The sequence below is a fragment of the Peromyscus maniculatus genome, chromosome 5 (assembly GCF_049852395.1).
Source record: "Peromyscus maniculatus bairdii isolate BWxNUB_F1_BW_parent chromosome 5, HU_Pman_BW_mat_3.1, whole genome shotgun sequence".
Lineage (NCBI taxonomy): Eukaryota > Metazoa > Chordata > Mammalia > Rodentia > Cricetidae > Peromyscus > Peromyscus maniculatus.
Window position 1 is genome coordinate 23,889,076 of NC_134856.1, and position 144,179 is coordinate 24,033,254.

General features: G+C 39.9%; 1 protein-coding gene and 1 pseudogene across 7 annotated transcripts; one reads left to right on the top strand and one right to left on the bottom strand.

The window, feature by feature from the left end:
* Nucleotides 1-9,989: 9,989 nt before the first annotated feature.
* LOC102927770 (sentrin-specific protease 2 pseudogene) lies at nucleotides 9,990-12,075 on the bottom strand (annotated as a pseudogene).
* A 30,439-nt stretch (nucleotides 12,076-42,514) lies between these two features.
* Il15 (interleukin 15) lies at nucleotides 42,515-111,672 on the top strand. Of its 7 annotated transcripts, XM_076571923.1 has the most exons (8): nucleotides 42,515-42,933; nucleotides 43,141-43,411; nucleotides 95,385-95,480; nucleotides 96,815-96,912; nucleotides 97,874-97,958; nucleotides 106,524-106,568; nucleotides 108,690-108,827; nucleotides 111,298-111,672. In XM_076571923.1, exons 3-8 carry the CDS (start codon nucleotides 95,469-95,471, stop codon nucleotides 111,406-111,408), a joined length of 489 nt encoding a protein of 162 aa, XP_076428038.1. In that variant the 5' UTR covers nucleotides 42,515-42,933; nucleotides 43,141-43,411; nucleotides 95,385-95,468; the 3' UTR covers nucleotides 111,409-111,672. The 7 variants fall into 7 exon arrangements, with proteins under 7 accessions (XP_076428038.1, XP_076428039.1, XP_042133412.1 ...); XM_076571924.1 differs by lacking the exon at nucleotides 43,141-43,411; XM_042277478.2 differs by lacking the exon at nucleotides 42,515-42,933 and having other exon boundaries at nucleotides 42,957-43,411; nucleotides 108,738-108,827.
* The last annotated feature ends 32,507 nt before the right edge of the window (nucleotides 111,673-144,179 follow it).

The window sequence follows — 144,179 nt, forward strand, 5'->3', positions numbered from 1 at the left end:
TGATGACACAAAAAGCAATTGCAGAGTGGATTCCCAGCACCAGTGAACATAACTTTGATATGGGATCTAATAAATTGTTAACATTGATAATTCATTAAGAATTGCTTCTAGATTACCCCTCTATCAGCTTTTGTCCAAGTCTTTCTCATTCTTCAGTGCCATTTACTTATGAGTTGAAATGCACTGGAGTATGTGACAAATCATATAGTGAGATCACCTGTACACACACACACACACACACACACACACACACACACACACACCTGAAAAATGCTGAGTGACTAAGAGAGAAAAATGAATTGAAATCAAGCAAGGGCTTCCCAGTAGATCTTATTGTTTGGGGGACTTAGTGTAGAATGTTGTTTCTGGTTGCACAGGGTCTGGATAGTTACTCCTATATCTCTGCTTCTGTTCCTAAATGTTTTCAGGAATAAGACACGATAACACTAAGTTTAAAATGTGAAATTTAAGATTAAAATTTTTATGATTCTGGGGACTAGAGAAATAGTTCAGTGCTGAACAGTGCATACTGCTGTTAACCTCTTGCAGAGGACTCGACTTTGGAAGCTCATATTTGCCTGTAACTCCAGTTCCAGGGCATCTGATGCCTCTGGCCTCTTCAATCACCTGCAATACACATGTATATTACACCCACCCAGACATACACACCCAAACAGACATACCCAGACAGACACACCCACACACACCTCAGAATTAAAGGTAAATTATTAAGTTAAAGAATCATTATGTTTTATGATTCCACACATCATTTAATATACATCAATCAGAAGTTCAAACTGTCTCTCTGTTCATCTAACTCGCAGGTCATGTTAGGAATCTCAGATGAGCATCTAGTCTGTTGACTAAGCAGGTTGTCTGGTTTAGTCTGGTTTACTCTTGCTCATTCCCACCTCTGGATAACTATGCTATGGCTTCCCCTCCACCCCCCCCCCCTTCTGCAATTCCACATGACTTGTCTTCTACCATCATCCTCAGCCAACAGCAAGGGAGTTTTTCTAAGAAACTGAGAACAAGCAGGTGAGCTCTAGAGAATCCCTCTATTCACTCGCTCACCTCTAAACATGCATTCCCTTCCTCTTCCTTCTCTCTGTTCCCAGCTAAAGCTATTTCCTTCCTTTTGGGTTCGAGTCCCTCCTGCTTCACTGTAATTCTCATAGACTTCTAAGGAATGGCTTTACTGCTTGTTTACTAACTCAGTGCCATCTGTTAAAATGTCGCAATAGCTGTCATTGTTTGAACTCTCCGTCAGTTATTGGACCATTTCTTTGCCCCATTTGAGCAGAACGGTTCTTGAGATAGTGATCTCGACTCTAACCATTCGTTCTGCTCCTCCTCTAAAACTCACTCCAGCCTGCCTTACCTTATGATCACTTTGATCTCCCTTCTTGGCCAGGCGACTGTGCATCCCACGAGCCCTGCAGGCCTGACCCACTCCATTGTACTGCAGCTCACCCTGAGAGCAACCAGCGTGCACATCTCTGCCTGAGAGCTCTTTCCAGAATTGTGGACTGTGAGCTCAGGTGGAGAGGAAACTTAGCTTCAGGGAGTCAACACCATTTTCACCTCCTTTCAGTAGCTTCGACCAAACTCCCAGCTCATAAATACTACCTCTCCTTTGCTCCCCGGATAAAATGTGACACCCAGCTCAGTTCAGAAAGGCAGTGAATTCAGTAAGCAGGAATGGTCCTGGTAATACTACAGGAGCTGATGGAGGATCAATTGTGAAAGACTGTACATGGCCAGTCCACAAGAACCAAAAGTCTCAGTTCGATTTCTTACAAAACATGAGGATTTTCAAAGATGCTGGCAGTCCGTGACATATGTTGGAACTTGGATTTCATTGATTATATCTCCCTACATTTATGGATCAGTAAAAAGAAATGCAAAGAGATTTACTGACTTACAAAATGGACCTACAGTGGTAGGCAATCTACTAGCACAAATTCAAAGTTTAGGAGATTTTCCATTATTGCTGTATAGAATTAAAATATATTTAGGAAAAATAGAAAATATAATGATTAAACTCTGTGTCGCCCAATTAGAATGGTTTATATATTTATTGTATTATACCTTCTTGGTAGAAAGCAAATTAAAAGGACAATATCTCCTCATTAGAGGGTATCAGCAATGCATGGCTGCCCATAATACTCAGAAACTAATCAATGTAATTCACCACCATGTTAATTTAGTGGAGGCTAGAAGACAGATGATGAACTCAGTAAGTGCATAAAAATCGCACGAAATTCAACTTAATAACAATTCTAAAAAAAAATACCCTAGGGATAGAAAAGCACTTAACTTCATAAAGAATATCTTTAAAAAAATGTTTAAGTGGGAAGAAGAGGCTTAGCTCAGGAATGCAGGAGGCTGTGGGAGTATACAGCAGGTGACAACTAGTGTTTAACAGGTTGACCCTACCCACCAGAGGAGTAACTCTCTGTTGGGGAACCCCACTAGGCTATGGAAACTGGTTGTTTTCTGTCTGTAGCTTTCTCATGTAGCACCACTTACCTCCTTAAAAAGAACAGCTGTGGGGTTCCTTCCACAGTCCATTTTGGTAGTGTGTTTTATATCTTTGGGTATACATACATATAACTGTGGGCCATCAGGATGATGATTTCTGCTTAATCTGTATAATTCTGATGACTAGAAATAATACTAGAATATTTTCCATAACTGATACAGCAAAGTAACAGGACTCTTGGCCACAAAGATAGCTAATTTTAGACTTCAGAACAAATTAAAAATAGACTAAGCTGCCCCAGCAGAAAATACACAAGGACCAGTTCCCAGGTGTTTTTTGCTAAATCAAGGTCAGGATGTTTACATTGAGACATAACCCCCCACAGTAACTGACTGCACATACTCCTAGGCTCAAGGTTCAGCCAACTAATTGTTTATCTCTAGTCCTGAATTTCAATGTCATTTTCTGTCTGGGAACTCTAACCACTCAGGCTATATGCTTGGCCAAGCATTACTTACCTTACCAGTGTGACCTTCCTAGCCTGAGAAAATCTGTGTAACTTATCATGCATTATGAGAATGGGTTGGACCCTGAAAATGTAGGATATAATTGTTCAGAGTTTGGCTGAAAGGTGGGTAAGAAGGATGAGAGAGTGAGTGAGTGAGAGAATGAATGAGTAAAGAGTGAATGGATGATGCAGTAGTAAGAAATACGTCACTGTATGTAAAGAGGTACAGGGGGGCTGTGTGAAAGAGCTATGTGAAGAAACTGTGAAAAGAGGTGTTCAGTTAGTGTGAGTGAGTGTGTGTGTGTGTGTGTGTGTGTGTGTGTGTGTGTGTGTGCGCGGGCGCACGCGCAGAGGGAGCTGAGGAAAGAGAATGAATAACTAAGCAGGAGAGAGATTTTCAGAAAGAGATTCTGAGATGTATGTATGGTGTAAAGAGATATATAGCTGTGTGTTAAGAGATATAGTTGTGTGGAGATGGAGAAATTTTCAGAGAAAGAGATTTTTTTTTAAGATGAAGTAAAAGAGAAAGTTACCATCAGAAAGCATGTGTGTTTCATCATTTTTCCCTTCAGATAGAAGAAGTCTAGCCCTCATATAGATAAGATTTTTTTCATAAGCCCTTGCTGCTCTGAGGTCTTCTATTCACAACCCTGGAGCATTGTTGGGGAGCTGGCCTTCCCTGGACTACATACATTACAGGAAGTTGATGTGAGTGGATTTCCATGACTCTGAGGCCCACTTAGGCTATGTCAGCTCTGGGCTAGCCTAGGTTACAGAGTGTCTTGTTATGGTAAAACAAAACAAAATAAAGCAATAAAATAAAATACCCACATATCTAGTCATGCTTAATGGTGATATATTGAACAGTTTTGCCCCATTTTAGAAATGAAGAAAAAAAACACCCAAGTCTGTTAGATAATTCCCAGGTAATATTCGCCAATTCATCAAGATAGCAAAGCCAGCCAGGACTGACCATGACAAGTGGTGATAAACATGCGGTCTCACAGGCAGTACCACTTCTCACTGGTGGAAGACTAAATAACCCAATCACCTTTGGAAGCAAAATGTCAGTTTCTTTTTAAGTGAGATATAACCACATCATATCCCATCATGCGTCATTTTCACTTTTAAGTGGGGAACAGAAAAGAAAAACATGCATTCCCAAAAACCTACACATAAAATTTTATAGTGCTTATATTTACAGGCTCCCAGATTTGTCCCAGATTTGGAAACACTCCACATCAACACAGGAATGGTTAACTCACAGTAATTTAGACTCCCAACATATATTGAGCCCTAAAAATGCAAAAGAAATCTAGGATAATATAAACCCAAGCGGTGTTTGCCTTCATGGAGAGGCTATTTACTAGCAAATAGTAAATAGGTTACTGGAAATGTTCCGTTCATTTGAGTGATGGTTTTATGGATAAATACTTTTGGCCGCTACAGATTGAACTGTATATTTTAGAACAGTATGGAATTTCTATGTGAAATATATACACTAATAAAATAAATGTATAAAAAGAAAAGAAATGCAAAAATAAATTGACAAAGTTTGCATATTCTATAGTTTTGAATACTTTGTGTGTAGATAAGGGTGTAAACGGGAGCGCAATGTAATGGGAAGGCAAGGGCAATGTTCTGTCACTTAGTGTATACTCAGAGTATTCACTTAGTGTACACCTAGAGAATTCACTTAGTGTACACCTAGAGTATTCACTTAGTATACACCTAGAGTATTCACTTAGTGCACACCTAGAGTATTCACTTAGTGCACACCTAGAGTATTCACTTAGTGCACGCCTAGAGTATTCATTTAGCCTCCATGCTGCCGATACTGGTGGAAGAGCAGAAGTTTATGTTTTATTTTTTGGAGTAATAAAGGAATATTCAGGAGAAACTGTAAATCTGATGGCATAAGAGAAAGACAAGGTGGTGGGAGGCACTCGCCTGGAACTTAGCAATAAAATGAGTGATTATGAGAGGAGATTCAGTTGGACGGTCCGTTGCAGGGTGGATTATGCTATGGAGAAAAGGCAGAGACATTTAGAGTTGACTGAGACAGACCAGAGCCTTGGGGCATGACTCTCCTGTTTTTTCCCCACTCCCTATCTTTCTGCCAATCACCAGACTTTAAGGGCTTGTTTGCTCCCTTCCCTGCTGATCTGGGCAGCCCTCCCTTCATAAAAAATAATGTATGATTAAGACTATCAAATAAGCCTCTTAGGACATGAAAGAGTAAAATAAAACAACTTGGGAGGTCTTCTCTTTTTGGACAACATTTGGCTTATCAGACTATTCTCTTGCTACAGACCAAGCAGTTAAGGTTTTAACCATGAATTAGTTGGTACTGACCTCTTGACTCTAGTCAGGACTCTCCCTCTTCCTTTGAGAAAGGAGCCTTGAGCTTATTTCGAAAGTGAGAGGCTGCCAATGAACATGATCTAATGGATAAATAAAATCAGTTTAATAGTTAAAAAATACATTCCTATCATCATCTACTTTCAACTTGAGTGCATATTTCATTTTGAGGGACAGATTTTATGGTTACACTGTATACTTGGTTCCAAGAATACCAACACGTTTGCACAGGGCCTTGGTCATTTCACATTGCTGGTTTTCCATTTACCTACAAAGGTAAAGGTGTTAGAGCGGATCCACATAAGCTTGAGGAAGCCATTTCAGCTCCCCCAATTCCTTGTTTCTTGGAGGTACAATAAAAGCTGATGAAAATACTTTACCAATCCTATAGGCTGCTATTCTGAAATATTCAAATACCCTGAAGCCGCAGATTTTCACATAGAAGAATTTAATATCATGATATCCAGAAGGCAAACTTCTGGAGACAAGGGGTTTTATGGAATGCAATTCAAATCAGGCAATGGAGCCATAATGTCATAATCCGTCAAAGGCAGATATTACTAGGGATTGAAATAAGGCCTCTATAAAAAAAAATGAAGGACTTTGAAAAATGCTGTCTTTCTAAGAAAGCAAGTCCAGGATACCTAATTAGCTCCATTTATGCAGCTGACAATTCCAAAAAAGAAAGAAAAAGAAAAACCAAAATCCAAAAACAAACAAACAAAAAAATCAACTAAAAGCTTGGCATAGACAGACAGACTGTATGACAGATGCAGGGTAATACTGAAGGGATTAAATGAATGTTTTGTTCAATGTCGATTGCTGTTCATTATTGTGCTTCTATGCTTTAGATACCAGACCATAATTCTACAGATCTCACAAATACTCTTCAAGTTAGGCATTGTTAACCCAAATTCTGGGAGCATGAGTAAGAGAAATCAGCCCCAAAGGAAGATTTATGCAACCTGGAGGCCTCCTGGAGGACCCAGCACAATTCTGTGGTGTACACCAGTAACCGTGTATAAACTTTCTTACATTTCCAATGGAGTTCAGAAAGGGATGGGTGTCTCTAGTTAGAGATTAACAGTTTGTGGGGAGCCCAGCTGCAGTGGATTACATCTACATCATAGCTCCTTCATCTATGGCTCAGAGAACATCACAGAACAGGGGCTGAAAACTCTAAGAGCCCCAATACAAGGAGGTCTGCTGTAAAAGTCTTTTCAAGAAATGCTGCATAAATAAGGCCGGAGCAATGGCAGCATCCATGGACATGTTAATGCAGAAGAAGGAAACTCTCAAGCACTTCCACTCCTAGACATAGCACCACAGGCAGCTAATGACTTCTGAGAAAGGGAGAATTAGCCTCTCACAGGGATGAGCCTCATTTGTTTGTCCATGCAGAGTGGTCAGCCTTGAAACCACATACACACAACCAACAAAAATGGACTCAGCCAGTATCTATATCTATATCATCTATATCTATATCTATCTATATCTATGTGTGTGTATACATACATACATACATACATACATGTTGTGTGTGCATGTATGTGTGGGTATACATACATACATACGTTGTGTGTGTGTGTGTGTGTGTGTGTGTGTGTGTGTGTGTGTGTGTGTGTGTCTGTAAAAAGGCTAATCAAGAAGAGGCTATCACCCGAGAGTGGTGTGTCATGGGAGGGATTAAAGGGATGAGGGGGGTAGCTGAGAGGTGCGGAGGAAGAACAAGAGGGAAGGGGAAAAGTCGTGTAATTTTATTTCAACTAAAACATGTTTTTAAAAAGAGCCTGTCATTGAAGACTTAATCCACATTGAGAAGCCTGTTCTATCGTGAGTACCGAGCTCTGTCTTTAAAGTGCTGCGAGTAACAGTCGGAAAATACCCAGAAGAAGCCAAGTATTGATGGGCGTTTATAAGGGAAGGAGACATCAGCTCAAAACTCTGTAACCTGAACCATGTATGACACTCAGTTCTGCACTAGAGAAAGGAAGAATCAGGGAACGCAAAAGGGAAGTCCACCAAATCCACTCTTCATCAAGAGTAACAGTAACTCTTGGCTAAAACCTGAGAGTGGCCTAAGTGAGTAACAGCAGACATTGTCACCATGGAGCGTGACATTTTTAAAACCAGCCAGGCTTTGTGGAAATCCATCTATACATTCAGTGAGCTTTTGCTTACTTTCTTTTTCAAAATGTATTTGTCTAAATTCCTTTGGGTTTTATTTAAAACATCCAAAGCTAGATTCCCTGGGCTGACCTGGAAGCTTCTCTCAGTGTGGTGGAGATACTCTCTTTGAGTTTATAATTCAGAAGGAAACCATAGAAGCCATGAATTTTGAACTTTTTCTTGGCTATAAGTAAATGTTTCTTTTTAACATCCAGTGTATGCGCATACAAGCTATATGGCAAAAATATCACAACCTAATACTTCCAAAGCTTTCTAAGTTAAGGGCATGTCCTTACAACTATACATCAGTGATCAGAACTTTGAAAGGTGCGACCAGGGAGTCCAAAAAGAGACAGGATAGCATCTTGTGTTCTCCGGGTGAGAGGAAGTAGGATAAAGTGGGAATATTCATTTTCTCACCCATTTTCTTCAACATTTAGAAATTGCGTTGGATATATGTAGAAAGCATTTTGGAAGTACCTAGGCAGCAAAGGCACTCTTTCCGTCAGTCTGCAGCAGAGGGTCCAAAAGCACCTGCTTCAAGACGTCCTCACCAACACACATTTAGCTGGGCTTAGCTGGCAGAAGGTCTCAACGCCAGCTGCCCACAAGATTCCCCTTGATGTCATGTGTTGTGGGTCATTACACAGCACGTGGGAAGACTTAGCACGAGTGTCAGGAGGTTCATACTTCATCAGAAATAGTTTTTGAAGTAGTGAGGGGGGAAGCCCTGGGTCTATGGCAAGGCAGGGGATACTTATGTGGTAATAAATGGAAATAAAAAGCTGCCCATTGTAGACATAGCATCCCGAGAGCTTGGTGTGATCCAGGCTGTGGGTTAGAGATCATCAGATCTTAAGGCAGTGGTTCTCAGCCTTCCTAACGCTGTGACCCTTTAATACAGTTCCTCATGTTGTGGTAACTCCCAACCATAAATAAATTATTTTCATTGCTAATTCATATCTGTAATTTTGCTGCTGCTATGAATTGTAATATGGTTATCTGATATGCAATCCCCACAAAAGGGTCATTTGACTCCCCAAAGGGTCACAACCCACAGGTTGAGAACAGCTGTCTTAAGGCAAAGAGCCACAGTCTGAATGAAGCCATGAGATAGTCAGGCTTAGGTGTCAGCATCATAGATTAGTGGGTGGGAATTCAGGGATCCTGAGAACATCAGGAACAGTTCAAGGATGCTGTGCCTACGAATCAAGAAGTGCCTGTCCAGCTCAGCTACCAGTCAGATCACAAAGGGAGGAAGAAACTGCCAGAAATAATCCATGGTCAAGGGCTTGCATAAAAAGAATGAATTTTATCTCAAAACTACATATCTTAAGGAGTTCTGTGAGTGGAAGAAATAGTCTTCTCCAGGAAGAGCCCTCAATTGGTTATCCAACACCAAGCGGTCAGTCCTGAAATCATATGCACACAAGACATGAGTAACATTATACAGACTGATCAAGTCGAATTTATATATTTAGGAATAGATATATATGTATACATATATTACATATATCTTCAAGTGTGTGTGGTGTGTGTGTGTGTGCGTGTGTGTAAAACAACAATGAAAGAAAAAGAAGCCTTGGATGTAAGAGAGAGCCAGGAAAGCGCCTGAGAACATCAGAGTAGTTAGAAGGAGGAAAAGGAGGGAAGAATTGGTGTGATTACATTATAATTTCACAAATAAGGAAGTCTTTTCTTAACTGGAGTAAAATACAAAATTATTATAAATACATAAAAAGCCTATATATCAAATTCTTGGACTGACAAATGTTTCTTTTTTTCTTTTCTTTTCAAATATGTTCTGAACAACTTTAAACTTTATTAATTAAAAATTGCATAAACACAACTGCAAGACAATGAACAGAAAGGTTAAATACAATTTATCATATGTAAAATGGATTATTGTATAATTAGCAATATCAACCCTAAATCCCCACTTCCACAGTGGGAATGGGGTACAGCAATAAATTAATCTAATTAATTAAGTAAAAAACATCACTTTAAATTTAATAAAACTTTTCAAATAATTCAATATAGCCCTAGCAAAGCTGAGGTTTGGATTCAATGAGACCTGGGATAAAAATGGATATTTACCATTATAGTTACTTTTAATCAACTTCCAAAAACTAAGGCAACTCTCTTTAATTCTGGGAAAGAATGTGTCTTCAAATAACCACAGTGCTTTTCTCAACAGTCCTGGACAGGCAGTTAGTAGCTTGGCCACAGTTCTGTATCCTATGCAAGTCTAGTAGCGTGTGATGGGTCAGAACAGCATCAGTCTGTGCAGTTTATTGTCCTTTCTTGTACTGTTTTCAAGCTTTAAAAAATACATTAAAAAAAAAAACTCCTCCAGCTTCAATTTAACAGTTACAACTCCAGCATTAGAGACACTAGTCAATACTTCCTGCCTCTTCTTGCTGATGTCTCTCCTCATCTTAAGCAGGAAATGACATTGTGATGGGTATTCCTTTCAGGAATAGACAGTTCAAACAAGAAATGGAGTTGGTAATTACAGGATATTGAAAAATGACAATTGCCAAGGTTTGCAAATGAGTGAGTGAAAACATAAACAATTATTGGCAGGGGAAGCAGACAAAAATATTCATAAACTAAATCCAACATTAAAACAATTTGTAAACTAAACCCAACATTAAAACAATGTTTTCTGAACATGTGTTCTTGTGTGGGTTGAACAGCGGTTTCTAAGTTTGCAGTAGTTATGTGCAGCCTATAGATGGCATTGGGCAGGACTCCCCAGGTCAGGACTACATTGAAGAGAGTGGGCTTCCTCCATGCCAGGCAGCTCAGTATCTGTTTTAAATCTTTTAAACCCATCTTGCTTGAGGTATATAGAAACATCAATGGAAAAGTGCAGGGTGCCATAGCAACCAGGTGGATGTTGTTACAGTAATTGACTATGCAGGATTTCCCACACCATCCTCTTCCTAAAGATGGGCATGTGTTCCTGAGAAAAGGTAAGTGATTGGTCTCTAGAAATGTAATCTGCATATTTACAAGTAAAAATTCCACAGTCACCCCCATTCAGTTGGTGAGGAAACTCCTTTGTTGTCATACTGTATCGCTTCCACTCCAGTGGGTCCAGCTCAATGTTCCTTTTGCTCTCATTTTGTAAATACTCAAAAGATGGCTGCACGAGTCAAGGTATATGATACTCCATTTTCTTAGGTCGATTTCTATCAGGCTCCAATGTACCTTCTGGTGAATAGGCATGAGAATAGTTTCTTTTTCAAACAGTTTCATTCCTTGAGTCCATCATTTAACAGAACCGTAGCCACCATGCTTTAGTTTGGGATAAAAGAAAAAAGTGCTGAACATGTGAAGAGCTGGGTAGCTTTTATTTTTGTTTCTCTCAACCAGGAGATTCATGTAAAAATTGATGACCCCATCATTGAGCCATTGACCATTCTCTAGTGTCTGGATATCTTTTCTAGTAATTTGCAACTTAAATGCACTAGTTAAGATTTCTTCCTGGGGTCCTGGACCTAGTGCCTTTTTTATTTCCTTTTCCATGTCCTCTGTAACATCAAGGACTTCATCCATTCCTCTGCCCTTTTCCTGGTCTACAACAGGCTTTTTCTCTGCCATAACTACTGGCATCTTGTTGGGGAGTGACCTACTGCTGCCACTAGGCAGGAAGACTTGAGCCTCTGCTCTTAGCAAGTCAGGCTCCAAGTGGTGTCCCCTTCTTCCTTCAAGGTTTACGGCACCGTTCTTCTGTGTATCAGAAGAGTTCTCTGTACACATCCTCACTCTTTGTCTGGCGAGAGACACTCTTTTGTGGCAACAACAGCAGATTGTTTAGGATCGCACTGAGTTGTTCTGAATCCGTGACTGTGCCCTTCCACACAACCTTTGATCTTCATGGTATCCACAGGGTTGTGTGAGCCCTGTGTGGGTCAGAGTTCATATGATCACTGGGTGGAAGGTGCTGTAGTAACCTTTGGCGCTTTTGCCTTTGGTGGTTTTCAGCATATTCCTCCATGACGCAACAGGGCCACTTGCGATCCTTGCCATGATCCCCAGACCTTTTCCCAGGTACAGCCTGATCTGGTGGATCTTTGGCCCACTCTAGGGGCATTAGTTGTCTTAGACTTTCTTGCTGGGGTTCCCACGTAGCTGATCCTTGCATGACTTTGAAGCTCTAGGTCTTGCTGTTCCTGAGGTATCCTCTTCCAAGTTTTGCAGGGCTCTTCAAACTCCAAATGCCTTCCACCATCATCCAGGCATTTTGATTTTTTTTCTTGTCCCAAAGCTTTAGACTCAATCTACATCCCACCTTCATTTTGGTATTTCCATTTTTGACCTTGTCCAGAAGCTTCAGGCTTCATCTCCATCCCACACTGTTTAGGTTGCCACATGGACTCACTCACATGCCTCATGGACTTGCATTTGTGGGGTGCCAGCTCCCCAGTATGGTACAGCTTTCCTATTTCCAAATGAATGCAACCATCTGCCTGACTATGGCTGGGTATTCTTGGGCTATTGTCACCCTGATATCTGAAGAATTACTTATTCCAGTAACGGTATAATCCACAAATTGGTTCAAGGTCAGAAACATATCAGTCCACAGGATGAAGAGCTCAGAATAGATTTTCTTTATAAACAAGAGTTGACTTTGGACGTCAGGGTAAGTCAGAGTATGAAGCCAATTGAGCTGGCAAAGGGAACTGATTGGAAAATAATCAAATGTTGGCAGTTCACTGGGGTCCACTGTGGAAAACCCCATGGAGGTCTAGGATTACTTCCTCAGAAAGATCCTGCAAGGAACTGACTAAAGACCCAGAACTTCGAAATTAGATGGATTGTCCTAGCCACCTTAAGACACCAGGCCTTAACCATGCAGCTAACACATTGGAGGCAAGCCTCACAAGTGATGGCTGACTCTGAGGTTGCCCCATCCACAGCCTTCAAGCTGGTTCCATAGCTGATTGTGATGTGACCTGAAAGAACATATATCAATGTTCTTTGGAGGGTGGCAGCCCTGATCACCCCCAAGTGGGTCCAGGAGTTGGAAGACAGGGTTAGAGTATTGCAAACTAATCATACATATCTCAGTTCCCTTCTTTAGAGCACAGGGTTACCTAGATCATCTCAGCATAATCTAGCTTGTCCTGATTAGTACATTTGTCTTTTAGGAAATAGTCCATCATAGTCAATAATAAAAAACAAAATATAATTGCCCTTCAAAATGGCTCCTCACGATGTGCTTACTAATTACAAAGAAAAAATAGAATTTTACAGTTATAAAATATAGTAGGTACTGTTGTGTGACAAAAGTTTTCATGGGGAAATGAAACACACATGTCTACTCTCCCCAGACAGAGAACCCAGGACAGATCAAAGTACAGATACCACCAAAGTCCAACTTGGTGAACTAATAAGTTTTATTGGGGCTACTTACAGTTACATGGGTGAGGGATTATTTACAGGAGCAGAAATGACACAAAGACAGGTGCATCATCATAGCCCACCCTCAGCATGAGTGACAGCTCACAAAAGCTGAGAACCTGGAAACACTGCACACCCTGCAGGCGACTCAACAGGCTGGAGAGTGTCCTTTCTGAGTGACTCAGTCGATCTAAACCTCTTTCAAGCAGCTGGCTAGTTTCTGCTTCTTCCAGGTAGCTGGCCTGAGGTGGGCTCTTCTGAGTCTTCGTTGCTTCTCAGCTTCCTTCCATCTGAGAGGGACTCTCAACTTTTATTGGTTATTCTGGCAAGGAGGGGTCTAGTGAATCTTGTCAGTTTCAGGGACTTTCTGAGCTCTTGAGTTGTTTGTCTTCCCACTTAAGGAGCTTTCCATCAGGGTAGAATGTTTCAATCTTGGAGGAAACTGTTGCGCCACAGGTACTAACACACCAAGGATAAGTATGCTGCTATAAGAGAGTAAATAAAATCTCAGCGTTGTCAATAGGATTGCTTAAGAAAAAGACACATCATTACCGTGGTGACAGTCCTGGCAATAACAAGCCTTGAACTCGTTCCTCTTAGTCTAATTGGCTCTGGCGGGCTCCGCCAAATGTTTCTTGAGAAGAGACTAAACATTTTATATATAATCTCAATATATAATAAGTCCTCCATATACTTTTATGGTTTCCTTATGTTTGTGCTGAAAAAAAATCTCAACTGAATAATATATAGATAAGACCCACTCATTCTTCACAGTTCTAGAGGATGAAAAGTCCAACACCAAGTTACCGGTAGATTCTGCTTCCCAGATGTCTTTACATGGCAGAGGATAGAAGGGGAAAGGCCGTATCTAGTGCTACCCAAGCCTTTTTGTGTGACATTAGTTTCATCTATGAAGGAGAACCACAGAACTCACCCTATAAAGGCCACACTACTTAATTCTGCTACATCAGGAATCAGGTCCGAGCGTTAGTCTGGAGGGTGACACAAACATTTAGAACACAGAAAACAACAGGGTTTTGTAGAGAACAACTGAGATCAGCCATGAAGAGACACTAGGTGCTCTCTGCACATCTAGGAATTGTGTGAGGGAGTTTCCAGCCACACTTGCTGTGTCGATACGAATTTCTTCATTGCACCATAAGCACACCAATGAGTAAGTGTCAAAAATAACTTCGTGGGCATATGTCAGAAATTGTTAGTTGAACAATGCTGTATTTTCCACTAAAGGTTCTTTCAAATTTGACTTCTGTGTTTCAAATCTGGCTACCAAAGAAAGGCTTTGGAGCATAGAATTTACCTGTAAACCTTTCATGATGATATGAATGCTTGGTATTCTGGAGCACTGGCCTTATATATGTGGTAAATTGATAGTCAAAGGCAATGTTTAGATGACTATAATAAGGAGTTCCTTGTAAGAATCAAGCCAACAGAAGCATAATTTTTTATATTGAGTTTAGTTTTCATGTATAACTATGATATGAATATTTTTCTAAGATTAAACAAAATGATGTTTTCACATCATACAAATATCATTTTTAAATGAAGACATTTAATAGAACCCTCTGTGACAATCAGAGTAACATGTCTAAATTATATACCTATTACAAACACTAATAGTTACATTTTAGTATGAAATACCTGCAAATATTTGTTCAAGTAATAGTCTTTTCTGAAATAATAGGCAATGTACTTAAAATAAACAGAAGTTTTGACATGAACTTTAAAAAGATTAAGTATTACAGTAAAATTTTTATTACACTGTTTTGCTAGAAAAATTGTTGAGGTTTAGCAGTTGTTTTTAAGTCCATCTGCTGTACGTGTGTAGTAGATTAAATAACAAAAAAGAAGAGAGAGAAGTGATCATTCTAGAACACATTTGTAGTAGAACTATTAGCAGAAAACATGAGTGATAGAAAAATATATGTATTAGTTTTCAAAATTGGGGTCTATGCTGAGGTACCCAGTTAGTAGCAAGAAGAGAGTAATAATACAAATAATATCAATACTCAAGAGTATCTCAGAGAACTCAAGGATATTTACCTACTCATTGATAGTGCCATTTATTCTGGTCTTATTTATGTAGCCATTTCTAGGAGAGATGGTTTCACACCAGACTTCCTGGTGTTCTGGCTCTTTCAACCCCTTCTGGGATGTTTCCTGAGCCATTGATGCAAGATCTGTGATGTATCCCTTAGCATGAAATGTGATGGTTAGTGTTAGTTGCCAGTTTGACAAAACCTAAAATCATCTGGGAATGGACCTCAGATCATGTGTATGACAGATTATTCTGATTGTAGTAATGGAGGTGGGAATACTCTCCTACTGTGAGAAGTGCCATTTCTTAGGCAGGAAATCCTGTACTGAGAGTCCAGGGCACATGCTGGGCACTAGCATGCATGCACTAATTCAGTACTCTCTGTTCTTGATTGTGGGTCTAATGTACTGACTGCTTCAAGTTCTTGCACATTGATTCTACTACAGAAAGGACTGTCACTTGGGAAGGTGAGCCAAATAAATCCTTTTTGCAAGGGATTTTGTCACAGCCACAGGAAAAGAACATAAGACAGGAAATGTCAATTGTTTCCTGACAGTTTGTATAAATGCCACTAAAAATTATTCATTGTTGTAAAAAATTGGAAGTGAGTACCAGAAGCTCAACTGAGTAAAAACGAAGTAAAATGAAAACTAGAAAGATGAGGAGTAAGTGTTAATTCCCACCTAAGTATTATCTGGAAAGGGTGAGATTTAGTTAACAGGTTTTAAGTCGTAAGACTCCAAAACTGAATCATCCTTAGTGGTTTGGTTTGCCATCTAATCTGTTGACTAGGATGTGTTTTACTCAATGTTTGCAAAATATCTTATTTTTTAATTATCGTGGTATTTCAGTATAATAATTGCTGAGTCTTGGTTCCCATCTCTAAAATGAGGATAAGAAACCATTTAAACCTATTGGAATTCGCCAGTCACCTCTAACTTACTTTTAGTGTAGACTCTCAGCATCTTGGCTGGAAGATATTGCTTCCCAAGGAAACAATACACATTCTGCACAATTAGAGAGTGGTTGTCTTAGCTGATTTCAATAGGTCCATGGGACTATTACTCAGTTTTGGCCAACAAATGATGGATGCAAGTTTTAGGATGTTTTCCTTCTCAGCAATAAAAAGAAGACTCAAGGTTCTTACAGACTGTCTTTTTCTGGCTGTAGATTCTGTAGAGATATGAGGCCTTGCGCAGCAGATGTACTCTGTAACCATGATGAAGCCAAGGGGGGCCACGTGGACTGTGGGGGAATGAACAGTTCTGTCCCTTGAAATCCATGTGTTGAAACTGTAATCTCAAAACAATGGCGTTTGGTGGTGAGGACTTTGGGAAATAACTAGGAGGTCTGTAATTAAATTTGTATTTATTACTAGCCAGAGGACCTAGACAAGATTATATTGAGTGAGGTAACCCAGGCTCAGGGAGACAATGGACTATGCTAGAAGACTCAAACATGAGCACTCATAACTATAGCCATGTGATATTTGATAAAGTGGTAAAAAACATTCACTGGAGAAAAGATACCTTCAACAAATGATGCTGAGGAAATTGGATGTTAGATGAAGAAGAATGAGATTAGATTCATACCCATCACTCTGTACAAACAATGGAAACAAATGGACCAAATATCTCAATTTAAACTTGAAACACTACAGCCCTTTATTATAGCCACCCAAAGTAGGCAGTAAAACAGCATTGTTACACAACTACCTCAAACATACTTCAGACCTGAAGGCATAGGTCAGCCACGAAGGTCCTTTAGTTTCTAGATGATTTTTCTGTCACTTGCAGGTAGGTGGGCCATATGGATACCGAGAGAGAAAGGATCACTAATATTTTAATGCAGTTACCTATGATATAAATAAAGTTTAATATACGAAATTTAGAAATATTGAAAAGTTCCATGACTCCTATGGCTGGTAATAAATACAATTTCAATTACTATTCTCACACCCATCAGGGTGTCTTTTGTGGGGGTGGATATAAAAATATAGTAAGTTTTTTTTTAATGTAAGTTTAGTTTGCGTGGATGTGATGGCTTGTCATTGTCACCTTGTCTGAACATAGGACCTCCTAGTAGACACACATTTTGGTGTGCCTATGAGGGCATTTCCAGCCATCTTTAACTGAGCTCAGCTAAATGCACCTATGAAAATAGTTATGCCTTCTCTGACAGTAATACATTATTTTAGACATATACATTGAATAGGACTGTGTCAATGAAAAAATATAACACATGACCCTGATAAAATGGAGGTGGAATTAAACAAGCAAACAAACAAACAAAGATTCTAGATTTGTGAAAGGCTCTTTGTGTGAGAAACTGAGGCCCTTCAGATAGGATAGTAGGATGTGGAAAATGCCATTAAAATGCCATGAAATGTGAGGACTGTGTGATTTGAGGTTTGATCTTCACATTTGCTGTTTTCTTGCTGCCTGTAATCTCCACAGGTAATGTAACTTCAGGTTGGAGATTCAGTATTTGACAATCTTAACCTTAGAACTAGAAATGATTCTGGATGAGGCTGCTGTAAGAGTAATTTAGTCAATCTGCCTGTAGCCACACAAATAGCCCATAGGATTCTGACACTTTCACAATGTTTAATAAGATCATTGCTTACAAAACTCATGACCACCTGCTCAGTGGGCTTGTGGGTATGTCTGAATGTCACTGATTTACTTTACATATTTCAAAATAATTTCTCATAGAATATACCTTCTTAAAAATTTCACACAAATATCTATATGCTATGCATGTGTCAAATATATGCATACACATATTATTTTATAGTGTATCCTGTATACTATATAGAATACAATCATTGTAGTATTCAGGACCTGCCATGTTCTATTTAGCTTCTGGGAATTCATAGCTCCCACTTCTGAGGATAAATTCCTTCCTCCTCTCCTCCTCCTCCTCCTCCTCCTCCTCCTCCTCCTCCTTTTTCTTCTCTGTCTCTCTGTCTCTCTCTCTTTTTTAATGAGTATAGTTTATCTCTGCTCCACTAAAAAGGCTTCTGCTAGGTTGCTGGCCAGTCTGTATTTTTTTTTGCCATAGCTTCTATTTCAAAACACTCTATCCTGAATTTATCTCTCGTAATACTTCTAAGATTACATTATAAAAGACCCATTACTTTCAAACAAGTTGAGGGAGTTAATGTTCTAATCATCTTGAAACCACAGCTGCATAGAAAGACCTCAATAAGCATGTATTGAAAGACTTGTTTTATTGAACAATGTTAGGGATTGTAGTCATTTTGGATGCATCAATAATAATCTGAACCTCCAATAATGCATCAGTGTAGCATTAGAGACAGAAATCAATAAAGCACTCTCCCTTGGTGTCACTTGACCAAGAGTGAGCCAAGATTTGAATTCTCTAGTTTCCTCTCCATGTGTCTTCTCTCCTTTGTCTATTGTATGAATCTAAATTTGTTTCCCTGAACGCTGTCTTGTGACCCCGTCTGTGTCTGAGTGCCTGTTCCTAACAAAAGGGCTTTGCTCTGTATTTACAGAACAGCACATAAAGCATCACATGAGGGAAGAAATGGCATACTTCACAGATATATTTCATAGAGTTTTACAAGGGATTAAGTCACTGCCTCCAATTGATCTCAGCTGACCCAGATAACAAACAATATTACAAATGTCATTGTTTCTCAAGAAGTATCCATATATCAATTCAACATTTATGGTGTATTTTCATTTTATTGGGTTGCTTCCAACTTTTAGTTGCTGTTTTCACCAAAGAATTATTATAACAAACACAAACATATATCCATTACCCTTTTGTCAGGGGCTTGAAAGAGTACATGACTTAAGTACGTAACATACATCTATGCATTAACTTAGGTTGTAAAAGTTGATTACATGGGAAATCCAAGACAAGTAGGGTTGGTTATTACATTGCTATTTAAAGGCAAGTTAAAGAGACAGGCTAAATACACTGTAGGATAACAGTGTTGTCTGAAATGACCTAAAATCTATTATTCACTTTGACTGTGAGGTCCAGCAAAAGTTCCAGTCTCTGAGAACATAAGGGATATGTTTATCATAATGCTTTGGCCCAAGAGTTGATAAATATCTACTGTTAGAGCAGTTCTTAGGGACTTTCTGAAGGTGATGAGTAGAGCAAAGTAAACTCGGACAAAGCGTCCAAGCACTCAGACCTCCGATGCTGCTGAGTAGGTTCTTGATGCTGTCTTCAAACAAGTCCAAGCCTGCAGAGTCATTTGGATCACTGACAGAAATAACTGCAACTCAGTCCACTTTTGTGTGTGTGTTTCTCTAGCACTGAGTGTTGTTAACTGGGTCTCTTTTATTGGTCCATTCAATGCCCAGCGTCAAAGTATAAAATCAGAGACAAGCAAAGAAATAAGAGGAAAGTCACAGGAAACAGTCAGAAGTGGCAAGGGTAGGTATGCCATTCACAGGATCTGGGAAGCACGGTGAGATAGATGTCTTGGGAGATCATTGTTGTTCTTACTGTAGATAGAGAATTTTCATTAGAGAGATTTTATGAAAGACAAATGTCCATTGTCTTTGAAAATAAAAACATTGAAAGTAAAAATGTGCAATAAAAAGAAGGAATTCCTTGATGAACTTATTTGCAGAGAAGTAGAACAGATCACATGTGCCAGAAGTCATGCTTGGTGAACTTAGAAGTATTAAAAAAGATACACAGCATCTTCACTGATGTAATGGCATTAAATTCTAAATTAAGGACACTAAAATATATGGAATATTATAAGATATTTTAAAATAATGAAAGCAGTCCACAGATCAAAGCAGCCACAAAGATAATCAGAACTCAGTTTGGGTTAGAAGTCAATGAAAGCAGTACATACGAATAATGCAACAAAAGTCCTTTGAGAAAAATGCTGTTTTATATCTATAGTACAGAAAAGAAAAAAAAATAAAGTTTATGCTTTGTGTTACCCAAAGAGGGTTCTGTGGAGTCCCAGGCTGGGAATTTAAAATAACTATGATAGATGTGGTAAGAACTGTCTGGCTCTCTTCTCTTCTCTAGTTATGACAGACTAGGTAAGTCTGTGTAAATAACACCAAGTAGTAATTATACCTCTCAGTTTAACTGATTAAAAATTAAAGATAGAAATGGTCACATGAATTGGCCTCTGGTGAGAGTGTTGTGACGAAAACACCACCATGGTAAGATCACAGTAGAAAAGACATCATGGCCAGACACGGAGCCAGAGAATTGGGTTCTCTTCCATAGCAACTCACTCTCATGAGAGATTAATTCTTCAAGATCAACATTGACCCCTCCGTGGGCACTCCTCAAAGCCAACTATCAAAGCCGGGTGGTGGTGGTGCATGCCTCTAATCCCAGCACTGGGGAGGCAGAGGCAGGCGGGTCTCTGTGAGTTCAAGGCCAGCCTGGGCTACCAAGTGAGTTCCAGGAAAGGCGCAAAGCTACACAGGGAAACCCTGTCTCAAAAAACAAAAAAACAACAACAACAAAAAAGCCAACTATCATGCTGTAGACACTTTTCTCTTTCCCAAATTGAATTCCAAAAGTAGTCCAGAGAAACCAACATCACTTTCTGAAAGGTCTCTCCTCCTTGACATGACCACACTAGGAATATTTTTCAATATATACACCTTTGGAAGACAAAAACAGTATCTTAAGTATTGTAAATCATAGTAGATTTTAATGAAAAAAGTAGAAAAAATCATAATAATGATGGATGCTACAAGTAGAGATAAACAAATTCTAAGAAGATATCAAAAGGAAATGCTAGAAATCAAAACCCTACAAGTGAAGAGTTTCACAGATGGGCTTATCAGTAGTCTCACCACAAGGAAAAAACACCAGTGAGTTGGAAGATGTGTTAGCAAAAGTTTCTCAAGTGCAAAAGACTGAAGAAAACAGTTTAAGGAAAAGAGCCAAGTATCCCAATGTGGTGGGAAAATGATGAGAACATGATCTGTGAAAGAAAATATTCAGGACTTGGCAAGCTGCTCAACAGGCCAAGTCAACAGTGTCGGCGCGGCAGCTCCCCGGTCAGCAGTTACTGCTCCTGCGACCTTAGGTCCCTCACTGATCTTTGTTTCAGGTTTCCCAGACATGACATTTATTTTCTTCCTGAGCATCGTCATGTGCTTTCCCCCTCCTCCATGGCAGGAGTCTTTCAGTTCTGAGGAGATTGCTTTACAATACACGTATGTGTGGGGAAAAGCAAGTGACCCACAGTCCTGTGAGTGGCCTCATGTTTTCAGTGGACATGGGCCTCTAGCTGACAACTATGGCGTGGCTCCTACTTTTCCCACACCGTTCATTTGGATAGGAAGTAATGAAGGCTCAGGCTGCATATTTTACCCTCCTTAGCTTGGTTATATTCCGACAAGGCCTTTATTTGTGAGTTGTAGTAATATGTAATATTTCTTTTCTTAGAATAATAAAAAAGTAATAATTCTTTTCTTAAAGAAGATGTTCATGAATGAATACAACATACTCTAGTCGTATTTGAAAATATCTTTTTACTTCCCTTACCTGACAGGAGAGGAGGTTTTCCTGTGTTCTCTACCCTGAGAACATGGTTAAGCTTCTATGGCTAAAACTCTTGAAAATGTGAGGTCAACCCCACTATGAGGTTGAACCTCAGCTCTTTTAAATCTGTTGACCTTGTTCAAAATTAATACCCAGTAATTCATCAGTTACTCTTGAGATGTCTACCATTCTCTATTTCTGTTCCTGGTAAAGTGTGACTCCATGTCCTCTTGTCTATCCAGTTTAGAGGGAACTTGTCCTTTGACATCTGTTCCCTTGGTTGTTACGAAGACTTGCTGACCTTTACTTTGACTAGCCATTTTCTTGTTGTGAGGATGACAGTGACAGCTAATTAGTGATTTGCATGTTAGGACGAATTCAGAAAGTCTCTCCTAAGGTGTGTTTATAGCAAAAATTCTTATATTGTACAAACAACATCTCCATCTAGTTCAAAGACAAGTTCACACAAAATAACACAGTAAAGTCATTAATGAAGGGCTCTAATAGACCTGAGCATGGCACACATGGCTCTGGCAGGCCTTGCCCTTCTCCCTGTTCCCTCTGCCTTGATAAGAACCGTTAGATTACATCCCTAAAGGTAGCCCCCAAGGTCTGTTCCCTTATTTGGACACTTCTTCCCTGTGAGGTTGACTACTAAGGTCCAGCTATCAAAATATTGAAGTCCAGCAATCAAAAGCCCCCTTGTGGCTGCCCTAACTAACCTGTCCAATCAAAATTAAACATGTCATCCTAAGACTGGTTTCCCTTTTTACCTTTATAAACCACATTTGCCTATGGGCCACGACTGTCTCCTCCAGGACACATACCCCTTCCCCTTTTCCCTGGAAGAAGGGTTCCCTTCCCCTTCTTCCTGGTCTTTTCTCTCCGGTCTTTATCTCTTATTCACTGCCCTCTGTCCCTCTGGGGCAAATATATCTCCTCTGTGCTGAGAACTTGGTCTTGGGGTATTTTGTGCCGACACTGGTCCTTTCCATGAGTTTCCTTCCATCCTTACCTAGAGAATGCAGGCTGCCTGTGTCTGACTAGGTTACCACCATTTCATGCATGGTATTCACTGAGAACCCACTACTGTTGCTCACAAGAACAGAGGCCAGAGATCTAATTCAAATATCTTTGTATTAAAGGTGTTTATGGTACTGTGAAGAATAGTGGGTTTGTCCTGGAGAGCTGGCTTAGCAGTTAAGAACACTGGGTAGTTTTACAGATGACCCACAGGGCTGTTCCCAGTTGGTGGTGTGGTGGTTCATAGCAATCTGTAACTCCAGGTCCAGGGGATCCAACACTTTCTCTTAACCTCTGCGGGCACTAGGCACACATGTGGTACACATACATATATGCAGGTAAAATCACTTACACACATAAAATAAAATATAAATATAAAAGAAAAAAGAATAACATGTTTTGCTTCTGACTCAGAAGTCTGAAATCTGCCAGAAACCGAGAAACTATTCCAGGCAAGCTTCTTTGACTGTTAAATAGGACAATCTCCTAGATTTTCTCCATCCTTAAACACACACACACACACACACACACACACACACATATACACACACACATACACACACACATATACACACACACACATACACACACATACACACACATATACACACACACACATACACACATACACACACATATACACACACATATACACACACACATACACACACACATACACACACATGCACACACACACATATACACACATGCACACACACACACATACACACACATACACACACAAATACACACATATATATACACACACACACATATACACACACACATACACATACACACACACACATACACACACACATACACACACACACATACACACATATATATACACACACACATATACACACACATATACACACACACATACACACACATATACACACACACATACACACACATATACACACACATACACACACACACACACACACACACACACACACACACACACACACACGTTATCATTAAATTCAGCATCTGCCCCTTAAGCGACTGCTGTCCTATTCAGCAGTTACAGCTCCGCAGCTCCCAGTAGCTGTTCAGCCTCACTGGCCAGAGCCAGGCAGGAATTCTGTTCGCTCAGGCACAGGCTCTATCAAGGCCACTAACAGGAACATTATCTAGATCTCTATCCCTCTACAGAACTCAGGATTCAAGGGTGGAGGTGAAATTCTGCTTGCTCAGAGAGGCTGAAGAGCAAGCGGCTCACCTTCTCTCCTAGCTTGCTTCTCCCAAAAGACAGGGGTGTCCTTCTGCTCGACTCCCATTGAAGATTCCTAGCTACATTTGGTTCCTCCCTACCACTTCCTGTCAGCTACTTGCTGACTCAGCCTCCTGACTGCAGGTTAATTTTATTTAATCAAACAAATGTAACTTGTCTTTGCATCATTAAACAGATATTTCACAGTGTAAACAAATGTAACACATCTTAAATTAATATTCCACAACACACACACACACACACACACACACACACACACACACACACCAAGAAAGGCTTAGATCAGAATGATTGTTTTTATCATAGCTACATTCATAATAACAGCTATTTGGAAACATAATACCCAACCAATTCTGAGATTTCCTGGAATGGTATAGTTCTCAGAAATGTAAGGGAGTAAGTTATGGATACACACAATGATACATGGGAAAAGTTCTCCGAGTTATTCAAACTGAAATAGTAGAGTCAGAGAAGTGCAAATCCCATGTGTTTTTAGAAATTCGAAACTCTGGAGTCATCATAATAAGTTTAGGGTTAAAGAAATCACAATAGTGTGACCAGAAATTTTGATAGAAATGTAGCTTTAGTGAGTACATTTTTATAACAGATTAGAGATTAAACTGTATAAGCAAGGAGTCTATAACTAGTTACTATAGAAATTAGACTTTCACACTTACATACAAACTAAATTATAACCACTAGGGGAATAAAAATTTAATCTAGACTTTCCAAATTGAAAGAAAATCTAACTCAAGTCACCAATATAAAATAAAGGAATATGTAAAAGAAAAAAATAAGAATATATGTGAACAAGCGCAAAACAGAGGCTTGAAGAGTCCCAACATACCAATGCAATGCTAATTATACAATTGGAACAGACGTTTTCAAACTGTGTAAGTAGCAGCATAAATGCAAATATTAAAATCCCAGTCATTAACGCTATGCAAGAGACATCTATGAAATACTATGAAGCCAAAAGAATCAAGGCTAAAGATTTAAAACAATGTACCAGGCAAATATCTTACCAGAAATAAATGATCACAAATGCTTCCTGGTAATTGCATAAAACACGTATTTCCAGTCAGATAAAATAAATACAATGTGACAGTTTTATACATTATGTAAGGCACAATATCCCAACGTGCTATTGTTCATGAATTTTATATGCACCTGACACCATGACTTTAACATAAAAGAAAAGCCATTAGGAATTCAAGAAACACCTGACGAAGAAGGTACAATTGTATTTGGATGATTTAGCACAAAGAATAAAGAAACAATGTTTCTGGATTATTCTATTAACATTGCACAATTTAAAAAAGGTCTTCTGATGTTAATTGAAAAAGCTGAAAATTTCACCCATAATAGATCACAAGTAAAATCGCAATTATGTCCATGAAAATGTGTAGAGAAACTCGAGAGTCTACAGTGTTGACTAAATAAATGATAATGAGCACTTTGTAAGACAGTTTGGCTGAATCCAGCAGGATTCAGTTTGTATATTTTCCCAATGTACTTTGCTTCTTTTATAATTAAATTATACACACACACACACACACACACACACACACACACACACACACACATGCACACGCACACACGTACACACACGCACACAAACACACAAATGGATATATGAGGGTGTTACATGGAGTAATGTAATAAATGTAATAAAATGTAATAAAACTTTTGAAAAAACTTATTAAGCCTCATCATTAATCGATTGGGTCATACCTGTCATGCCAGTACTTGGGAGACTGAAGTCTGAAGCCAAATTTGTCTTCATAGTGAGTCTCAAGGCCAATTTAAGCTAGAGAGTGAGATTCTGTCCTCCCAAAATGAACAAAAGACATGGGGTAAACACATAATTATGTATAAAGCTATGGATCAATGAGAAGGATTATGTGTGAAGCACAGGTTTCCTAGCCAGTGACTGAGGGACAGGCACAGTGGTGTACATCTGTACCTTCAGTGCTTGAGAGAATGAGGGAAGAGGCTTACAAGTTGAAGGCCAGCTTTGGTTCCATGGTAAGAACCTGTCTGCAGAAGAAAAATGAAAAACAAAACAAACAGAAAAACAGCCACACACATAAATACACATGGCCGAGGAGTGAGCCAAAACCACTGGCTTGTTACAGCAGAATCACAGGGATGGAATGACCCAGCCTGGAGACTGCCAACACTGAGAATAAGAGGAAGAGATGCCCCACAGAGTAGGCAGGTGTCGCTGCTGAGGAGGAAAGGCTCCGGATGGCAGATGATGATGTTTACTCAGTAGGCACTTGTACACTTTGTATTTATGGGTAGTTTGTGGCTTTTCCCAAGACATACAGACATGTATCAAATGCTTAAAAATATAGTTCAATCTAAAATCACCAACTATAATTTTTAAGACATTGTGACCCGCAGGTTAATAAAGAAAAAAAAAACTGTAAGTTTTGAATTTCACTTAGAATGTAGTTTTAACAGTGGATTTAAGTTTATAATATAATGCAAGAGAAGCCAGGGTTCTTAACTGCTCAGCCATCTCTCTCCATCCCCGACAGTCATTTCTAAAGGAGTTGTGTTCCAATGCGTTCATAATTGGCTGTGTCTTCAAACTCAGTATCCATTTGAAGAAAAGAACGCAGACAATTTGAAATAGAAATCTTAGATATTTTCATTGCTGAAGTATCACAAAGAGTTATCAGGGATGTGGGTGTACTAGCTGGGCACTGTACAACTTCACAAACCTCTGCATCAGATAGGGCCGTGTCTCCCGTCCCCTCCTGCTCCATTGATTATCTGTAGTACCCTCCTGTCATCTCAACCTTGGAAGCTCAACTGGCTTTACAAAGCTAATGATGTCCTCTAGTGGGTTTTAACATTATCTGGAACAGAAAACGCCCTGAGCTAGCATTTGAAACAGTCTGACAGATACCAGATATGAGCATGCTTGTTGGAAGTTTTTAAGTAGTCCTCCCACCCCACCTCCGTGAGTTTGTAGCAATAGACCACATTGGCTCACAGTGTGGGAGTAACAGGGCTGTACGGGTTTGCTCATTCTGATAGGCAACTCTTCTGTCTTGAGGGAGGATCCTTGCATAAGAAATTATCCCCTGTAGCAAGTAGATTTAAAGAATCATTACACTCTTAAGGTCTGTGTTCTTCATAATGGAAGACCCAGCCATGCAAACTTCCAGCGTGAGTAGGGGCAGGACTCATGACGTCCCACCATAGCTGAGGAGCTAAAGCCAATTGATGGTTACTAGGGAAGGGCATGCATTCTCTTAGGGGAGGCACCCTGGCAGGTTGCCTGTGTGCTAGTGGATGGCTCTACACCCACACATGTGCTGGTGGCACAAAGTCAGCTCAGTGGGTTGAAAAACTGTTTACCTTTGGTTGGGAGGGAGAAGTGGTGTGGGGGATGGAGAGAGTAGGAAGGGAGGGAGGGGGACGGCTTTGATCAAATCACAGTGTGTGATTGTATGACATCCCCAAACATTCAACATATCCACAAAATATTGAAAAGCAACATAGAGAAGAGCAAGTGATTTGAAGTCTGGCACACATGCATATCTCCTGCTAAGTCTTAAGGATTGGGAAGACATGTAAATTCCCCGAACCTAATTCTATCAAGTCTAAAATTCAGCAAGGGTTACCCATGCCTCACTGCCGAGATACTGGATGAGAGCTTGTATGGATATTCTGTACCTAGCACATTCCAAATGCTCACTAAACATTTTCTATTAAAATGATGTAATTTTGCCATGAGTTGAGTCTAAAGAAAAGTTTTTAAACTTTATATATGTAAGTATGTATTACAAACCAAGAAGCTTGTAATATCAAGCATGTTAAATTAGGACATTGAGATTTAAATGTTCCAGAACTAATTCAAATTGCTCACAGTCATTTCTGAGGGTTTCCATCTTGTTTAACACAATATAACATGTTTAAAAAAAAATAAGCAAGGAGGTGGTGGCATAGACCTTTAATCCTAGCACTTGAGAGGCAGAGCCAGGTGGATCTCTGTGAGTTCAAGGCCAGCCTGATCTACAGAGCGAGATCTAGGACAGGCACCAAAACGACACAAAGAAACTCTGTCTCATAAAACAAAAACAAAACAAAAAATAGACATTAACCTATGTTTATTGTACACAAAAGAGATTTTTTTTTATGTAAACATTTCCAGAAAAGTATGGTCCTAGGAAATTATGAACCACACTGATAATATGTTAACTTCTTAACCATTTTTTTTTAAAAATTCATCTTTATTGTTTTAAGACAGTCTCCCTGTGTAGCCTGGACTGGCATGGTTGTTGTTTCTGCCACCCAAGTTCTGGTATTTATAGGTGTGAGTCATCATACCTGTCTTTAACACTGTACAAAATCCATCTTCTCAAGATAGCTAAATTGTTTGCATATCAGATTGTATTTGGTAAAATTATATTTACTATAGCATTGTACTCACTAATACAAATAGAGGACAGAACCTTTTCTTCAATCTCCTGTATTTTCTGCCTTTATTGCAGTTTCTGGAGCTTTCTTCCCTATGTCTGCCAAATTTTCTTTCATCTCTGAGTGGAATAGCTCTCTAAAACGGTGGCATCCCTCTCGACCTTGCCAAGGCACACCACTCCCTGGGAGAGAGGGAAGAGATGAGCCAGGGAGCCAAAGACAGATTCAGAAGCCAAAGAGCCAACTCGTGCTGAGTTTGCCTCGGTGTGAGCTTGCCTCGGTGTGAGCTTGCCTCGGTGTGAGCTTGCCTCGGTGTGAGCTTGCCTCGGTGTGAGCTTGCCTCGGTGTGAGCTTGCCTCGGTGTGAGCTTGCCTCGGTGTGAGCTTGCCTCGGTGTGAGCTTGCCTCGGTGTGAGCTTGCCTCGGTGTGAGCTTGCCTCGGTGTGAGCTTGCCTCGTTCTTAGCAGTGAGCAGAGCACCTGTAATGGTGCCCAGAGTACCTGTAATGGTTCCCTGCTCACTAAGTGACTTAAATATTAACCTCGGAGCCTCTTAGTCACCAGTCACAGCTGTGTAAACAGCAGGTCTGACTGGAGGGGAAGGATTAGTGTCAAGTTTGCCTACCCATGGCTGAACAATGGGAACTTACCACACAGTGCTGCTCGATCAATGTTGTTCCTGGCGTCTTTGACTTCAGCCAGCTGAGTGACAGGACAGCATTCCAGCAGTCTGGAGTGACAGGGCTTGCAGAATCGATGCCACTGAGCAGGTGGAAAAGGCGCTCTGCAACCGAGTGAAATGAATGGACACACTTTAGCACGGGGAACTGAAAGGTAACAGTAACAGCCCCCCATGCTGGAAAGATAACAGCCAAGTGACTGGACTCCTGTGGGTGAGCGGACACCCTCCTCAAAGAGTCATAGCACCATGCTCTATGTCCTGCCCATCTCCCCACCTCCGCCGAGGGCCCACACCAAGCTCTGTGTCCTGCCCATCTCCTCAGCTCTACTGTGGGCCCACAACATGCTGTGTGATCTGCCCATCTCCCCACTTCCGCTGTGGGCCCATACAGAAACAAGAACCACTTCTCAGAGAGTGGTCAGAAAAGAAAGATGATCACGTTTTCTCACAGAGAATCCTTTTTTTTTTTTTTTAATTGAAATTAAATCTGGTTGGGGCTGAGAGGAGAAGGCAGACACGGGGAGGAAATTAGCCTAGGGCAGGGGTGTGAGATACAATCACAGATCGAAGTCTATCAAGAGAGACTTGTGATCCATTGTGGTAGCCGAACATCCTTGCAATAGTCCTGGACTTCATATGCCCATCCACGTGAAGAAGTATCCTAATGGGATGAAAACACCATGGGAATCTGTCATAGCCAAGATGGTAGTAAATATAAAGGCTGTTCATCTGAGCACCAGAAACTGTGAACAAAATGATAATGCTAAATTGTCACACCAAACCACTGTTTTTAAGCAATGTTAAGAGTGCTACAAGATTCTTAGAAATTCCTTAAGGAATGCCAGAAAGTATTTTGGATGTGAGACGAAGTTAACAATGTTATAAATTAATGAAATCTGAAGAAGTTAATTCAAATTGTCTTAAGTCAAGAAAGGGAGCCCAAGTCTATATATGAATAGTACAGTTGCCCACTGACTCGGATATGTATTTTTGGTAACTTAGAGCTCTCTCTCTCTCTCTGTCTCTCTCTCAACCTCAAGATTATTCTTTATGCCCTATACAGCATGCTTCTTTTTATTACAGTGTTTATTTACTATATGAGAATCTCATACACCGGGTACATTTGAAGATGTTCATTCTCCTCAACCACTCCCTTACACTGCCATCACCCTCCATCCCTTCTCACCCAACTTTGAGATTACTTTTTTAATGTCTTCATTCCCCACCATGTCCAGCTTAAATTGCCCAGTTAGACTTGGGATTGGTGTCTGCTCTGGGGTGTGACCTCAGTCTACCAGGGGTCACATCATTTAAACATAAAAACAAACAAACCTACTTTTCATCTCCCAGCAGCCATCACATCCTCATAGCTCCTCAGCTGGTGGTGGGATTTCTTCCTTCCTTCCTTCCTTCCTTCCTTCCTTCCTTCCTTCCTTCCTTCCTTCCTTCCTTCCTTCCTTTCTTGTTGATATATTTTCTGAAAATATCTATTGACCCCCCAAGAGACTGGACTTTTGCGGAGCCTTGCAGCAAAGTTAATAATATGACTCATTTGAGACGATGTACCCAGCCCTCTACCCTGCTGTATACTTGGCCTGTTTAAGTTTAACTTGCTTGTAAGAGAACACTGCGACCAACCTCACTGTGCCTTGGATTGTCCATGTCATCAGCTTTACAGCCTAAGCTAAATGCACAGCTTTGATCATATGTTCATGCCTCTGACTCAGAATAGTGTGTGTGTGTGTGTGTGTGTGTGTGTGTGTGTGTGTGTGTGTGTTATGGAAATCAACTACTGAAAGCAGCCAATAGATTGAAAGGAGCCTTAAATTAAATATTCCATAAATATAATAACATGTGGATATAGTTTGATAACATCTGGGTCTGTTGGAGTCAATCAAGTCACTTCTTCCCTCATAATACTTCATTAAAAATCTCTATAACAACTGTCTTTCATCCCTTTCCTATATCATGTTTCCTGCGCTATCCACTAAATACAGAGCAAAGCCCTTTGTTAGGAACAGACAGATGAGACACAGCTGACAAACAGGTTAGTAACTGTGCATTACAGAGAGATGGAAGGCGTGGGAGGAAGACACCTGTGATGTTTGTTAGGAAGAATGTGCCCTGGAGAATACACTTTATGAAGGAGGGTCTGAGACACAGAAAGAAATGATCACTAAACTTGGAAGGGTACAATGGAGCTTCCATGGTCTGGGCAAAGTTAGATCTACTACATAGTTATTTAATAACGTTATATATGCTACATACATTCATGTGTGTCAAATTTGTGCCTCACAAATTTGAAAGAGGGTCAGACTCATCTAATGAACTTAACAAAAAATATAATTTGGCATAAAATATTGTATTATAGCTATACAAGCCAAAAAAGATTTACTTATAAATAATCCTGGCCAGGCGGCAGTGGCACACGCCTTTAATCCCAGCACTCGGTAGGCAGAGCCAGGCGGATCGCTGTGAGTTCGAGGACAGCCTGGTCTACAGAGTAAGGTCTAAGACAAGTACCAAAACTACTCAGAGGAACCCTGTCTCACAAAACCAAAAAAAGAGATAATCTTTGTTGAATGATAAAGACAGGTAACAACTAAATCCCTCTGCAGTTACCTATTTTATTGAAAAGTGCTTATTTCTTTCATATAAAGAGTATTATTTTTCTAATTCACAGTAAAAGCACCGAAGGTTAAAACATCAGAATCATTCTCAATATAAACAATACTCAATAGCGATTATGAAAGTGTTAACAAATATAATCTATGCAGATGGTATGATACCCATTGATTAAGAACATTTTAATTTAGATGCATAGACTGCTTCACATTTCTGATCATCGGCATGGTACAGGGTTGTGGTGCTCTCATAATAGTATGTAGGTAATAATTTTTAATTTTTTTGAGATTTTATTTATTTCATGTGTTTGCCTGAATACATGTCTATACACCACATGTGTGGAGTGCCCATAGAGGCCAGAAGAAGGTGTCAGATCCCCCAGGACTGGAGTTGTGACCTACCATGTGGGTGCTGGGAATTGAACGTGGGTCCTCCGGAAGAAGAGCAGTGGTTTTAACCACTTACTCACCTCTCCAACTCCTATAGGTAAAAATTTTAATAATACTTTGTTAACAACTATGATTATCTTAAAATTAACCAGGTATATGCCAAAATATATAGTCTACAAAGATGGCTGCTATGATGTCAAGTACAAAATATTGCAAAAATGTAGTATGTAGCAGGAATCTTAAAAGTTCTTATTAACAAAATCAAACCCGAGGCCAGTTATTGGGGTGAATACTGGAAGGTCAGAGAGACAGAACAAGCCACAGCTATCTCACCTCGTCAACTTCTCAGCTGGTCTTGTTTCCTCAGACTGGAAACCTCTGAGTCCTCATCCAGTATGAATCTCAGCTGAACTGTGTTGCTCCAAAGCCTGAAAGCTTAACCAGTCAAATGCTTAACCAGGCCAAAATGCTTAACCAGCCAAATGCTGCTAGTTTCTGGTCCTCACGCCTTATATACCTTTCTGCTTTCTACCATCACTCCCTAGGATTTAAGGCTTGCTTCCTGGGATTAAAAGCGTGAGTCACCATGCCTGGCTGTTTCCAATGTGGTCTTGAACTCACAGGAATCCCAGATGGATTTCTGCCTCTGGAATGCTAGGATTAAAGGTGTGTGCTATCACTGCCTAACTAGTGGATTTTCTGTTCTCTGACCCCAGATAAGTTTATTGAGGTACACAATATTTTGGGGAACACAATACCACTACAGTAGTATTTTCAAAATATCTCACAAAATAATACTGTTTATTAAAACATTATGCTACATATTTATCAAGCATAGATTTTGAAAAATATTGGCTGATATGGGAGTAGAATGTTAATGCTTAGTGAAAAGGATATATATTTTTTTTACTCTGAAAATATAATTTTATAATGAAATCTAAAATAATGCTTTTAGTATGATCATCACAAGGAAAAATTTTAATTCTCCTCTTAAGATTGATTATCTTCCAGTGCTGAGGTTACAGCCTACCTACTTCTATGTCTTTGTGTATTAATTCAATGAGGAGGAAGATGGGAAGAAGTGGGAGAGAAATGGAGAAGAGGGGAGGGAGACAGTCTCTGAGGTTGCCTCACCATGAAATGAAGATATACACATATCTGAAATATCCTGAAAAAATAATGTACACCAATTCCAAACCAAGTGTGTTCAAGCAAGAAGGACTCATGGGGAGAAAGATGAGCCATGCCTGAAGCTAGCATGGGAATTCTCCTTGAAGGAGAGACGTCCTGACGAGAGACAGGAAGACTTGGCTTAATGCATCAGCATGGAAAGAAAGGAGGAGCTTTATGTCAAGGAAGACTCTGTTCTTTGCCTGAAGTCTCAGGAAGCAGACAGCAAGACAGTGAGCTCATTAGAATAATCACAATTATATAAGATAAAAAAAATAAAATCTAGTAGATTAGCTAATGAGAATGCCTGAAACAGCTGCCTAAGAGGTCATCAGTGAAATACCATCTTGTCTTCAGGACACGGCATATGACTACATTCATGAACTCACACCAGCTGTACTGTCCTCACAAGGGCAACACTCCAGATCCACCCAGCCCAAATCCCCATAGATGGGAATTCACTTCCCTTACTGTGGGTGGAGCTATTGGCAGCTGATAGGTACTGGGAGAGGAAAAATTCTCCTTCCCTAGTGTAGTCATGGGTAGCTCTCCAGGCACAGCTGATGGCCCCTGACCATCCACGTATGGGCAGGAGAAATTGGACTTAGTGCTTTACAAAAAGAAAAAAGACATGAAGTTGAGAAGGGCAGGTGTTGGGGGTGGGCAGGGAGGGTCGGGAGAGCGGGAGAATGGGGAAAAGGCATGTATATGCATGTGTGAGATTCTCCAAGACTAAGAAGTGGTTAATATAATAGTACATATAGAAAATGTTTTAGTGAAAAGATAATCACTATCCTCACTGTACTTGACAATAAAGTTCAGGGAAATTGCAGATGCAAAAAAAATTTTTTTTCAAAGATAATGGGGGTAGGTGTCAGATTTTATGGGCAATTCTTTAAAAGTTCATCTGGACATGACTTTTGGCTTTCCATTAGAAACTGTGGTTTGAGTTCATAAATGATCCAGTAATATAGTTATGAGCTGAATGAACTCTGGGCATCCAGAAGAGAAATGATTCACAATTACTTTTGGGTGCTTTGTCTATGATTGTTAACTAGCACAACCTCCAAGAGAGTCTATAAGAATCTGTGTATTGTAGTGAAACACTAAGTAGAATTTAGGAATTAGTTCTTCATGCTATTTTTCATACACATCTTCATTAAATTCATCTGAGAGTTCAATGAAGATAATAGACTGTAATTATATGTATAAATAATACTGTGGTGGGGAAATTAAAATAAAAAAGCTATGGGACAATGTCATTGCAAAGAGAGGATTATGCTTCTGCACCTCTGCAGTCTTGGCTAAAGCCTGCCTAGACAGAGGTAGCAAGCAGGAGTGGGTGAAAACATGCTGTGATAACTTCAGTCTGTCCAAGGCCCTTCTCTATGCTGCAGATCTTCTCAAATACGCTTAGTTGTAAATATAAATGAGTGGAGATTTTAAAAGGGAGACCTGGAGACAAATGTGTGAGACAATGTGCAAACCCAACAGCAAGGCTGTTGTTATGACTTCTTTACCCAAGTTTGAACAGTTATGTGTGGACTGAGGTGTCTTCAAATAAAAAACATGGATTATTATGGCATTTTAAAATGTTTTTACTAGGTTTAAACACAAAAACCAACTTTGCGAACATAAGATTTCATTTTTATGCTCAGTAATCTCATTCCTAATTCATGCTGCAAACACAATAAAAATGTCAGACTTCTACTTTGAAAGCCACTTTTCAGGGGAATGACCACTCAGTGTTTGTGTGAGTTTCTCTTTCTATATACCAACAGTAAAGGTTTTAATGTCTTCCTTTGTTTTTTCGGAAAGTAACACATTTTCTATTTTGTTTGGGTAAGAACTCAAATGCTATATCACCCACCTTCAATTTAACCTGCTGTTTCAACTGTTTCAGAAAGATTTTTTTTTTTTAATTCTTAATGGACAACCAGATTTTAGAATGAAGCAATGCTAGTTTCCACCAGCCCTTAGTTCCACATTATTTAATACCCATTTTTTTTAAGTTGCATTAAAAGCTTGTTTTTTATTATCATTGGTGGTGGCTTCTAGTGACAGGGTCTCCCTATGCAGCACACTGGCCTGAAACTCAAAATCTCTCAGACGTAAACTTGCAGGTGCTGAAATCACAACCAAGTGCGATCATGCTTACTTTTTATTTTTAATTGATACATGCAAATTATACATATCAATAATGTATTGTATTAATTATTCTTCTATGTTTGTGACAAAATATCATGAGCAGAAACAACTACGGGGAGAAGGGGTTCACCTTAGCTCATGGTTCCTGAAGGATAGGCTCCATCATGGGTGGGGAAGGCATGGTCCCCAAACAAGACGGCTGAGTGCATTTCATCTGTCCACAGGAAGCAGGGGTGAGAGTCCATAAATCCTTCAAAGCTCACCCAGGGACATACTCAATCCTGTAAGGCTCCACCTCCTAAAAGTTCCATAACCTTTCAAATCTTTGCCACCAACTAGGAAGTAAGGGTTCAAATATGCAAACTAATGGGGCATTTAAGCCATTATAGGTGTACCATGTGATGTTTGATATATATATTCATATATATTCATTACATAATGTTTAAATTAAGTTAAATTTATTAATATCCTTCCTCAAACCACTATCACTTCTTCATGGTAACAGCATTAAAGTCATCTCTTACCATTTTTAAGTATACATAAATGATGTTCCCATCACCTATAGTCATCACCCCTTATAATGACTCAGAAAGTCTGTCTTCCCTCAAACTGTAACTTAGCATCCATGATTTACCTTTTATTTATCCCAGTTTCATCCCCCAACTTCTAGTAACCATCATTTTAATTTCTATTTCTAGATGAGCTTTTTGGACTCCTCATATGAATAACATCAGACATTATTTGTTCTTCTGTGCCTGGCTTATTTTATAGAACGAAATGGATTCTGTTTCTATCCATTTTGTGGCAAATGACAAGGTCTCACACTAGTATAAAGGGTGAATGTTTTCCCATGGTGTCTGCACCACATTTTCTTTACAAATGCATCATTACTTTACTTCTGTCTCTTGGTAATGCCAGCAGTGAGATGAGAAGCTGAAGAGTGTAGACATCTCTCAGGCTGATTCAGTTTCTCTGTATGCATCCCTGAGCGGGGTTGTTTGGTCATGTGATAGTTCTTTCACATTTTTGAGGAACTTTGGTATTTATTCCACAAATGCTACAATTCACTTTTACACTTTTAGAGATATAGAGCTTTTTTTGTTTCTAAGTACTTCTTGGCCATTTATTTATCTTCTTTGAAAAAAATGTCTATTCTGACATCCATTCAAAGCTAGGAACTTTGATTTCTGATCTATTGATTTTGAGTTGGACATTTGGGTTTCGACCTCTTATAAGATGGCTATTTTGCAAGAATTTTCTCCAAATCTGTGGGTTATCTCTTTACTGTTTTGATTCTCTTTTTCTATGCAGAAGTTGTGAGTTTAATGGAATCTGTTTATATAATTTTGTTTTTGTTTTCTGTGCTCTGGAGAATTGTTCTAAAAAGCTCTGCCTTGAAGAGTTTCCCTTATGATTTAAAAAAGAATTTCATTGTGATGGTTCATTTTGGTTGTCAGCTTGAGTGCATCTGGAGCTGACTCAGAGGCAGGCCTCTGGGCTCCTGTGAGGACTTTCTTGATCAGTGTGGTGGCTGCTCTCGATTATCAACTGGACCACATCTGCAATTAACTAAAACCTAGGCACTGGACACACCTGTTATTTGATTGGATCATCTGAGGTGGGGAGACCCATCTTAAATCTGGGCCACACCTTCTGATAGCTGCCTATACAAAGGGCATGGAAGAAGGAAGCTCTTACTCTCTGCCTGCTTGCCCTCATTCTCACTGGAAGTCCATACCTTCACTGGTATTGTACCAGAATCTTTGAGATTCTGACATATACTGAAAACCAACTGAGATACCCAGACTCCTAGACTGAATGACTATTGGATTCTTGACCTTTCCATTGGGAGAGAGTCATTGTTGGAATAGTTAGACCACAGCCTGTAAGCCATTCTATTAAATCCCATATATTTAGAGAAACAGAATCTGAAGTCTAGTTAACCCTGACAAATATAGTCAGATTATTGAAATGGGAGGAGCCACTGTTGTACCCATTTTGCAAAACCCCCAGAGACCACCAAGGAGCTGGTTTCCGGTGCAAGCACATAAGGGTCCTTTTATTCAGGTTCAACCTGGGTCACCACATGGCAGATGGAAGAAAATGTAGTGGCGGCCACCAGCCCAGATGTAGAGAGTTTTTATAGGGAAAAACCACAAGCTGGGAATTGGCAACTTGGGATTGGGTAGAAGGAATATGGGGCAAGGTGATTATTTTGAAACTATTGGTCTACACTTTGGGCACGAAACCACATTTGAAACCATTGGGCTAGACTTTTGGTGGGGAACCACAACCCGCTAAACAGGATTGTCTGGACTGTTCAACAGCATTATCTAGAGATCTTCAAGGGCCATAAACCACAGACAGGATGTCTGCTGGAGGATACTGCTCTGTATCCGTTGTCATGAGTTGTCATGGCACATTCCTGAGGTCCTTCCTGGAACTGAGTACAGCAGGTGGTCTGAGATGGTGGCCCTTTCCCTAAGATGGAGCCTGTAAAGTCAAGTCTAGGCCTTCACACCACCTGAACATGGCATCTGGTACGAGGGAAAAGCCGCTTTTCATCTGACTGCCTATATGTTGCTTTCCCATGGTTCTGACAAGTTCATTTACCCAGCTTCTGAGGCTGCTGCTGCAGCTCCTTACTGACTTAAACGCTTAGCTTCTTTGGTCTTTCAACTCTGACTGAAGACCAGTGGCACTCCAGGATCTTCCGGGTCTTAAGAGTCAGACACGGCCAGCTGAGGCAGACATTCAGCCTAGTAGACTGAGCAGCTACTACCATCTCAGCCTCTGTGATGTGGAGACAGCCTTTGTTGGAGTCATCTCTTGTGTAAGCCAATCTAATCAAGCCTCTTTAAATATACATTCTATCCTTTCTGTTCCTCTAGAGCAGCAGTTCTCAACACATGGGTCGTGACCCCTTCGCCAAACCTGTAGCTCCGAAAATATTTACAGTATGATTCGTAACAGTAGCAAAATTATGGTTATGAAGTAGCAACAACGAAAATAATTTTTTGGTTGGGGTCACCACAACATGAAGGGTTGCAGCATTAGGAAGACTGAGAACCCATTTAGAGAATCTTGACTAATGTGCTTTTAGCTTCAAAGTTGTAAAATGTATATTTCTGCCTTTGATGTATTTCAAGTGGATTTTTATATAAGAAGGGAGGGAAGGGAAGGAGGGCCTGGCTCAGTTTACCTGAATGTAAGGCATTCCTGTAAGCTCTCTGCTGAGAACGCTGTTGACAGGTGAACTGGGACACTGTGACAAGCTGTTCTTTTACTGAGTTCTACATGTGTGCCTGGCATGTGCCCACCCCTCCACCCTCAACTAATAAATAAATGCAACAAAATAAGTCAGACAATAATTTCATGTGTGTTTATCACTGTCAACAAGTGTATGTGGTGCAGAGTATTGAAATGTCAACAGTATCAGTTTGCCTCTTTTTACGCTCCAGTGAGAAACCTAAGAGAGGCAATGTATGAGGTTTGTATTAGATTCTGATTGAGAAGGTCACTTTTAGAAGCCTATTCAGAATAGGTCTGTTGCCAAATGAATTTGCTTCCTGCTTCTATTTAAACCACTTTTCCCTCCTACCGTGTAGCAATTCATGTAGGTTTACATGAAATATGAAATCCTTTCTTGTGTCTCTCCATCTCCACCTTGAACCAGGTGTCATCTCTTACTTTGCCATGTCTACACCCAGATACCACACTTCAACACAGTTGCCCATCTGATTAAGAACTAGCAGTAACCTGTCTGCCATTGACTTTGTGGTTTTAACTTTTCAACAGTTCTCTGCCAGCCTGCTGTCAATCACTTTATTCAAATGACTCACATTTGTAGCAGGGCTGTAATGGTCAGCATGCTTTCATTGGGGAAACAAGAGCTCAGCAGGTGGAAATTCAAGGTAAATGAGGAGCATCCTCCCTCCTTGTGGCTAAACTCCTTGAAAGAGCCTCCTCAGGGGCCCTCCATTGTTTTCTGTCCGGTCTGTGTTTCAGAACAGCCTGTGTTTCATAAGCAATGGTGTGTAGTTATCAGTCTAGAAGGAGCAGAGCATAAAGGTCGGTTCTCAAGCTAGACTTAAGGTCAAGACCTTACGCATCAGTCAACTGCCTTGTAACATGAGGTGGATGAAAAAAATCCATGTACCCCAACATTCCAAAACAAAAACAAAAAACCGAGCAAAACGGTGAGAGAGAAACAAAAACAGAATAATCTCCCTCCGCTCTGACTTAACATTTATAAAACTAAGATGGTGTCTTACATACCTTGTAATGTTACTGAGAGCACACATGTGCTAACATCTATGCTGATTCGTATGCATGCATAGAATTTTATAGTGTATGTGCCCCAGCAGTGAGTGAAATCAAACTAAAAATAATTTAAAAAATAACAACATAGGACCAAACCACTGTGTAAGACAGACAGGAGCAATAGTTAGCACAGCTCACTTCTCACAGCCCCCCAAGTTTTGAAAAATGAACCCATCTTACTGCAAGGAAGCAAAGGAGAGGGAGGGAGGAAAAGACCTGCATGGGGGAGGGAGGGAGGGGGGAGAGAAGGGGGAGAGCGGGAGAGGTAGGGTCAGCGCATCTTTCAAATTTGCACCTTTTCAACATACTGTCAAGGAAACTTGAGGTGGGCTAAGCCTCTTTCCAAAGATACAAAGACCAACATCTTCCTGCCCTGTCACCAACCTACCCTCAGGGGGACTATAAATGAGGCCACTGCTATGCACTGATTCATTAAATCATACGAGCTAACATTTAACTTCTCCCACTTTTACTCAAAAATCTGTTGAAATAATATTAAATCATTTATTTTCTTTCTTTCTTTTCTTTCTTTTTTTCTTTTTCTTTTTTTTTTTTTTGAGGCAGCCCAGGTAAACACTGAACTTGTGGCTTCAGAATCCTAAGCCCTGGCAGATGAGTATGAACCACCACACCCATCTAGTAATTTATTTTAAAAACGACAATCTTTGGGCAATGATCAGGTATTTTCTTTAACTTATTCAACTCTGACTTCCTTGTTCATCCTCTGAAAATTGCTGTTATGGAGATTGCCATGCACTCCAGTTAGCTGCTTTCAGTTCTTCTCATGTTATAATTGTCAAAGTTCTCTTACGGCAATTCTAAGATTATTTCATCAATCTTGGTCTTTCCTTTTAATTTATGCAGTGGAATTTACTTGCTCATTGGTGTGAGTAATTTTCAATATCTTGCCAAACAGCCTGTGGCAAGTGAAAATACAAGTTGTATATATTAAAATTTTCTGTTTGAAATGCAACAAAAACAAATTATGCTGCAAAGTCAATGTCATTGGATTGCAGGCACTCATGAGTAATTAAAAACTTCATTTTTTAAATCTGTAATTAAGAAAACAAATTTGCCCTACGTATTTGAGAGGCACTAGAAGAACACAATGAGTCCTGTGGCTACAATGCTCCATTTGACTTTATTGTTATTGCTGTTACTTTTACCACAAATCTGCATAAACGCTTCATACATCATTCAGCATCTTAGTCCAGAGCCTACTCTTATATATCTATGGAGTAGCCATATATATGTGTGTGTGTATGTGTGTGTGTGTATGTGTGTGTGTGTATGTGTATGTGTGTGTGTAGACAGTAATTATACTCCAGTCTTATTGTTTTTATAGACTGAGAATATTCTTTAAAGTTCAGCTCATGAAGAAGTGCTCACTGGTTTCATAAAGTATTATGGAAATTCTCTATTAGCTCAGAACATTTAACACATGGTGGTGGCTGCCGAGGTTTAAAAGTGTATTGTCAGGCAGGGCTGCCTGATCAGTCCTGGGGACAGCCAGAGTGACCTGAATCCCAGGGCTGGTGAAGTCCTTCTGAAAGCATCTGCCTCAGAGGAGCACATGAACAGAAGAGGACACTTTGGGACCTATTGTATCTTCTGGCGGCAGCAACATCGGGCCCTGCTAAGAGGTACTGGGTGTGGTCCATGAAGTATCTTGTTGTTGGCCATGTGACTCCTCTACCAGGTGACCAGTTGAGGCTTGAGGTATAACCTACTTGTTCACCTCCGTGTAACTCACATGCTGGGATGTTCACTGCTGTTACATCCCCGGATGGAATCCAGTCCTGCTCCAGGCCCCTTCTCAGTGCATGTTCACTTGGCAAAGCAGAGCTTCAACTTACCATGATGGAAATGTGACCGGGCTTGAAACTCATTGGCGTGATTCAAGAAAATTCATTATATTGTTATGACAAAAATGATTCCTCCATTTAGATTTTTTAATAAATGTATTAACCCCCCCCTCCAGTGTGTGTGTGTGTGTGTGTGTGTGTGTGTGTGTGTGTAAGTACAGGTCCCTCCTAGGTCCCTCAGGAGGCCAGAGCTGTTGTATCCTCTGGAGCAGGAGTTACAGATGTTTGTGTACCATCTCAGGGGGATCCTGGGAATGGAACTTCAGTCTTCTGCAAGAGCAGCAAGCACTCTGAACCATCAAGGCATTTCTCCAGTCAGATTCTTACATTTCTTTAAATATAATTTATAATGATAACAAAATTTTAAATGGTTGTGAAAATACGTGTTTTCACTTTTGATGATTTTGTAAAGTTTGGAGTGACTGTTAACAAAACGTCTATTAGATTTTGTTTCAAATATAAAACTTGATGTGACACAAGATAAGTTTGTTTTCACAAACTTCAAACTTCTCATAAAATTTTTATGTGGAATGCCATGCACAGTTAATATTTAATTATTTGAATATTTTAGTTTTACCATTTTCTAAAACCATACAAAGAGAACATAGCTGCATTTTCAAATAAGTACCAGGGTCCTTATTAATTTCTCCTGGATTTCTGAAAAGCTCTGGGAAACCCAAGCCAGTGGGGCTTTTCAGTGATTCACATGCTCGCTGTTCTCAGAGGTGCTTTGCAAAGCTGGGAACCCGGGCTCCCGCTGCCCGAGCTGCCTGAGATGGACATGTAGTTGACTCCTCGTTAATGCAATCATTCCCAATTTAAAGATGCTGCTGTAACCATGTCTTGATAAAGACAAGTGCAATGTTTTATACTGAACTACAAATCAGGCTGGAAAAATAATCCAAGAAGGATCCATTTAGTGGAAGTTTACTCTCCTAGCCCAAAGGTCCCACACAGCTTTTCGTAAGAAGAGTTCAGAAACTTCCCTTTTCCAGACTCTGTAGCCGGTCAAGGGTTGTTCTGGAGGACCGCCCATTCCAGACCCAGTCCTCCTGGTGCAGGCTGAGTCCAGGTCTCCGGGATTTTCTGGGGAAGCCTTCCAGCCTTCCCGCAAGACAACTTTCTGTAGATGTATGCAACCTGTGAACTCATGTCAGCTCCTTGAGACTTCACAGAAGGCCAAGGCGTTCCAGGACACACAGAGGCTGTGGCCAACTGCCCAGGGGGCGGGGACTGCTCTCTGCTCTCAGTTGCCCTTCAGGTTCTGTGCCCTGGGGGCCTGGCAGTGGCAGAATCATGTGGGCACCTGGTGCGGTGGCCCAGGAGCTGGAGCGCTTGCCGCAGCCTCCTCCAGGATGTTGATCTCCGACTCAGCTTGGCTCTTTTTCTTTCACTTTTCTTTTAGATGGGGTTGAGATTCCCCGGCTGGAAAGCGCAAGGGGAAACCCCAGCTGATTCCCCCCTGGTACCTCGATTGCTCACACTGGCTACTGCCTGCACCCTGCAGCCAGAACTCCATGGAGGTACAGAATTGGAGGTGGTGGTGCTGGTGGTGGTGGTGGATCAACAATGGAATTTTTCCCGAAAGCCTACGCCCGGGGCCCCTCCCAGCTCTGGCTCTGCTCAGGCACCCTTCTCCCCACCAGCTGCGGGCCAAGCTGCCCCGCCCTCTTGACCGAGACTTCAGTACTCAGTGGCACTATATTCAGAGCGTTTTCCCTTCTGCCCAGACATTCTTCGCTGGGGTTCTCCAGTACATCCCGCCCCCCTGCAGAGTAGGGCAGCTTGCTGGTCCTCCTGCGAGTCTCTCCAGCCGGCTGCGTCCCGCAGCTTGCGGTGCACCTCGCCCGGCACTGCAGGGACCTTGCCAGGGCAGGCCCAGCGGGAGCAACGCGGCGCATCTGTCTGCCCCCGCCCAGTGGCAGAGTTGGACGAAGACAGGATCCTGCTGCTTGGAAGGCTGAGTTCCACATCTAACCAAGCTCAGAGAGGTCAGGAAAGGTACCAGCGCTTCTCTCCTTGCCACATCCCCCTTGCAAACTTCTGCTGGCCCTGGTGAATGGATGCGTGTTCTGGACTCTCTCGCTCTCTCCCTTTGCAAAAACCACCTTTTCCTTGATGAAGATGCGTCTTCTAGGGAAAGAAACGTGCAGGGATGGTCACAGGCCTGGGTCTGTGTTAGCTACAGCTTAGCTCGAATCACCTAAAGCTTATCATCGCAGTTGTCGGTCTGTAATGCCAGATCACAGGGCAGCGAATTGTCCTAAAATCAAATCTGTACTCAGGGGGGCGTTAGATGAAAAACCGGCTAACTTTTTCAAGTGGTTTTGAGACTGCAACGCTTCAGGGATGCGAAGCTCAAAAGAATTTCTATAACCCCTGCATTTAAGGCTATGCTAACTCCCAAGGACATGTAAACATGTAAACACTGTAAACAATGCAGGTTCCAGACTCTACCAGAGTCGTCGGAGTGGAAATGGAAACGAAGTGACTGCCTGCATCTATTTTCCACTGGCGATTTTAAATTGATTTCTGATACTCTCATTGGTGGCAGGTCTCTGCCAGTGGCTATCATTCACCCTCACCTTTTTCTGTTGTAGAGGAGGTTATCAAACTGGCTAGGTCCTCCAGTATGATTTGGTAAATAATCAGATGAGTAGGATTGGCTATCTTTCTGTGCAGAGGCTGCAAGTTAGATCCTTATCAACGCTGAATAATTTAGAGGATTTCCTACAGAAAGCTTAGAGGGCGTCAGAAGAGAGGCGGCTACTCCGGGAGGACCGTCAGTAGAAATAAAGGAAGAGGGACAAAGCGTCTTTTGAGACTTTTAGAGGGAAAAAATAAAACCAAGAGTTTTGCTTAACGTTGAAACATCAGGAAGTGCTTCAGGCATATTATAAGTGTGTCTGCATGTCCTGATCTTATGCTTCTCTCTTTTAACTTCTGGGAGTTTGGAGTCGGACTTCCATGGGTCCTTTTGCCTTGTGCTCTGTTTTGCAACCTGATAGTGGGTAGGTTTTCCCTAGCTCAGGTCCATGACAGGCTTTTCAGAGTTTGGATGGTATTGCTGATGGCAGCTAGTTCTGCTTGGAATTTTCCTGTAGATTGCTGGTGGATTAAAGGAAAAATACTATGGTGCTTTCTGGTTTCAATTATAGGAAATGTCCCTAGTTATATTGCATGATAGAAAATTTGTCATTGACACATAGTTTTTTTTTTTTTTTTTTTTTTTTTTTTGGTTTTTCGAGACAGGGTTTCTCTGTGTAGCTTTGCGCCTTTCCTGGAACTCACTTGGTAGCCCAGGCTGGCCTCGAACTCACAGAGATCCGCCTGGCTCTGCCTCCCGAGTGCTGGGATTAAAGGCGTGCGCCACCACCGCCCGGCCTGACACATAGTTTTATAAACTAATTTTGTAGATGAGAAAACAATAGCTTAAGGTTGTTGAAACAGAATTTGGAGACTGGAGAATTTTGACCTTGGGAAGCACTCCAGCTAAGGTGTGCTGCCCCTCAGCAATTTCAGGAAAGCTGAAAAAAGAATGCTGCAGATTTGTGGATTTTCCTGTTTGTGGCACTAATCCCCTCTAGAAATGGGTGTCTGATCCAAGCCATTTAAAACGTTTTAGACTTTAGACATCTGGCTGGTTTCTCCTAAATTTCTCTGCTTTTGTTTTTTGTGTAACTGTTCTTCTGAACGCTGACTAATGACAACACAGGAAATACTGTCTTCAGCCTACATACAGCCTGAGTTTTGGGTAGTAACACAGGTAACAGCCAACAACTTAAATTCTAAGCTCCAAATATTGTTCTAAGCATACACATATTTAGAAAGTGTCATATGGACATATGTAGCACCCAGTAAATATGAGTAATAGTGCATATGGTAGTTAGTGTGTCAACTAACTCAATAACTTATGCAAGGAAACAGGGCTTGGGAGGTGACCTCTTCCAACCCAGACAGACCTGTGATTGCAAAGCTGATAAAAAAAATTAATTATTCCTATTAAACTATTTCCCACAGTTTGACAGTGACCATTACTACTTAGTTTGGGCCAATGTTGTGATGCTAGAGTTTTGGTTTCAAATTAACTTTTGTAGCTAATATTATTAAATTATATATTGAAAGATTAATTATCACATAATATCTTTATGTATTTGATCTCTTAGGGAAATTTATGGTCCCTGAATGAAAATACCTGCTTAATGTGTATCAGGTTTTTAATATTTAATGACTCATAACGGGCAAATCTGGATTGGTTTCTTTATTTGAATCCCTCTACTTGTCAATCCATCCGTCCAAGTAGGGAGCTAGCACTCAAAGAGAGATGGGAAAAGAAGATTCTCCTATGACATCCTGAGTGAAGATGTGATAGCTGCTCGGTGAGATGGCTTCTTTAGAGGACTAAGGTGGTAGGTTGGCAAGGAGCCATGTCCCTTCTTCTCTCCGCCCCAACAGCAGCTCGTACATCCCTCTGTTCAGTGGTTCCAGCAAGAGCAGGAGATGGCTGCAGCTCAGTATTGCTGTGGTTCGTGCTGCTTTTGCATTGGTAGGAGGAAAAGTTCTATAGTGGTGTTGAGAGAAAATTAGTGGGTTTTGGGAGAAGTTGACTGCAATTAATAATTATTTTATATTGTGTTTCAGCTAACTAATATCAAAATTACACATGCATGCATATGTGTACATATTTATATATCGTGTAGGTTTGAATATACGTGTGTGTATGTAGCAGCTGTCAGCAGATAGAAGGGCTATTTTAAATTATATCTGGATTATAGTGAATGGTAAAGCAAGGTTAGCCTAGAAATCCTGACTGAGATACTGAAGTAAAAATTGTTAACAATGTATTCAGAAGGAACCAAATGTGAACCAGAAAGTTACTAACAGGGAGGCTCTGGTGCCTTGGGCACCATGTTGGCATGTCATAGGCACAGCCCAATTGAATTCTAATGCATTACATGTTTATTCCTACTGTACAGAATGGAAAAGAGTAAAAGGTGGCACTACCATGCCCTTCCACGTGGAGTAGGGTCCAGCTAGAGAGACATTGTCAGTGTGGAGTAGGATCCAACTAGGGAGACATTGTCAATGTGGAGTAGGGTCCAGCTAGGGAGACATTGTCAATGTGGAGTAGGGTCCAGCTAGGGAGGCATTGTCAGTGTGGAGTAGGGTCCAGCTAGGGAGACATTGGCCTTCTTAGGGTCCAGCTAGCCAGACACAGAGGTTAAGACTGACTCCATCAATGTTGTTCTTGTGGGTGTCATGATCTTTGTGTTCAGTGCAGTGAGAAATAATGCCAGGAGGCAGGCATTGGCCATCATTTGAGTGATTACTTTGCTTTATATTAAACAATGTTATCTCTTTCCTAAGTGTTATTTGGGGCCAGCAATGTGGCTTGCTGAATAAAGGATCTGGCTACATAGTAAGCCTGGAGACCTGAGTTCAAACCGTGGAATCCATGTAGAGATGGAAAGAGAACCCACTCCATGAAGTTGTCCTCTGACCTTATACAGGTGCCAGGGCACACTCCCACCCCATTTTGCACACACACACACACACACACACACACACACACACACACACACACACGCAATGACAATGCAAGTTAATTGAAAGTAAGGGATCCAGTGCTGGGGCCAGAACAGGAAGTGAGGTTCCTTGAGCTGTTTCTGTTGTCAACGTCTGCACATGTTCTCCTGGAGTGTTTGTGTGCACTGGTTGGAAGTGTTTTATCCCACGGCAGGGGAGGGGCCCCTAGAGAGGCAGTATGATGGGCATCTACGTATCTGTTTGTAAATATGTGTGTTTGCTCCAAACGCTCATTTCTCCTATGTCTGCAGAGGTCTCAGAAAACATTAGGAGGATGACAGAGATTATTTTGCCAAATGAAGAAATAGAAACTGAAAGCGATCAAGGGTGGGGCTGGGAGAAGTGATGAACACAGGGTTGGTGGGGGAGGGGAGCTGTAGTCATTGTTGTGACACAGAAAGAGGCCCGGAGAAGTCCCTGGTGTCCAATAACACTGAGTCATAGTTCTTGATAGACAGTTTACTCTTGTCCTTCCCACCTGAAATGCACAAAGCGAAGCAGTGCTTGAGAACTCATGACCCAGCTCTGAGCGGTCAAGGAACTTTCCCTTCGCTGAAAACCTTCATAGTTAAACGTATGTTTTTCCAGTTTTGTTTTGTGTTTATGTTGGAGTGTGTGTGTGTGTGTGTGTGTGTGTGTGTGTGTGTGTGTGTGTGTGTGTGTTGGAGGAGGATAATTCCTCAAGCATCCATCATTTATTTTCTCTTGAGACAGCATTTCTCATGGGCCTGGAACTTATTAGTAGGGATGGGCTTGTTGGCTGTTAAGCTGTAGAGATGTGCCTGCTTCTGCTTCCCTGACATCAGTTGGATTGCCGATCTCAGGTCAACATGCCTCACTCTTTCGAAATGTGTATTCTGGTGATCAAACTCTGGTCCTCAGGCCTGTAAAGCAAACACTTAAGAACTGAACTATCCTTTCTCCAACCCTACTGTATTCAACTTTTGTTCTTAGCTCTCTACAACAAAGTAAGTACATAAAATTAAAATAAAATATTATAATTAATACATTTTATTTTTCAAGAGTACTCTTGGGTTATTTTTCATATTTAATGCATAACTCAAACAACCTGTGAACTTTTAATAAGTAAGAACTAGGCATAAAACTAAGATATTGGAAATGTGTATAAAAGCATCAGAGAAGACAGGAATGTTATTTCTTTGATTAAAGGCATCTCCTATGTGAACATTTCGCCTGTCTGTGGCACCAGGAAAGATCAAGGTATATGGTGAGACTGGCTGGGGGAGGGGAAGGGCAATCATGAGATGGGACAGGGAAAGCAGAACTCAGGCTCATCCATCAGAAGCTCCTCGGCACACACTAGGCGTGGCTCGTCAGTTCCTTTGGAACCTTGTGCTTCCTCCCCTTTGTCAGGTCTTGGGTGCTCAGGAGAGCTCTGACCTAGTTCAGCCTCATCGTCACCCCCCCCCCCCAGCTTCTGGAGAAGCCACCAGAGTGGGAGCATGAAAGACCCTGGTGTGGCTCCTGTGGAGGGTCCCCAGGGATTGAAAGAACTGAGTGTCTGTATGGCTGGCATACACAATGCTTCCTCACCATATCCTCCAGACCCAGCTCCTGGATGCTGCCTCTTCTTGTCTACGGATTTGTCATTCCATCATGAGTCATGCCTAGGTGAATCTGTGAGATGCTGTTTCACAAAATGAGGTGGAAAGTAATTGAGGAAAACGTCTGATGTTCATCTCTGATTTCCACATACATGTGCATACTCAGGCTTGTATACACACACACACACACACACACACACACACACACACACACACTGATGGGACAGTGTATTCTTTATGCCTAGACAGGAGCTGGTCATAGGGTTGATTTGTATTAACTTCAGTAAAAGCCAACCACATCACCCAGGAGTTTGACAAATGAACAGGGCTGTAAAGGAAGTAGGAGACAGAAGTCACGGGGGGAAATGTTCAACTAAGGTAATAAGATCAATATTTCAGGAAAATACTTTGGGATAGAATTATTGATGGAAAAGACAAATTAGAACTAAGGAAATCATCTGGAAATTCAAGTGTATAGTCTTCTGCCCATTTTCACTCAAGGACATAACTCTAGTAACCCTTTCTCGCCATCTTTCCCTGCCCTCTTTCTTCCTACTGGACCTTTCCTGTCACCTACATCCTAATTTCGCCTATAAAGAAAAATTAGCCTAATTTTTTTAAACTTTTTTTTGTTGTATTTCTTTCTGCTATATCTGGTTTTTAATCCCACCATATGAAAAATTTTATACTGTTGTCGGAGAAGACTTTTCCTGTGGGGATGAAACACACACACACACACACACACACACACACACACACACACACACACACCCCTACTCATCCCAGATATGAGGTACATAACTGACCAAACTATGTATCCCACCAAAGTCCTACTTTTTACTTACAGAAATATGGGTGAGGGGTCGGTCACTTATAGGTGCAAAAATGACTCAAAGACAGCTGAGACACCAAAGCTCACTTAACATGGATGACAGCTCACAAAGTTGGACAAAGGGTGACAGCCTGCTGGCAGCTCAAAAGGTTGGAGAGTGCCCTTTGCAGGTGACTCAGTTGGTCTGAGGCGTTTCCAGGCACCACATGGGGCTGCTGCTTTTATCAGGCAGCTGGTCTAGTCTGTTTTGCAACACATCTGTCTTGACTTTTCTGAGAGTAACTCTCAACCATCTTGATTGGTTATTCTGGGAGGGAAGGGCCTAGTGAATCTGGTGGGTTTCCTGGACTTCCTGAAGCAACTTTGAGTTATTTACTTTTTGTCTTAAGGAGCTTCCCTGGAAGATGGAAAGTTTGGATCTGGGAGGAAACTGCTACACTCTACATGCCCACTTCTCTGAAAGTGTACTTCTCTTGCTAAAGATTCACTGAATCTAGGTGTAGTTAACTCCACAGGCCAGTTCTTGGTTCTCTTTGCATGTGTGTCTCCCTATCCTGTCCCTATCTATTATCTCACTAGCAACTATTTCACTCTTGAACTAGTTGTTTATTTCTTAACAAGTAGATATAGGAAAGTCTCAGAGCCAGGTTCTTAAACCTGGTCTCTACTTGGACTTCGTCTCCTGGTGATCTCATCCTGACCCCTGACTCATGGATTTTAGTGCTTTCATGGGCTGATGATTCATAAATTTATGCCTCTAGTCATGATCTCCCACATGAACTCCAGACTCACATTCAAAGTCTGTCCATCATCCTTGATTAGATGTTTAATATATTGAATTCTCAACTTTACTTCGTAATCTACCTTCCTATGCTCTTTGGTGATAATTTCATTCTTTAAGTTCTGTAAATAACCAATGAGTAAGTCAGTATGAGTTATTTTTAATTTCTGTTTTTCTCATGCCCACACTGACTTTGCCACCAGATTTCTTAGCCATGCCTTTGAACAGCATTCAGTATCTAAACGATAGTAATGATGGACTTTGACACTCTTAGCCTCCTCCTGCCTGTGACTTATTATATCACTGTCTATAGCTCAGGCTTGAAGTTTTAAAATTAGATCTTTAAATGATGGATTTTTTTTCTAATGCTGTTTGTTTCCTGAGTGCTGAGATCTCTGATGTAAAAAGATAGCCACTTTCTCCTGCCCCCAGTGCATATAACATAATCAGGACAATGACAATAAATAGTGCCATTTTAAAATGAGACAAAGAATGGCTGTGGTAGCCATCAGTCCATAGCAATTCTAACCCAGCCAGGCCTATTCCCTTATTTCTCTTTACCTTCAAAGCAGAAAATGTGCCTAGTAAAAGCTCAAATTTGTTCCCAGAGTGTCACAGTCCAAGAATGGAGTCCTGTGAAGGGCATTCTGGGTACTTTTGAGAAAACTCCAAAATAGTAAGACTCATAATCTCATTTTCTTCAGAACACAGAATTTTTCTTGGAATGTACTTCCATATACCTCCAAGGTTTAGCTGATAGGAGTGAGTTTGCCTCAGCTCTTCTTATTCATATACCTGTATGGAAAAGCATGCTTTATTCAGGTGACTCTTCTTAACCCTCAGTGTATAAACTGTCCGATGCTCTGAATAAAATTGGCCATTGCACAAAACTTTAGTTCACCTCATATTTAGGCCTTGTTTGCCCAGGTTCAAGCCACCAAATAGAGTGCTAAATACCAGAGAACAGTTCTCTTGGTCTTTTATCTTCATTCTTTGGATATTTGGCTCCTTGGACCTTACTCTTTTTTCCTAAGAAATAGCTGACATTTTCAATTAAATTGTGTACTTCTTGCTTTCAGAGTTAGACTGCCTGTGCACTCTTTTATGTATTTGCTGGTATTCTGGTTTTGCTTTTTCTTGCTTCACTGATTGACTAATAGATATCCTTATATCCATATAAGTATATGGTTGATATACTTATCAACCATAATGCTATGTTCTTGCCTAAGAACCTTTGAACTTGTTATTACTTTTTGCCCGGAATTCTCTTATCTGAGATACGTCCACTCTCTTTTACCTCCTTTGGATTTTGACTCAAGTACCCACCAAGTACCCCATTTCCATAGCAGCGTTCTATGATTGACAGTCTTCTAATTACATGCTCAACAGCAGTCCCTGCCTCACTCCTCTGCACCTCTGTTGCTATCTAACACGGCTTCATTTGCAATACTTCAGAAACTCCATTGGAATTGTTAACACAGAGTTAGTTTCTAGGTTTTTAAAAGTTAGATGATATTTTATGGTACAAGTGGCAACAATAAAACTTATACCAAGTCAGATACCAATTCAAAAGCAATTTAAAAAGAGATGCATATCTGTTCATGTTTGACTAACTGATCAAGTACAGAGAAATATTCAGTTTTCAGAACTTTATTTATGTTCATAAAAAGGAACTCTGGACTTGTATATAAGGTTTATTTAATGACTTGTGAGCATTTTCTTCATTGACATAGCTTTGTCGTTTGTTGGTTTTAGCATATGGTAGTTTCTAGTAGAAACTTGAATGAACATATGAATGAATGAATGAATGAATGATGTATTGCTACCAAGGAATACAAACCTGTTTAAAATAGGGGAGACTAGGCATGATTGTCCATACCTGGCAATTCCATTATGTAGCTAGAGTTTTCCTGCCTTGCCCACAGTCAGAACAAATCTCTGTCACCCGCCAGTCCCACAGCTGCTCAGACCCAACCAAGTAAACACAGAGACTTATATTGTTTACAAACTGTATGGCCATGGCAGGCTTCTTGCTAACTGTTCTTATAGCTTAAATTAATCCATTTCCATGAATCTATACCTTGCCATGTGGCTTGTGGCTTACCGGCATCTTCACATGCTGCTTGTTATGGCAGCGGCTTGCAGTGACTCCTTCTGTCTTCCTGTTCTTTCTTTTCTCCTCTCTGTTAGTCCCGCCTATACTTCCTGCCTAGCCACTGGCCAATCAGTGTTTTATTTATGACCAATCAGAGCAATTTGACATACAGACCATCCCACAGCACCAGTCCTCAATAGGCAGAGACGGGAAGATGTTGAGTTCAAGGCCAGCCTGAGATGCATTGTGAGACTTTGTTTCCAAACATAAGCAACCAATCAAACAGATAAGCAAACAACCATAATACTACTGGGGAAAAGAAGGAAGAGTTATGTTCAAAGAGAATCTAATCATTGACTTTATCCATCAAATTATTTTCTTCAGTCACCAGGAATGTTGAGTGGCTAGAATGTACAGGCTGTATTCTAAGCACTTGGCAAGTTTTGAGTCAGTGACAGCCATGAGAGAAGATTTGGGAGGGTTAAGATATCAGTCCTAAGAGATAGAAAAATTAAAGGTACTAGGGATAGATATTATGTCTAAAACAAGAAAAGGAGAAACTGATTTTGGAGTCTCAAGACTGTGATAAAAGTAGGTCATATAGTTGAAAACATTAGTCATTGGGAGTACTGACATGGAGAGCGGATGACCTACAGCATAGCTTGGAAATTAGGAAGTAAAAAATTATCAGTTGTGGCCGGTTGTGAGACCCTTCTCCAGGAGGCAGAGAGATGTATTGAAGATGCAGGTCACATACACAACGAACTGTCACAGAAGCAGAGCTCAGTGACAGTCTTCAGGAAAGCCATGGTCAGTTCCCAGGTCTTCAAGAAAGAAGGTTAAACTTCACACATCCTTGCTTGCCTGTCAAACTTGCTCTGTCTGCCATCTTCTGAAACCCTTTCTATCTACCTGTGCCCATTCTTACATGTCTGTCTTTAAATAGTCACTTTCTCTATGAAGTTTTCCATGCACATTCAAACTTGAACCCAATTTCCTGTCTTGCTCCTGGAAATTTGTTTACACTCTACCTTTGTGAACTTACCAAACAATTTCATCACTTGGTAGGTAGAGGAAGAAGGATGCTGAGTTCAAAACCAGCCTGGGCTACATTGGTAATACTTTGTCTTCAAAAGCCAGACGACCAACCAACCAACCAACCAGTCAGCGAACCAACCAACTAACAAAACAAACACACAGACACAAACACAAACATCATAAATATAAAACAATTGGGAAGAAAAAGAAGAGCTAGTTCAAGGAGAATTGATTTATTAATACATATTATTTATTTGTTGAACTATATGCTTCAGAACTGCATGCATGGTAAAAAGCTTCAGATAATACTTAATTAAATAGAAACATATTCGTGTAGCTCCTCCTCTCAGGTGCACAGGATGAGCAGAGCTGTGATGATGGGGTTGGAAGGGCTGACCTTACAGAAACATTGAATCCTTGTGTACCTGCCACCTTGCCTACAAGACAGTGGGGCTTTACCCATGTCGTTTTGTTGCCTCTAAGCCATTCCTTCTTGCTGAGTGATAAAAGAGCTAAGTGTCTGAGAAAGCGTGTTCTGTTAGTTTTGACCCAGTATGAATTACCCTAATCAGATCACATGACTGTTGAGAATTCTTCCCGGTGTACTCCTTATTTTCAGGGTTAAGAAATGAACTGAGATTTCCTGGGAGCCTCATTTGATCCAGGATGCATATAGAATACTTGGATTTATTATTAGAAATGTGAATGTTTTAGAATCAAAGAAACATAATAGAACCAACCCAGGGCTGTTTAATATTTCATGCCTTTTTTATTTTAGAGTGGGTACTTTTTCTATTTCAAAGAAAACACTTTCATAAATGAAAGAAAATTGAAATATGGCACATTCTAATCTCTAATTTCACTCAAACAGGAGTCCTTTTGTTTTCTTAATTCTAGTTGCCGAGTATTTTAGAAACAATTTAGCATAAGAGGATGAGAGAAGTTTAAAAATATAGATATAGTGTTAGCTTATAATTTATCTAGTGCCTCTTCTTCCAAGAGTACAAAAGATCAAACATGCAGTCTTAGTATTATTATATCACTTCTAAATGTCAGTCCAATGATTAGATTTACAAATCTGTATTTCATAGTTTTAGATGCTACTCTTGTAAAGCAATGTCCTAGTGGTTGCCTGTGAAGAAACTTGTGACATAGTTTTGCTGATGTCTTGTTTGACTTGGCATGAATATACTTATCTTATTAACCTTGGCCTTTCTTGACCCCAGCTACTGTTATTTACCAAATAGCTCTTCTAAGCCAAGGATTTTAATTCTGGAAGACTAACAGCAGGACAGAAAGTCTGCTGACAATAGTGCCTGTGTATTGAACACTTTCTTTGTGCACGGTTCTCTGCCAGGCTATGTGAGAGACAGAAGTGATGATGAAACCCTCCAGAGATATATTATCTAATGGAAAAGTTAATAGTTGTATATTTGGAGTAGAGTATCCCATGTGTACAATGCATGGATTTGTACACATTGTTTTCTTTGACAGCCAGCAATCAGGACATGCTGCCTTCATTGGGCATGCACTATTTCATCCAACATCTCCTTCTCCTGGCGTATGTCTGGTTCTTCCTCCTGACACAAACCTGATCCAGTGGTCTTTAGGCTCCCTGGGGGACTATTTCCATAAACATCCAAGACAGGGTTGTGAATCTTTCATTGTTAACTCCATTCAGTAAATATTTATACATATTTCTTTCTTCTCCATAGTGCCAAAGACTAAACTTAATCAATTCTTCCAACTTATGAAGGCTAATTTCATATTCAGACACTGAAATGCCATGACCTAAATGACCTGCTGATTGCTCTCAGTGAGAAAGTGGTAGAAATGGGGCTTGAACCTGGGTCTCACTTTAGATTCTATTCTTAATATGAAGACTATTATTTGCTAGCAGTCTCCACTGGTAACAATTAGTAACAAATATAAAAATGTAATGAAGAGAATATCAAATTTCATAATTTAGAGATGAAACTCATGTAAAATAACAGGCTACTAAATTTTATTAGGGAGTTCAGCAAGTTTACCAGAGAAGTGTAAAAATAGGACATTTTTCAATAGTAGATTATCATTAGACAGCATAATATATTAGTAAAAGAAATCATACAACTTCCCACAGCTGGAACACATCCTCCACAATAAATTGTGGCTTCTTTGAGGGCTGAATAGATGACTTAGAATAAGAAAACATTGCAGTGTATTCTCAGTAGTGCAAAGAAAGCTAATGTCAAACTCTAAGAGGAGTCGGCATGAATGTGGTCCTTCAGAACTGTATGTACCGAAAAACATAGTAAATGTTGAATTTAATACAGAAATATGAAAGACTATTCCTGGGACATGATGAGGAGTAGAACATCAGTTCAGCCTTGAAAGGAGTGCTGAAGACCCCGGTAATGGCACTTTGAGACATAGTACGATGGTGTGCTAAATGCTGCAAAAAGGAGAGTGTAATAACTTTAGAAAAAGTGTCAGGGAGCAAGGGTGATAACTGAGCTATAGTCAGGGAGGCGAAGGATCACTTTGGACCAGTGCCTGGTTCTGATCATCAAGGGAGCTATTTGCATGTAGTAGATTATAGTAACAGCATTGGAGTAGCATTTGGTTCATGGCAGTGATGATATAGGACAGTTAATTCTAAAATGTAAAACAAAAAACTCAAAATCTGCGAATAACTGCCCTTTTATATGTAGCCAATCCACGTGGAATTGCAAACCCAATCATTGTAATTCTGGATAATTAGGACAAGGTGCATCCATCTTGGATCTGAAGTTAGTGTGGGCAAACTGGCATATGCTCATATATTCTTGGTAGCCCAGTAAACCAGTGAAGGATGATGTGTGTGTGTGTGTGTGTGTGTGTGTGTGTGTGTGTGTGCGTGTGTGCGTGTGTGTGTATGTGTGTGTGTCCCAAAACACATTGTTAAATCCAAACTTTACCTCACTGTATAAATCTAGACTGTGCGTTTAAAATCTGTGTATTTTCTCCTCAGGAAAATTAAGGTGATAAGACCAAATTCCTGGGCTGTTAAATCTGACATTCTGAAGAAAGGAAAAACATACCTGGATTCAGTATATGCTGTGACAGTCAACTGTGACCCCATAGGTGGTCCTTAGACATTGAATCACCTCCAATATAATTTCCTTATTTCGAAGATAAGTTGTCCTATGTCATGAAGCCATTTGAAGACAGAACCAAAATTTGTATTCATGTTTCTTGGCTTCCCATCTACTTCATAAGGTAGGGAAGTTTGTTAAAGTTAGGGAAGATCCAGATTTCATCAAGAATTCTTCAGCTTCAGTGTGATACCAACTTTTATTGTCTTTGCAATTTAATGGAAATGCGGTAGCATGCATGAGAATATACTAGAAGTTTGTAAACCCTCCACCATTGTTCACACAACACATCCAAAGACAGATTCTGCGTCCTAGAAATGAATTCTTGTCACACCATCAAATGCTAGGGATATGCTGAATATTACTCACCTAGGAAGCTCTGGTCTGTGCTGTATGTTCTGTCTTTGCGTGACCCTGCTATAGTTTTTATTGCTGTTGTTACTATGACAAATAGTGGAGGAGAAGAAAAAGGAAGAATTTACTTTGGCTCACAGTTTAGGTTAAAGTCCACAGTTGGATGGCTGCAATGTTTCTCAGCCTGTGGTGAAGCAGTGTATGACAGAAGTGCGTGGGAGAGCAGAGCTGTTCACACCCTGGCAGCTAGGAGGCAGAGAGCATGACAGAGTAGAAGAGACCCAATGGTCTTTCCAAGGCATTCCCTCAGTCACTCACTGCCCCCACATAGGACCAGCTTCCAAGCGCTTCCACCTCCACACAACCTATTCAAATACTGATATCAATAGAATAATCCAATTGTTATTATTGAACAACAATAATAATTATTAGCCAGCGCCTCCAAGATCTAAATACTTTCCCTAAACTCCACCTCCAAACATCATTTGCACAAGGAACCACACCTGGATCATGTGAGCCTTTTAGGATTTTTTTAATGTAAAAGTTTTTTTTTTTTTCCATTTTACATACCAACCACAGTTCCCCTTCCCTCCTCTCCTTCCACTCACTCCCCTCAACTTTCAGAATACTTTAAGTCCTAAGTTTTAAAAAAGCCTTTTCAGTTGCCTTTGTCCCCAACCTGTGTGTGTTAAAGAATCTGCTTTTCAGTAGTTCAGTTGCTCAGGATTGTAGCCTTCCTTATGTGGAGATGGTCCTGATGCCAGAAGCAAGTTATCCATGTGTATGTGCTAGATCCTTCAGTTCCTCCCTCAACGAGTCAAAGCAAAACCCAAAGCATAACCTTCGAAAGAGACCTGACATCTTAAAAAACAAAATTGTAGCCACCTATAGCATCCTGTGACCAATCCTGGAAGGGGCCGAATCTTAGGGTGTAAGAAACGCGATTCCATGAGGAATGAGGCAGTATTTGCTGATGGCTAGAAACAGCATGTTCTTTACACTGGATCCGAAGAGGATGAGAGAAGTGATAGAGAGCAGAGAAAACATCAAAAACGATGAAGGTAAAAATGCCCATTCTTAGTGATGGCCTAATGCATGCTACTTTACTGGAGTGATAGTTGGTCCACGGATTACTACTTGAACAAGAGTAGTTAATGAGGCCAATGGAGAGAAGATATAATTATAAATTAAGTCCTTGTCATGAGGGCCAGTGCTCTACAGGCTCTCCCCCAGATAATTGCACACCACCCTTGTAGAGGACAAAGCAGTAACAGTTGACAGTATGGACTCTGCTGTCCAGGTCAGGGAGAGAAGAACCAGCAGCCACATTTGTCACACAGGAGCTCAGCAGTTTACTATGCCAACTAGCAAATAAACTTTGTTAATAGAAACAGCCTGGCTCTCAGCAGTTCAGCAAGCTGATGGCTTGCTTTAGACGTTCCTTGTCGAGAAGGGGCCCAGCAAGCAGTGCCTTCGATGTAAGATGCCTGGGACCACTCCAGGAATCTGTGGCTGCTCTATTGATTCAGACATACAATGTAAACCACTCTCTACAATGCACAAAAGGCCAATATTCAGAATGAGTGGAGTCTGAGGTCTCAGAAACAGGAATAATTAAAGCACAGAAGAAGGGCAGTCAGTCCTGGTGAGACTATCTATAGACTGGATAGGCATCAAGGGGTTTTGTGGTCAAAAGTACATCAGTGTTTAATGAAAGAATGACTTTGTCCCAGATTGCTTGATTTGATGGCGTTCTTTCTGAGAACCGTGGCGATCCTGCTGCCATGCCTATGCAGGAGGAGGCGGTAGAAATGGTGGAGTCTGGTTGTTTGCCAGAAGGAGCTGTGCTGTGTCATTAAGCTGTCATTTCTTTTGACGGGATATTATCAGCAGGTAATAGCAAGTCCTCGTCATTACAGTTGTCATGCGATATTTCCTGAGACAAACAGATGCGGTGTCTTCTGCAGCAGTGCTGAGTGATCGCACTGGGATTGGTATCAGCGTGGCTGCTATAAATCACAGCGTACACTTCAATGGTTAAACAATTATCTCTAGTGGTAGCACTGGAAAATTGTTTAGTGATGATTTGCTGATTTATATAATGAAGGATAAATCTTATATGATCTTTTTATGTAAATACCAGAAGGAATCAAAAGCAGAGCCTGTATTTTAAATGCATACCTGGGAACTTTTTGTGTTTATTACATTTCTGTGAACTGGAGGGGAGTAGTTTATCTTTAACAGCAAATCCCCCAAATTCAGGAAACAGCCTTCCGTATCTATTTCTACAATTTAAAGTGGCATATATGTATAACAATTTTATCATATAAAGATAATATGTAAAGGAATGGAGAAGCTTAGAACTGACCACTAGTAAAGTCAAGGCTAACCAGACTATTTTGGTGCTGTAATATACAAACAAACCCGATATGGCTTTGTCTGTGGGGTGGAAAGAAAATGGATATTCTTGAGGAGCTAGGACTACAGGGCTTCTTTCTGCCAACATGGCACAACTCCCCTGTCATTCTTCTCTAGTCTTGTTTTTCCATCACTAAGGTCCTTGTGTTATCTGAAACTTAACTTTAAACTCTCTCTCCACCTTTGAAAGCCTCCCCATCTCTGCCCCTTGTGTTCTGCTGTGAGGTTTTGGCCATCTCCTGATGACATCTGAGAGTCTTTTTGAGAACTTTTAAAATCCTATCTAGAGATATGTCAACTCAGTAGAACATTGTCTTCTAAGGGACGTATCTACTTGTTCCTATTCTTAGATCTGATTCAGTTTCCTTCAGAGTCAACCAATCACCATTAATATTACAAGAAACAATTATAGAAATAAAAGTATAATATAAACATAATAGTGGTTTTGAGTGTTCTCTGTGTGCCAAGGCTTGCTTTATGGAGCTTGCACACATGACCAGAATTGCATAGCCATCCTGTGAGGTAGGTATTGGCACTTTCCCAATTCCATGGATGAAAATATTTTGAATTAACTCACCCAGTGGTATTGCTAGCTGGTGGCTAAGTGAGGTTTCAAACCTACATCTGTCTGCAGGCAAGTTCTGCCCTGAGCCTGGACCATCTGCGATGATGTAAGCCACTGACCCTGCAGTGTCCAACGTGGAGCTACTTAGCACATGCAGCTTTTTAGCACTTGAGTTAAGATGCAGTGGGCTCCAGTGAGGAAGTGGGTTTCTGGTTTCATGCTATTTCACTTCATTTACTCCCAGATGGTCACATGGGTGTGTGGCTACTGTTTACCACAGCACAGCTCTGTATACTTTCAAGATGTGACTCACTAGATTAGGAACTGGAAAGCCAGACACAGAAAAGATATTAAGAGAAGGTAATAGTCATTCATCATGTCTAGAGTTTTTCTAACAACAACAACAACAACAACAAACCCCAAAGCATCTTAACTTGATTACTGTATTAAGAATGATAGTGTTCAGTTAAATATATTTCTAATCTCCTTTGAATGAAAGTGTTAGATTTTCAGAGTGCTAAGCGACAGGCACATGGTTTCCCTTACCAAGCATCCCCTAGCCTAAGTACGTATATTATACAAAATAAGAATATGTTTTACAGTTTTTTGATAAATTGTTAACCAGAATATCTAAACCTCTCCTGTCTAATTCTTTTAAATGTCTTGTTATTATTTTCTCACACTTAACACTTGAATGCATAGATGCATTCAAACTGAGATTTTAAACTTCAAAATGTACACAGTGTTTTCTAGTTCCTTTCTGTGGATATACACAGGGCTTTGTTTTCTATATATATTTCTATCATTTATTTTATTATTTTCTCTTACTCTCACTCTACTTAATTATCTATTCTGATCCTGATGTCTTACGCCCATGTTGCCCCAATTCAAGCCAGACCTGTAGATCAGTAAGGGAAAGAGTATAGTAAGTATCAGTAAGGTACAGTCCATATACCAGGCTTTCTGGTTTCTAGACTCCTCTGGTTCTAACTGCTTCAAGCTGGAGTGTGAGGGGCTGGCAGAGGGCTAAGGGGCTGAAGTTCTCCTGGACCATCCTCTGGAGGTAACTGCTTCTCTTTGCTACTAAACGGGGTTGATGACTTTTGGGTAGGGGGACCTTCCTTAGGGGTGGGTTCTCCTTAATAAGTAGTTTGTCATAGGGTGGCCAGTAGGCCACTTGCTCCCTCTTAGCTCTCAGCTCCTTCCCTTAGTCCTTCAGCTCATCAGATCAGAATATTTGGGTTTCCTGGGGTGCTGGCTAGTTTCTGTCACCTCAACACAAGCCAGGATCATCTGGAAGAACGAATCTCTGTTGAGAAAACACCCCACTGGCCTCCCTACAGGGGCGTCATCTTGATTAATGATTGATATGGGAGGGCTCAGCCCACTGTGGGTGGTGCCCCCCTAGCGCAGGAGATAAGGGTGTTATAAAAAGCCGGTTGAGCAAGCCATGGAGAAGAGGCCAGTGAGCAGTTTCTCTCCATGGCCTCTGTTCTGTTCCTGCCTTAATTTCCTGTCCTGACTTCTCTTCGCAGTATACTGTAAACTGAGGGCTGAAATAAACCCTTTCCAATCCAAATTGCTTTTGGTCATGGTGTTTATCACAGCAATAGGAATCACAGTAGGCCATCAAGGGAAATACCCAAAGTTTTGCTGAGAAGCCCTGTCGGCAAATCAACTATCCTGGCTGGTGAGGATGTGATATATTAGTCAGCTGTGGGTATTACAGCAGAATTCTAGAGGATAGGGGTTTAAACAGATAGAATTTGTTTTTTCCAGTTCTGGAGGCTGGAATTTTAGGGACGAGAAACCAGCTGATTTGTTTTCTAGTGAGAGATGTTTTTTCCTGCCACTGGCTATCCCCTTACATGATGGGGAGGAAGGAGAGAGAAAGGCACAGAAGCGGGCAAAAGAGGAGGAGAGGGAGTAGCTAGCTTCTGTGGGAGCACTAACCCTCTAATAGGGATGTCCTTGATGGTGAGCCCAGTCTGCCTTTCCCTCTTCTCCCTGGTATAGTCTTCTAGAACAGAGATGAGGTCTTGGAGTGGGCTGCTAGTATTAAATGATAAAGAGCCAGAGCTTGCCTGTCTATGAGTTAGTTATAGAGCCGGTATCGAAACCCTCTTACAAGACTCGCTTGAGAGTTTTGGGCAACACAGTGCCTCTTTTTTTTTTTTTTAATTTAAAATTTTTACTACCTCAATAATGATCAAAAAGTTTATCTAAGATAATATGGAAGCTATAAATATGAATATCCTTCATAGCAATAGTCCTTCTGTAATGTGCCAAAGATGTCTTTTTATTATTTTAAAAGGTAGAATTTATTATTTTACTCTTTTAAAAAGCATAAAACCCTGTGCTTCCCAATATCAAAATAGGATGTAGACTATTTTAAGCTTCTCTAATAGTGTAACCAATCCCCCAAAAGCAGATATACTTTATAAATGACATTGTATATATTATATTTCTAATTACCTGAGCGGAGAATCTTAGAACAGGTGCATACCACTAACTATTATCATCTTGCTTAGATTTAGTAATTGAATATAAAGCCCACAAGTATTTTTGACATCCTATTTGCTTTGAGTTATTATTAGAGTTACAGTCAACATGGGTGTCAATTTTATTACAGGAAATTTTGAAGACTTTAGGGAAGATTTATAAAGAGACAATTCAGACCTACGTTTGACGTTTTCTCCATACAAGTCTTGTCTTTAACAGAATGATCAGCTCTATAGTTAACAATAATCTTGATGAAAGGAGGGTCAGTCAGTATGTATATTATCTCTTCAAGCCCTGCCATTTGCTCCTGCAGAATCCATCCTGACATACAGCCCTCTGCCTCCTTGAAGCAGTGTCTCTTCATGGTCTATGTTGGTAAGGTCCCTTAGAGCACAAAGCCCCTGTCAGCAGAGGTCAAGTAAGCAAAACTGTAAGAGTTGTGTGATGCACTATAGCAATGTAACAAAGACAAATAGGGCATGGCAAACAAGGTGCAGTTGTCTACATTCGAGGCTTGAGAAAATGAGCATGTTGGTGGAAAAACAGAAGCCAGAGTTTAGAAAAGTTTGAAGAGGGCAGAGAATATGCTACATGATGGATGTGGCTGTTTTCCTTTGCCTGGAGTCAGATTGTAAATATTTTAGGTTGTTTGATTTAAAAGATCTCTGTCCAGACAAGTCATCTTCATCAATGGGTGGGTAGGAGCCTTGGTCATTGATGGACATGACTGTCACCAACAGAGCTTCACCCACAAAAACAGGTGTCAGATAAGATTTGGCCTGTGAAGAGTGCTGTTCCAATTCTGGCCTCCAAGTTGAATAAATGCTGCACCTCACTTTCTGCTCTGTTATTAGGCAATTCTAAAGGAACGGCATGCTTCAGGCTACACACAAAAGCAATTCTACTATCCATCTCTTCAGGGGGTACCCTAATGCAAGCAGACTAGAAAATGGCATAGGTCTGATTATTTGATGAATAACTGCAACCTTTGGAAACTCTTTGAGAATCATGTCTGGCTAAGTTCAGTTTGTAGGGCTAAATAAAAACATTGAAGCCAAAGAAATAGAAATCCAAGGTCTGGCTTCTTAGTGGCAAATACAGAGATTTCATTTTTATTCTTAGTTGTAATTTCAAGATTTGGTAGCATGTGGTCAGGTCAAGATTGACAGTGTAGGAGGCAAGGAGCAGGGTTTATAGACTTAAAAGTCTTTATAGGAATTGGTATAAAGGCAAGGTAATTCTTGTCTTGCTCAGTCATTTTTGCTGCTGGAGAATGATAAAGGTAATAAAAATGGAAAGAAAAAGTGTGAAGAACATGCCCCGGGCACTAATTAACTGTAAACAGAAACTGACTCAGGGGCTTCCCAGATTTCCTTGAAAGTGCCCTGTTTCCTAGAAATCTTGTTACAATTTCCCTGAGCTCAGGAACCAATTTCTGCTTAGTGTTTTAGACAACACCTTTCAGGACTGCTGCAGGGGGGCTCAAGGAAGAGGCACGTTGACGTCCTGGATGTTGAACTTATAGAACTTGGTGCATTTTTAGCAAAAACACTATAGCTCTGAATTACTTTGTCACTGTGAGATATCGATAAAAATAAGTAATTACCGTGGTTTTTTAAAAATGCCATTGTGATAAACCACAGGACTAATAAACTATGGTGGATGGGTTTTCTTTGAGTCAAACTGCACCTGAAGGATGTAAGAACGTTAAACAGGATATGCCCTGCCCCATAGTAACCCAATAACAAAGAAGTTTCCTGAAAACAGAAGAAAAGTGTCACCTGCCTCCCAAATTTTTTCTTCAACTCCTCTGGGATCCCTAAATAACTCCATTCTGACTTCCTTGATTTGAACACTTGAAAACAAGGCATTTGACCTGCCTGTATAATGGTGGCCTATCACAGCATTCTAGTGGATGTGAGTGAAAGCTGACAATTTAGGCTGGGTATAATTAGGGACCTCAGGAATCCCTTTCAATTTGCATCTAAAATGCAGGCAACCAAGTCAAATTTGTTCTTTAGTGGCCCTTGCTCTTAACTGTAATAAGGACCCAAGGATGCATAACGTGACCAGGATTTTGCCACTAAAGAAACATTCCTTTTGGACACTTGGTGGAGAAGCATCCTAGGCCTTACAGTAAGGAACCCTGGACTGTGGTGATGGTCCTGTAGTCCCAGTCTCACCTGTAGTATTTCTCATGCTCTTTAACTTTTTAACACTCTGAAAAGAAATGCTTGTACAAAGAAGAATTTGTGTCTGCGATATGGTAATCCAGGTCTCTCCTGAATGTGCTTCCACGCTAAGCCTTTTCCTTTGGTATTTCATTTAGGACTACAGTCTATAGGTTCAAAAACCTATGTTAAACCTGATTGGTTAAAGCTTTAAATTATATTTCTCATTATCGTCCTGGTCATTAATATAATGTGTGTTCACTATAGTAAAAGTGATGCCTACAGAGAAGCATGAAGTGGAAGACATATTACCAGTTACATAATGACTAAGGTAATTTATTACTTGATTCATTCTAGAGTTAGTTGTCTACATGATCCATATAAAAAAAGAATGATAAATTTGCTTTGTGATGTTGTGTGCTTAACAGCAATAATGACATTTCCTTGTGGATTACAGAAGTAAATATTATCTTAATGCACATAGTAATACAATTTAAAATGTATTAAAATCCATAGTTAACTTCCTTAATTTGGGTAGATATTGAAAATACTCAGTGGAATGCATTTCTTTTGTGTGTGACTCTGTGCAAATTTCTAACAGTTTTATTAGAAATACTTCTTTGGGGGTTGGGTGTATTTCTCAGGCTTCTCTAGAGAAACAGAACCAAAAGAATATATTATTGCAAAAGAGGACTTATTGCCTAACTCAGAGGATTGCAGAGGCTGAAAATTCTGTAACGAATGCTTGCAGGCTGGAGAGCAAAATCTGCCCAGACTGAAAAAGGTGGGAGCCTCATTATGGGAGAAGGTTCAAGGGCAGTCCCAGTCTGAGACCAGAGGCCTGGCTGTCCCTAGAGATCCACTTGTGCAAGTTCATGGTCAATAAGTAAGGAACCTGGAGTCTTATGTCCTTAGGCAAAGCAACAAATAAGTGCACTTTCCCAGGAAGGGAAGCATGAGCAGAGGCTAGCGCTCTACTTCTGCTTTTGTGTTCCATTTTCCCCATGGCCATTCCCATCCCGGGGATTCCTATCTGCCCAGCTTCTTCACCCAGGAAGCAGTCTTCCCAAAATCCCCTTCACAGATGCTCCAGGAAAGTGTGGATTACCAGTGTTAGGCATCTTCTCAATTCAGCCAAGCCTACAACCCAGTTACCCATCACAGATATCCAAATATGCTGTAGGTGCTCACTAAATAGCCTAGAAAATATATCAAAGTTGGTTTTCATCATCTCCGTGGGCCTTCCTAATGTCACGGCTTCACCAATACTGATATTCCATGAACTCTTCTGGTTCCACCAGGAAGATGGCAAGAGTTAATGCCAAATGTTAAATATCTTTCGGGAAACCATACAGAGTTTGGACCTGGTGGCTGGGGTTGGGGGAAAACCACAAATAATTCTATAGCAAAACTTAAGGAATATGAAAGATACTGTGGAATCCAAACTGTGGCATGTGTAGGCCAAGCAACTGAGGCTAGCAAGCTTTGTGTGTGAATCTCTCCTGATATAGTAGAGGATGGGCATGAAGGAAACACACTGATAACAGTGAACCACCATCAGAGGAGGATTCCAAGAGGCAACATGCCCTGGTGAGTGAGAGGTAAATCAGCGGACATGCTTGCTGGAAGAAATAGAGAAGGATGCTTGCGTTCTGGGCAGCAGATCTCTGAGAGCTCATCTTTGAACAAAGAGTTGAAGGCAGGGGAAGGAAATGACCTGTTTCTCGGTGGCATTTTCTCATGATGAAGCTGGAGTTGACAGAACTGGTACCCAAGTGCCCATGAACTTCTCCATATCCGAGCAGGGAGATTCAGCCACTGTCTCCACTGTTTCCCTTTTCCTGTGGAAACTTAAAATGCTGTCCCTCAGTTCTGACTCACAAGGCAGAAGTTACCAGCACTTTATTCCTTTTTCTTTGCCTGTGAGTGACTCCTTACAGTGCAGCTTACTTGGCTGTCTGTACTGGGAAATGGTCGGTCAGCTCTGTAGCTCTTTCCAGAACTGACCCTGCTGTTTCCTCTTATTCTCCCAGTTTATAATCTCTGGCTTTCCTAGAAATTCATTTCTTATGTAAATACTCGTGTTTAAAAATGACATCATTTTGTCCTTTGTTGCTCTTGTGGTGTCTCTTGGGACTTCTATACTCAGCCACAGATTATTTAAATCCATGTTGCTTCATTTTCAAACAATTGAAAATTTCTTGTATCATTTTTCTTTGCATTTTTCAAAGCCTGAATTTCTGCCAATTTAATTTTATAATGACTTTCTTAATGGTCCAGCATATGCTTAATTTTCATCATGTTCCAGGAGGACTTGGGAATGATGGAAATGGTGACTTTGTAGATGAGCCATGCCATTGTTGAGTGCAATGCACCAAACAAATCAGTTGAACTAACTTTAGGAATTGTTCTTCGACCCACACCACAGGTGCTGAAATTTCCTTTTATTGTTTGTTACATTTTTTTTTAAATGAAATGCTTAGGAAGTGTCCATAGAGATGGTACATTTGTCTGTTTCTCCTTTCTGCTTTTTAGGACATATACTGTGCATTGTATTGTCTTCCCTGATATACTGGCCTTTTCAAGTCACTGAAATCCTATACCATTTTCCTCATAAAGCTATTGGAGTTAATGTTGGCTTGTGTTAATATTATGATAGATATCCTGGCTTATTCATTTATGAGCATAAGTTCAAAACACTTTAGTAAATTTAAAAACGTAGATATTCATTGAAAGAATAATATATTATGACCAAATAAGATGGAAAAATTCATTTGGAAAGTATTCAATAATCTTTGCAGATGTTTAAAAAAAAATAAGGATACTTCAGGGCTGGTGAGATTGCTTGGTAGGTGAGGTCCTGATGCACAAACATTAGGATCCGTATTTGGATACCTAGCACCAATTTAAAGCTGGATTCTGTGGCTCATACTGATGACGCCAGCACTGGAGTGTGGGCAAAGCCAGGGTAACCTGCAGAGCTCTTCAGCTGCTTAGCCTTGCTGAATCATGAGCTCCAGTGTCAGAGAGATCCTGTCTCAAAGAAATAGGGTGGAGGATCACCAGAGAACACTGGATGTTGATTTCTGGCCTCCCCGTGCACACTCACACACTTGCATGTTCAGCTGCATGCCCACATATACACACCCAAAATACACATGTACAGAAACCACACAGGTACATCCACATCCACACAATAATGATGACTCAACAAAGTAGGAGATAAACATTTTATAAACATGGATTATCTCTGTGCATACCCCCCCACACACACACAGCTTTAGCCCAAAGAGAATGTCATAACTAATGACAAAATGCTAGAGGCAGTTCTGTTAAAGGTACAAATGAGGTGGCTCTGCCAAAGTCTGAAGTGACCCGGTGATGATAGACCAGTTTAACTAGCAAAGCAGACAGAGGAAGAGGTTGGACTCAGAAACAAACAGGCTGAAGTAAAGCTGTTACGTTTTGACCACTTGTTACTTAGAAACTCCAAAAGTATCTCCCTAGGAATTTCCAATTATTACTCAGTTCAACTTCTAAACCAGGCATCAATCAGAATGTAAGTCTGACTCATTGAAAAAATTCCCTTGGTTGGGAAAAAGACCAATCTGGAAAAATTGAAAACGAAAATGAGGAGCTGGGGGTGGAGTGGATAGGTAGGAATCTTTTCTCTAATATAAACCGTGGAAATATGAATAGGGAAGGATGGGTACAAGCCCTCTAAGTGTGGAAAAAGAACATGAATAGACATTTTGCATAAAAGGAAATACAAAAAGCATTTCAGCCCATTAAAAGGTATTCAAACTCACATAAAATGCTACTTATTATCTAGTATTTATTGAAGAAAGGAGGGATTGAAAGTTGGTTCTAAACTTGCTTGTATTCTATGGGGAGATTTATCAGAATGGACAGGAACTGCTGGTAAAGGCTGTCTAAAGACCTGGGGTAGAGCAGAATGCAGTTGACAGGCAGGATTTGGAGGGCAATTTTTATGAGTATCATTTCATTGCATCTTTCTTTCTTTTTCTCTCATTTTCTCACCTTTTACCTGTGCAATGTAGACTGACCTTAGATATGCTCCCTATTTAGAGTGACTGGCTATGGACCCCTGATCTTCTTGCCTGTACCTCTCATGTGCAAGGGTTGAAGGTCCGAGGTCAGAGTCATCACATCTCCTTAGTTCTTCTGTCACATTCATTTATTGCCTTCAGAGAAAACTGAAGTAGAATGCAAATTTGTCATTTAAAATTTTGTGTCCATTTGTTATTTGTTGGAGTCAAGGAGCACACACCTGTATGAAGAACAGAGAATGGCCCTCGAATCATCTCTTCTTTTTCACCGTGTAAGTTTCAGACATGGACCTCAAGCCATTATTGGTCTTGGCTGGGGGCAAGTACCTTTATCCACTGAAACATTCCATTACCTCACAAAGCTTTAGTTTCTGACAACTTTTTAAAGTTTAAATATTATATCACTTTTGAATACTATAGAGACTGAGTTCCATAGTGTATTCATTCATTGTTTGTTTTTTCATACTTTGAAACTGTCTGCTTAATTTCTTTATAGTTAGAAATATTTGTATTTTTAATTTTTATAATCACTTCATATATTAGGAAACCATTTTGTAATATATTTATTTTACTTTATAGAGTTATTAATCCTATAATTTTTACTATGTATTAATTTATAGAACTTAATTGCTTTTATGTCATCAGATCTGATTTTCTTCCTTTTCTAAAAGTTAATATCATTAGTCAGATATCAGACACGTTTTCTCTGGATAGCTTTGTTTGAAAAAATCCTCAGTTTCTCACAATGCAAGTTGAGACTACATGCTTTCTCTGAAAGAGCTGATGAATTGTTTCATGGACTTGGCTAAGTTATTCCTCTTACCTGCTGCATCAATATGCAGATTTGAAGGTTTCAGAGCTAGAACCATTTCAGCGCTGAGGAACCACATTCTTTTCACCAATCAGTCCATTGTGAGTTCCACTAAGTCTGCTTCCTCTTTATTTTTTTTTTCACTATTTAAAAAGTGTTCGTAGCAATGGATTCTTCTAGATGAACTTAGGAACACACTGCAATACAGTTTCACTTCCTCTTGTATGCCAATTTTGCTTTCAATTTCATTTCTTAGGAAATAATTTGGGAAAATGTGATATTTTTGTAATGTGTAGTATTTCCATTCAAGGGGTAAGTCTGTACTTGAAATTATTTTTAACTATCTATCTGTTTCCCAGTCTGCTCTTGTTTTCTTCTGAGGGAACAGCAACCTTGTCATTATCATAACCATTCCTAAGCACTGTATAATCTAGTGGCTACTGAGAGTTAGGTATTTCTCCTACATAGAGTTGGAATATGGAATAATATGTAAGAAAGTCATTGGTTACTAAGTTTTTATCTATCATTGGTTTTTCTCCAGACACATCATAGATGCCAACACTTTAATTTCTGTGGTATCTCAGGTGTTTGCTAAGCTTTGTTAATTGCATGATCACAGAAGTCATGGCCATTAGATTTTCTCCTTTGAAATACTGATAACTGTATTTCCATAACCCTCTAAGTATTTAGTCCTCACAGTATTTAGCTGAGTGGAATTTAGATCTGAGATCTGCCACTTAGTTTTGTATTACAACCTCCTACAAGCCCGTCCCCAGTCCGTTTATTTTCACTCATAAAATGGGAACTGCCATCTTGTCTGCCTCATAGATGCCCCAGGCACGTGTAGATCCATGGTCCTTAACACAGCTTGCATGGCACTTGACTTGTATCCGGATGCTTTAAAAGCCATAGTACATTTGTTACCATCAGTTGAGACGATAGCGTGCTTATCCAGGGAAAACATGAAATGACTGAAGAGTGTGAGCAAGCCTACCTTGAACCATGCAGGGACTTTCTGTAAGGAGAACATGTCTGTCCACCTGTGGCTTAACTCAGACCTGCTTTTTTTCCACTCTCACACTCTACTTACCTTTTAAAAAAGATACATTCTGTTCAGCCAGCAAGATGAAGAAACAGAACGGCTTCTGCTTCTGAGGGCTTCTATTAGAGGAAGGAAGGGTGGAGTTGAATCACATACAGTTTTTGAAAAAAGTTGGCCTTTTTGTTAAATTCTCTTGAGTGTTTTGATAATGTGAGTGTGTTTAGTTTTCTCTCAATGCACAGAACACGTTGTTAGAACACTGGGGGTTACTCAGCTCTAATGGATATGTGAGAATTATCTTCATCACTATCGTCAACCCTTAATGAGCTTATTTATTTAATCTCATCATTTTAATTTTCTGGTACAATAGGTTATTTTACTATTCTGTAATCTGGCATTGTTAACATTTTTAGTATGGGACATTAAGCTTTGTCTGCAGTCACATTTAGTAAAGCTCACTTTACCAGGAATATAATTTGAGCACTAAAAGGTTGTGGAGTGAACATATTATATAGTTGTATTTATACCATTTTGTAATTTTACTAATGTGTTAGATGGCTGTTTCTGCACTAATGCCACATGTACCTAGAATATATGACCACCCTTGTTTTCCTCAAGATGGGGGGCCCTTTGAAAGAAAACCCTGGTGCTCCTGAACCTGTCTGTCCCCCAGGTTGTGTGGCTACATTCTCTCTGACTTGCCAGGTTCAACCTCCCATAGGTCATCTTACCACTGCTACTCCAGTACAAACGCTCCTCAGCTACTATTCAAGTTCCCTGTGAGTTTTGCCAGAACTTCCCGGTTCTTTCCAGAGAGGAGGTTTCAGTGTGTTGACTCTGGCCTTCTTTCTGCCTGAGTAACTCTCCCCCTTGTTACACTGTCACATTTGGTTGCTTCTGGACTGGGATGGCTTTCGTGCTGGTATTTCTGGATGCAGAGTACTAAGTCTGCCACCAGTGATCTTCAGTCCATGAGTGTCAGCTCTGGCATGAGGAGTTAGTCTGTGCATGGTGGCTTCTGCTTTGTTTTGCTTTGCTGTTGCACCCTCTTGGAAGAATAGTAGAATGTATCACATCCTTCTCTGTGGGACATCCTCATGCTGAGCCTTCATTGACAGGATTTCTTTTCTTTATATGGAGAAACCAGATCTAGAACAAATTTCATGTTCAAGGTTGAATCCTGAGAAGCCTACCTAGTGGGGACTCTGTATTAGAGATGACACTGGCTTAATTCTAAAATGAGGCTGCCTGAGTTCCTGTTCTGGTCCTGCTCTGATCTGGGTAATCTTGCATAAAGATGCATGCTGGCTGGTTTTATGTCAACTTGACACAAACTAGAGTCATCTGAGAGAAGGGAGCTTTGGTTGAGAAAATGCCTCCAGAAGATCAGGTTGTATGTGAGCATGTAGAGCATTTTCTTAATTAGCAGTTAGTAGAGGAGGGCACAGCCCATTATAGGTGGTGACACTCCTGGGCTAGCAGTTCTGCACTCTATAAGAAAATAGGTTGAGCAAGCCATGAGGACCAAGCCAGTAAGCAGCACCTCTCCATGACCTCAGCATCAGCTCTTGCCTCCAGGTTCCTGCCCTGCTTGAATTCCTGTTCTGACTTTCTTCAATGATAAACAGTGATGTGGAAGTGTAAGCCAAATAAACCCTTTCCTCCCTAAGGTGCTTTACACTATTGCAGCAAAGAAAATTTGTAACTTCTTTATACCTCAGCTATATTATATTTAAAATTATGATATGCCCTCCTTTCCAAGTTGTTGTAACATGAAATAGATGAGAATAGTGATCTGTCACTAGTAAGCCCTTGATCATCCTCAGCTACTGTTCAAGTCATCATTGATAGTAAAATATCCTGTTTTGATGTTTGAAGATGCAGAATATAAGTAGAATATGGCAATGTCATCGTCATAATCAAAGTAAAAAGGTAATAGGTCTTCCTGTTGGAAACTAAATGGGAAACCAAGTCAGAAATTCAGAGCAGGACTTTGCAAGTGCATTTGAATACAAGAGTTAGGAAGAGGACTTGATGCATTACAGTACTTAACTAAGTGATGCTAACTGAAGCCCACCATCGGGAGCACACAGCATAATCAAAATATGAGCAAAAGACAGATGCAGGGAGCTTACCCCAAGATGCACTCAGCTCAGGCTCTGTGTTTTCCAATGTCATGGTGATAAGGGAGAGTAGAGAAGGCTGAGATCAAAGAGGTCTCCTGCCAAGGAGACTTCTGGGTGATGACTGACTGTATTCTGTTGTCTTTAGGAGAAATGGAGAGTTGCAAGAGCAGGGTGTTGTAGCTGATGATATATTTTTATTTCAGATGTTTTACATTTGAGAGTATAGTAGTGGGTTATACAAGTAGAAATATCCCAAAAGCCAGGGACTGAAAAGCCCTTTTGGAAATGAAAGGCCACAGTTTAACATTTTAGTATTTATAGATATGAGACTTGTGTTCTGATTCTCATTCTTTATATACACATAGAATGTATACATATTAACATATACAATGTAGACATATTAACATATTTGTACTTCACTCCTACCTTTTAAATCATGAGTATAATTTAAATTGTATTATATATAATTTTAAGTGAAATTATAATTTTAAAAGTAAAAATATAGTGTATTTAATACATATATTGATATATTCAATATTACAAATATAACATGTATTTAAAATACAAGTATATATAATGTTAAAAGTATATAACATATAATTTCAAATGTAATATAAATTATACATAAGTTAAGATGCAATTTTATAAATGTGTGTAATTAAGAAATAAAAATATGGAACACAACAAGGTAAATAGTCTCTGACCCAGTTTGGCCCAGGGAACCGTAGTTTCTTATCTTCTTCTGTGTCTGTTGCAGGAGGGCAGGTGCTTGGTGGGATGGTAGACATCAGGGTCTGGGTTAATGTCTGCACAGAGGTGACTTAAACGCCTGTTTCTCTACTGGATAGGCAGGCCCGGCATTTGCTGCCACATGAGGACAAGGTGAGGGCAGGTTTGGCCGCTCTGCTGAGAGAGCTTTCTTGACTGGGAGAGCAGGACTCAACCAGTGGCTCCCCCATTCCACCTCTTGCCCTTTCTTCACCTGTTCCCCGCTCTCCCAATGCGGAAGCTTTCTTCTTAAATGGAGGACATAGAAATTAAAGATATCCTCACCCTTTTCCTCCTCGTTACTATCATAGTTACTAAAACAGTTGCCAGCTTCCCCATTCTACTCTCTTCTTGCAGTTGGCCTTAGAGAAATTCTCTTTCCCGCTTTGTGGAATGGAGCCACCAACCTATCAGACCTGACACTGTCTCAGGTAGGCAGCCTCCGAAGTGTACTTGGTTAGCAGGACTCAACTGTTGTCTCCTGTGGAATTGCTTGGTTGCAATGATGGGGAGAAATATGCATATGTTTGTGACCGAGAAATGATCTGTGTTGTAAGCACACAGTAACAGAAACTGAACTTAAGTATTAAAATATTAAAATTATATAAAATATAATTCATATATTTTATAGTAGTATATAAAATAAATATATGTGAATTATATAAATATTTAAGTTGAAAAATTTGTGTCAATTATTTTTGACAATTACATACATGTATATGATACATTGTAATCGTATTTATCTCCTACTATTTTCTCTTATCCTGTCCTGCTCCCACCGATCTTCTCAGCCAGTTGCCTCCTGCTTTCATGTCTTTCTGTACAGGTCTGTGCAGACAGCCGCAGACACTGTTTGCTCATGATTGCAACAGCCATGTCGTGTCCTCCCCTTCCCCCAACTCCTACAGTCTTTCCATCCCCTCTTGGGCAGTGTCAGCTGGGCCTGGGAAGGGGGGGAGTAAAGGTGTCCCATTTAGGGAAGAGCACACAACAGTCACTGGTGTCTTCTTTCCCTAAGGCTGTCCAAAAATAGACTCTAAATCATCTCTTCCTTCTTGTTAGCACCTTGAAGCACCTTCTCAGCATGTCTATCAAGTAGATATAAAGGTAGGTCAACAAAATTAATCCAGAGTTCTTAAATGATGATTTTATTTTAACAGAATAATATCAGAAAATTCCTAATATTTTCGGCCTGTGGGATTAATGCAGAATAATGTTTGACTTCCTGGGTGTTGAGGAAATGAAAAGCCACGCCTTTGGCTCACACAAGCCTTGCAATATGAGCTAGAACTAAACAGGCTGCAAGAAGCAGAATCTGGCACCAACACGTTGGGTTGCTTCTTCTTTGGCTATCGAAGGGATAGCATTGCATTTTTTTGAATATTAACCAAACAAATGCATTTTTCATAGTATTTAAATAAAAACAATTTGAGTTCTGGAATTCTATCCACTCTAACCAAGAAGTTTCTTAAAGTAGCCATGAATAATGAGTCTATTTATTTATTCCCTTAATTTACAGAGATATTAGAGATTAATTATATTTTATTAACATGATTTTATTGATTGCAAGGTTAGCTAAGGTATATTTCTTTTGCAAGAGTTTTCTATAGAGATCAAATTTTCCCAAATACAGCCTAGAAATTTTCTTATTTCTTTTAAGATAATTTTTTATTTCAGATAAGTCTATAAAATCTACAGTACATTATTTTTATACATATAGACACCCACTTTAAATCTTAGAGAGTAATTATATATATTATTATTATTTCTCATAATTTTGTTGGTTGATAGCATGATTTCTTGTTCTTTCATTCTTCTTACTTGTGCTTATTCCAGAATTTTTCATTTTCATCTGGGCTCTTGGAAGTGGCAATAATCGGAAGTTCTGTGTTGCTCAATCTTCAGTGTCCCATCTGAATTTTCTTGCATGCAGACAGGGAGAGAGAGGCCAGACCCTTTAGGTCCTTGCCTCAGAAGTCACATACAATTTTGGTCATAGCTAGTCATGTAGGGAGAGGACATATGACGATTTGAGTAGAGAAATAGAAAGCCCACCTCAGTAAAGAGACTTTGGAAAAGGCATACAAAATAAGTGGGATTGTTGTGACCATCTCAGCCCACATACATTGTGGGGGCAGGTTTTAATTTCCCACATAATGAAGGGTAAATTTATTTTCTCTTTATGATGGCCAACAATTGGATTTTTCATATTTCGTGACCACAAGTAGCAAATAGTAATAAGAAAATAGGCCACCATTTCAGTTCAGTCTGGATGAGGTTCCTGTTGACTGGTGTTTGTGATTGACGGCTGTCTGATGTGTCAGGAGGAAGGACTCACCTCTGTGAGAAAGTCCAGCCGTCTGAGAGTCTCAGAGTCCAGACCATTGTGCTGCTTCCAGTGTTAGTGGGAGTTAGTAAATTTTGTCTCTCGGTAGCTGCCACTTTCTTACCTCTAGGACAAGAGCAGCACAACAGTTCAGCTCTGCTCTTGTTTCCGTGTGTAATCCAAGCGGAGGGTGGGGGTTGCCCCTCTGCTCCATCCTCTTGTTTGATTTTTAGCAGTGCTGGCCATGAAATCTAGGGCCTTGAACATGCTAAGCAAGTGCTCTGACCACTAAAAGATACGTATAGTTCTTTTTTTCCTTTAAACAAGTAGGTTTTTTTTGTTTTGTTTTGTTTTGTTTTGTTTTACATCATTTATAACTAGATATCACTTTTTAAGCTTTCATGACAGAAGGCTGCTTGGTTATGCTGACACATCTTTCCTGTTTATAGTTTTAGTGACTTTATAACTTATGGTTCTTGAGATATGTGTGACAAAATTGAAAACACAATGTTGTCCATTTGATAAAAACATAATTTCTAACATTTACATAAGAACAGGGACAGTTATCAAAACATTCTTGTGTATCACCTATTATGTTTGTCAATCATAGCCTGTGGCTATATCAAATATAGTTTCATATCTTTTGACCTTTGGATGTGCTTCCAGCTCAGCTTGAACCCCGCTCAATGAGTGTCTTGTTGCCCCAAAGGTCTCAGCTCCACTCACATGCTTCTTGCAGAAAGCCTTCCCAACCCGAGCTCTTTCCACACAGTTGCACACATTACCTTCCTCATATATACCACTATGTAACAGCAGTTGTTGGGTGCTTGTCTGTCTTCCCTAGAGTGTGAGCTCAGTGAAGATAAATATGACATCATCTTTGCTCATGGTTGTATCATTTGCTCCCATGGTTATTCGAGCATTGCAGTGGGCAATAGTAGTAAAATTACCCTCTTCCTTTGACAGTAGAATCCCTCTTTGTGGGTCAGTACTGATGAGTTTGGGCATTGAAAACAAGAAGCATGCAATGATTTTGTGTGTTTGCAATTGATGAAGTGTTCTGCTTCATAATATGTAACATACATAACACTGTCTTAGGGAGAGCAATATTCACAAGGTCAGTTCTCAGGTTGTAGCTCTATAACCAAGGGCACAATTTTTCATGATTTTATATATGATTTTACATTTACCTAGAATATCGGGCAACCACAGTCACCCAAATTAGATACTTCCCTTATGGTTTTGGTATGTTACCTCATCACCATACTACCTGCTTTGATCATGACCGTCTGCTTCCTCCAGCCTTTCTGTCGCCTCCTTTCATCCGTTAGTGTGATTGTAAGCCAGTGGCCTACAGCTTCCAGTGCTTTCCCGTACTGGACACCCAGTCTCTGGCTATGTTTGCCTCTTGTAACACACTTGGGAGATAATGAGTTTGCCTTGTACATCAGCTCTCCTTCCAGAGTTCTGCGTCATTTCCTTTTGTTTTCCTGTTTCTGGAGCACCTATCAAACTGTCCATACTAAAACAGCACTAGAGATTTCACACTGTGAGTTTATCCCCACCGAAGAAAATGTATGTCCTTATTAGGATCTTAATAGTGCAGTGAGATTAATGAGCAACTTTTTTCTCTAGACCTGCATTTATACTTTTGTAGCTATGAATTATGCCCAGACAGATAGATAAGCAAACTGAGGCATCAGAAAGAATTTGGTCTTTCTGGCTGGGTTCTGAAATGTGGACATTTTAGACAATTCATTATAGGTTTGTGGGTTTCAGACAACTCTTCAACTGGTGTTCATTTTAATATCCAGAATACTTGTGGCTACTGTTTCATTATCATTATCCCCATATATTTAAAGGGTCTTTTTTGAGATCTTGTATTTGTTTTGCTTGTTATCATCTATTTCTTATACTTAACTGAAGTGTATTGCAGGTAGGGTGCAAATTCAGATGACTAACTTTGATGGGTTTTGTAGGGTTACTTGATGATATTATTGTGAATCTCATATGAAGCTTTAATTTAAGTCATATAAACCATAGCATATCCAGAATATGGAGTTCCCAGCCATATGAAATGCCAGAACAGTTTTTCTTCAGAAGTGCTGATTTATAAAATAAGTCTGTAACTCAGAGTTTTTGTAAAACATTTGACGTTACTATAATCACATATTACAGCCTTACCGTGTGTTTGGCTCAGGGAACATTGTGTAAGAAGGGGCAGAAATATTGTAAGAGCCAGAGGTTTCCTGTGAGATTGTGTCTCCTAGTAATGTAAAAATTACACCCATAAAATGTCCTTGACATGACTGCCCTAACATGCCCTGAACAAGGACAACAGCAGTAGACATGCCACGGTGGCAGGGGGAAAGCCATGAGACAGCCCTACTCAAAGAACTACAGACAGCCAAGGAACACTGATGGAGGGAGCCATAGTCTATTCCGGGGAAGTGCACATCAATGGTTATCCAGTGCCAGATTGTCAGCCTTAAAACACACATGCAAGTAGTGTTATACAGACCGAGTAGATTGTATTTAGGACCATATATATATATATATATATATATATATATATATATATATATATATATATATATATCCATGCTATGGCAATTAATGAAAAAAGAGGGCATAAATTTGAAAGAGAGCAAGGAGAAGTATGCAGAAGGGTTGAGGGAGAACAGGGAAAGGAGAAATGATGTAATTGTCATATAATCTCAAAAATAAAAGAGAAAATAACTTGTAAATAAGGAAAACTATTACCCAAAAAACTACTCTAGATGCATTGCATATAGTCTTACTAGTTCTTATTAAATCATTTAATATTTCTCCATAATAAATACATGGAAATACATATTTATTATGTATGTTGTATATCATATATACTCATGTGCAAAACTAAATAACTATAACAGTTATTATATATCAATTTTCTGAAACACTTGTAGTGAAATACATTGCTATATATATTGCCTTTCTATTATTGTGTACGAAATCATGACCATTGAGGCTAAAAACAATATCACAATGTTTTAAATAATATCACAGTTAGATGGGTTCCAAGATATTCTCTCCAGAGTCCCTTGAGGTAGAAAGCAAAGTGTTGGCCAGGCAAGCTCTTATCTGGAAACACTGGAAGCAGTCCATCATCCAGCTCATTACAGTTTGTTGGCGAAATTCAGCCCTTATGGTTTAGGAGTGAGGTTGATATTTCCACACTGTCAATCAGCAATGCTGCTTGCCAAGCTGGGATCTTGTATTTCATGACACTCCTCCGTCTCAGATAATCAATACTATACAATGTATATAATTTTATGTCTAATTTTTCAAAAAATTTCTATCTCTCTGGCTTCCTTCCTTTCACACCATCTAGAAGACATCTTCCTTCCTTCCTTCCTTCCTTCCTTCCTTCCCTCTTTTCCCTTTCTTTCTTTCTTTCTTTCTTTCTTTCTTTCTTTCTTTCTTTCTTTCTTTCTTTCTTTCTTTCTTTCTTTCTTTCTTTCTTTCTTTCTTTCATTCTTCCTTTCTTCTTTCCTCCCTCCCTCTCTCCCTCCCTCCTTCCTTCTCTCCCTCCCTCATCTCTCTTTCTCTCTTCTTTTTTGTCATTCATGGCTGATGTAATTATGCCCCAATCAGCTATATCTCCAGTAAACTGTTCAGTATGACATGATGTAGTCATGTGACCCACCACACACTGTGGGATGATATCTATCACACCATACGCCCACCTCCCGTAATTCTCCCACTTTCTAGGGGAAGCATAAATCTGTGAACCACAAAGAATTGGCAGAATTAATGGCACTAAGCCTACAGCAGGCTGAACTCCAGGGCTTTGTCCTTACACAACACTCATTGTAGGGCTTGATTTTTATTGATGGGCCTTATGGAAAGCAGCCATATCATTGTACAGCCAGTCTGTGTGGGTCGCAAATACCGCTGTAAAAAGTACCACCTCAGAGGGCTCCAGTGCAAGCTTCGCACTCCCTCATCCCATAAAACAGCAGGTCCAGATGGTCGAGCATCACATAAATGATGCTTCGTTATGCTCTACATATTTTTTGATTTGTTTGTTAACTTGTGTTTGTTAGTGTAATCTACCCTCTTCTATCTCTCACCCTGATGCTGCCTTCTATCCTCCATCTCGTGAGCACACTGAAGAAATTTGGCTAACCAGTGTCATGTCCAAATACCCATGGAAATTACAGTTTTTCTACTTCTTTGCGTTTTTCTCAGTTAATTGAGTTAAATGGCTGTGAGTCTCATAATGAGGCACTAAGGGAACTACAGAAGATGCAAAATCAATTGAGGAAAAGTCAGTCAGGCATGGTGGCTCTTGCCTGTAATTCCAGAGCTTGGCTTTCTGAGGCAGGAGGGTTGCTGTGAGTTTTAGCTTCTTAGTGAGTTATAGGGCAGCTTGATTACAGAATGAGACCCCCCCCTCTCCCTCTCTCTCTCTCACACACACACATACAAGTGAAAAGAAAGATAAAGAAAAGGAAAATCATGTCCATGATAATAAAATACATGCAGATAATTAACTAGAGATCACAACAATCCACATGAACAAAAATGATCTAGTTCCATCATGAAAGAAGAGATGTATACAAGGGTTGTTCCACTGATCTTAAATAGAGTAAACATGCCATGTATTTCTTGGGCAGTAGGGTATAACACTTTTTGATAGAACCATTGCTTTCTTTTTTAACAGCTTGTCTCCATGCTGACCAAATAGGAAGTTATCTCTCCTCCTGGCATTCATCAGGCCAGAGGTGAACTCACAGTCAACTCACAGACTATAATCACTTCCAGTGTGTAGTGTGGATGATGGGTTAAACTGCTTAAATCTAGTTTACTTGCTCACTCTTTAGGGAGAGGTCACTGCACACCACTGGGTTGCAGCTTTCACACTTACAATTCCAAAATTACTATAAATGATACAAGTATAATTTATGATGTACTTAAGTCAATATCTCAGTTGTTGGAAACAATCTGGGCTTGACTAATGAGAAATCTTTTCCTGGGTCTTGTAGAGATAGGAAAATCCAGGTGTGTACTTGTGTCCATGTTCAAGCAAAACCTGGTGGAGATCATATGGGACTTGCTGTGTGGGAAGGGCTGACTTCTTCCTTTAGAAGGCTTTTCTTAAAAGATTTTTGCTGGGGATGTCTTTCTGTATGCTGTGAATGTGTTGCTCTGATTGATTGATAAATAAAATGCTGATTGGCCAGTAGCTAAGCAGGAAGTATATTAGAGGCAGGATAATGAGAGAGAAGAATTCAGGGAAATGAAAGGCTGAGTCAGGAGATGCTGCCAGCCCCTGCTGCCATGAAAAGTAAGATGTAAAGATACCTGTAAGCCACAAGCCATGTGACAAGGCTTTATAGAAAGGCTTTATAGAAATGGGTTAATTTAAGATATAAGAACTAAATAGCAAGAAGCCTGCCACAGCCATACAGTTTATAAGTAACATAAGTTTCTGTGTGTTTACTTGGATCTGAGTGGCTGCAGGAGCCAGGTGAACACAGGACAACTCCAACTACAGATTTTTGTATTCTCAGATACATGGCTCTTTAGTCTCTTGGGCCAGAAATATATTTATCTTGAATGCTACTTCTCCTTTAATGTTGTACTTGATTGCATTTTAAATGAGATGTGGATATTTCTGCTATCCAAGATAGATGACTAAAATACTAAATGAATGCCAAATATAACACTGCAGAGCACAATTAGTGTGGACACACATTGTCTTCTAAAAAGTTGGGTTTGCCATTTCCTCTGTTCTATATTGTGAGAAACACTGATGCTGTCATTTTCACGGGTTCTGCCTGAGATGGATGGCTCAGTTTTGACATCAAAGCCTTCATATGACATTTTAAAGTGTTAAAGTAAATTAAATGAACAGTAAAATTATAAATGGGGCCTAAGCTATAACTTTTCTCACTGGAAGGGAAGATATTAGGGATAACATGCGCATAGGGAAATATTTTTCCTGCTAATAAAATTAGGACAATAACAACCAACACAGAATGAATCTATTTGCATTGCCATTTGGCCTAAGAAGGACAAGAGGGGCCTCCACCATGGAGGCACCTCTGCTGCTGTGTGTTTTCAATGCTGCCATCGTGCAAGGGAAGCAGCTGTTTATCTGTTTTCATTTTGTTTTGTTTTCCATCTCTATTGCCATTCTGTCAGTGCGCGGCTCCATAAAGCTGTAGGCTTCTGTTAGAGAGACTGCCGAGGCCATGTGCTTTGGAAGCTAGTGTGCTGATTGTCTAGCTTGATAGTGTGATGTTTTATTGTAGCTGGAGGGAGAAGTATGACTATGTGTGTGAGAGACAGGGAGGAATATGCCACCAGTACCGTGTCCCAGAGTCTGCTCTCCTCGGTCTATGAGTTTCCTTCTGTGGGATCAATGTTATGCCACTGTTTCCATTCCGTTGGTTCAAATATCTGAAACGCATCAGATGGCAGCTTCTGTCAGACGTTGATGGAAAGCATTGTTGTAAAGCTGCTTCCTGGAGAGGGCTTTATGTCTCGGTTATAAAGTAAACTTCCATAAAATTTGATCAGAAAGCGTCTTTATGTGTTGCCATCCTGCTTGCTATTAACAGCTCAGCACCGAGAGTTGGTTTTACTTAGGGCTGTGTCTGTCTTGGGTGTTTGGACATATCCTTTGTCTTAGTACTGACTCTTCTCTTTCAGAACAGCTTTTCCACCAGCCTTCTGTAGGGAGGAGCTACACAGTTTGCCCAACTTACCTCTCTGTGCATGGACACCGAGCCTTTTGGGTATCTTTTTCGACATTTGAAACAATAAGGAAGCTGCTGAGACATGCTTCATATGAGCTGGTCCTCACTATCACTGAAGAGTTTGGAGATTATTTCACTGCAGCAAATATACTTTCATTTCAGTTCTGCCTTGTTAGAAATTCTTGTTTCAATTTTTTCTTTCTTTTAAAGAAATGCATTACCTTTCCAGTTTCACCATATGGGTTCAGAGGACTGAACTCAGGTCCCCAGAATGTCTGCAAGTGCCCTTACCCACTGATTCATCTCGCAGGCCCTCTCTTTACTACCATGGTCATGGATTTGTACTCTTACATGCTGAAATCTGTGATATTTGGTGGCACCAGTTCACATCTGACGTGTCCTGTAGTTCAGTGACATAGCGGTTCTGTTCTGTATTAATTGAATGATGTAAGACAGAGTGCCTATACCCCATTACAACATTGTTTCCTTCCTCCTCTTTCCCTTCCTCTCTTCCTTCCTCTCTTTGTCAAACACTTTTGGATTGTTGCTTTGAAAATTCTTTTGTGAGATGAGTCATGAAAATCTTGATCCCTTTCAGTTTTTCTTAGGAGTTGGCATGTGTGATTAGCATCCACAACAAGGGGCAGCAACTTTTCAAGGGTAATGAAAGTCTCAGTAATCTTCCATTTGGTCTGGAAACAGGTTTCTTGGTGTCTTAGTTATTGTTATTGTTTCTGAGATGTTACATGATGAGGAAAAGCAACTCATAGAGGAAAGGGTTTATTTGTCTCACATAACCTGAATCACAGTTCATTGATGGAAATCAATGCCTAAGCTCAAAACCAGGCAGGAACCCGGAGGCAGGAGCTGATGCAGAGGCCATGGAGGGATGCTGCTTATTGGCTTGATCTTCATGGCTTGCTCAGCCTGCTTTCTCATAGAGCCCAAGACCACAGCCCAGGAGGAGCACCACCCACGATGAACTGGACTCTAGCCCATCAATCACTAATTAAGAAAATACCCTAGAGGTTTGCCTACCTTCCAATTTATGGAAGCATTTTCTCAGTTGAGGTTCCCTCCTCTCTGATGACTCTAGCTTGTGTCAAGTTGATATAAAACTAGCCAGGAGACTTGGTGCTCAAAAGGAAACTGAACAACAAAGGCATTTCTCTACAATTCTCTTTAAAAATGAGAAAATAAATAAAAGAGTAATTAGTGATCCCAACTAGCAGTCTATTTGTGAGTTATACCATGAGCAGTATTGATGCCAAAATGCTGTCTGTGATCAGGAAACACATTTTCTTTTCTTTTCGTGCCTTTTGCTCATAAGATTCCATTCTAGCACAGTCCTGAGTGGCTGAAGGAGCTAGACTGAGGCAACCAGATTCTTCACACACCTTTCAATGCTTTCTAAGTTACATGTTTTCTGTTTCTACTGGAATCTGAGAAAACCCTTGGCCCCAAGAGAAGCACTTGACTGGTTTCCCAAGTGCAAGAAGACTCTTTTTCAGCTAGATGTGTACAGTATTTCTGTGGGTGCCCAAGCTAAGCCATTTGTTGGCTTGACTAAGGGGCTGTTTCTGCAGGGAGTTTTCTCCGTAAGCTGTGTATAATTCTCAGATACTTAATGATCCATTTTGTAGATTTTGAGGCCAAGTGCCATTGTTTTTTGCTGGTAGTATACTGTCTACAGACTACAATTTAGCATACAAATTTATTGAAGTAATATCAGCTGAGATATGAGTCTTGTAGACAATATTTCTAGTTCTAAATAGTCTGCATTGGAACAACTGAACTGCTCTTGTATACAGAAGAAATTATTAATGTGGAACTTGCTCTTATGTGTACTTTCCACTTTCAAAACCATTTTGCTGAGCTGTATTTTTTCTAAACATTTGCTCAGATACCAGCAAAAATAAGCTTAACGATTACCATCACATACAAGTTACTAATAAACCAAATAAACCAACACCCGAATTTGCTGCCTCCTTATGTACTTCTGAAGTTATGGTATTTGTGTGTGTGTGTGTGTGTGTGTGTGTGTGTGTGTGTGTGTGTGTGTGTGTGTGTGTGTGGCGGCAGGGCGCTGGAGAGATGGTTGAGCAGTCTAGAGTGCTTTCTGCTCTTGTGGAATACCCAAGTTTGGTTCACAGCACCCACCTAGGTCAGGTGCCTCACAACCACCTGTAACTTAGATTTTAGGGGACCTGATGCTATCTCTGGCATTTCCGGCTACTGCACTCATGTACACATGTGTATAATTAAAACTAAAGTAAAAAATTTAAATTATAATATGATTTTAAGAGAAAATTGCAGATCTAGAAAATATTTAATAATGATGAATTTTTCTAGTTTTATTAGGCAATATACCTGTGGGAAATATTGATAACTGAGTTCTTTGTATAAAGTTTTATCATGAATTATATATTTTCAGCATTAAACATTTGATCAAAGCCATTTTAATCATAAATTTCTGGTTAGAATATATTTTTTCATAAGTGCCTTTTGAATCAGTGGGTCAGTAATGCAAGATGTGTAGTTTCATATATAGTTTCTGAATGCTAAGAAATGTGACTCCTTTCTTCTGCACAGTAGCCCATATAGAGTGGAGAGCCAGGCTCTGAAAGTTCTGAGATGTTAGGGGGTGGTAAACAACGTGGTGTAATAAACTGTTGTTAGAGTGGATTGCAGATGGCTTCTCCTCTTGGCTGTTCATTACTGTGGCAAGCTAGAGTACGTCATTCAAGTCCTTTAACAACTCCTGGCTCACTTCCCTCTTGCCATGGAAAGTTGACCCTTTCCTGGGCTCGAAACCAGGATCCAATAATCACAGATCAAAAAGGTTTGGGGAAAACATCTGACCCTGGACAGACTTTTGTTCTTGTCATTGTTTCTTAAACACTTTAGTGTGTTCATCTCCATAGTGCTGAAGTTGCATTCAGCTCAGCATTATGGATAATCTAGAGATTCTTAAAAATGTGAGCAAGTACCCTGCCATCTGGTAGAAGAAACTTGAGTATCAGTATGGTTTGGCATCAAGGGTGAGGGGTCTTGAAATCAGTCTGCAAGAAGAGGAAAGTAGAGGATCCCATTCCAGGTTTTTCTTGTTTGGGTCTTAGGAAAACAGTTGTATAAACGTGAGAAGGTAACGTTAAAGAGACAGAAGCGAGTTTTAGGTGGAAGAAATGGTTTATAAGACATTTTCAGACAAATCTTTTCTATTTTTTTTTCTTTACTGAGATCTCTATAGGCAACATGAGCAAGAAATACCGAGAACAGATTTGCAGTGAGATTAATGGTTAGCTTCTATATGGAGGTCAAATGAAGAAAAACATGACACAGCAGATACTTGAAAATTCAGATATTGAGGCAACAACCCAAAGCCATCCTGATAGGAGCTTCTGTTGAACCTATGTGTTGGGGAAACAGAGAGAGTTCATGTGAAGGTCTTAATTGGTAGTAACCAGAACTGTACTTACAGAGTGAGCTGTCAACCTGTACCTTCCACATGCAATCAATTCAGTTCTCATACTTTCAGCACTGACAGCCTCTCATTCCCTGTAAAGAATGAGCACAGATGACCAGGAGATGTAAAACAATTCATTCAAGCAGGACTGTTTATTATGCTTGAGCCACAGTTTATCTGAGAAGTAAACTCCTGGGCTGAGTTTTCATAGTGACTGAATTTTTAAAATACCACATGAATTCCTATCAAATTAAACTGTTGCTCAACATCACTGTCTAAAGAGACTATAATGTCTAGAATATTCAGTCAGATTTTTCAGTTTGGTTGTGAAGGTCACAGCTAGCCTGGCTCCATGCTTCTTGTCCACACATGTATCTCTTGACTTCCTGCTTCTTCAAACAGTGGCGTCATTAAAGGAGTCTGATGAGACAGTGGTTTCAGGCACTAACCTCCTCCCTAGTCAAAGTTATCCACTTTTAATACCTACCTCCATTGCCACCTGATTCCAAAGCCGCCTCTATTTTGGGAAATGTGTGTTTGATATTACTTATTACCCACATACCCGTGATACAGATGTTTCTCCCTCCCATCAGGAGATTTTATCACATGTGTATTCATAGCTAATTTATGTAGTGTATGCATTTTATTATTCTCTTCATGATAAAACTGAGCCCACCATGGTAGTGATTATGTCTTCATTTCCTCCCTGAAAAGAAACAGGGAAACAGCATAAGATCAGATGAGGCAGAGAGCTGGGAGACAGATATTCACCTGGCTGTTTGGAAACATGTCTAGGTATTAGCTTTCGGGGATCGGGTTCATGGACCTGAATTTCTGTAGTGTTTGGGCTCTGTATTCATCTGGTTTCTCCACAGAACAGAACCAATAGAATGACTCACTATTACAATGTGGAGTTATCAGCTTGGCTTACACAGTTAGAGCGAGGGAGTTTAATGGACTCCTCACATTGGAGAGAGAACTGCTCAGTCCACATGCCTCAGTGCCAGCCTGAGGGTGAAGGCATGAAGGTTCCTTTTACGTCCATGCTGGGAGACTGAAGATGTGGGGTCCAACGTCACTGAAGATGGCAGCATCAGGGGAGATGCATTCAGCAGCACAGAGAGAAGACAAACAGCCAACAGGAACTTTACCTCACCTTTACCTCATGCCACCAGAGGGAGGCCTCGCCTACACCAGGGGAGGGTCTCCCCTCCCCTACAGCGGGGAGGGGTCTCCCCTCCCCTGAACCAGGGGAGGGCCTTCCATAGGTATTCCTCTTAATTGATTGCAGGCTAAACAAGGTGACAACCAAGACTGAACTGTACAAGCTCTCTAAGAAAGTGAATCCCAAGTTAAGGGTAAAATGAGAACACTTTAATACATTTCTTTAGAAACAAAAAAATATTCACAAATGCCAAGCATTAAAGGTCTGAAAAATACCAATTAACAAAGAACCCTATTACATTTAACCTCCCAATTGATCTTTATAATACTTCCTTTTCTGCCATTTTAAAGACTTCTTACTATTTTTAGACAATGTATGTAATATATGTCCGCATGGGGTTTGTACACATGAGTACAGGTGCTAGGGACAGAAAAGAGCATCAGATCCCTTGGAGCTGGAGATGTAATGGCTATGAGTTGCCCAGCATAGGTCCTGGGAAGCAAACTTGGGTCCTTTACAAAAGTAGTAAGTACTTTTCATCACTAAACCATCTCTCCAGCCCCATGTCATTTTAAAATACACTCTGTTTTTCATATTTCATGTGTTAATGATTTTTCTCCTTTTTACTGCATGAATAAGATGTATTTCTTTAGAAAGGTACATCAGTATTTTTCTTCTAATGACTGATGGTTTTAAAAAGTAGCTGGTATTAGGAATGACACATTTCTCACTTCCTCCCCATTTCCGACCCAGACAGTCTGGTGGAGGTCAGGCTTAAGGAAGCCAAGCCTTTGGGTCACAGCTGCCCAGGTTTGCTAAGACCCTCTGCATCACCTGCTGAGCAGTCCTACTGTGAGACATGGCGGGAGGGTGTGGAATAGGAGGGCTTAGCAAGTTTTGTCCTGGAAGCCTGGTGTTTATATCCTTATGGTTACTAGCCAGTCTGATCCTTCCTGAGGTGAATCAGTTTGTCATTGGGAACCAGACAAACAGAAGGAAATGTTGATTGTATGCTTGCTACTAACTCAGGATGACTTTTAGGCAAAATATGAGCATCACTATGGGTAACCTGCACACGTCTGCAAGGCCTTCGTGGGACTTTCTCATGGAAACAGCTGCAGCCTGCAGTCCAGGATGCCCTGCTGAATCTGCCTGTCTGAAGGGCACAGTGAATGTATACTTTTCATTTTGCTTTTTTATTGACAGATTGTTTTGAAGTTAGTCTCAGGAACTGATTGTAAATGTCTTCTTTTGGCATATGGACTTTGGCCCAGGAGTAATTCTGTGTCTACTTTACTTCAATCCTTTGCCCTAAATTGTGCTGAAGGGGACTTTTAAATGTGTCTCACCCAAGTAAAAATATATTTAACGTTTTATAATTATATTAGGATCAGATTGTATTGAGGTAAGAATGCCCATTTCCTCCATTTGTGAATGTAGCTATGTGGTTGTTTTCCCCCAGGAATAAAGACCATTTTATACCAGTTGTTGGGCCTAAGGGTTGCTAATCTCAAAATGATAGCCCTCTAGAGATTTCTCTTCCCTTATTCCCAAGAAGACACACACACTTCTCAGGGCTCACTGTCCTCCAATGCACCTTGAGCGGGAGTGAGGGAAGAAGGCAGATACTTGCAAACTTTTTGATCCCTGTCTCCTAAGGGCCATCTCAGCTTCAGAGCGCTGCCAAGGCCCTGCAATAGTGTCCAGATTCCTACAACATGCTTGACTGTTTTAGTTTTAATCTCTTCGCTGCCAGGAACTATCCTGAAGGCTTGTTGCATTGTACTGCATGTGCAAATATGTGCTCTGGAGACCTGAAATGCCATCAATTTTGTAAAAAGCACAAACAAATCTTTTTAATAATAGCTTTTCTGGGAATGAGGGTGTAGGTCATTTAGAATATGTGACCCTCTTTCAGAAACATCCAGACCAAAGTGCAAGATGCTGCTTGCTTTCACAGAGCAGGTTTTCAGGGTGCACAGGAATGGCTGTGATTGCTTGCTGTAGGGTCGTGTTAGCTGTGACCAACAAGCCAAAGCAGCCAGAATCCTTTCAGTAAGCCCTTCTGTAAGGACAGGAGGGTGTTGTTCTCTCCTGTGCTCCCTGCCATTTCCCCTTTCAGGGTCTCCCTGGCTTAGTCTTTTTTGAACTCATGTTTTTAGGCCATTGTGTTATGTTTTCAATCTTTCCATCCCTTAAGCTTCTGATACATATTTATGTCTGCCAGAACCTGTTCTTTCGTATCCTAGTGGCCTTCTTCAGAACATGTTTTGACTGTTATTTTTAGTGATTTATGCTAACTTATGAAGTATTTTCTTTACCTGCAAGGTAAATAAATGGCTTTTCTCCTTTTGTCTATGAGTATGGCTGATGGAATGTGAGCTTCTCTGGTCCTGATCATATTCACTTCAAGGATAAACATCTATTTCGTCCTTTTACATTATTCTCTTGACATACTCCTGGGTGAAACCTGTTGTATTTTATTTTGGGGATTCACATCTATTTCCATCTAATAAGTAGTAATTGCTTTGGGGGAGATATTATATCATAATTTTGATACCAGATTTTGATGCCCCAGAATTAGAGTAATCTTACATTACTACACCAATACACAGACTTCTTGAGTTTTTGGAAAAACTTGTGTTAAGAACTTAGAAACTTCCTTTTAATAAATTTTATCTAGATTTTAGTGTATTCTGAGGATGTTAAATATAATCAGATTTACTTCACTTTCTTGGGAGGCTGCTTTGTATTTACTTAGAATTTAATCAGTGTTCAGATTAATTTTCAAAAATATATAATTTATTCAAATTATATTCATACTGGCCATTTTTATTCTTAATATGTGTATACTTGAATTTTCATTTTAGTTTTTTTTTTCCTTTTTTTTTTTTTTTTTTTTTTTTTTTTGGTTTTTCGAGACAGGTTTTCTCTGTGTAGCTTTGTGCCTTTCCTGGGACTCACTTGGTAGTCCAGGCTGGCCTCGAACTCACAGAGATCCACCTGCCTCTGCCTCCCAAGTGCTGGGATTAAAGGCGTGTGCCACCACTGCCCGGCTTCATTTTAGTTTTTAACATACTTTCTTTCAAGGAACTTTCTGTTTTATTAATCATTTTTTCCTATGTCATTGACTTGTTGGTTTATCTTATTAATACTTTATTCTATTTTTTCATGTGTTCGTTGCATTTTTAACTCCTTGTAATTAATGCATAATAAAATAAATATATTTTATTCAATGTATGTCCTATGAAAACATGTAATAATTTTCATTATTATGCTTTCACAGGCATTTAAATTAAATAAAATGTCCATAATATATTTTTTTCACATCAAGATAACTAAATGATCACTTTGTAGTTATAACAGTATTTAAGTCATTTTTTTGCTATTGATTTATAATAAATATTACTGGAAACAGTGTAATTAATATTCACTAGCTCAATTTTATTGACTCACAATCCTAGTTTCTCAGATGTAATTTGAGGATTTTCTAGTTGTTGAGACTGTAGTTTGTACTGAGAATAAAGACTTTGAGTCCCACACCAACTTTATGAATGTTGTTTGTGTTTCCCTTGCTTTGAAACTTGTTATTTCTGAAAAATAGATCTCTCTCTCTCTCTCTCTCTCTCTCTCTCTCTCTCTCTCTCTCTCTCTCTCTCTCTCTCTCTCTCAGTGCCACAAGGGATCAATGGTCAACAATCAGGACAGTTCTGATCTGGTTGATAAACCATTAGGAACTTGAAATCAGCTGGGCACAGTGTTGGTAGAACAGAAATTGGAAAATTTTACTGACGTGACACTAATTGTCCTACTGATCTTTATGTTGAAATTTCTGGAGGACATGACCACTAACCTAACATACTTTCTTCCTGTTACTTTTCAGCCTATAATTGAGGTTATTCTGTTCCCTGGGTACACATTCAAACTCGCTCTGTCTTCTCATGGGTTTTATTTTCTACTCTCTGTCACCTGAATTCCCAGTACTATCCCAGTACACATGTTTAGAATACTTCCTTTCTGTTCTAGTCAACTACTTATAAACATATTTTGCAATTTATCTCCCCCTCTCTCTTTCCCATACTAATCTTAATATTTGTTTTTTAAGCAAATTACTGTTTATTATATTTTCATGTGTACTGAATGTTACTGGTCTGTATGGTCTCAATATTGCCGCTTTCCATGAATACGTTTTACTGCTCTCTCTCTCTCTCTCTCTCTCTCTCTCTGTTTCTTTTCTGCCTACTGTGACCATCACTTTCTGTAAGAGTATTCCAATTGTCTTTGCATCATTTGCCTTTTAATGAGTTTGAAAATTACATGTTATCTGGCTTGCTTTTCCCCTCAACAGTTAAGTTTTCTCTTGAGTATTTCAGTGGGTCAACATGAATGTATGCTTAAAATACCCCAAATAAAAATGGTAATTTTAGAATGAACTTACACCTTCTTTTCTCTATACTTTGTCTCCCAAGGCAACCATCCATGCCCTTTGCTTCCTGTTACTGTATGGAAATGTTCATGAATAAGTCAGTAGTTGCCTCACATTAGAGTTAAGGATGGAGCACATGAGACATAAATATGGTGCATGTCATGGTGGCTGTGATGATTTCATGAGTGTATATAATTACCAGAATTCTGCATAAGCATGCTGACGGTTCAAGTGCTCTCACCTCTGCACCATCTCCCCAGCCCCAGTTCTTACGTTTTCTAAGATCTGGTGGGAGAGAGCTTTGCTTGCTGTGTCCAGTGCAGACAGGTTAAAGTGGTCTTCTGTTAGGACGCGGAAGCGGAGTTTCCTGGCCTTGTACAGCATCATTAGATCTGTCTGACTCTTGCTGTGAGCATGTCTATCCTTTACATTGCTTATTTTATTTTTACCCTCTTTATCTTCCTTCAGTGTGAATGCTTGTGTTTTTCTTTACTTCCTTGAAGTTTCCTGTTGGGGATTTTTGATTACTTAATCTTTTCCACTCTCTTTTCTGTTTCCTTCTGGAACTCCTTTTAGATGATATATTGTCATTTTTAGCTCTCTGCCATAATTTCCAGCTTTCTTCCCATGTAAAATGCCTGAGCAGAACTTCTTCCTTCATGAGTGTTGGAGTAATGTGCTTTTAGTGTATCTCTGGACTGAAATAGCCTAATGACTGATTGCTTCTGGACAGTAGGTTAAGTTTTGGTGTTATGTTTTTCAAAGAAGCTGTCCAGGATGTCTGTCCCACAGGGCTGGTTAGTCTAGAATTTTTCAAGAACACTTATGAAAATAGCCTTTAGAAACATTTCTACTAAGTATCAAATATAAAATAAAATAAACCTAGAAAAGCCCACCTAGCATAGCCTCCTGTGTGTGCTCTTCATCTATTGTAAATGACAAACTATCTAAAGTGTTTTCTGTTTATTTTATATCAATTTTAAGTTAATTTTTGTTTAGTTAATGTTTCTTGATAGTGCTTGCATATTGGCCCAAACCTTATGCTCAGTACCTGGCAGTTCAGTTATAATTCCACGGGTGATGTCTATTCTGGGAACAGTTTTGTTAACTGAGCAACTGATCTCATTTTCATCATTCCTAAGAACATTAACTTATTTCATATGTATGCCTGAATATCTTTATGTGAGGTGATTTTTTTTTTTTTTTTTTTTTTGGTTTTTCGAGATAAGGTTTCCTCTGGTTAGTTTTGCACCTTTCCTGAATCTTGCTCTGTAGACCAGGCTGGCCTTGAACTCACAAAGATCTGCCTGCCTCTGCCTCACAAGTGCTGGGATTAAAGGCATGTGCCACCACCGCCTGGCGTGAGGTGATATTTTCAAAGCATGAAGCATTCTAACTGGGCACTTATTTTGGTTGTTTTATGGTGGACGGTAAGCTTTAGAGTCATGTGCCAATCTATTGCCTGTTGCTGTTACAAATTCCCTGAGGCAGGCCACTTCTAAAGAAAAGAGGTGTGTTGAACTCACTGCTCTGGAGAGAAAGGGCAAAACCAAGTAGCCTTATCAGTTTGTCCTTGGTGACAGTGTCACTTGGGGTTGTGCTTGGCTTCACCATGGTGAAAGTGCACATGGAGAAACTGTGAGCCAGACTGACTTTTCCCTAACAACTTGTTCTAATGGAAACTAGGTGGGATTCCTGTAGAATTCCACTCACCCCATCCAGGGGCAGCCTGACAATGATTACTGAAAAACTGCCAGTATGAGGTGCAAGACATTAACGATACGACTTTCTCAGCTGTGTTTAAATGAGGCTGGAGCAAGGGATCCCCAGGAGGGAGGCATTGTTAGCAAAACAAATATTTATTTATCAAGAGATGTTTGGTGAGTCCCAAGCACCAGCCACCTATTTTGATAATGAAGCTGAATTGGGTTGCAGCCAACCCCATTCATTATCTGCAGCTACTTTCAAACTGTAGTGGATGTTGATGTAATTATGAGCAAAACTACAAAACTTTTCAAGTTTGAACCACTAATTGCCTGGCTCTAGGTAGAAAATGATTCTGCTTTGGACAGTAGTGACACACACCCACTGTATTGCCCTCTTTCATGTTGTTAAGAAAATGACTCACCACTCTGTAAACACACTGCTCAGGTACACAAGTCCTTTCTCGGGTGCTGAACCCAGTGTCACCCGATTTCAGTCATCACTCATAGCTAACATCTGCCATTCGTCAAGCTAGGATTAGAATAACACTTTGCTCTGAAGACTTGCAACATGGAAAGGAAACACCCCACACGGATTGTTCTGCAGCCCTTAACACATTCACATTCCCCACTCCCCTCTGCTCAGTTTTAAATCCAGTTCTCTGCCTCCTCTAAGTGACCTGTCCCTTGCAGTTTACCATGCCAGGAGCACACGCAGACACACTGTAAGAAGCTCCTGTTCCTAGTGAGCTGGAAAGTCGTTGTCCTTAGTAAAAAGGCTCCAGTCAGAACACTTTCCCAGACGAAGAGCAGCAGGAGACCAGAGGAAAAGTTAATCAAGCATTACTGAGGTGTAGGTCAGAAAGTAAAGAGAAACCATACAAAGGTCAGCTGAGGCTGACTGGGAAGACTGAGCTGCCTCTGAGTCTTCCCTGCTGCTTGCGCTTTCCATTGTGGGTCAGGTGACTTAGGCTTTGGGTGCAAACATCAGCCATAGGTGTAAACAAGGCTCAGCCTTTCTGGTCCTTGTAATTGCAAGGTTAGTATATGAACTGCTGCTGGAAGGGCAAGTCCAATGCCAGAGCCATGCGGGGGAACACAGGGTGAAGGCCACACAGGAGCACGGCACTGCCCACACACCTCTAGTACCTTGTTTTACACCCCGATAAATGTTAGCTTTTCCCCCTTTTAAGAATTACATGTATACAGAATGACAAGATGGCTCAGTAGTTAATGATACTTGCTGACAAACCTGATGACCTAAGTTTGATCCCAGAAACCCACATGGTAGATGGAGAGAGGAACCCCCCCCCCCCAGTTTGTTCTCTAACTTCTACACATGCACTATGATATATGCATCAGACACACGCAGATACAGACACACACACACACACACAGATGCACAGACACACACATAGTCACACACACAGACACAGATATAGTCACACAAGACACACACAGAGACACACAGACACAGACATAGTCACACACACACAGACACACACACAAGGATGCACAGACACATGGACACATACAGACACACACAGACACACATAGACACAGACACATATATAGTCCCATATACATGCACACAATGTAAAATTAAGGTAACATAATTTACAGCAAATATTTATAAATTAGAAAGCATCTTAAAAGTGTAAAAAATTAAGATAATTTATTGTGATAAATTATATGAGTGAAGCAAAAGATATTAATATTTTTGTTGGTAAGTTCAATTAATACATATCATTTTTATGTCTAGGAAAACTGTCCATATTTCACACATTTTGAGTTTACATATTTTAATGAAATGAAGTTCAATGGGAGTGTTTAATCATTACATGTTCCTCTACTTTGAGTTAGAAAAAAACATAATTTTGTTATTGAGAAAATTCTTAAATGGCGTTCTAATTTATTATTTTGAAGAGCAGCCCTAGAATGTTTCTCTGAAGCCTGTAGATATAGCTGTTACTATAAATTAGACCATAAGTTGGTGGTTATTTGAGTCTATGTATTTGAATACCTCTAACTCTGATTGATAGGGCCTGAAATCTCTTAGATCTGGGACACAGTGGGGAGAAGGAAAGGCTTTGTTCTTTGTACCCAGCAAACCTGGTTCTAGTTTTGTCAGTCATAAGGCCAGACCAGGTTTCCAAATGTTCTCAGGGGTGTTTGATGTGATGCATGTGTCAAGGAGCATGTAGGGTCCCTTTGGGGAGCAGATGCTTCTTCCCTGTCTGCCCCCCACTTGCCCATTTGTGATGCTGATTGTCATCATCTACTGTTTGTTGTGTTCCAGGAGGTGTTCTGGATGGATGGCTGCTGGAAGCCCGTCACCATAGCCAGCTCTTCAACACTTATGCATTTATCTGGGCGTTAAGTAATGAAAATTTTGGTAAGGAAAAAACAAACAAAAATAGCATATTGCTTTTCTTATAAGGTCACCTTAATCTCAGCTCTAGTTTATAGTAAGTGGCACGAAAATTCTCTAAACATTTCCGGCTGTGACAGACATCTGTTTTCCCAAGGTTTGTCTTTATTTTAAAGATAAGTAATGTGGGTTTTTGAAAACAAGACTAACAGTCTCCCGCTCTCCCCATGCCATTGGTAATGCATTATCTTTTTTTTTTTTTTTTTTTTTTTTTTTTTGGTTTTTCAAGACAGGGTTTCTCTGTGTAGCTTTGCGCCTTTCCTGGGACTCACTTGGTAGTCCAGGCTGGCCTCGAACTCACAGAGATTCGCCTGGCTCTGCCTCCCGAGTGCTGGAATTAAAGGCATGCGCCACCACCGCCCGGCAATGCATTATCTTACTTAGCTCAGTTTCCCTTGTTCTCTAAATGTCTATCTACCACATAAAGTATGCCTCTGAGGGCAAGGTCTGGTGTTATGCATCTTTTCTGTGGAGACTAAATAGAACACCCACTTCTGGTGGTTGAGGTATTGGCTGACATTGCTCTCTGTAACTATAAAAACTTTGAAAACACCAAAGCATCAGGTCAAAGAATCAAGTCTGGGTTTGTCTCAGACAAATAAGGTTCTAAATAACCAGGAAAAGCTATCACATCATGGCTGATTGAATGGGAAAGTATATACTTCTTGAGACTATACACTTCTTGAGACAGGGTCTCTTCACTATGTAGTCCTGGGTAGCCTGGAACTCACCATATAGATCAGCCTTGACCTCACAGAATTTCACTTGTCTCTGCCTCTCTAGTGCCAGGAGTTATGGCATGCACTATCTGGCCCAAATACCTTTATCGGTTTAATTTTTATCCATTTTTTTCTCCATGTGATAATAATGTGTTTTAATTTCCATATACTGACATGAAATTAAGTACAATTAGTTGCTTGTTATTGTTTCCCATTACTAATCTGTGCTGTATATAATGTGTGGTCTATTAAAAAGAATGGGGGGAGGGGTGAGAGGAAGCCAGTGAGAACAGAAAGAGCTAACTACTCCTAAGGGCATGCATGTCAACTGCTAGGAAAGTCAGTTTATCATTGACCTTGACCTGGAGAAATGTCTACTGGAGAATTTGTTCAATGAGACAGTTGGAGATTAGAGTAAAACAAAACAGAAGAATCACCGAAATTTTACTGTTTCTGATAAAGACTATTGATTGTGAAATAACATCTTTACAATTTTGGACCTAAAATATAATGAAATGAAGCCTTACATGTTTTCAACTAGAGATATTTTATCATCGTGTCTATGATTATGTTTTCCAGAAACCATATATGAGGAATACATCCATCTCTTGCTACTTGTGTTTCCTTCTAAGCAGTCATTTTTTAACTGAGGTTGGCATTCATGTCTTCATTTGGGGGTAATTTAATCTTTAATTATAACTATTATCATGTTAATGGTCACGATCATTTGTCCTTGAATTTCTTCTGGATGAAACTGCACTATGTTTAGTTTACTTGTGTGTAGGTCTTCAGTCTTCAGGGTGGGACGTGCCGGTGACCGTGGAGATGCTCAGGGGACTTGGTGAATACCTAACTGAGGGTTTCTGTACCTTGGTAGTATTCCATATGCGTATTCTATCCCCAAAGCAATTGAGCTTCTTGCTATAAGTATCCCATTTACTGGTATCTTGCATGTAAATTATTCTCCTTAGGCGGATTGTCATTGGCTGACATGCTCTGCTCATGACCCTTCTGAGAATAATTGTTTTCCTTGCGGCTATAAGAATCACTCCACAGTCACGTGATCAATGTGTCTTTTATTCTAAATATTAAATTTCAGTTTTAACCAAAGTGAATAAATTTGTGATCATCCATCTTGTATTGAGCTAAGTCTTCAGTGTTCATGAAATAGTCCTTAGTATTAGAATAGTGGAGCATCACAAAAGGGGCATATTTAACATACTGTAAGGGACACTTATTCTCACAATTGTCAAGATTTGGGCTTAATCTTTACACTTGCTAGCCCTGAAAGTCTCGTGGAACCTGTGCTTCAAGGAAACTAGTAATTCAAGAATGTTTATTGAGTGCGCCACACATCAGACGCTATTCCGGTTTCACTGTGACAAACTGCATGTGGTTACTTAACAAACGATCTGATTAGCCTTTCTCCAATCCTCAAGGTTGGACAGATTAGCTCAGAGTATCAAGTTGTACTGTATATTTGACATTTCCACTCACCCACTGGGCTGTTGGATCACAGAGACAGAATGGGACTAGACTTGTCCCATAGTGAGAATAGAACGAACTTGCTTGTCCCTGCTTATGTACGCAGTTAGACAGCAGCCCTCTTCAAGTGTTTGTCTCTGGGTTGTCTTTCAGCTGTGTCGGGGTAGGTCTCCCCAAGACAGAGGCCAACTGGGAAGATGTGTTAGCTGATCTAAATATTATTAAATCTGATATTCAAGTGAGTACTCATTTTTTGTTTTTCTTTTCTTTTTGTTTAAAGTTCATATTTGATATATTTTATTTGTATAGTAATTTTTATTCTGAGAATTTCATACATGAATATAGGAAAATATGATCATATCTGCTTCTCATTTCACTCCTCTTAAGTCCCTTTTCTGTCTTCCCATTGTGTCCACTCCCAACTTCGTATCTTTTTTTTCTTTGATATTTTGATAACCCACTAAATCCAATTAGTGTTACCAGTATGTACATGGCGATGTGGCTATCCACAGGAACATGGGAAAATCAGAGTGGGAACACCATCAAAAGAGAATAATTCTCCCTCTCCAAGTAGCTCTCAAGTGCCAATAGCTCCTTATGGGGTCAGGGCCAAGAGAGCACATTCAGTCTCTACTGACGTTTTGGCAGACTGGTAGTTCCTGTGTAAGTAACAAAGAGCTGTGAGTTCATGCACGTGAGAGCCACCTCACACCCAGAAGACAGCATCTAACTGCACTCTTCCCCACCCTCTGGCTTTTACATTTCTCCGCTTCCTTTTCCTCAGTATTCCCTGAGCCTTGGCAGGACGGGGAGTAGGTTGATTAAGATATTTCACTTAGTGCAGAGAAGTCAATCTCTTCTTGGTAGCACTTTGACAAATTATGCCTTAGCACTGATTGCTTCACACTGAAAAAAAAAAAAAAAAAAAAAAAAGAAGTTTCTGTGACCAAGGCTGATAAGATACCTGGTCTGTGGACACAACCATAAATATATAGAAGGTAATTTGACAACATGGCCATTAAGAAAATATCAATAGCAGATTCTACCCTAGAGTATACAACCTCCTGGCTATGGGCTTTTGATCAGGATTATCGTTCTCGGCATGAAGTTTCTTAAAATCAGTTAGTTATCCAAAACAATCATGCCACTAGCCACATCTTGCATGACATGTTGGTATTGTAGTATGTAGGAGCCAGTGCTTGGTAAGATAATTGATGTCATTTTTTAATAGAATAATATATGATAGCTATGAAGTATGCATCTCATATTTTTCTGTAAGTTCTCATGAAATGCCATTTGAAACTATTGTTATTTTTTGAAACTATTATTATATTTGTGAAGAAATATATGAACTTTGCAAAGCCTCATAAGACATTGCTTTCAAATTCTAATTATTGTTAAAACTTACACCTTTATCAGAGCTAAGAACTTGTGGCTAGACAGGTCCTATGCACTAGTGGAGAATTTACTATTATTCTACTAAATGTATAGCATAAAAGTGACTCCTAATGACTTATCACTATACCCATAGATTAGTTCATATCCCAATCCTCATCAGAGAACCTTTTTTTTACAGTAGATGGTGATTACACAGAGATTCACAAGTATCAAGTTGCAGAGAATAAAACACTGCAGAATACTCAGCCCTAAATGAGACATCTATATCACATTCCCTCTTCTCAAGACTCATGGATCTTTGTAGAAGAGATGTTGGAAAAATCCTGAGTCTGAGGCAGTAGATGACACAACATGGCAGCTGTACATATGAACTGATAGATCCACACAGTCTCAAGCCAAATAAAATCCCAGCATGAAGTGCAGAGGTTGACATGAAGTTCACTCCCAGTTGAGGCAATATTAGCAATTAATAGTTGCTGGGAGAGGGAGAGTAAATTTTCCTTAAGGGGGTCACCCCTGTTAGGTTATCTATATCCAGTGGAGGGCTACACATCTAATAAGATATGTGGGCTGCACTTCATGGACTTAAGAAAAAAGAAAAGAAGAGGAAGACACAAAGCTGGATGGGTAGGGAAGGGGTGTGGACATGGAAAGAGTTATAAGAAGAGTAATATAAAAAAAAGTGAACAAAAATTTTCAAGGAACTATGCAATTTCTAAGAAATGTAGACCAAGGAGCCCCACTCCTCACAAATAAGAAACTGATTTTCTTATCTGGAAAACAGACTCCATGAAGGAGACCCACTGTGACATTATCTCTAGAATGAGATACCTTTTCCAAGTCTTGTAGATCATCATCTTATCCTGCCTAGAAGAACCAGATGTCCTAGGAGCAGGTCCTGCTGACTCTAGTCAAGAAAGCTGTCATTCTAAATGACAGTCCTGGAAGGCATGTTTTGTCCCCACGGGCCATTGTCTTCTGTCACCTACTGAAGAAGCCAAGGAGCCTGGTCTGAAGAAGTGATTCTTACCCAATCAGTGAGGATTATAATGGAAGGTCCATTGAGGTCCTGAAAACTAAGCTGCTATTAGGGTCACAGCACACAATAGCAAGTCAGGCTTCAGGCAAAACACTTCAACAGGTGATTGACTGCATATTACAACAGAGTCCTAACATAATAGCTATCATACCCAGATACAAGGGAAAATCATCAATTATACCAAGAAGAGGGAAGTCACAATCAAGACCATGATTTGTAGCTGGAAGTTTTCCTGTGTCCTGCCCAGTCCTGCAGCCACTCAGACCCAAGTAAATACACAGAGGCTTATATCACTTATAAACTGTATGATCATTAGCTCAGGATTAATACTGATTAGCTCTTACACTTAAATTAACCATAGTTCTTATCTATGTTTAACCACGTAGCTTGGTACCTTTTCTCAGTTCTACCTTCACATCTTGCTTCCTCTGTGTCTGGCTGGTGACTTCTGACTGAGCCCTTCTCCTTCCCAGAATTCTCCTTGTCTGCTCACTCCACCTACACTTCCTGCCTGGCTACTGACCAATCAGTGTTGTATTAAAACCTGTGTACAAGGGCATTATTCCACAGCATTTCCCATTTTCTGTCTAATCAAAAAGGAAGGTTTTAACTTTAACATAATAAAATTACATATAATAGAACAGTTATCAAGTAAGAATTATAGTTACAATATCTAGTCTATTTTTATTTGGCAAAATTAAAGAAAATATTCTATTTATCCTATATTTAATTTATCTTTTATCATAACCAAAGAAAATTATAACTATAACTATCTAGTCTTCAACTACATCAAAGACCCCAGAAGGATAAAATATTACCTAAGTAAACAGGAAGTGCATTGTAAGCAACTTCCCAAAATCTAGAATGACAGAGACAGCTAGCTACCTAGACAGTCACCCAAAATTCTTCTGCAATGTTGGGGCATCCATTTTCAGCCCACAGACCTAAAGTCTCTCAGTAACTTTTCTCTGTGTCCTGTAGAATGTCTGGCAGTTTCTTCTGCAAAACAGGAACCTGAAGGACCATTTTGCCTTGCAAAGTTCAGTGGTCACCTTCCTATGGGTCCTGCATGTTCAGTCGATAAAATGTTCTGTCAAGTAGTCCAGGCAAGAACAGTTTCTTGCCCAAATGTCTATTTTTGCCAAGAAGAAGATAAACTCCATATGGAGTGCCTTCAATGCCCATCCTCCTCTCTGAAATAAATTGGTCCTGCCAGGAGTAGACGTGTCTCACTAGCCAGAAAAGTCTAAGTTTTAAAAACATTTTAAATGCCATATTCTGTAGGTCTTTGAAGTGTTTGAAGATTGCCTACCTAACTGAATTATATCTATGTATATCTAGAAAACTTAACATGACTATAAGTTTGACTATCATAGAAGGCTAATTATTAATCTGTATTTCTCAAGTATACACTACAATTTCAAATGAGTTGCATAAACAAAATACTTTAAACAAGAGTAGAAATATACACACAGTATAACAAAATTAAATTTAAATTTGTATCAATAAAGTAAAATCTATAGCATTGTAAAATATTTTAAACAAGTTGTTACTCTTTACCTATCATATATATCTCCTTTTATTCTTTAGAAAGATATTGCATTTATAATCAACTCACTTTAAATAAAAATAAATGTTTATAAACAATATTTTGGGAATTTGGGCGTGCTTCTCATACTACTTCACGTTGGATGAGGGCACTGGCAATCTTACGGGGATCCTGAGAAAATTAAGAATTATGGTTAAGTCCTGACTGGAGTAGTCTGTGGGGCTGCATTTGTGAACCAGTTATCTTGAAGCTGTATTTGGGTGTATCAGGATCATCTGAGCCATGGTGTCATCGGAGACCTTTCAGAGGTTCTTGGCTGGTCAAATATATTAGCCTAGAAGCAATCCATAGGTTCTCATCTTCTGTGGAAACAAAAGCAGAACCTCTTTTCCAAAGCAATGTATCCTTAGACATAAATATTGATATTGAGATAACTTTAAAATATACATATTGATTTAACTCAGCAACTTTTACAATCAAATGTGTCTCTGCACTTAAAATTCCCCAAGACGATATAACCCAGACTCTCTGTGTGATTTCCACCTTAATGTGGCTTATTTTATATTACTTTTACTTTCTCTTTAAAGATTTTATTTTTTAAAACTTTCTATTTCTTTATATAACTGCCTATATTTATTTTTCTCTATCTTTCAAGCCTACATATATTTTTATACACATTGTAAACCATTTAGAGGTTTATTTCATTTGAATCTGTTTTATTGTGAATCTATGTCTCTAAACTACAGCATTACTAGGACTGAAATAGCAGCTTTGGCTGCTGGCTCCACCTACCTCAGATTTCCAACATGGTAGAACTACATTTACCGCCAGCTTTGGGGGAACCATGCTCACCACCAGACTCTGGAGGCAGTGGGTCTATGCCTCCATCTCACAGTGGGTCACCCAAAAAGCTCATGCACACACACACACACACACACACACACACACACACACACACACACGTATATACATATACATATACATACAAGCAAAAGTTAAATCCATCACACAGTGTGCTGCGCAGGCCACAGATGCCACTGTGTACAGTTGCAGGAATCTGCCATTCTGCACTCAAGCCCATATGCCATGAACCCGCCATACTGTAGTTCATGTCTGCAGGCCTCAGCATCTCTGTATCACAGCTTTCCTGAGAGACACAACTAGGAAGCTACTCTTGGCTCTATTTTAGAACCTTTTTTTTAAAAGCTTTCTCATGTTTTAGATGGAAATTTTTGCCCTTCATTGGGCACAATTTGTAGCTGGAAGTTTCCTGCCCAGTCCTACAGCAACTCAGACCCAAGTAAACACACAGAGGCTTATATTACTTATAAGCTGTATGACCATTAGCTCAGGCTTATTACTGATTAGCTTTTACACTTAAATTAACCCATAATTCTTACCTATGTTTAGCCACGTAGCTTGGTACCTTTTCTCAGTTCTGCCTTCACATCTTGCTTCCTCTGTGTCTGGCTGGTGACTCCTGACTGAGCCCTTCTCCTTCCCAGAATTCTCCTTGTCTGCTCTCTCCACCTACACTTCCTGCCTGGCTACTGGCAAATCGACATTTTATTAAACCAATGTACAAGGGCATTATCCCACAGCAATGATTAGTCATATATTAGTATCAAATAAAGCCAATATGATGGCTAATGCCAACAGCAATATTAATGACAGAAGAAAATTCATGAGGAAGAAATATTGATTCTTAATATATATGCACTGAGCAACAAAGTCTCAAAATTCATGACACAAAAGTCAAGTTCAAAGGAGAAACAGACAAATTTAAGATTCCAGTTGTAGATTTCACTGTCTCCGGCCCAATAACTAACTAAACTATTAAGTGAAAATTCCAGAAAGAGAGAAACCATGACAAAACCAACTAATGCAATTTACTTTATGCATGAATCATTCTACCCCATACCATCAGAACAAACTTTTAAAGACTCTCAGAACAACAGTTACCAAGACTAAATATATCCTGAGCCACAAAATAAGGTTCATGAAAGTTACCAAACTTTGATCGTGCAGAAAGTATGTTTAGAACACAATAGAACCAAATTGGAGATGAAAATAATACAACAGGAAAGTCCCCCAAATTTACAAGTTAAATAATATATTTCTAAATAATTCATGGGTTAAAGATTGACTCTCTAATATATGGGAAAAAACCACATAGAACTGAATAAAATGAAACCCAGTATGTTAAGATGTGAACTGCTAAGGATGAGTAAACTTTAAAAATTAAATCAATGTATTAGAAAAGAGGGAAAGTTGCTAAGATCAAACCAGTAACCTAAGTTACATCTCGCTAAATTAGACCAGTCACAAAATAAGTTCAACACAAAGAGAGGGAGGAAAAGAATAGATCTCAGAGCAGAAATTAGTGAAGCTGAAATCAGGAGAGAGGTAGGTAAATCACTGAAACATAAAGGTACTAATTTGAGAAAAAAAATCAATGAAATTAATAAGCATTAGTACCATGGATGATTGGTGGCTATTGGCACAGATTCTGTAGGGATAAAAAATTCATCGTGGTTTCTGCCAGTGTAACTTCACATTTTGCACCAATGACTTAAGGAAATCAGCAAATTCTTCAAAGACCACAAACTCCCTAAACATAACAATTATGAAATTGAGGGTTCAAGTACCACTCTAACCAATGACACCATTGAATTCACCATACAGAATCTCCTAGAAGAACCTTCATAACAGCTGGCTTAGCTCCAGCATCTTAGAAGCTATTGGAGCATTGTGATTGATGTTCCTAGCCTCTTCCAGGGAATGGGAGGAAGGAAGTCCCTCCTCCCCAGTTTAGGAGATTGATTGTAGCTTGATGTGAAATATGAAACCAAGACAAGCAATTCTCATGAACTTAGTATAAAATTCCCCAATTATGCTATTGCCAATCAGATCTATCAGTGTAATATATAAAAATAATTATATATCATTAACATATGTGATTTATTCTAAGTATGCAAATATTTTTATTATTTTAAGATCAATCAATCAATCCATTCTGACATATCAGAAGCTTAAAAAGAAAATCATATCAATTGATTTAGAAAAGATGTGATAAATACAGCACCTCTTATACAAGAGGGATTTTCCTTTCTTAATTACTGTCTATACCCCATAGTGTGATTATGTTTTGATACAGGATATTTAAAGAGCAATTTAAATTATAACAGGGTCATTAGGATGACTTGAATCCAATATAGCCAATATCCTTAGAAGGACAGAAATCAATCCTACAGGTATTCATTCACAGGAGGAAGAACCCCCGAGGAAAACACAAGATGGGCATTGATAAAGCAAAGAAAGAAGTCTTAGGAGACCATTGCTGGCACACCTTTCTGAGACTGATTGCCTTCAGAATTTGAGAAAATTACATGTCTTTGTTTAAGCCATCCAGCTCATATAAAATTATAGTAGCTTCAGCAAACTGCTGTAGATCTAGTTTAAGACAAAATACCTCAGCAGAGTAGAAACAGAGAGCAACTTCTTCAACTTAATATAAAATATGTACTAGAATACCTCAAACTACCACTCTTGCTAGTGAGTGAAAGACAGCTTCTCCCAGGGACTGAAAACAAATCTCTTACCACTTTTATGCACCATGACCTTCATTTTGGTATATCCACATAGTAGAGCATTATCCAGGGACAGGAAGAAATAGGTGGGCAGGCCAAGGAAACAAACACCTTGAACGCACGCCATACAGTGAAAGAACTGTGTCTACAAAGGCTTCGTGCTGTGGGATTCCAGCTATTTGTTCTTGTACAGAAGACAACGTCAGAGAACAAATACAAAGATGGATGGTTGGCAGCGCTTAGAAAGCAGGAAAGGATGAGCAGGAAAGGATGGGTGCCTGTAACACAGTGCAACTACAATGTGTGCTGTGACAATGGGGGATACATGCCATTGCATACCTTTCAAAGCCCATTATAAATATCATAAAAACTGAACCTTGATATTCTATCTTTTTTTTTCTGTTGCAATGATATTCACCAGCTCTCCACAACTATAGCAAAATACCCGAGATAATTAACTTTAACAGGTAAAGGCTGTATTTTGACTGATGGCTTTAAACTAATGATTTGGGGTCTCTGGTGGGGCTGCCAGCTTCTAATGGCAAAGCAAGTTGCTCACAATTTGTCTAGAAAGCAAAATAAGGAAAAATGAAGAGGTGAAAGTCCTACAATGCCCTTCCGGTCACATCCCAGTGACCTGTGGCCCTCTCCTAGATCCTTTTGCCAGAGCTGTCACCGTTTCCACCCTGGAACCAAGAGTTTGGGGCATTAAACACCCAAACTGTAGCTCTGTGCGCATGTCCACTAATCAGGTAAACAAATGTACATAGTATATGCAGGATATTAACAATGGAGGGATCTGGAATCAGATAAAGCTCAAGACATTTTGCTGCTTCCCTCCCCGCCCCGCTCTATAATACAGCTGCTCAAAGTGTTATTTTTTAAAAAGCCAAACATAAAAGGTTGCATTCTCTATGGTTCTAGTTCTTTCATATTCTAGAAATGATAAAAGTATAGGACTGGACAAGGGGGGGAAACTGGTAAATTCTGGAGAAGTGAGAAACATTACACTGACATAAATTTTGCTGTTAGAAAACTGTTGTGTCTAAGCAAGTGTCAGCAAGCTAACACAGAGATGGGAATACAGCAGCTCGCTGTATGTTCTCTCACAACTGCTGGAACTTAAAATCATTGCAAAATTCAAAGTTAATTTAGGGGCCTAAATATGTTTACAGGAAGTTGTTATCATATCTAAATTTTTCATATTACTTTGTTTTCTCTTTTCAGTCTATTCATATTGATGTTACTTTATACACTGACAGTGACTTTCATGTGAGTATAGTTCATTTTTCAGAATTGCTATTTTCCAATTTTTCAGCCATATTACCATAACTTCACTGAAATAGTTACAGTTTTAAAATCTAACTTATGGTGGGTTCTCATAGTGTTTGGCTCATGACATTTCTAAGGGATCATTGAATTTGTTTGACTTAGGACAAAGAGCTACATAAATGCTACTTTTGTAATGGTGCCAAATCAAAATGGAAAAAAATTACCTTTCCATCAATGTCATGTGAAATCTCGTACATGTTTCTGTGATGCAGCTTGATCATCATGGAATTAGATGCTAGAATTACGTTAAATGGTTCAATCTAAATGTCTCGAACGTACCCATTATTCCTAGTGCTATACTGTGTTACCATCTTCAATAATGTTTACTGCAAATGACTTATGGGCATCCATGTTTTGTGTTTTGCATGGATCACTACACTTGTAAGAAGTACTTTCACTAATCTCTTTGTGACAAAAACATAATCCAAACAATGTATTAGAATTTCTAAATGACAAACTAGCTTCATTATAATGATGGCTGTAGGCATTTGGTCACGTGGTTCCTTCTTTGACGCTAGACTGTCACTAAAGCCAAAGGACAAATCTCCAATGCCACTGCTTGGAAAATGTGACGGTTAATTTAATTTGAATTGTTAACATGTCACTATTTAAAATAGCCTCCTAAGAACGGCAGTGCGTTTTGCCTGAGGCTATGTCTGCAGGGTATTTTTCTCAATCTGGTTAACTGTGGTGATGATCCATTCCAAATGTGGGCAGCCCAACTTCACAGGCTGAACCCAGGACTGAGAATAGAGAGGACTAGATGGGCACAGCTGCACACTTCTCTCTCTGTTCAGGACTGAGGTTCTGAGCAGCTGTCTTAAGTCCCCCAAGCCTTACCTCCCGGCTATACTGGGCCATAACTTGGAATTGTGAACAAAAAAGACATCCTCTTTCCCTGAAGTCAGAGTATTTTGCCATAGTGACAGAGACAGAAGCAAAAGTAGAACCCAAACCAAACTGCCTATTGTGTGTTCAAAACTGCCAAGTGCAACTTCTCCAGGTGGAAGATTTGTGCACTCTACTACTGATGTGGTGAGGAGAAGGCAGAGCCTGGAACTCAGACAATGAGATGTTCACTAAACACATGGGTGTGCTCTCCTGTGATTTTAGTGTATTTTCTGTTTTTCTCTGCTCTTTTTTTCCTAATCAGAAAGCACTCAACAAACTATTTTGACTAGACTTTAGATTCAGGCATGTCCTAATTTTAATTATGGTTGAGTCCCATTAAATGTTTTCCTTTCTTGTCTTCTTCTTTTTATTTATTTATTTTTAACGTTGAGGGTTTTGTAAAGTAACCATTTACAATCTATTCTCCTGTCACTCACAATCCCTTCCTGGCTTGGCCAGCCCATAATGTCCAGTCACTCTGAGACTGCGGTATCACCACCAGAGTGGAAGAGGCATGCTCAGTGAGGAATGACGGCCTTTGACACCCGTTCTCTTCTGTACATTAGTGCCACCCTCCGTCACTGTTGTTGGTTTTAGTTTTGATTTCAAAGCCAAATGGGAAATAAAAGCGGCTTTCTACATAGATAAAATACTTAGGAGTACACAGGCAGGAAACAATTTGGGGAAGTGAGTCTTTATTTGGCTTACAATTCCAAGTCACAGTCCATAATGGAAAGTCAGGTCAGGAACATAAAGCATCCAGTTGACAGTCGAGATCAGAGATGGAGAACTGCAAGAACTTGCTTGCCTGCTTCCTGTCAGCTGTCTCCCTATACCACTCAGGACCGCCTGCCTAGGGAATGGTGGTGCCACCCACAGTAGTTTGGATCTTCCTCCATTAATTAAGAATGAAGATAAGCCTCGAAGGACATGCCTACAGGTTAACCTGATAGATAATTCCTCATTAAGATGATCTTCTAGGTTGTGTCAAGTTGACAGCTGAAACTAAGCAGTATGGGTATTATGTTTCTTTGTAAGATAACTAGAGGAGATTGGTTGATATTTTCTTTTTAAAAAAAAAAATCAAAGACTTATCAATGTGAAAATGAAGAATGGGAAAAAATTTTGTTTGTTTGTCTCAAACTGGCTCTTTGAAACTCTTATTTTTAGCCTGGTTGCAAATTTACTGCAATGAAGTGCTTTCTGCTGGAATTACAGGTTATTTTACATGAGTACAGCCACACACGCCTCAATGCAACAGTAAACAACATGATGCTCCTAATAAAGAGCAATCTGGCTTCCACCCAGGTGAGTGACCCAACAGCCGTAGTGAGAAGCATCGGATGTTTTGGCTTACTTGGGATAAGGCATTCATACATAAGCAGATTCTCCTATGGGGCACACAGGAAAGTATTTGGTTCCAGTAGAGTGGCATTCAAAGGTGTACCAGAGCTGGCATGCACAGATTCCTAAGCTCATTGATTCCCTCGGCAAACAGACATTTCTGAATAGTGTCAGCCAGTGTGCTTTAGTGGGAGAATTGTATGGGAAAGACAAGCAGGTGCATAGGGTGCTGTGGATAGACATTGATGTGGCCAGTGTCTAACAGCAGAAATGGTAGCTCACATTTGGGTTAGTCCTTAGTGTCACACACTGCTCTTTATGCTTTAGATTGATAAGGCACTAACTCCTAAAAATCAGTCTTTGAGACTAATCTCTTCTTTCTTCACATCTAGTTGTCTTTATTTTTGTTTGAATGTGGATGCACTTAGAAAACCCAGAGCTAATCACATGGTCCCATTTGTGTAGTTAACGGCACAAGAGCCGTAGTAGATCTACTCCACCTTCTGTCTTTCCACCTTCTAAAATATTAAATCATGAAAAACCATAATAAGCAGAAGTATTAATGAGTCAAGTATTATTTGGAACATCCTAGAAAGCATGAGCAGGGGAGGGTTAGGAGAAAGCAGAGAGTAGTGACTCCTGTGGTCAGCTGAGGAATGAGCTGCACAAAGGGTCCTGAAGTGCATGGAGTTAATTGTGGCTTGAATGGCACAACCATAGGGTGAAACAAAGTAGAAACAAAGGAACTTTGTCACCAGAGGAGGCACAGTAAAGTTATTTCATTTAATAAGTACTTCAGCATGCTGTGTTAAAGTCCCCTGTTATAAAGGAAGTTAATAGTCCCTGTTATAAAGGAAGGCAGAAACGTGAATTAGCCAGTCAGTGAATGTGTGAACAGCCAGTTAGTCATTAAGCACAGTAGGAAGAGAGGAAGCGGTACGGGGGGGTCTAAGGTTCTGGTGTAGAGAAGGGTTAGCCAACAAGCTGGTGTGTTACACGAGGTCAGGGAATGAGTGTCCGTGACACTCGGGGGTGTCTTTAGGCAGACTCAACTGGAAGTGCAATGACCTTGAGATGCCTTAGCTTCTCCTCTCAAATGGCAGGCTGCCTTGGGTTCTGCTCAGATGTCACCTTCTCACGGATGTCAACTATGTACGTTCTCCATGCTTTCTCCATGTCATCTCTCTCCGGTCGCTGTCTCCACATGTCCCACACTCTGATTTAGAAGCAGAAATTGCCTATTTGTCACCAAGAGAAAGTCAGCTTCGGAGCGTAGACACTAGAGTTTTTTTTTTTTTTTTTGAATGTTTTATTACAATTCCCAGAACATACACTTCTTAAGGTATTCATCACTCGGGATACTTACCAAGTAAATCTATTCATGGTTAAATTACTTCTGTGCTACGTTATCGCCATTTATTAATGGTGAGAAATTCAACAGATAACTCATGACAGTATCAATGCTGAGCTTTAGGCTGCATATCGGTGCCACCCCAAGGTGACAGTTTGGCGTAAGTACTAGAAAAGTGATCAGGACTGCAGGGTAGGGGATCTGTGTAGAGTTCAGTTGACTATCAGTGGGGATGAGCTGCTTAGGAGCTTTGCTTTCCTCTCTGCCATTGTTTTCAGGACCAAGTGGAGAGCAGTGGAAGCATTATGAGAACGCCTGCCATACAGTGTGTGCCTGATGAACACTGGCGAATCTGAATTCCAAGTGCCTAATGGATGTGAAATCTAATTTTGATTTCTTCTGGCACAGACTTTATAGTTTAGAAGATCTCTAAAATGTTTACCCATGATTGCTGCACTTGCAATAGTCTAGTCATCCCCGAAGTTATGTTTATGGCATTTGCCTAAGAGGTTGAAATCAACCAAAAACCTTCAAGTAGCTACTGTTTGCCAGGCCTTGTACTTAATGCTGGGAAACAAAAATATATGGTTATGCTTCTTAGGAATGGGTAGACAACAGTAGTGTAAAAGTGTTAAAAGTATGTGTTTATACATACATATATACATACATATGTGTGTGTGTCTGTGTGTGTGTAACAGAAAGGCACGTGCTCTCTTGGTGTCTCAAGGTCATGTCACTCAAGGCCATGGAAAGATGAAATAGGCAAGGACACCTCACAGAGGCCGTGGAACATTCAGGGAAGTATGGTCTTCAAGAGAGAAACAGAATCCCTTGATGGGCTTTCAGCGGGAAGAACAGTCTAACATGCATAGCCTGTGCGTTTGCAGAGATCTTAACCCAACGTGAGAAAAACCAACTCCTATCAGATCTCTTGATTCTTTCTCATAGTTTTTTTTTTATCATGTTATTAATTTGCCAATGTTTTTTATGTCTGAAGACTCCACCATGTGTTTCAAACAGTAAAATAACCCCAACAAAGAAGTACATTCTGTTACAGATCTAATTCTCCCTTCTTGATCGCAGAATATAACAGAATCCGGCTGCAAAGAATGTGAGGAACTGGAGGAGAAAAACATCAGGGAATTTGTGCAGAGCTTTATCCATATTGTACAAATGTTCATCAACACTTCTTGATGGCAGGTGGTCCTCTTCAGCGTCTCCATTGTTACCACACCTCTGCCTGCTGTGCGGAAGCAGCTGAGATCTGCTGGGAAAACAAAGCTGCCTAGGCAGAAGCTAATGAGCCACTTGGATCAGATGAACTCTGGGAGATGAAGGGATGGGGGAGAGCTCTTCTCAGGCCTGTTCTGCTCGCTTATTTTTAATTTATTACTGCAGTTGTACATATTTGTAATATAACAGAAGATGTTAAATAAAGTTGTTCATACGTTTTATCAATTGAGCCTTAACTCTTTACCTTTTTTTAGTAGTTTGTATTTGGCTGCATGTGATGTTTGTGTGTGTACACATTTGTGTGTGTGTGTGTGTGTGTGTGTGTGTAGTGCAGTGCACGTATGTGCAAGTGTGTGGAAGCCAGAGGTTGACCTCGGTGCCCTGCACATTATTTTCTACCTTGTTTGTTTCTTTTGTCTTTAAGGCTGTGACTCTTCTTGGACCTGAAACCCAGTAGTTCAGTCAGACTAACTGGCCAGTGAACCCTAGAGATCCTCCTGTCTTTTCCACCTCAAAGTGGGATTACAGGTACCTGCCACATCCCTGAAGTTTTTTTTACATGGGCACTGATGATCCAAACCCACATTGTCACACTTGTGTGACATGCACTTTCCCAACTGAGGCATCTCCCCACTCCCTAATTTATCTGTTGTATAAAACTAAGGGCTCTGTTGTATTTGTTGTAGTTTGTTTGTTTGAGGTGATCATTCTTCAAGGAAAGTACAAGGGTACACAGAAAAATAATGTTTATGTTAGTGTTTCACATTTTCCCAAATAGTGCTGTTTTAGTCTCACAATTTTTAAAGCTGTATTTGTGGAAGTTTTAAAAGGGCCAATTTGTTAGACTTTATTTGGTTTGATAGAAATGCAATTGTTCATAGGTGCTGAGAAGATAGCTCAGGGGTAAGAACACTTCCTGAACAAGCATGAGGATCTGAGATTTGCATCCCCAGCATTCTTGGAAAGCTGGCTGTGGCCATGCCTACCCTGTACTACATGGAGGAACAGGGGTACTAGGGCTTGCTGGCCATCAGCTTAACTCCAGGTTCAGTGCAGTACACTGTCTTAAAAGGATGTGGAGGCCCCCTTTCCCCTACCATGTATGGTTAGTGAGGAAGCTGGCCCTCCCCCAATCAGCTGCGCACTTAGGAAAGCGGGCCCTGTACCTCACCTGAGCAGCCCAGCAGAGCTGACTCTGTTGACATAGGTACAGGTGAAATGGACTTGAGAGCATCAGAGTATGGAAGATCTGGCCCTGCCCCTATCCGCCATATGGTGGTGTATTGATGTATCCAACCGTCTTATTAAATAAGAAACACAGAAACAATGTAAAAGAGAAAGCCGAGAGGTCAGAGCTCAGAGCTAAAATCTCACCCTTCCTCCTGCTGTCCCAGCTTCGCGAAAAGAGACCTACTTCCTGTCGGTTCGTTTTTTTATAGTATGTTGTTCTGCCTTCTCATTGGTTGTAAACCCAAACACATGACTGCCTCGTCACTGTCTGAATGTACAGCCCCCTAGGTCTTAAAGGCATATGTCTCCAATGCTGGCTATATCCCTGAACACACAGAGATCTTATGGGATTAAAGGCGTGTGCCACCACCGCCACACTCTTGCTATGGCTCTAATAGCTCTGACCCTGAACACACAGATATCTATGGGATTAAAGGCGTGTGCCGCCACCGCCACACTCTTGCTATGGCTCTAATAGCTCTGACCCCTGGACAACTTTATTTATTAACATACAATCAAAATAATAATTCAGTACAATTAGATTACCACCACATTTCCCCTTTTCTATTTTAATAAAAAGAAAAAGAAAGCAAAAGGTTATAACTAACAAAAGAAAAACTATATACAAAAGTACAATAACTATATACAATATATACAAGTAACAAATACCTAAACAGGTATTTGACAAATCAGAGAAAACAATTCCATTATCTATCCTATTTTGGTAAATCCAAGATGTATCTAATGCACTTTCTATCCTAATTAATTTTCAACTATAACTAACTAATCTTCAACCATAACTAACTAGTCTTCAACTCCCTCAGAGACCCAAGAAGGGAATAATATTAGCTAACAAAAATAAAAACAGGAAGTGCATGCAAGCAACTTCCAAAAAATTTTGTGAGTTGACAGAAACAGCCAGCTGCCTGGGCAGTCACCTGAGGTTTCTCCGCAGTGTTAGGGCATCATCTTCAGCCTATAGGCTTAGTGTATCTGACAGACTCATTTGTGAAGTAGGATGTACACAAGGTCAACAGTTCAACCTCACATTGGGTGAGAGCAGTCCACATACCAGAAACACTTGAATTCCACTAGTGTCCTGTCATGATTCAGGATTTTAAATTCTGGAAATTGTTGACAGTTTTTTAATTCAGCTGTCCATTCTTCTTGGCTGTGTATATATGGCTTCATCTCAGCATCCCCTTCTTCTCCACATCCCTCTATTAAATGCCAGTCTACTTTTGAGAGGCATGAGCTTTCAGCTGCTGTTCCATTGTACAACAGAATCCATCGGCCCTTTGCCTGTTAAGCTGCCTTCGAAGAAAAGGGCACTGTACCTTTTCTGGATGCGAAGGCCACTTCAGGGATGGGGCCATATTGTCCTGGCCTCAGAAGATGCCTTTTGATAAAGCCATAACCACACTTGTTTTGGCAAGAATCAGTAGTCCCTTGTTTCATGATCTGTCTGTCCATTTTGTCCTGTTGATTCGAGGATATTTTGTTGTCCATTGGCTAACTTTTGCCAGAATGAAAGTTGACTCCATATGCAGTTTCTTCAATGCTCATATTTTCTCTAAAGTAGATTGGTACTGCCAGGAGCCTACATGTCTCAAAAAAGAAAAATTTTCTAAGTTATTAAAACATTTTAAATGCCATATTCTGTAGATCTCTGAAGGGTTTGAAGATGACCTGTCTAAAACATCTCTGCTCAATTTTAAAACATATCTAATATGACTACAAGTTCTATGATAATGTCTAACTACTAGCTTTCATTTCTTTATATCCTAATAGCTGATAATAATAACATTCAAGGATCAGAAATTTGCATTACATTGTTAAATGGATGGAATAAATACAATTAGAAATATACATATAGCATTTTATAACAATATCAGTTTCAAATTTGTATACAATATAAAACAATTCAATCCAATGTAAAGTATTTAAACTAGTAATTGTCTTTTTCTTTTCTTTCTTTCTCTCTTTTTTTTTAAACAAGAACCTTAAATCTAATCTCCTTTGCTTAGCCTTTTTCCTAACCCTTGACAATAACTTGTAACCAACCCCCCTAAATACTGAAAATTATCCCAGACCCAAAACCCATTAAAAAGACCAAAAAACCACCCGCCCCACACCACCTCTTTGGGAATGTGGGCGTCGTATTCTTAAAATTGCTTCCTGCTGGGTATGGGCGAAGTTTTCTTTATCCTGAAAGAAAAATTTTAGGTTAATTGTCAAATTCTAGGAGAGGTAACTATATCCTTCATTATCCAGTCTGTGTATAATGCCAAAGTTCAGGGTTTATCTCAAGTCCTTATTCGAGTAGTCTTTGAGACTGGATCATCTCAGCTAGTCATCTCAAATTTGCTCTGAGCACCTTGTAGTTCAAAGCTGATCTATGGATGATGTTTGTCAGCTTAATGATATTATTATTGTCCATGTGGAATTGTTGTTGTTGTGGGGTCCCATCTTCTGTCTGGAGACTTCAGTTGATGTTAGGCCTGGCCGTGATTTCCTGCAGAAAACGGATAAGAGACTCGAACACAAAAACATATATATGCAGCTAGCCTTTTTTCTAGAATTAGTTAGTACTCTATGTGACCATTCATATCTTAACAAAGTTTAAAATGTATATATATATGAATCTTGTAAATTTTGATATAAAATTTATACTTTGAGAAAAGTTTAAAGAATCAGAATAGAATCAAAGAGTTGAGATTAGTAATAGAATAGTCCCTTAATTAATTTTGCTTTTGTCCTGTACCATAGCAGAAGATGGCTCTTATTCTGGCATGATACAGGGAGTTTGCATTTTCCTTTTAACAACATGCTTGAGTTTAAAGAAGGAGAGAGCCATTCTCCAACTCCAAAGTCAGCTTTAAATTTTAATTGAACTGGGACTATTAGAAAACCAATAGTGTTAAATCTTTATAGAAAAGCAGAAACAAACATTTAGGAAGACATAAAATTTTTTAGATAATATATACCCATACACCGTTTCATTCTGTTTCTTGGGATAGATGATTTGTCACTTTTCTTCAGTTGTCTCATTTGTCCAGTGTTCTTCAGATTCCTTAACCTTCATTCTCCTAAAAGACAAAAACAAAAACCTTTCCCCAAGACTAATTTTAGGGATGTTCCTTTTTGGCAAGTTATTATCTGATTAAATGAAAAGGCATGTGTTATTGGTACAAGTTAGTTTAAATTGGATGTTCATTGCTGGTTGATGAACTATCACCTCCTCAATTAAGAGGTCTCTCTTGTTCAAATCGAACCTTTATCAATTTTGATGGTACCCACAGCTTATCTTCTCCTGTAGAAACAAAAGCAAAACCTCGTCCCCAATGTAATACATACCCTGGTTTCCATTCTGAGGTCAGCACATCCTTAAAGTATATAGGCTGATTTAATTCTGTAGTTTTTTCTATTATCCAATGTCTCTCTGCAGCTGTTGTTCCTTTCTCATTGGCATTCAGAAAATTCAAAGTTAGAAGAGCATTATGCAGTCTATTTCTGGGGTTTTTTGTTACCCATTTCTGTTTGTTTACCATATCCTTTAGAGTTCTGTTTGATCTTTCTATAACTGTTTGACCTGTAGGATTATGTGGTATGCCTGTAATATGCTTTATATTGTAATAAGCAAAAAACTGTTTCATTTTAACAGAGACATATGATGGAGCATTGTCAGTTTTGATTTGTGCAGGTATACCCATGATGGCCATAACTTCTAGCAAATGAGCGATTGCAGAATCAGCCTTTTCAGAACACAAAGCAGTTGCCCATTGAAATCCTGAAAAAGTATCAATGGTGTGGTGTACATATTTCAGTTTTCCAAATTCTGCAAAGTGAAACACGTCCATCTGCCAGATTTCATTTCTCTGAGTACCCTTTGGGTTACATCCTGCTGGTAATGGCGTTTGATTGTAGAAGGAACAAGTAGGACATTTCTTTACTATTTCTTTGGCTTGTTGCCAGGTTATGGAAAAATCGTTTTTTAAACCTTTACTATTAACGTGATGTTTTTTATGAAATTCTGAGGCCTCCAGCACATTTCCTATCAATAATTTATCAATCTCATCATTGCCTTGTGCTAGAGGGCCTGGCAGACCAGTATGGGATCAAATGTGAGTTATATATAAAGGATGATTCCTTTTCCTGATTGTATCTTGTAATTGAATAAACAGTGAAGTTAATTCTGAAGCATCAGGGATAAATTCTGCAGTCTCAATATGTAACACCACTCTTTCAGCATACTGAGAGTCAGTTACTATGTTGAGAGGTTCTGAAAAATCCATTAATACCAACAGAATAGCATACAATTCTGATTTTTGAACTGAATTATACGGACTTTGAACCACTTTACTTAAATTTTCTGATTTGTAACCTGCCTTTCCTTCTTTGTTGGCATCTGTATAAAATGTACGAACTCCAGATATGGGTTTTTGCCGTACAATTCGAGGCAAGATCCAATCAGCTCTCTTTATAAGATCAATTCTATTGCTTTTGGGATATTTGCTGTTAATTTCTCCCAAAAAATTACTGCAAGCTCTTTGCCAAGGTTCACTTTCTGTCCATAATTTTTCAATGTCCTCCTTAGTTAATGGTACGACAATTTCTGCTGGGTCTATGCCTGCTAATTGACGAAGTCTCAGTTTTCCTTTGTAAATCAAGTCAGAGATTTTTTTCCACATAAGTTTTTAATTTTTTATTTGGTTTATTTGGTAAAAATATCCATTCCAATATAATATCTTCCCTCTGCATTAATATTCCAGTAGGAGAATGCCTAGAAGGTAAGATAACCAAAATGCAATCCAGCTTTGGATCAATACGATTCACGTGTCCTTCATGCACTTTCTTTTCTACCAAGGCTAATTCTTTCTCAGCTTCAGGTGATAATTCTCTTGGACTATTTAAGTCCTTGTCACCTTCTAAGGTTTTGAACAAATTAGTCAGTTCATCATTTTTTACCCCAACAATAGTTCGTAGATGAGAAATATCTCCAAATAATCTTTGAAAGTCATTAAGAGTCTGTAGTCTATCTCTCCGAATTTGCACCTTTTGGGGTCTAATTTTTTGTAGCTCTATTTTATATCCTAAATAATTAATAGAATCTCCTCTTTGTATCTTTTCAGGAGCAATTTGTAATCCCCAGCAAGGCAAAATTTTCTTTACTTCTTCAAACATTATTTCTAAAGTATCTGCATTTGAGTCAGCTAGTAAAATATCGTCCATATAATGATAAATTATAGATTTAGGAAATTTTTTACGTATCACTTCCAATGGCTGTTGTACAAAATATTGGCACAGAGTTGGGCTATTCAACATTCCCTGTGGGAGGACCCTCCATTGAAATCTTTTAACCGGTTGAGAATTATTATAAGTAGGCACTGTAAAAGCAAATCTTTCTTTGTCTTTTTCTTGTAACGGTATTGAAAAGAAACAGTCTTTTAAATCAATAACTATGAGAGGCCATCCTTTTGATAACAGAGTAGGCAAAGGCATCCCAGATTGTAGAGAGCCCATTGGCTGAATTACTTTGTTAATTGCTCTAAGGTCTGTTACCATTCTCCATTTACCAGATTTCTTTTTAATAACAAATACAGAAGAATTCCAAGGGCTGGTTGATTCTTCAATATGCTGAGCATTTAACTGTTCTTCTACCAGCTCTTCTAAAGCCTGGAGTTTCTCTGTTGTTAAAGGCCATTGCTGGACCCATACAGGCTTGTCTGTTAACCATTTTAAAGGTAGAGCTGTTGGTGTCTTTGGAAGATCATCAGTTATTGTGCCCTGTTCTTGTATAATATGGATGGCTGGTGACCACTCATTAGAACAATATCTTCTAATATTTCTCTCAGTAACATGTGCTAGTTTATGATTTGTTTCTGAGATTGGAGGGATGTTAATCTGAGTATTCCATTGTTGCAACAAGTCTCGACCCCACAGGTTCATAGTTATGTTAGCCACATATGGTTTTAATTTTCCTCTCTGTCCTTCTGGACCTATACATTCGAGCCATCTTGCACTCTGTTTCACCTGAGATAATGTCCCAATTCCTAACAGTTGAACGTTTACCTCCTGAAGAGGCCAAGTTGGATGCCAAAATTCTGGTGCAATTATGGTAACGTCCGTACCTGTGTCTACCAGACCAGACAACAAAACACCATTTATTTTTATTGTTAATTTTGGTCTTTGTTCATTAATAGAAGTTTGCCAAAAAATTTTCTTTATGTTTTCTCCTGAATTTTCTATTCTCTCTGTTTCATCATCCTGACCAGCATGATTTATTCCAATAGGCATTTGGTTATTTAATCGCTCTCCAGAGCAGGCATTTCCTCTATGGCTGCAGGAAAGGTTTGAACTGGATTTGCACTGGGGGCCTGCCTGAGGCCCCTCTGGGAGTTTCCCGAAGACTGAGGCAAAGGATTACCCTGTCTGTCCTTTGTTGATCTACATTCGTTGGTCCAGTGTTTTCCCTTACCACACCTTCTGCATACTCCAGAAGGAAGGGGCATTCTGTTGCCATTGTTCCTTGAAGAAACATTGTTTCTGGGAATGACCTGTCTACAGTCCCTTTTCAAATGTCCTTGCTTTCCACATCCAAAACATCTAACACTCCTCAAACCTTTTGAAATTACTTCTCCTACCCATGTATCATCATGCTCATCAGCTTCAACATTAATTGTTTCTATAATCCAATCTTCCATAGGTGCAGATCTTGCCCTTAATGGCCTGATTATTCTTTTGCATGCTGCATTCGCATTCTCAAAGGCCAAAGATTCAATTATTGCCTTACTAGCTTCTGAATCCGAGACCATTCTCTTTACTGCTGAAGCCAGTCTTTGTAGAAAATCAGTAAAAGACTCTTTTGGGCCTTGCATCACCTTTGTAAATGACTCAGATTTTTTTCCTGGTTCCTCAACTCTGTCCCATGCATTCAAGGCTGCCGTTCGACATAAAATTAGGGTTTGGACATCATATAAACATTGTGTTTGTGCTGAAGCATATTGGCCTTCGCCCATAAGCTGATCCTGGCAAACTTGTATTCCTTTATCCCTCCAGTGTTTTTCTATGTTTTTAGCCTCCTCCTTAAACCAAGTCAGAAATTGAAGTCTCTGGCTGGGTTCCAGAACACGTTGTGCAAGGTCCCGCCAGTCCTGTGGTACTATCCTATTATATGTTGACCAAGTGTTTAACATTTGCTTTACATATGGGGAATGCATGCCATAAGATACTATTGCCTCCTTAAACCTTCTTAAATCCAACATTTCAATTGGAGCCCAAGTATTTTGTGTAGCCATTTGATCAGGCATCTGCTGTACGGTTACAGGATAAATTAAGGGTGACTGTGTGAAAACAGGCTTTCTTTCTGCAACCTTATGATCCCAACTTGAAACAACTTCACTGTTAATTTCTTCTGTCTGAATTTTTACAGGTTTAACAAGTTCTTCTAAAGCTGTTATCCTGGCACTTAAATTGACTATCTTTTTAAATATTAAAATGTGGATTATTATAGTGATAAGGTGCATAATTCCACCAATACTAATATTATATAGTTGTTCCATTGCCAGACTGCCTAAAATTTCGAACAAAAACCAATTTTCTTCCAATGTACACATAAAACCCATTTGTTTTTTAATGTGAAAAAAAATTCTCTTTTAGATAGTTTCCTCTAAAATATCTGATATATTATGACTTACCAAATCTGCGTAGAACAGTAGAAATTCGAGGGGATTTTCAAAGCAGCCACCTAGTGTCCCAGGTGTAAATCCAAAGAGAAAGAGAGAGAGAGAGAGAGAGAGAGAGAGAGAGAGAGAGAGAGAGAACAAGAAAGCGTAGCTGGCTAAAGTTTAAATGCAGCCACGTGTTCCCTCTTGTGCCGAGTCAAGGCTTGGGTCTGACTTCCTTAAGCTCCGACCACGTGCGTTGGCTTTACAGGCAGGGCCCTGTTCGGCAGGGCAACTCTGAGTTATTTGTAGCACCGGCTTTAAGCAAGCAGGATTTAAGCAAGCAGCTCACCGATAGTCCAGCCTGAGGTCAAGCAGAACTAGACCCAGGCTAAGAAGCCGCTGCTCGGACTAAGAAGCCGGCCGCCTGCCGCCCTTGTGGGAAAGCGGACCTGCCGCCAAGCCAAGCAGTTTTTAATGGATTCTTGTCACGTTGGGCGCCAGATATTGATGTATCCAACCGTCTTATTAAATAAGAAACACAGAAACAATGTAAAAGAGAAAGCCGAGAGGTCAGAGCTCAGAGCTAAAATCTCACCCTTCCTCCTGCTGTCCCAGCTTCGCGAAAAGAGACCTACTTCCTGTCGGTTCGTTTTTTTATAGTATGTTGTTCTGCCTTCTCATTGGTTGTAAACCCAAACACATGACTGCCTCGTCACTGTCTGAATGTACAGCCCCCTAGGTCTTAAAGGCATATGTCTCCAATGCTGGCTATATCCCTGAACACACAGAGATCTTATGGGATTAAAGGCGTGTGCCACCACCGCCACACTCTTGCTATGGCTCTAATAGCTCTGACCCTGAACACACAGATATCTATGGGATTAAAGGCGTGTGCCGCCACCGCCACACTCTTGCTATGGCTCTAATAGCTCTGACCCTGAACACACAGATATCTATGGGATTAAAGGCGTGTGCCACCACCGCCACACTCTTGCTATGGCTCTAATAGCTCTGACCCCTGGACAACTTTATTTATTAACATACAATCAAAATAATAATTCAGTACAATTAGATTACCACCACAGTGGTGTGGGAGGAGAGCATGGCCTCCTCCACTGCCCCTTGCCACCTGTGGTGGGTGAGAGAGCTGGCCCTGAGATCATAAGAGCAGGAGAATGACCCTGCCCCTCACCAGCTGCAGCACTCTGGAGAGTGGCCCCTGTACCTTGCTAGGGCAACACAGCAGAGCTGGCCCTGATGGTCCAGGTGTGGGAGAGCCGACCCTGAGGGAATGAAAGAAGAACTGGCCCAGCCCCTTGCTCACTGCAACAAGGGGTGAACTAGCTGAGACAATGCTGCAGAGCTCACCCTGGTGGTGAGGAAGAGGGGGAGCTGGCAGCCTGACCAACCCTGCAACTATCCAGGCCCAGATATCCAGGGTTATGTGTTGACCCACCCCAACATCCATTGAATCTATGATCTGCTGGAGTATGTGAAGGCAACTAGTCCTGCAGACTCAAAGCTGCAGGATCTTCAAGACACAGCAACAACAGAATATCCAAGAGGATTCCAATAAGGGCCCAGCATCGATAGTGTAGCAGAAATCAGAGGTCTCAACCATATCAATGACTCTTTGCAATGAACACTTGCAAGTAAAGATACATGGACAAAAGGGTATATACTACGTGATTCACTGTGTCACACTATAGCTTCCATGACGATATTTTTCCTTCTTTTTTTTTCTCTTAAATTTTATTTTATTTGGGGGGGTGGTTACAAGGGCAAAGGGCAGATATGAAGGGATAGGGAAATGAATGGGATCGACCTGCATGATGTGAAAGACACAAAGAATAAATAAAAAGAAACTTTAACAAATAGAAAAAAAGAGAAAGCATGTGGAGAGGAGAGATAGAGCAGGGTACTCCACACACATGTATACCCACATGCATTCAACACTCACATGCAACTAAGAAAACTGTTAATAAACTTTTATCATTCTTACCTATATTTTTCATTATACTGTCTAAAGTTACTAAGCTTTCTAGCATTTCTATTGTTAAAAATTTGGAAATATATACTATTTTTAACTTTAATTTTCCAATCTAATTGTTAAAGAGAAATTGGTCCCTCTCCAACATTTATTTGTCCGAGGAAAGGGAGATCAAGATACCAGTCACATTACTGATGGTATTTTATAGTGACTAATTGCCCACCTGCATCGTATAAAGAAATACAAGATGATTTTAAAATCTGGAATGTTTCAGGACTCAAAGTTACTGTCCCTGAAATGAGATAGCACAGCTGGTTTTAGAAAACTCAAGTCTATACTTATTAAAATCCTTTAACTTGACATAAGAGATGAAGTGGTCATATACAACTATCTTCTAGTTAACATACAAGATCAAGTGACTATGTACCACCATCTAAATTTAGCCTTTCATGTTCCTGCTCTTAAGGTCAATCCTTTATCTCTCTTTTAAAGTTGACATTTCCTACACTCTTCCATTGGCCAGCCAGTATTATTTTCTTGGGGGATACCATGTTTACATATTACCTACTGACCTAACTGCTGAAAATATTTGCTATATATTACTTATAATGAAAGAAGCACAAAATCATATATCAAATGGCAAATGGAAAAGGTAAGGGTAAGCCAAATAAAAATTAGAATGATAGACAACATCCCATTGACAGATACGTACTTGCTTTTCTTTTATGATTATTTCAAGTAAAGAAAAGATGTATGAAAGGATATTATCTTCACATTCTTTCTGGCAGTAAAGTAAAAGGACTATGAGGTGGAGCCATGGAAACACAAGCAGAACTAGTAAGTAATTTGTGAGCCAAGAGACATTTATAACCCAATTACAAGTCTATTTTATATAATCTTGTTCTTTATCTGGGAAGAGTGAATCAATAGAATTACCTGATTCTGCTGTTGTTGCTCTAGTTGTAAAGAGGGAATTATATGTTTTGATGTTGTAGTTTATGGCTGTCAAATTCAATAACGTATGAAATCAAACCAACATACACAAAATGAAAATCAAGTAATGTGCTGCTCTCTCCTTTCTGTCCCCAAGCAACAAGAAATCCTAGAGAGTATCCACTCTTCTTCTCTTCTGTGACTTTGTACTATGACTGAAGCCACCTGCACTTGCAGGCAAATCACACTCAACATATGCCTGCCATGGATAAATATTTTGCCCAGAGGAAATCCTATTTCCAAGAGATTTGGTTCAATATTCCTTAATGTGTCTAGTGACTGAATTGTGTTCTCCCTAAGGAATGTGTTATGTAAGGTGTTTAGCGGTGTGAAGAGTCCCTTGGTCCTAATTGTGGACTCTACCTGATACAACGCAGAAGAAAACTTAATGAAACAGAGATGTGCTTTTTTACTATAATTTACTTCTTCATCCCCGAATTTTGAAACAGGAAGTAAAGGAAACAAGGAGACAGTTGTAACACAGAAGCAGATTTGAAAACTGCTAAATTTAGCCTTTGGGAATAATGTCAGACTTTTTGACTATTGTCGTGGAATACAGCATCCCTGCCCAAGTCATTTACCTTTATTGTCGTGATCACCTCTTTTCACTAAGAATTCACATGCCAGTCACACTGGAACCTTAGCTATTGGAAATCTACTCTGTGTGAATGTTTTGACAAATGCTGTAAGAAAGCCACAGTGTCAGCCTTCAGGAGCTTTGCAACCAGCAAAGGCATCTCATTATCAAACCCATCATCTGAGGTCTTATTTGGTCTCCATCAATTCTATGAAGGATATCAGGGAACACATGTGTGTTCAAGGTGTCCATTCATACATCACCTCTTGGAGAAAGCGACAGGTGAGCTGAGCTGTCAATGACTAGAGATTGGGTCAGGGAAGTGCAAAGAGTGATGGGCAACACTTCAGTCAACAAGGACAGAAATATTCTTAGGGCAAAAGAAAATCCAGAATGGCCAGTGTGGCGAAAGATGGAAAACAAAGTGTGGTAATGGAGAGTTAAGTCTCTGTGGGCTGCGCTGATGACTTTTCTGTCTTTCTAGGAAAAGTGAAGTCATATTGTAACATAAAACAATTAGATGTGTTATTCTTATTTTGAAAGAAAGATTTTAAGTCAACGCCTCTTTACAGATAAATATCAGGTTCATAAAATCCATCACTGTCCGGGAGCATTATCGCTGTCATTTTGATGATTCCTTGAAACACCAAATGGACAGTATCAGCAAGTAATCACCCAAGGTGAGATCTTGCATCCAGTATGTGGGTCCTGTAAGTCACAGGGGTGTAGCTGGAGAGTTTTCTCTCTGGGTCCCGCCAAGTCCCGGCAGTCCCTTAGCCCACTTATAAAATAAACATACAAATGCTTATATTATTTAAACTGCTTGGCCATTAGCTCAGGCCTATCATTGTCTAGTTCTTACTCTTATATTTAGCCCATTTCTATTAATCTACACTTTGCCATGTGACTCGTGGCTGATTGGTACCTTACATCTTCCTTGTCCTGGTGGCGGCTGCAGTCTCCCCCTCTGCCTTCCTGTTCCCTCAATTCTCCTCTCTGTTAGTTCCACCTATACTTCCTGTCTGGCTACTGGCCAATCATTGTTTTATTTACTGATGAATCAGAGCAACACATTTGCCATACAGAACATTCCATAGCACTTCCCCTTTTCTTTTTTTTTTAAAGGAAGGTTTTAACTTTTACATTGTAAAATCACAGATAACAAAACAATTATCAAGCAAGAATTACAATTATAATATCTAGTCTATTTATAATAACTAGTTTAACCTAATGGGTCATCATGAAAAAATCTACCCTCCTGATGCCAATGGAGATTGAGAGCCCAATATGGCCAGCTTTGGCAAGCATTAATGTAAGCCTAGGAACTGTAGCCATGAGATTGGATTCTCCAGAAGAGCTGCCAGCCAAAGTCATGCTCGGATCAAGAAAAATGGGCCTTGGCAGTCCGTGTTACTGGAGGTGTATCCATGCCAGTGGATATCCACACAATCCAGAAGAGAATTTGACATTGCTGCTGCCGCTGTTGCTGTTATAACAGTGGCGCACACTGCTGCTACTGTTTCTGGGATTACCATTTCATAATCGCTTACTACAGCTAGCACAGTGGAGACCCTGGCAACAAAAGTAGCTACTACAGTTAGTTAATCTTTCATTCTATTGGACATGATAAATTTAATCCAGTAGTAATAGACATCTCGATTGGCTTTGAAAATTATAAATTTATAAACTCAAGTTTCAGTTGCTTTTGGGATACTATCTTACAAGGACTCCAACATACAGTATGGCTTGATAAGGAAGGGAATGGCTCAGTTGCCTTTAGCCTACTGGCTATGGGTGAGATAGGACCTCTGTTGGTGTTTTCTGTATCAAACACACAGATTGCAAGCCCAGTGCCACTTTGAGATCATTGGCAGCAATTAACCATGCAGCTCACACACAATTGAGCCGGTATGATAATGAGTATTCAGAGATGGGTAATGCCTGGGGGGCACTCACCAACCTAAGACAGAGCACCTGTGTGGCCTGGGCAGGTGTCTCCATGAAGGGTAAGGTGACCTGCTGACGTTCCACACAACCCAAGTCAGAAGCTCATTTTTTAATAAAAGGGGGACCTGCAGGTCCCTGGCTCCCGTTTTGGGTAACTGTTGCCTTGCTTGTGGACCTTGACCTTGATATCCTCCCAATGCTAATTCCCTGCCAGGTTCCACCCTCCTGAATGCTTAAGGGAAGTTCCTTTTCTGTGTATCCTGAATAATGGGCCTTAACAGCTTAGATGCAAGATTGTAAAACGTCAGTAGCAAACTTCTGCCCTCCGGGGTCCTCCCATTGTGCTGTAAGCCTGTAATTAAGACCTCCTACCCCCTTCAAGAAATGACATTTGACATTTAAAATTATATATATATATATATATATATATATATATATATATATATATATATATATATATTTGAATGAATACTGCGAATGTAATCTATGAATACCACAAATGTGATTAATATCACGAGTGTAATTTAATAAATAAATAAATAAATAAAAACTAGTCTATTTGGCAAAATTAAAGAAGATATCATATCTATCTTATATTTGTGAGTCTAAGGTTTCATATCTAACTTATCTTTTATCATAACTAAGGAAAATTGTAACTATCTAGTTTCAACTACATCAAAGACCTAAGAAGAATATAATATTACCTGAGAAATGGGAAAAAGATGTAAGCTACTTTTGGGAGTCTTGCAAGAGTAGACAGAGAAAGCTAGCAGCCTGGACAGTCATCTAAAATTCCTCTGTAAAGTTGGGGCATCTGTCTTCAGCCCACAGGTCTAGAGTCTCTCAGTCATTTTTCTCTGTGTCCTGTAGAACGTCTGGCAGTTTCCTCTGCAAAACAGGAACCTGATGGACCATTTCACCAAGCAAAGTTCAGCGGTCACCTTCCTATGGGTCTTGCATGTCCAGTTGATCAAGCAGTTCAAGCAAGAACAGTTTGTTGCCCAAATGGCTATTTTTGCCAAGGTGAAGATAAACTCCATATGGCATGTCTTCGATGCCCATCCTTCTCTCTGAAGTAAATCAGTGCTGTCAGGAGCACTGGACATGTCTCACTGTCCTGAAAGTCTAAATTTTTAAAATATTTTAAATACTATATTCTGTAGGTCTTTGAAGTATTTGAAGATTACCTATCTATCTGAAATATATCTATGTATACCTAGAAGACTTAACTAACATGGCTACAAGTATGATTATCATAGATGACTAATTGTTAATCTATTTTTTAATTATCTATTACAATTTTAAATGAGCTGTACAAACACAACACCTTAAACAAGAGTAGAAATATGTATACTGTATAACAAAATTAACTTTAAGTTTGTATCAATAATCTAAAATCTATACCAATGCAAAACATTTCAAACAAGTTGTTGCTCTTTAAAATAGGTTCAGCAATTTTATCCTATCATATCTATCATATCCCTTTTTCTTCTTTAGAAAGAGATCACATTTATAATCAACCTGATTGAAATAAAAATATCGCTTTTTCTCTTTCCCACACCAGAGGGCTCTTTTGATCTGGGACACAAGAATCTCTTAACCTTTTTTTTTTATTTAAGCAATATGCCTGGATTTAGAGAAGAAATAAGCCAATTTCATCTCCAAAGCCAGCTTGATATATTTGGGAAATTGGGCGTAGCTTCTCTTACTACTTCCTGCTGGAGAGGGGCACTGTATCTTATGGGAACACAAAGAAAATTTTAGGATTATGGAGCAGTCCATGAGGGTGTATTGTCTGAGCCAGTTGCCTTGAAACCATTCTGGATGTTGGATCATCTGGGCCATGGTGTCATTGGAGACCTTTCAGGGGGTCTTGGCTGGTCAAACCTGATGTATCTTAATCTGGAACAAATCCATAACCTCTGGCTTTCTGTGGAAACAAAAACAGCCTCTTTTTCAAAGCAACATATCCTTACATACAAATTTTGAAGTCAAGGTACCTTTAAAGTATACATATTTGTTTACCTCAACAGCTTTTATAATCAAATGTTTTTCTTCAGTTACAAATATCAAAGAGAACATAATCCAGATTTTTTGTGTGATAGCCATCTTACATGGCTTATTTTTTATATTACCTTGAACCTATTGCATTCATCTGCAGCATTCTAAGACTCAACCGGCGCTGTGGCTGCTGGCTCCACCTACTTCAGCTTCCCAACATGGTGGTGGTACATTTTCTGCCAGCTCTGGGAGCCATCAACTCTCAGAAATAGTGGGTCTATGGTTCTATCAAAGCAGCGTGTAGCCCAGAAACCTCTTTTTTTTTTTTAACTAGTAAAAACTATATCCAACACACAGCATAGTGTGCAGCTTGGCGACACCCCTGTGTAACATAGCCTAGGTCAAGCCCTCACGCATGCCACAAACCCACCATAGCTCAAACCTGGTTGTTGCAGCATCTAGCCGCCTGTATGAGCCATGAAGCAGGAACCTGGTTTTGGCTCTGTTTGGAATTGGTTATTAAATATTCTCAGGTTTAAGGTGGAAATTCGAGCTGTTGGGCTCCATTTGAAGCTGGAGAGTTCTCTCTCTGGGTCCCGCCAAGCCCCAGCAGTCCCTTAGCCCACTTATAAAATAAACATACAAATGCTTATATTATTTAAACTGCTTGGCCATTAGCTCAGGCCTATCATTGTCTAGCTCTTACTCTTATATTTAGCCCATTTCTATTAATCTACACTTTGCCATGTGACTCATGGCTTATTGGTACCTTACATCTTCCTTGTCCTGGTGGCGGCTGCCGTCTCCCCCTCTGCCTTCCTGTTCCCTCAATTCTCCTCTCTGCTAGTTCCACCTATACTTCCTGTCTGGCTACTGGCCAATCAGTGTTTTATTTACTAATGAATCAGAGCAACACATTTGCCCTACAGAACATCCCACAGCACAGGGGCACCTGTGGAGTAGAGCACTGGGCTCTACAGAGTCAGAAAAATTCTATGGAAAAATCTTGGGACAAAGAAGGCTTTTTGAAAGGAAGATTTTCTAAATTACACTTCACTGAACGCTGTTTGGTATAAGGGAAGCTAGTTATTCTGATCAAGATAAACCAAGTCTAGGAAGTCCTATGGTGGCAACTAGGAACAGTTGCATTGAGAAGTGAGAGGGGGTGACATGTGACGGGGAGAGAGAGAGAGCATCTGAAGTAAAATTATCAGTACACAAGTCTGAGGACAGCTACAGCAAGGCTTAGGAGAAGTATAATGTGATAGGCTTAAGGTGAGGCCAAGGAAGAAAAAAATGATCTCTCAGTATGTGACGGTACAGAGCCCGAGGAGAAATGAAGATGCCAGAGCAGTGATGGTTCTCTATGGCAGGCAACATCCTTTTCGCAGGATTTAAAAATCACTGGTCCTCAGCCAAGTTCAGTTTCCTGAGATGAATTAATAAAGTCAAGCTCCAGGTGGGTCTGTAAGCCATCCTCTCAGGATGCACCAGGCAGAGGGTAATAATAATACTTCTTTTATACATGTATGATTCTTTAAAGTTCACAGAGCACTTCCATCTATGTTATTTTATTTGGTGAGAGTGTTTGTCTCTGTTGGGCACTGATTCAAAGAGAAACAGTCTTGGAAATATTTGACTTTCGTCAGAGATATGTAAAAAACAAACAAACAAACAAAAAACCAAGAAACTCCCTGGTATTTTGTCTGAACTCAGCTGTGCATGTACTTATCTTATTGCCACTTGTATTCCTTTTTAAATAAACTCGAGTTTAATACCTGGGGGGTGGGAAATTGTGTCTGATTCAAGATATCAAAATAACTTTGATATTATTTCTTCATATAATTCTATTCTTGTGTTTTCTTTGCTCTTGCCACATGGTAAATGCACCATTAAGATTATCCAGCCTGAATTAATTACCTTTTTATAGTAAAAGAAAAAATTCTTTCCTTTGACAAGGACTATGTTAGAACTATATTTATGAATAAATAAAGGCAGCTGCTAGACACAGCATTATTAATAGCATGGCTTCAAACATTTCATCTGAAAAGATTTTGACTCTATATTTCACAAGAACACCAGCCATTGATGTCCCTGGTGTTGTCAAGGCATGAAAGCCAGAGAGTAGTACAACTTCTATGAAGCACTCAGTTCAGAACAGCAAGCAAAAGGCATGTGCTTGATGGTCATTCTCTTTGGGGGTCACTTGGCCTGGTTCTTCAGTGCTTTACTGGGAAGAGTAAGCCAGCCACATACCTCTCCCCCATAACATGCTGGCAGGCACAGGCTTCTGTTTAAATGGCTACAGGGACACTGGTCACTGGCTCTTCAGCTGAATAGCTTTTGATAGATTGTTTGCTTTGGTCAGAGAGTGTATTTGCCAAACAGAACACCCCTTGTTAGCAATGACTTCTAACTGTGGATCCAGGAAAGTCTCATTTCCTACTAATCTTGATATCATAGCCATCTGAGGCATCTGATTGGCATTCAGAAGGAAATTGGCATTCCAGAGGATTCTCTGGTCCCTGGGTATTCACTTCCTATCTTAGTCATGTTGACTTTACTTTTAAAAAAGAACATAGGGAATGCTCTGTTGAATTAATATTTACAAACTGTGGCCACAAGGACCAGAGACATCAGCTTCAGGTGTAGGATTCAGGGCAGCACACTGTCAAGAAGTTAGGAACAGTTATAAAACTAACTCAAAGTCCATCTGTCTTTCTGATGGTTGTGTACCAATAATCATTATGTAGAAACAATCCTAGTACTAACATTTCCTCCCCACCCCCCACACATACTTGATTTGCCTAAATTTAACCAATTACTCTGATTTCCATTTATAAAAGAGTTTACATGTAATACATTTTCCAAGCTGGTTTTGAGTTCTCTGCCTTCATCATTTCTCAAGAAGCATGTTAGCATGGAGGCAACACATGGCTAGATTGACCATGCATAGGATTTAGGAGGTCACCCCCTCTCAGAGAGTAATATAGCTGTGCATAGCAATGCACAGATGCTCATGAAGTCATTTTCAGAAATGAGTCCATAGCCTCGTTTGATCCTTAGCCTTTCCCATGACTCAGCAGAGTTTAAGAGTACCTCTGGGAGGGCTGGAGAGATGGCCCAGGGGTTCAATGCATGCACTGCTTTTGTTGGGGATCTGAGTTTAGTTCCAAGAACCGAGCTCACAAGTGCCTGTAATTTCTGCTCCAGGGCTTCCGACACCCGCTTCTAGCCTCTGTGAGCAACTGCATTCAAGCATACAAACCCGAACTCATGCATTTACACTCACATATCCACACAGGAAATAATTAATAAAATAAAATATGTCTAAAGAAAAGAATGCCTCTAGGAATTCCTAGACCTTCAAATTAAGCCAAGGAGTCAGGTAACAGTACCTTTGTAAAATTCACTTGTATAATGTGTGACTAAGGATCCTATTAAAATTCACAATCTTAACAATTTCCTGTAGGCATAGTGCTGGTAGCAGGTTCTGAGGTTACACTTTTAAGAAGAAAGGGTATCATGAAATTTGACATCAAGGAGTATTTGCCTCTTGAGTTGCTTCAGGAAGCCATAGCTATGTCTAGACAGATGCCATCCAGGGAGATGGGAGTAGATGTGATCTTAGTCACCTTATTCTGGCTAAGTCACTTAACCATCTTGACCCATGCATTTTAACATATCACAAAGTGCTATGAAATTACTGACAAGCAAGACTGTTTGAGTTAAGTTAGTTGTGAGATACAGGTCTTGAGCAGGAGACTTCTTTCTCAGCCCTGTCCTTGACTCAACTTTTGTATTTTCTGTGGCTCTAGTGTAGGATTTAGACTTTGTCTTCCTGGGACTAGCCTCAGGTTGAAAACCAGTACAGTACCATTATGTCCAGAATTTCCTTAGAGAAATTGTTTTAGTACTGCTTGGTTCTAAGCAGGTTCAGAGTGGTAAACTTTCCTCCTTCTCAGTGTTCACTGACAGTCTTCCTTAACAAGTAACTAAACTATATCGAATAAGTATGGGGAGAGTGGACAGCCTTGCCTTGTTCCTGATTTTAGTGGAATTGCTTTGAGTTTCTCTCCATTTAATTTGATGTTGGCTGTTGGCTTGCTGTAAATTGCCTTTATTATGTTTAGGTATGTTTAGGTTCCCTGTATTCCTGATCGCTCCAAGACTTTTATCATGAAGGGGTGTTAGATTTTGTCAAATGCCTTTTCTGCATCTAGTGAAATGATCATGTTTTTTTTTTTTTCTTTGAGTTTGCTTATATGGTGTATTACATTGACAGACTTTTGTATGTTGAACCACCCTTGCATCCCTGGGATGAAGCCTACTTGATCATGGTGGATAATTGTTTTGATGTGTTCTTGGTGTCTGTTTGCCAGTATTTTATTGAGTATTTTTGCATCAATGTTCATGAGGGAGATGGATCTGTAGTTCCCTTTCTTTGTTGTATCATTGGACTGCCGGCAATGGTCGAGAGACAGCCAGAACTGACCTACTCTGGTGATGGGATGGCCAAACACCTTAATATTTGTGCCAGAAGCCCCATCAAAGGACTGAGGAATCTGGATGCAGAGATCCACGGCTAGGCCCCGGGTGGAGCACCAGGAGTCTAATTAGCAAGAAAGAGGAGGGTTTATATGAGTGAGAATTGTTGAAACCAAGGTTGGATAAAGCACAGGGACAAATAGCCAAACAAATGGAAACACATGAACTATGAACCAAAGGCTGAGGGGCCCCCAACTGGATCAGGCCCTCTGAATAGGTGAGACAGTTGATTGGCTTGATCTGTTTGGGAGGCATCTAGGCATTGGTACTGCTTCCTGTGCTCATTGCATGAGTTAGCTGTTTGAAACCTGGGACTTATGCAGGGATGCTTGGCTCAACCTGGGAGGAGGGGATTGGACCTGCTTGGACTGAGTCTACCAGGTCGATCTCAGTCCTCGGGGGAGGCTTTGCCCTGAGGAGGCGGGAATGAGGGGTGGGTTGGGGGAAGGGGAGGGGAGCAGGAAGGGGGAGAACAAGGGAATCCATGGCTGATATGTAGAATTGAATAGTATTGTAAAATAAAATAAAAGGAAAAAAAAAAAAACCAAGTAACTAAATGCTGTTCTTTTTGGTGCATTTGCTGACTGCCTACCAGAATATTGCCTTTAAGCCAACCTGGCCCCTGCCCCTTCTCTCACCCATTCCTCCTTCAATACTTTCTTACACTAGTTATATTGATTGTCATCTTCTACTGTGAATACAATATTCTCCAAGTCCTGCTCTCCCTCCCTACTCATTTTAAAGCTATACTGTATGCTGGAGTTTGTCCATGTCCTTTTAATGATAACCACAATATTTTTACCCTGCAACTACTGCAGGATTTAACTGCTTAAATTGTTCATACCAATTATTGAATGGCAGTATGACCCCCGGCACCTCTCATTTCATTGTGACCTTCTCACATCAGTCAGAAATCAAATATGTTGGGGCTGCATTGTGGTCAAGTTCAACCAAATGGCTTCCTTTGCATTGGAGCTCATTAAGTGTCAGGAAAGCACAGACACTGCATGCTTTGGAATATGTCATGGTTTAGATTATTTCTTCATTCTGTTTATTTTACTGAGCTGGCTAATGAAATAGTGCATGTTCTTATCATTGAGTCACAAAGGCAGGGCTACTTGTTAGCTGTTGTTTTGAATTAAGAAAACACTATGCCGGGCGTGGTGGCGCACGCCTTTAATCCCAGCACTCGGGAGGCAGAGGCAGGCGGATCTCTGTGAGTTCGAGGCCAGCCTGGACTACCAAGTGAGCTCCAGGAAAGGCGCAAAGCTACACAGAGAAACCCTGTCTCGAAAAAACCAAAAAAAAAAAAAAAAAAAAAAAGAAAACACTAAGGTCACAGCTAGCATAGAATATTAATCTGACTCTACTATAACACTTCCATCAGTGACAAAGTCTTAGCAGATGATAACAAACAAAGAAAGATATAAAACAGTGGTGCTGATTTATAAATTTCAACTCCCAAACGTGTTACTTGAGTGAATAGATCATGATGTAAAAAGAATTGGAAAGAGGTGGTTGTGCTTTTCTTCAAGATGGTTAGCCTAAGGTTACCAGCCAAGTATAATTCTTGTTTAATTCTCCCATTACCATCCAATCCTGTTTGTGTCAGGAGCACCTTTAATAGGATGTCACTTCGAATCACAGAGCTACACACAGGCACCGTAATTTACATTAGTTACAAAATGACTGCTCTTCCCCGAGCACTCCTGAGCTTGAGCATACATCGAGAGGTAGTGATGCATGGAGTCTCTGAGCTCTCTCTGGAATTCACAGCTATGTCTTGATGGGTACCAGCCAAAACCTGCAACTTCCTTCAAATGCTGTGGGTGACCACTGAAAGCAAAGTACCACAGATTCCAAGCCATCTGAGAACACATATCCTGAAGTACACTTCCCATAGTGTACTTCCCAGTCGTTGTTGTTATAGTAAATGTGTCATTGGTGAAGCAAGAACACAAGGGTTGATGGTGCCATTGGACGGCAACGATGAAGCCAATGATTGCTCATTAGTCATACATTTGGGCAACAGAGTAAACTTTGATTCCAGAAATAACTGAACTCTACAGAAACCATTGCTGGAATGACTAACAATTTATTGCATTTACAACAAATCCAGACAATAAAATTACCTCCGTAGGGGTAACTCACCATAGGAGAAACTTTGTAAATTTAAAAGAAGAAACTGCCCCCTCTGTAAATATGATGTGCACTATGAATATGTCAGAGTTCAAGGACACAGTGGGAGTGAGGCAGCAGAGTCATATGTAAAGCGTGCGTCTAATAGGACTGCAGGGCGCCATGGGAGATGGCATAGAAGTTGGCTCTACTCCAGGCTTTGCAGTCTCTTTATGCATCATACCACACCCCAGCTTCCCCCTTTACAGGTCACTTGGTCTACTGTGGTGGCTCAAAACTGCTAGGAAGTTGGATTGCTGGACTCCAGTTTCAGACGTGTGCTTTGTTGAATCTGAAGAGGACAAACTGTAGTTTGCATCTCTGACTGTACTCTGTGGGTACCTTGGTTTATCATAAACATATTTGGACCACTTTCCTCTAGGGCTCTCATCACAGCATCTTCCCTGTTTTATAACTGTCCTCCCTTCTGAGGCAGACCCTCTACTCCATGACAGTAACAACTGTGCTTGCAATTATACATGACAGAGGAAGAGCGTAAGCTAACATCTAGCTTTATAGAGTGGTACATCACATTGCACTGGTAGACCTGTGTTCACGGGCTTGTTAGAGAGGCCATAAGGAGCCAACGGAAGACAGAACACGGCTCCTGAAGGAGGTGACACAAGTGGGTGCTGAGTATTAGCCCATGAACTTTATGTGGAGCTCTGGAATTCTCTTCTTAGCAATTGCACCTGCCCTCGATTTCCCTTCCTGGGCACTGTGCCTTTGTACCATGACCATCTCACTCACCCCTTCAGGCAGAAGAAAAGAAAAATGGAAGCTTACTGCTCAGTGCTTAGTGTTCTCATCTAGGTTCGCTCTGTAGGAAAAAAAAATATGATCTTTGACCTCAAGTACCTCACATATTGCTTTCTCCCACAGAAAAAGCAAAATTACTTATTATTCTCCCCATCACCACTTTCCTTAAAACAGAGTAAGTTGACATTTTCTGTGTAGTGTTTCCACAAGTAACTTAGTAACAAAATTGTTACTTCAGGTGATTTTTCTTTAGGACCCCAGAAGTCACATCCTGAAGAGCTATCAGAGGTGACAGCCAGTGTCTAAAAAGGAGGGCAGTGTCCACATGGATTGGTCTCCAGCAATCTTCCAGGGAATTTTTCAGCTCACTCAAAGTGAAGGTTGTGTTCTGAGAGGAATTATCAAGGGGGCATTACCATGGACATGCCAGGTAGTCTCTGAGTGTAGCTTAGATTCTTTCTGACACTGCACACATAGTTCTGAACGATTCGAATGACATTTTAAGGCCACATTGGTCTTTTATAAAATACTAAGCCTCACCCAGTTTTTTTTAAGTCAATATGAAAGGACTAGTATAGTCGCGGGTCTTGTCACCCCACAGAATTGGGTCACTCTAACTATGGCAGCCATTTCCTGTACAACCACCGGATGTCTGTGTTACCTACACTTCCTATGAAGGGTCCTGTCAGAAACTCTGGATTTACCACAGAAGTTCCAGCCAGTGTTCTCTCACCCAAAGGGGTTTCTGAAAAAGATGTGTGTCTGAGGAAGACAGTGGACAGCAACACCATATTAACAGATTTTCTGTCACGAATCAGGCTCCCATGGGACTCAGTGTAGCACTTTGTGTGGTGAGCTATGCTCTCTGGTCCTTCTGATTTGAATGTTTTAATTCAACTCATCTTGTGAATCCCAGTCACTGTCAAGGCCAATGGAGAGAGGAAATCTCCCTGTTAAGATAAAAGACATGACAGAATATTCCATTAAGCCATAGAGTATGGAAAAAATATATATTTAATGGTCTATGCATGCCTAGAGTGTCTACATAGTGCTTATATTACCATCCCAAAGAAAAGAGAAGGGTCTAGAAAGAAAAGAGAGTCCAAACACACACACACACACACACACACACACACACACACACACACACACACATACACACACACTCACAGACACAGACACACACACACACATAGACACCCACACACAGACACATGCCCCCATAGACACACACAGACACACATATACATGCACATACACACAGACACTCACACACAGACCCCCCACAAACACACACAGACACATAGACACACACAGACACAGACACAGAGACACAAATACACAGACACAGACACACACTCAGATCTCCATTTTTATCCTTATCACATAAATCTATCCATTTTTTTATCACTATGTTCTAGTACAACATCCTTGAATAAAGGCATATTTTACCTTGGTGTTTCTGGAATGTTATTGCATATCTAAGAAAAGATATTTGATTATACTTTACGCAGTTCTAATTAGTAGTTCTAAAGGTGATTTATATTACCTAGAAATGGACAAATGGGTCTGCTTTAAGCTGCACTAGAGTAGCAAACAATGAACATCATAGGAAAAATCAGGAAGAATTATAAGGACTTGAATTATTGAAACAAATTTAAAAACTTAAGACTGGCTTGGAAATGGAATGGCAATGTAGTCAGTCTGGATCTGAAAGCGTCAGTGTCCGACTTGAGCTTGTTAACCTCATCTCTCCATTTCTCTATGGCTTCTCTGCACTCCGGATCTCATTAGCTCCATTCTTTCCCCTTTACAGCATCAAATTTTGTTTACTCAAGAAAAGGAGGTCTAAGACATATCTGCTCCGAGTGTCTCCAAGAACCTTCTCCCCTTGTAAGAACTGGTCCCCCATTCTCCCTAGTCAATGGCAAAAACACTCCAGGTGCCACATTATCATGTAACCCGCAAAGATGATCGAGTCATTTCAAGCAGGCATCATTTGTTTTCCCAAACACATCGAGTTTTTAGGAAGGTGGTCTCAGGGAAATCTCTTTTTGGCATCCCGTTGCTCTTGTAACTAAAGGAGCAGATAATGAATCCATAAATCTCCAACCTTATTTGAAGGTTGTGATAAACAGCACAGGATCAAAATGAGAAGCGTTAAAGTAGGAAATATACACTTTAAAAGAAATGTCCTTCAGACTCACAAAAGGCTCACTGACTGGGGTGTTAGGGAGGGCAAAGCCCACATTTTCCTTGTTCTCTCATTTTAGACACGGCTATGCTCATCATCATCACTGACATTATAATTTTCTTTTTTAAAATTGTCCTTAACTTTTATAGAAACACTATATGTTTGTGATTAGGATTAGATAATTCCACGTCTAATGAATAAAACCCTCAATATTGTACACAGAGTTATCTCCTAAAGATAAACACTAATCAACTTTTAGCACATCTTTTCACTATTTTCTAAATAAAATTTTAAACATGAAATATTTTGATATTTTAAATTTTTTGTGAGCCATAGATTACTATAGTTTACCATATCAATAAAATATACTTTATTACTAAAATGTTCTTTTAATATTATTGTACCCTATTTTATACTTGTAGCTATGAAGTGTATAACTGAGTGAGTACCCTGAGGTAAGACCTTCCTAAAGATACATGCCTCTCTAAAAAAAATAAAGGAATATATTTAAGGACACATCAGTGTTGAGTGGGACCTTTCTTGTCTTCTTATATTTCTGAAGGTCTATACCTCCCCTGGCTTTATATTTAGAAAATGTTAGAGGGTTGTCTTTCTTTCCACTAGAGTGAGATAGCTCCACCCCTTCACTAGATCAACTATCCTGATCCACACTTGTGTCTACTAATTGTTAGGATCTTTGTAGTCAGCGTCTGTTTAGAGTGGGTCATATGTTCTTTGTCTAAGGCTTTCAACACCCTCTGTTTCTGTCTGAGGCATATTCCAAAGCTTTCCACCCCTTTCTCAGCTAGGAATACTCTGTACACTTAGCTTTGAGTGTAACTGAGTTAGATGTTAATTGACATCTTAGCTAGAGAGATGCTCAGAGGTTAGGATGACTTGCTGCTCTTGCAGAGGACTTGGGTTTGGGTCTCAGCATCCACATAATGACTCACATCATCTTCCGAGCAGAGATAACAATATTTAGTTAAGTAGAAGATATTCAGACCTGGTCTTAAAAGCACCAAATACTCCAGATACCTACAAACTCAGTCTCTATAGCCAAAGTTTGGGGTTTAATTTCCCTTTTTTTGTATTCTAAATGGAAAGAGGATGCAGTTCCTTGGACCCTCACTTAATAATGGCATACGGCTCTAAGGAAAATTTAAGACTAGGGTTCGCATATAAGTTACCCTCCAAGAAAGCATGCTCAAGTGGAAAATGTATTAACTTCTCTTAGAAAAAAATTTGCCCAAACCCAGGAGCTTCTGGTCATGACTTTCATTGTATCAACCCCAAGTGGTCTCCATGTGTAAAGAAAGTTATGTACTGAGTAGAAAGGAAAAGTTAGCAACAGGTATGTAGGAAAATCCTGAAAAGTAAATAAGGCATCTCATTTCTTACAAATTTCCTCTGAACTATGAAGAGGTAAGAAGGAATTAAATGGAATTAAGGGGTGGATCTGTTTCATTTATGCCTGAAAGGAGAACAGCTAACAAGTATTTGCTTTTTCTAAATCACTTCTGCATGTGATCCAGCAAATGGGGAGATTATCTTTTAAAGTTTTAAAAAGTAATGTGGGGCCGATGACACGGTTCAGTGGGAGAAACTCTTACTCTGCAAGCATCGTCCCCGAACCCAGGATATCTAGACATGGCAGTGCACACATGTAATCCCAGCACTCCTATGGCAAGATGGGAGGCACGGCCAGGAGAAGCCCCAGAAACTCGTGGACCCTCTCACCTGGCATCCAAAGCGGTTCGCAAGGGCCCTTGTCTCAAACAAGATGTAACATGAGGACTTCCTCTACTGGAGATTGCCCCCTAATCTCCATCTGTGTGCTGTAGTGTGCACATGCCTGCACGCACACACACACACACACACACACACACACACACACACACACACACACACACACGTGAAGAGAACAAAAAAGTGTCCATCTTTCATTGTATTTTTCTTGAAAATGGATTCTCTCATACAATCCATCCCAACCACAGTTTCTTCTCCCTCTGCTCCTCCCCTCTTCCCCTCCGCCCTGTTCCCCCTCCTATTCTCTCCCCCAGATCCCCCCCCCTGCCTTTTTCTCTCCAGAAAAGAGCAGGTCTCCAAAAAAATGACAGCCAAACAGGGCAAAACAAGGTACAATAAGGAAAATTAAAAAATTCTCATATCAAGGCTGGACAAAGCAACCCAATAGAAGTGTGGGAATCTCAAGAGCAGGCAAAAGAATCAGAGCTACATCTGCTTCCACTGTTCGGAGTCCCACAATAAAGCTAACGGTCATAAAACATACTCAGAGGACCTGGTGCAGACCTATGCGGGCCCTATGCTTGCCACTTCAGTCTTTATGAGCCCATGAGAGCCTTGCTCAGTTGATTCAGTGGACCATGTTCTCCAGGTGTCTTCCAGGCTGATGCTAGGACACAGGGTTGCTTTCTGATAACTGAAAGCAGGGCTGCATTGTCAACGACGACTTCCACACAGCTCATTGAAGGGAGAGAAGTTGAGCTTGTGCTGGCTTGGAGTCTTCACCCCTAAGTTCTAGTCTCTTTGGTGTGGGAAGATACTCTGCAGACTATGGACAGAGAAACCTGGACACCAACCCAGCCACAAAACCCTCGATCTACAACCTGTCCTGTCGGCAAGATGCGCTGGGGCAATGTTGGCACAGAACCTGTGCGAGTGGCCAACCAATGTTTGGTTTAACTCAAGAGGGAGCCCATGGCCTGCACTGCTTGGATGGCCAGGAACCAGAGGCTGGATAACCCAGAGACCTAGGGTAGAACCAAACATGCTTGGAAAGAAAGAAAGAGAAAGAAAGAAAGAAAGAAAGAAAGAAAGAAAGAAAGAAAGAAAGAAAGAAAGAAAGAAAGAAAGAAAGAAAGAAAGAAATTATTTCTAATGATGTTTTACAATTCATAGATCAGTGCCTTGTCCACTCGTCATCAGAGAAGATTCCTCCAGCAGCAGATGGGAGTGGGTACAGAGACCCTCAGCTAGACATTATGCAGAAAAAGAGAGTCTAAAACAGAGGTCTCCATCAGGTCCCTCCCTTGGAAATCGGAGTACCCAATGGAAGAAGAGGAGGAAAGACTAGCAGTCTTTTACTCTTATAAATTGAAATTAGGGAGAAATAGAGCTTTACTAAAGCTTGGCTATACCAGAAGACCCCAGGTAAGTCCATCTAATAAACTACCCTACCTTCGCCTTAGTCTTCTCATTTTTCACAACCCATTCAGAGCCCATTTCCAGTAACCCACACAGGTCTGAGCTGTCTTCTCCCTTCACTGTGTGCCTTTCCCTCTAACATTATGACTTATTTCCCTTGGAAATGTTGCTCTTAATGCTGTTTTTACCTGTGTCTTGTATTAGAGAGAAATAGCATTTATTTGGTGCAATCTGTTGCTGTGATTATGTAAACTTTGTGAGCTGCTATTACAAAAAGAAGTACATTTCAGTCTATTCATGAGGCTGTTTTCTCCCTGCAGATGGCTCTCCCTCCCTTACTTAAAATGGAAGTGCTAACATCTCACCATTATTCAAAATTGAGAAATTATGTTTTGGTACAAAATGCATCCAGGAGAAAAAAAGACAGTGCAACAACTCAGAGGACACACACACACACACACACACACACACACACACACACACACACACACACACACACACACAACTGTTCTGCTGTTAAATGTGTCCTGATTTTAACCAAAATCCTTCATATGAATGATTTTATTTCATGAGACAAGTGCAATGCCCTGACCTATGCTTGATCCATTTGTCTTTATTGATTTTTTAATTCTAGACTTTCTCTATTGATTATTTTTACCAGTGGATGAGAAATTTGCATCTTATTTGACCCCGATCCCACCATATACTCTGCCTTATCAATGCATCTGCACTACATTGTTGTTTAAATTAGTACACCACATGTGATGGTTGAGGCTATGTCCACTGTCCACTGGTGAACCCTAGTGTCGTGTCCAGCAGCCTCCTATTGGTCGGCAGTCACATAGCTAAGAGAACAAGGCTAACACAGCGCAGCTGTCAGATTGTTACTCTGGGCATTTCTTTCATAGCACACAACTCTTTTAGTGTGTTTGTCACATGGAACCAGCACATACTTCCATCTTCTGTAAAACGGCAGGGGAAAAGCTGCCACACACAACAGCAAAAAAACTGGACTTCCAAGTATTACTTTTTAAGTAAGTAAACCTGGAAAATTCTTTAGAAACCCCAAGCATTCAGTATACAGGGGGCATTATGCTTTTGACCATGTTAATACAGGACTTCACTAAGCCCTCCCTGGGAAGCCTAAGGACAAGTCAGGGAACTGTGAGAGCTCTGTGAAGAGACTCCTGTCTGAGGCAGTCTGATGTCAGCAGAAAAGAGCTGAGAGGCGCTCTCCCATGATCCAGGCCTGACGCCAAAGTGGAGATAGCAGTAGTCTGGATTTGCTATGAGACAGAACAGTCAACAAGGCTCTTCTGTGGCATGGACATATGTGACCTGCTGAGATGTGATGGTGTCAGAGAGGATTGAGACAGGTCTTGAGAAGGGTGAACAGCAAGTGATGACAGTCATCCACCAGCCATCAGAGTACAGGAGCCACAGAGGAGAAAACTTCAGGAAACCATACATGCCTAGGCCTTGTACTGGAGACAAGGTCGTGGCTTCAAACTTTCTGAAGAATGAGGAAATAGACTTGCATTTGCCAAAGCAAACGGCTTTAAACTGGAATAGCAAGGCAATTCAATGAAGAAATCAACACATTTTCAATAATAGTGCTCAAAATACCTTTTATTCTTATTTATAAAGAAATGAGCATCTCATATTATAAATAAAGAGCACTTTGAGATGGATTATAGTCTTGGATGTAAAGCTAGAATTAAAAGAAAAAACTTCCAGAGGTGTTATAGTAAAATATTCACTACTTTTGTTGAGCAAAGCTTTCTGAAGTGACTCAGAAAGTATTGACTGTAAAACAAAAACCTTCCAACTAAAATTCAACAAAAGTAAAATGTGTTCTCATGAGAGTCCACCATTAAGAAAATAAATAGAAGCCAGGCATCATGGCTCAGGCCTCTAATCCCAGCACAGGGGAGGCAGAGGCAGGTGGATCTCTGTGAGTTTGAGGCCAGCTTGGTTATATAGTGAATGAGTTCCAGGACAGCCAGGGAACCTATCTTAACACAAAACATAACATAACATAACAAAACAAACATAAAACTCCAAACCAAAACAAAGGAAATAAAAAAGATATAGACAAGCTACTGGAAAAAAAAATCTTAACATAAATATTTGACAAATATAGTTTTCTTCAGAACGTAAGTTTTATAATTCAAATAAAAAGAGAAAGAAAAAGCCAGTGGGCATAAGAGAGCTAATTCCCCACAGAAGGTACACAAATGGCTAATAAGTAAGTGAATGGGGGCTGAACATTTAACTTTCAGGGAAATGTGGAGATCGGCCCTGCAGCAACTAAAAGTATTACCACAGCAAAGATTTATATCACCAGTCCATTGGGTAGTTAAGTGTGTTTGTCCGCTTGAGTGGATTTGAGTCACCCAGGAGATTAACTGAGGAGCGAAGTCCCGCTCTAAATGTGAGTGGGTGTGTGGGCTGACCAAAGGACTGACAGGGGCAGAAAGCCTGACATCCACCCACATTCACCTCTGCTGCTTCCTGAGTATGGCTGGGACACTTCTTGCCATGACAGACTGTATTCCCCCAAACCAGAAGCCAAAATAAACTCCTTCTTCCCTAAGGCAGACAAGTAACTAATTTAGATGTAGAGATACTTGACTTCTCATTTGTTCTTTCTGGAATGCCAAATACTATAAGAACTTTGGATGCAGTAGGGAAATGTCTTCAGCTCAGGTATGCTTAGATACAGCACAGCAGCTGCACTCAGAGCTACAGTGATTTTATTTTATTTTTTTAGCTTTATAGTTGGATTTTTCATCATCTCTCCAGACTGGAAACAACCTGCAATTAAAAAAAAATTGGAATTAAACACTCACACTAATAAAACGTGCAACTACAGGTAAATTTTGATATCAACTGGAAATTTACCAATATCATAATGTTCAGTGAACAAAGAAACTCAACATGCCTGCTATAAAATTCCATTTACATAGGAATCAGGAACATGGAAAACAAATCTTGGGTGTTTTCTCTAGATCAGGGTTTACTTGGCACAAGGGAAATTCCTATGGTGATGATACATTCTGTACCAAACAGAACTGCCACTTATACCTAATTCCATGTTTACTGAGACCTTCAATATGTTCTTGTGAAGTTTCTGTTGGCACTGCATATACATTACATTCAACAAAAACATATTTATGAATTTTTAATTATTGTTTTTATCAAATATACATGTTACAATATTTTTTCCTTCTACATGAAGTTAATGTTATGAAGTCAGATTTTAATCATCTCTGAAAGGAAATTTGAAGAATGTCTTTTGACTGTCAGCGTCTTTGGGTATTTAAATGGGTTATATCCACAGGTTTGAGCCCGATTTTAAACTGGACTAACACACAGCGAATGAGGCCCATGTACTAGGAAGAATAAAGCAGTTGTTTAGCTGGGAAGTGTATGAACATTGCAAGGTGAGTCACTGTCTGACAGGGCAGTTTAAACATG

Coding starts and splice junctions, on each gene's coding strand:
- Il15 (XM_076571923.1), top strand. Junction 106,569..108,689: donor ACACTGACAGTGACTTTCAT/GTGAGTATAGTT, acceptor TCTTATTTTTAG/CCTGGTTGCAAATTTACTGC. Junction 108,828..111,297: donor GCAATCTGGCTTCCACCCAG/GTGAGTGACCCA, acceptor TCTTGATCGCAG/AATATAACAGAATCCGGCTG.